We start from the raw sequence: 121,896 nt of genomic DNA, 5'->3' as shown, positions 1-121,896 counted from the left end.
GTCTATTGTCAGAAGGGCTCAAAAATTTCCATATCATTACACCAAAGGTGTCGATACTTGATGAAAATCTTTACAACATTTCTTGCCACACACATTACATTTGTGTGGTTTCCCTCCAGGATAAATATTTTGATATCTAGTGATGAATGAGCAATAATTTGAAACCTTGCAATACTCACTGAATTTTTAAGTATGAAGTATTTGGTGAACACTCAGTTTAAGGCACAACACAAAAGCTTTGACACATTCATTACATCTGTAATGTCCTCTCCAGTATAGATTATCTGATGATTGGTGAGATGTGAGCCCTGAGTAAAGGTTTTTCCCATTCATGGCATTTGTGAGGTAGTCTCCAGAATGAATTCTTTGGTGAATGAATTTCTTCTCGAAAGGCCTGGTCATACTAAATACGTTTATCTGATTCTTTCCAGCGTGATTTTTCCAATGAAGCGTAACATGTGGACACCTGCTAAAACCCTCACTTAAAGTCTCTCACCAGTATGGATTACCTGATGGTAAGGTAGGATTGAAAGTAAACTGAAGGATTTGCCACACATTATATTTGAAAGGTTTCTCTCCAGTATAAATTCTTCGGTGGATATTAAGGTATGAATTCTGACTAAAGACTTTGAGACATTCATTACATTTCTATGGTTTCTATCTAGCATGGATTATTCGATCATAGGTAAGGCTTTGTCACATTGAAGACATTTGCATGATTTCTACCACTATGAATCTCCCATGAACTTAAAGTGTCAATTTTGAAGCAAGTCCTTCCCACCTATATTACATTAATATGGTTTCCCCTCTGTATTTATTACCTAATGTGTAGGGAGGGTTGAAATCTGAGTAAAGGCTTTTCAGCACTCAATATTTTTGAGAGGTTTCTCTACAGCATGTATTCTACAATGAGTTGCAAGTAGTGAATTCTGACTAAAGACCTTACCACACTAATTACATTTGTAAGGTTTTTTTTCCAGTATGTATTCTCTGATGCTTTGCAAGGGTTGGATTTTGACTAAATACCTTGCCACACTCATTACATTTGTAAGGTTTCTCTCCAGTATGAATCCTCTGATGAATCCTGAGGTGTGAATTTTGAGTAAAGACCTTGTCACAGACATTACATTTATAAGGTCTCTCTCGAGTATGAATTCTCTTATGACCTGCAAGGTGTGAATTACGACGAAAGCCTTTGCCACAAAAATCACATTTATATGGTTTTGCTCCTGTATGGATCATCTGATGTCGACTGAGGGCTGACTTATCGTTAAAGGTTTTGCCACACTCATTACATTTGTAAGGTTTCTCTCCAGTGTGAATCCTCTGATGTCTTGCAAGATATGAATTTTGACTAAAGACTCTGCCACATACATCACACTTATATAATTTCTCTTCTGTGTGGATTAACTGATGTCTACTGAGTTTCGATCTGTAATTAAAGGTCTTGCCACACTCATTACATTTGTAAGGTTTCTCTCCAGTATGATTTCTCTGATGAATTACAAGGTCTGAATTTCGACTATAAACTTTGCCACATACATCACATTTATATAACTTCTCTCCTGTATGGATTATCTGATGTCGAGTGAGGGTTGAGCTCTGATGAAAGGTTTTGCCACACTCATTACATTTGTAACATTTCTCTCCAGTATGAATTACCTGATGCCTTGCAAGGGTTGCTTTTTGACTAAAGACTTTGCCACACTCATTACATTTGTAAGGTTCCTCTCCAGTATGAATTCTCTGATGAACTGCAAGGACCGCTTTTTTAATAAAGACCTTACCACAGTCATTACATTTGTAAGGTTTCTCTCCAGAATGAATTCTATGATGTTTTGCAAGGTATGAACTTTGACTAAAGACTCTGCCACACACATCACATTTATATAATTTTCCTCCTTTATGAATTACCTGATGTTTCCTGAGGTTCGAGTTATGATGAAAGATTTTGCCACACACATTACATTTGTAAGGGTCCTCTCCAGTATGAATTGCCTGATGACATGCAAGCGTTGCTTTTTGACTAAAGATCTGGCCACACTCATTACATTTGTAAGGCTTCTCTCCAGTATGAGTTCTCTGATGAATTGCAAGATTTGAATTTCGACTATAAACTTTGCCACACATATCACATTTATATAATTTCACTCCTTTATGGATTATCTGATGTCGAGTGAGGATTGAGCTGTGATAAAAGGTTTTACCACACTCATTACATTTGTAAGGTTTCTCTCCAGTATGAATTCTCCGATGACTTGCAAGGGTTCCTTTTCGACTAAAGACCTTCCCACACTCGTTACATTTGTAAGGTTTCTCTCCAGTATGAATTCTCTGATGAAGTGCAAGGATTGAATTTCGATTAAAGACTCTGCCACATACATCACATTTATATGGTTTTGCTCCTGTATGGATTCTCTGATGTCTTCTACGATTCGAGCTGTGATGAAACATTTTATCACACACATTACATTTGTAAGGTTTCTCTGCAGTATGAATTCTCTGATGAATTGCAAGGTATGCTTTTTGACTAAAGACTTTTTCACATATGTCACATTTATATAAATTCTCTTCTGTATGGACTACCTGATGTCCAGTGATGTGTGACCCATGATTAAGGGTTTTGCCACACACGTTATATTTGTAAGATTTCTCTCCAGTATGCTTTCTCTGATGAACTGCAAGGTCTGAATTTCGACTAAAAACTTTGCCACATACATCACAATTATGTATTTTTTCTTCTGTATGGATGATCTGATGTCGAGTGCGGTTTGAGACCTGATGAAAGGTTTTGCCACACTCATTACATTTGTAAGGTTGTTCCCTGTGTGCCCTCTGGTCTTGTGTCAGTACTGAAGGATGCATAAAATCATTCCCATTTGTATCAGAAATGCTTGTTTGGACAACAGGAGAAATTGTCTGAAGTGGTGAAAATGAGGCACTACTGTTGATATTCTTGTCAGCTTGATTAAATCCATCAATTTTTTGTTCACTTTTAAATACATGCAGTTCATCCCGAAAGCTTGATGCAAGCCTATTTTCAATAGGCTTAATTCCTGCAACACTCCTACCAAGTCCATCTCTCTTATCAGTAGGATTTTCATTATGGGACATAGGAGTTCCTCTGTAATTTCTTACCTCATCTCTCTGCTGAGACTCAAAGTCAGATATATTTTCCTGGATTTCCCTGAGGTAAACATGTTTCATTTTATTCCTTTCATGTCTTCCCAACATCACTGTTTGTAATACTTCTCCTCTACCAGTGTTTACTTTTAGTTGTAATTTCTTGATCATGTGTATAGGAGAGATGTCTAGAAGATAAAAGAACCATAAGTAGCCTATTCATTTTAATTCATAAATAAATGCTTCATGTTAAATACCTGATATTACACCAAAACTAACACTTATACCAAAGTTATTAACTTTCCAACACAGATCAAAATTTTTAGGAACACAAAAGGAATGATTCTTTACTAAAGAAAAAGTGATTAATTTTAGGGTACTGTACTTTCAAACAACCTATGCCAAAAATACTCACATAGGAATAACTTCTGTTAGCTATCAAAGAAAGTGTATATTTCCACCATGACGTGTAAGCACACACCAATTAACAGTAAACATACTGCTGTCTCATAACTGAGGAGAAAAATATATTACATTATGCATATATTCTGCATACCTATTATTCATAAATAATTGCTAAATAGCAGATAATATATTGTAACAGTCAGTAATAAAAAACTAGCGGGAATTCCCTGGTGGACCTGTGGTTAGGATGCTGCACTTTCACTACAGAGGGCCCAGGTTCAATCCCTGGTCAGGGAACTAAGATCCCACAAGCTGTGCAGCATGGCCAAAATAAAAGAAAAAAAGAAAACTACCATATTAATGAATAATCTAAATGAGTTGCAGACAGAATTGGGAAAAAAATATAGCATAGAGAAAATTAAGAATTTGATAATGATAAAACAACTTTTTAAAAAACAAAATATTTTTCTCAGTACCTCCTATAAAACTATGTACCCATGAAAAAGCATAAAACATCTAAAAGCCAATCATCTGTAAATCAAAATTAAATATTTATGCATAAAATATTCTCCATTTATATTTAAACCAATTAATGGAGCAATTCCCAACCTATGAAGTGCCCTTAAACATCCAGTTCATTGGCTCCAAAATATACATAATAAAGAGTGAGCAATTGGTAAATTTATTAACTACGGTCAGAAACGACATTGTTGAGAACAAATTGCAAAAAAGAAAAAAAAGCATACGATATAAAATGCAAAGGGATGTCAATAAACATGACAGACTATTAATATATCTTGATATACAAAATTACCTTTTGAGTCTTTACTAGAAACATGCACTATTCTAAGGCATCTAACAGTACTAATTTCCTTTAAATGGCTTGAAGAAACTTACCACAATTTTTCAAATTAGGACAGAAGACTCACAGTTTTATGTACATGATCCCAACTGACACAGAAAGTAGTGAGAGAATACTCCAATAAAGATGTTAAAAAAATAAAAATTAAAAAAATTAATAAATTAAAAAAATAAATAAAAAGAAAGTAGTGAGAGAAACAGGATTTGAACCTGGACCTACAGACTAAGACAATATAACTTAAGCATGACTACCCAGACAAGCAGTACAAATTACATATTACAGCAAATTCCAAGAGTTTAAAAAGAAAACTTCAAGGGAGATGCAAGAAGACGTGAGCTGTGTAACTAAAAATGTTGTTCAGGCATCCCTCCTGGAAATGGTTTCTGGTTCATCATTGGAGATGTCACTCCACCTCATAAGCTCTCTCATTAAGATGCTTCAAAATTAGGTGTAGACGTAGAATGAACAATGGTGCACACACAGGTGACGAAAAATATGGCATCAACAACAATTTACTCAACAGTGTCACAAATATGGGGATGTGAACTTGGACACTTTTCTTAGGAGAAATTCCTATACCATTTAACTGAGGCTGAAAGGGGATGGTCATTAGCATATATGAAACACTGTCACAGTGCCCTTGAGACATGCCTTTGTGTCATTCCACAAAACCAGAAAAAAGAATGTGGAAAGACTAATCCGCCAGGCTCTGATGGTATCCTGGAACATGCTGAACTCTCCACTAAATAGCTTGAAGTGGTGATTTTGTATGTAGCAGGAAAATGTTACAAGATATGAGGAAAAGTATTCTCTGTAAGAATTTTCTGTTACCCCGTAAACCCACTCCATAGAGAGTCCACCAGAAGTTGTCCATTAACTAAGGGTGGATTATCACAGCAAACAAACTAGAAAATTTTCAGAGCCTAGAACTATGTATTTCAAAAACAAAGTTATAGAGGCACAATCATACAAACTTAGAGGAGTACAAAGTCAGGAAGAGTATACATTTCCCAACTAGGTAGAGCAGTACAAGAGTGGAAAAATTGCAAGATATGTGTGTCAGAATCCTACAGATTCTGTAGGACCTTCAGATGGAACCATGAGCTTTACCCACAGATGCCAAAGTAAAACCCTGAAATATTCACATATTCACCTCATGAAAGACTGAGGATTAAAAAAAGGATCTCTCTGTCCATTATCTTTACAGTTTTCCTAAGTAAAAGTTACATAAGATCCATTCAAACTGGCTGTTACACACATCCTGCAGTTTGTGGCAAAAGCAGAACATAAAAAATGGCTGAAGGATCTAAATAAGCAGACAGGGCTTGAGACAGCTCCATGCAGGTTCTGAGGTGCCAGACGGAATAAGAGAGCAGCCAGTGTTTTCCCATCTTCTGATTACGTACCCTAAAAACATCAAATGTGGATGGAACTGGGAAAGGTTCAGGTATTGAGTCTGGAGGTATCAGCTCTTATCTATATGGACTGAGAACTGAGCTTCCAATAAAATCATGCCCTGAGGGAGAGATGAGGGGGGCAAGAAACCCCAATAAAACAGCTCACTTCGGACAACTGGCACTCAATGGATCAGGAGGCTTTGGGATCACTGGGCAGCAGGGACTCACTGCCAGCCTGCCAGACTCCCGGCCTGGTCTCGATCCTCCTGGTGGGCATGTCTCTGCTCAGGGCCGCTGCCAGCCCGGGACTGGCAACCTTTTCTGCTGAACATCCCTAGGCAAGATACGAGTGCCAGGGAGGGGATGGGTTCCTCCCTCCACAAAGCGCCTCCTAGCCCATGCTGGGCATGTTCCAGGAATGGGAACTGGCTTTCAACTTTCACCACAGGCCACCCTTAGCCAGCAGGAGCACACTGAGGAAATTTTACCATCATATGCAATGCATGAGAAAGCTGACTGTTTTTCCCCCTGCTGCCAACACAACAAACAGACATCAGTAAATGACACTAATAAAACACGGTACTATTCAAAAGAGAAACGAAAAACAGCCAGCATCATGCTCCTCAAAGTCAAGCAACAACCAGTTCACAGGAGCCAGGTACGGAGTGTTGTAGATCATGATGAAGACTTGGCTTTTGTCTCTGTAGGAGCTGCAGCACCACTGGAGGGTGAAAGAATACATTTTACATGTTGAAAGAGTGATAAGTTATGGAGAAGAAAAACTTCCTCTGAGGGTTCATAATAATAAACAAACATCGGTATTCTCATAGAACTCTCCAACAAGAGCGTTCAGAGTTTCTCAAACACTATTAATAACGAGGCTTCCCCTCAGCCCTTCTGAGATCTGACCTATATTCAAACTTTGATACATCCCCAAAGGCTTTCACCTCACTATCTACAGCCTAGGGCTCTTTCTCTTGCTACAAAGTGGGTAAAATATTCAGATGAGAAACAGAAATTCCTCCAATTAAGAACAAAGAAACATGATTTGCTGTGGATTTTCCAGAATCCTAGTTCTTTGTTCACCAGAGGATTGAGGACATTACCAATGGGTCTAGAAAAATATTGCAAAAATTCACCCACTACTTGCCTCCTTCTGAATACACAGGGAACAGTATAATATGCAGAAACATAGCTCTTTTCCTAGAACTCCATAATCAAAAGTCCATGGGTAGAAAATAGGAAAGTGGGTATATCAAAAGTTTGCCATAACTACATAAGCTCTGGAACAACCCCTGATGTATCATGAAGTGCGCAGATCATCAGAGGAAAAGGTAGGTTTATACTCCTGATGCCATATCCTGAAGCGTTTCACATCTGAGTCAACAGGGATTTCAGATCAGTCAAGGAAAACCGGCTCAAATGAGGCACACAAAGGAAATGAAAAGATACCAAGGGAAGATCCCTACTGCTAAAGGGAAGTTATCCTCACCTAGGGAGAGGAGGTTCCTGTAGGTCTCCAACATCACGTCCCTGTACAAGGCTCGCTGAGCAGGTTCCAGGCATTCCCATTCCTCCTGAGAGAATTCTATGTCAATATCCTTGAATGTCAACTGTTCCTGAAATGAAAATACATTTCACCGAGGGGCCCTGAGGAGAGTTCTTATTTGCACGCAAAATGACAAGAAGGGAGGGGTAAGGATGAATTCAGTTGAAGTATGTTTCTGACAAATCCACGTAAAGGTATTTAGAGCAAATTATCAGTCTCTAATTTTAATTTCTTATGCTTTTTCACGAGATTATGATATCCTCCAATTAATGTGGATTTTTCATTTTTGTGGAAAATATATGAAATACATACAAATAAAATTCAATAATGGATTGTCTATGCAGAAGTATTACATATTATGTTTTACATACTGAGTGATATTCAGTATCTAGATGAGCTATAGCATGAGTGGTGTCTTAAGTCCACAGTGGCTTTAAAAAAAAGTCAAAATCTTAAATTATGATGATGATGGCAACAGCAATGACTAATGGTGGTTAAATACTTCCTATATGCAAAAAACTACTCTAAAGGCTTTATAGATGTGAGCTTGTTATCAACCCAATAGCTCTTTAGAGTAAGATCTGTTCCCATCTTACAGAGGAGAAAAGTGTCAGAGACACTCTGAGAAACTCAACTGAGGTTAAGAAGCTAAGAAATGACAGAGCAAGCACATGAACTAAGGTGGCTGGGCTCTGGAATTGAAGCTAAAGAAGCAGAAAATTTAGTAACAGAAAGAACAGTAAAAGTACACTGACAGAGAATTCCCGGAGAAACCTTGAAAGGTCACTACAGATGTGGGCACACACAGAAATGTACATAAAATGTTAGTAATATTATTACTATTTAAACCATTAAGGGAATTCCTTGGCAGCCCAGTGGTTAGGACTCTGCACTTTAATTACCGAGCACCCAAGTTCAATCCCTGGTCATGGAACTAATACCCTGCAAGCCGAGCAGTGCGGCCAAAAAACATTTAAAAATTAAAAGAAAAAACAAAAAACATTAACAGGAGAGTGTAGAAAAAATTCAAGGCCACGGAATATATTTAAGATATCATCTCAACTGAAAAAGATATTTTACGTAGTAATAAAATCATGATGTCTTTTATCAAACCATGCATTTGAACATTCATAAACTCTTGGATAAATATGTAAACACACAATTAACTGAAATGAGAGTTGTCTCTGGACATATTTTTGCATCATTTTTTTCATCATCAATTTTATTCAAGTGAATTTCAGCATCTTCGGGACAATGAAAACGTAAACAGGATACTTTAACTCTGATCTCTATAGATACCTATATTCAAAAATATAAATACAATTTTATCCACTAAAATTGACATATGAAGGTATTAATAAATACAAAACAGAGTTAACATGAACATTTCACCATACACCATAATCAAAAGAAAACACTTGATGCATTTCCTCTGTAACTACCCTGGAGTGAAGGGGGCTGGCTAGGTCTCCTGCCTTTTGCCACAGTACGATGTGCCTGAGTAGAGGCAACTAGAAGAAATAACAGGAAACACAGAGAACAAGAGTGAGAAAAACAGAGAAAATGTGTCAGAGAGTTGGAACAGTTAACGTTCACAAATCTGAGGGGATGGACAGGCAAAAAGTTAAAGGATGGAAAAAGATATTCCGTCCTAAAGAGAGCACAGGTGACTATATTATACCATACAAAATAAAGACAAAAGCTGACATGAAACAAAGGATATTATGTAATGATATAAGGTACAAATCACCAAGAAGATATGAAAATTATAAATACATATACATATACATATAACATTAGAGCTCCCCCCAAAATGAAGTAAACGTTAATAAAGAGAGAAATAGACAGCAGCATAATATTAGCATGAGACTTCAACACCCTAGTTTTACCTACAGATAGAAACAAAAAGAAGATCAATAAGGAAACAGAGGACTTAAACAATATATGACAACTGTACCTAAGAGACATGTACAGAACACTCCACCCAATGACAGTAGAAGACACATCCTTCTAGAGCACACATGAAACATTTTCCAGGAAAGACCACATCTTAGGCCACAAAACAAATCTTAACAAATTTAAGAAGATTGAGATCATAAAAAGTATCTTCTCCAACCACAGTGAAAAGATACTAGAAATAAAGAGCAGAAAGAAAACAGGAAAATCCCCCAAATGAGGAAATTAAACAGCCCATTCTTAAAGAAGCAATGGGTCAAAGAAGAAATCACAAGGAAATTTTAAAAATATTTGAATGAGAATAAAAACGCAACATACTAAAATTTATAACATGCAGTCAAAGCTGTATTAAAACAAGAGTCAACGACTTCCCTGGCAGTCCGGTGGTTAAGACTCTGCGCTTCCATTGTAGGGGGCGTGGGTTCGATCCCTTGGCAGGGAACTAAGATCCCACGTGCTGCATGTCACGGCCTAAAAAAAAAGTCTACAATGCTAAATGCTTACAACAAAAGAGGGAAAAGCGGGACCTCCCTGGCGGTCCAGTGGTTAATACTCCATGCTTCCACTGCAGGGGGCATGAGTTTGATCTCTGGAAGGGGAACTAAGATCCTGTATGGTGCACAGCATGGCCAAAAAAATAAAATAAAATAAAATATTTTTAAAAAGGGAAAAGATGTCTACACTGCTGTTCAAGAAAGTGCTGAACGTCCTAGCTAGAGCCATTAGACAAGACAAAGAAATCAAAGATATGAAAATTGAAAAAGAAGTTAAAATTGGTTTTTTGCAGGTGACAAGGTTTTATATATACAAAACAAAAAGATTCCACAAAAAAACGACTACTTCAAAAGAAAACTTTACAAAAGTTGCAGCATAAAAACATCAGCACACAAAAATCAGTTGCATTTCTATACACAATATCAAAAAAATTAGAAAATAATGCTATTTACTATAGCATCAAAAGAGATAGAATACTTAGCCAAGGAGGTACAAGACTCATACACTGAACACTGCTAAACGTTGCTAAAAGAAATCCATGGAGATACAAATAAATTAAAAGACGCCCTGTACTCATGGATTGGAAGACTTATGAATCTTAAAATGACAGTATTACCCAAAGTGTTCTATAAATGCAATAGAATCCCTATTAAAATTTCAATGGCAATTTTTGCAGTCATAGAAAACATAATGCTAAAATTCATAGGGAATCTCAAGGGGCCCCAAAGAGCCAAAATACTCTTGGAAAAGAAGATGGAGGCCATCATTTTTAGATTTCAAAACATATTACAAAGTAATCAAGATGATGTGGTACTGGCAGAAACGCAGATACATAAAACAATGGAGATTAGAATACCAGAAATACTCCTTGGTATATATAAAAAATGTATTGACATGGATGCCAAGACTGTACAACAGGGAAAGGAGAGTCTCAATAACGAATGGTGCTAAGCAACTAGATATCTACTAGCAAAAGAATGAAGCTGGAACACTGCGTGCATCAAAGGTAGAAACTGTGTGTCAAAGGATGCAATCCACAGAGTGAAAAGACAACTTCTGAGGAATGGAGGTGTGAAAGTGATTTAAAGAATTTCCAACTGTCAGAGATTTAGGCTGATTTCATAGTTTAAATTCGATGATGGACTAAAACACATTCTACCACTGATGTCTGTCTCTGAACTGACCATTTCCATTCCCTATTATTAAGATTTTGAAGTCAGCTACATTTAGTTTCAATTGCCTTAGAAAAAGCCAGAACAAATTTCTCCTAATTGGTCTGATATCCAGATTTTACCAGGTATTGTGCATATTAAGACCTGACTTCTACATGCAGCTTTTTTTTTTCCATAACATCTTTATTGGAGTATAATTGCTTTACAATGGTGTGTTAGTTTCTGCTTTATAACAAAGTGAATCAGCTATACATATATATATATCCCCATATCTCCTCTCTCTTGTGTCTCCCTCCCACCCTCCTACATGCAGCTTCTTTATCCTGGTTTAGAGAGAGTGGACACTGCATCCACATGGGACCCCGAAACAATTCCTGCTGCCCAACAGCTCTGACACCACGTCTCCAATCCTGCCCAGGACTACGCCCAGTGGAAACCATTGGCTCTCATCATCCAGATCACTCTGTCATAGGGAAATGAAATCTAAGAGGAGCTGACAGGGACTGAGGGAAGGCTCTTGGTGACTGTGAAAGTACAAGTGTCAACCAGGATACTTCAGAGTCAGACAAGATTAGCGAGTCCAAAGAAGGGCATTTCAGAAAGAACAGACTGAGAATCAAATGAAAATATGACTTTACCTGAGAAACAGCCATTCCTGACTCCCTTTCTTTCCTCTCCCTCCTCTTCCGGGCTTCTTCCTCAGGCAACATGAGTCTTTAGAGGACAGTCCTGAAAGATGAAAACATGCTTAGAATCAAAAGACCCCGTTCCTGTACCACAACCATAAACACAAGGAAGATCTCTCCATGTGGAACAGACAGTCCCCTGCTGCCCACTGTCCCAGGAGGGGCTCAGGACAGTAAACTCCCACACAGAGACCAACACGTGCATTCTCCCACACCTTCTTCAGATCTCGCTCCCCTCCTGGTGAGGCCCTCACGTACACAGCAGCAGCGGGCACCTCAGCTGGACCCGACGATCCCCTGCAGGTCACAGACCAGCCCTGACCCATCCCCACGCAGAGCAGAGCCCCCTCAGCCTCAGCCCAGATCTCAGCCCTCAGGAATGGGGGGGACTCAGAGTCACGATGCTCAGTGATGGATACAGAATGGAATCACCTCGGACACTTTAAATACTATTGAGGTTGGACCTCATACCAACTATATGAAGGGAAATCTCTGGTCAGAGGGTACAAAACATGTCTATACAAAACGCCTCAACAATCTACCGTGAAGCCTGGGTTGAGCAGCACTCAGAGCAGGCAAGCCCAGCACAGCCCCCACTTTAGCTTTCTTTTGCAGCTTTACTGAGGTACAGGTGATAAATAACAATGCCGTCCATGGGAGGCACACAATGTGATTGTCTTACGGATGTATACACTGTGTAATAATTATCACAATAAAGTAATTTAGCCTTCCATCAACTCACAACTACCAATGTGTGTCTGTGTGGTGACAACATTTAAGTTTTACTCTCTCAGCAAATTCCAAGTATATAGTAACACAGTTTTAATTGCAGTCAGCATACTGTACATTAGATGTCCATGCTGTACTTATTCATTTCACAACTGAACTATTTGTAACCTTTGGCCAACATCTCCCCAACTGCCCTACCACCCAAGTCCTCATAACAACCTTTATACTCTATGGCTCTATGAGTTTGACATTTCTAGTTCCCATATAAAATGTGTGTCTTCTTCAACCGAAACTATGTCAGAAATAATAATAGTAATGCCAGAATGTCATAATAATAATTTATGGCTGATATAAATTTCTATATACACTCATTTGTCAACAGACATTTTGGTTCTTTCTACATCTAGACTGTTGGGAATAAGGCAATAATGCTCATGGGAGTGCAAATATTTCCTTCACTGGAATGATTTTGTTTCCTTTGGATATCTAGTCACAGGTGGGTTTCAGATTGTGTGCCTGTTCTTTGTTTAATTTATAGAGGAAACTCCGTATCGCTTTCACTAAGAGCTGAACCAATTACATCCCCACCAACAAAGCATAAGGGCTCCCTGTTCTCTATACCGTGTGTGTGTGCATGTGTGTGAGTGCGCACACATGTCTTGTTGAGACAGGTAGGGAGAGGACAGTAGAAGAACCAATACTGGCCCGGGAGCAAGAAAGTAGCAGCTACATTTTCCCAAGGATGTGCCTCTGGAATGCAGATCACCGTGGTGTTGCTGGTACTCTGATTCTTGGAACAATCTTTCCTACATCAAAGAACTTAATGGCCCTTCTCAAGTTGTGCCCATAGACACATACCTACCAGAACCTCTCTAATGAAAACGTGCTGCCATTTGAAGCTTACTACTCATAATTTCCCTTTTGGGCTCAAGTAAACTTACAAAATCTCATAAATCCAACACAGTCTCCATATGACCCATATTCACTCATCCTGCTATAAAATACCAGAAAACATTCCAAACTCTAATAAATCATGCCTGAGGGCAAAATACATATGAGACACCCAAGGAACCACCAGACACAAAACACCATATTTTTATTCACAGTGGCCACAGACCAAACACTGATCTCATAAAGCTATATATACAAGAAAGATGTTTCCAATGATGCACATGCCCCAGTGAGAACCTGTAACCAAGAAGGACCCTATGGGGACTTCCCAGAACAGAGCCCCCCTCGATGCTCCCTGTCTGCCTTCTGTCTGTAGAAAACTTTAGTCAAAGAAAAAATTTAATCATAGAAGTGAGAAAATGCAGAAAGAAAGGAAAACAGTCAAGCAAGACAAAATAAGAATACTTTAGCCATTAAGCAATGTCAAGGACCTTTAGTTCCTCCTCACAGGCTATAGAGAACATTCTGAGCCCTGTCCTTTGAGCTGTTTTGCAGATACTGAAACCCCCACCAGGTGAAAAAAGTTAACTGTATGCTGCCCATAAGGACGTAGACCCCAGACTGGTTAGAACCAGAAGGTTGATGATGTTGACTCCCACTTACCTCACCAAGCCATCAGAAAAATGTCCACGAGCTGATCACGCACCCCACAATGTCCCTCCCTCATCCTGTCTTTAAAAGTCTTTGGGGCTTCCCTGGTGGCACAGTGGTTAAGAATCCTCCTGCCTCGGACTTCCCTGGTGGTCCAGTGGTTAAGACTCTGCGCTCCCAATGCAGGCGACCCAGGTTCAATCCCTGGTCAGGGAACTAGATCCCGTATGCAGCAACTGAAGACCCAGCACAGCCCAATAAATAAATAAATAAATAAAAATTAAAAAAAAAAAAAAAAGAATCCGCCTGCCAATACAGGGGACACGGGTTTGAGCCCTGGTCCGGGAAGATCCCACACGCTGCAGAGCAACTAAGCCCGTGCACCACAACTACTGAGCCTGTGCTCTAGAGCCTGTGAGCCACAACTACTGAGCCCGCGAGCCACAACTACTGAAGCCCGTGCACCTAGAGCCTGTGCTCTGCAACAAGAGAAGCCACTGCAATGAGAAGCCCACGCGCCACAATGAAGAGCAGCCCCCGCTCACCACAACCAGAGAAAAGCCCGCGCACAGCAACAAAGACCCAACACAGCAAAAAATTAAATAAATAAATAAAATTTAAAAATTAAATAAATAATAAATAAATAAATAAATAAAAGGGCACAGCCCCTCCTCAGGGTTTAAAAAAAAAAAAAATTTCTCTGAAAGCCTTCAGGGAGTTCAGGCCTTTTAAGCACAAGCTACCTGGACTCCTTGCTTGGCACCCTACGATAAACGCTGCACTTTCCTTCACCACAAGCTGGTGTCAATAGATTGGCTTCACTGCACGCAAGCAAGGGGACCCAAGTTTGGTTCGGTAACAAACCCAACATCTTCCAGGAAAACATTCCAAATTCTCTTTTGTATCTTTCACAGTGGATCTGAAACTTTCTTCATCTGCAATCCCAAATACTAAATAACACTAAAGTATCCTGAATTCCTCCTGTGACAGTGGGCAAATGATCTCTGCAATTTTTCCTATATCACTACTCTAAAAATTGCATGATGATTCTTAACCTCCATAACACCCAAGTCACCTGTGGAATAGATGCTGTGGGGCACCCTCTTGAGTCATCACCTAAGGACATGGCACCCATCTTCCTGCACCCAAAGATCCTTGTGCACTCAGCTCAGGCCACATTTTTAACCACAATGGAGGGAAATGTTTCTCTTTGCCTAAATCCACTGTCTTCATTCCTCCTCAGGTAGGATCATGAAATACCCAATTAAACCAATGCATGTAAACCTCAGTGTCAGCAGCTAGGTCCCAGGGAACCTGAGCTAAGACACTATGGCACCTCAAACCATGCAATGCACCCCACAACTACCCATAAACCCAATTCCAGGTGCTCCAGCCAGAACTGAAACACCCTTTGCCAGCAGTTCCACACATCCCTTGACCCCACAAGGGACAAATGCAAATACCATTCATTGGGCTCATCTTGAAGCTCCCACTTGCTGCCATATCCCTCCTGCAGACCACTATAGGCTCCCCTCTAATTCCCCATTTTTCTACCTCTTCATGCACTCATGGGAAAACAGGGCTAAAAGGCATAAGGACTGCTCAGCAAAGGAGTCGCAACAGGAATATTCACAAGCTACCTCCCAAAGAACACTGGGCATTCACTTGACCTTCAGTATGAAGGTCAAAAATTGGCCCCCAGGATTCTTGTCTCCTGTTCTCCACACTCACAGGCAATTAAAAAATACCCTAGCTGTCTGAGGGGGGGGGCTCCTTCATGCCCCATTAGGCTCCAGACTTCTGCCCACCCTTAGCGCAGTGAAATCACTACCGCTGACTCTGAGCAGAGGACCTGCTGTAAGGCAAAGCTCCTGTGCAAGGTGGCGACTGGCTCCTGGATGGGCACAGCCTGGAACACCTGGGGGCTACAGCAGGGCAGTGACACGGCACACTAACCATGAGGACACCTCAGGACACTGCATGAGGACGCCAATTCTGTATGGCTTTTTAGGACTCCCTACATCTTTTGGCTCTTATTTTGAGTTATTAAGTAGCCACATGGGGTAAGGATCAAATACAGTTGAAATATTCAAAACAAACATGGGAACCATCCTTATCACCTACCCTGTTCACCTGGTCTTCCCTAAGGGTTATTTAGCCCAACCCACAGTCTTAGCATCTAAACCCATCCCCAGAGGGAGATGCTGCAGCCATCCTGGAAGGAAGAGAAGCACTGTACTCCTTCAATGGAGGGAAAACAAGAAAGACTCCAAACCAATAGAAAATGGCATTTCTTGGGAGGGAGTGGGGGGTGGGATGAATTGGGAGACTGGGATTGACATATATACACTACTATATATATAATAGATAACTAATAAGAACCTGCTGTATAAAAAATACATAAATAAAATAAAATTCAATAAAAAAAAAAGAAAATGGCATTTCTGATGACAGTGATTGGTACAGAGGCAATAAAACCTGGTCAACGTGACAGAGATTGTCCGGAAGGGACGGAGAGACCTCTCTGAGTCTAATCCCGAAGGAGCACAAAGGGCCTGAGCCACTGGGATTTAAAGGCAGAAGGTAAGAACGGGAACTAAGGTTTGAGAGAGAAACGGTTTTGGTGTTTGGGAACACCAAAAGGCGAATGGGACTCGGGTAAAGTGAACCACGGGAAAAGGGCCAGATCCCAGGATGAGGCAGGAGACACTAGCGGGGCTCTGAGGATGACACAGGGATGTGTAGCAACAGAGAGGAGTTCGGATTTTGTCCTGAGGACAAATAAGAGCCAGTGGAGGTCTGAGTGCCAGAATTGATATAAACTCTCTTCAAATTTACACTTAACGCAGAAAAATACATCTGACTATGGTCACTTCTACTCTGACCCTATGTTCCTGTCTCCATTCTAGCATTTTGCTTTTGTTTTTCATTCTGGGAAGACAGGGACCCATTCAAAAGTCTAAATAGAACTGGACACTCCTCTATAAAAAGAACTCCCACGGGCTTCCCTGGTGGCGCAGTGGTTGAGAGTCTGCCTGCCAATGCAGGGCACACGGGTTCGAGCCCTGGTCTGGGAAGATCCCACATGCCGCGGAGCAACTAGGCCCGTGAGCCACAACTACTGAGCCTGCGCGTCTGGAGCCTGTGCTCCGCAACAAGAGAGGCCGCAATAGTGAGAGGCCCGCGCACCGCGATGAAGAGTGGCCCCACTTGCCGCAACTAGAGAAAGCCCTCGCACAGAAACGAAGACCCAACACAGCCAAAAATAAATTAATTAATTAAAATTTTAAAAAAAAAGAATCATGTGTCTGAAAAGCAGTGACCCCAATCTAAAAAAAAAAAAGAACTGCCACACAAAGACACATACACAATTTGGCCAATCATTTCAGGGCTCAGAGTTACCCAGGCTGAGAGCTTCTGGTCTAGTCTCTCATCTCCATGTTACAAGTGGTCTCCCTGAGGCCCAGAGGGGAGACACGTATGAGAAAGTCCAGGTTGAGTGAACAGAATTAGGTGGAACTGAATTCTGAAGTGGGATCCAGAAGGGCCAGTGGGCAGAGTTTGTCCTTATCATCCTTCCAACCTAAAACACCAGGACCATCTTTCATTTGCCTCAGCAAAGGAACCTTCTCTTTCAAGGTCTGATCTGGTACCAAGCATTTAATTCTTCTTTTCCAGAAGACTGCAGTAAAATCTTTTAAACATGCAGATTTGCAAAAATATACCACTGGTGAAGAAAACGTTGGAAAGAGTCAGGTTAGAAATCAGCTCTGAGCAAACTTCATCATGAATAGAGGGGCTCTGATGGAAGAAGGTTCCAAGTCACTACACCCAATCCTTCAATATTTGTAGAGAACAGTCAAGAGGGACCTGAGGGAAGCAACTTCCTATCACCTCATAGCTCACTATCTTAAAAGATCAAATACAATGGAAAAAAACTGAATATTAGACTAACTGGTTAAACTAGGTTTTGACTGTTAATATAAAAGATGACTGACATCTTACCATCATCTTAACTCATCATAACAGTCTAAAATTATTTACTAGTTACCAAAGAACTTTTCCAATACACAAGATAAAGAGGAGACAGGAGGCAGGCCTCAAACAAACCTTAAGCACATTTTAAAAAGAAGTATTTGGGACTTCCCTGGTGGCGCAGTGGTTAAGAATCTGCCTGCCAATGCGGGGGACACGGGTTTGAGCCCTGGCCCGGGAAGATCCCACATGCCGCGGAGCAGCTAAGCCCCTGCGCCACAACTGCTGAGCAACCCCCGCTCTCCACAACTAGAGAAAGCCCACACACAGCAACGAAGACCCAAAGCAGCCAAAAATAAATAAATAAAAATAAACTTACTTTTTAAAAAAATGTATTTTGTGAATTTTTTAAAAATTCTGGTGTGAAAGTTAAAAAAACTGAGAATATATCATATTTAGAAAAGAATCTCATGAGTTGATTATACAAGACCACCAAAGCTTATTTCAGAGGTTTATAATTACTTACAGAGAAGTAGAAATTTAATACACCAAGATTTATTCCAAGCTACAAAAAGAATTAAATGTAAAAAAAATGAAAAAAAAAAAAAAAGAGAGAGAAAAAAGTGAATCCATTAGAAAAAAACTCACTTTTAATATTCCTTCAAAGAGGCACCATGCAGTAACAGAGTCAGTCATTTCTTGCCCCACTTCTCTTCCCTGTGCTCTATCTCATGCCAGGAAAAGGAAAGGGGGTGACCCACAGCTGTCTTGAGTCAAGTCACTGCCCCCTGGCTGAACAGGGACTGGAGATGGAAGTTATCTTCTGATACAAATAACTGCAAAATGCACAAACCTTGTAAGAAAGTTTTCCAATTCTCACGCTCATCTGTATAATTTAAGCCAACAAATTTTAAATTTACTACATTCTGAAACCACAGATCATACATCACAGCTTAATCATCCACATCCAAACAACTCACCACCCGCCTGGATCCCGTTTCCGCTCTACCTGCACTACTAGATGTTTCCATTTCAGTCTGTTTATTTGTCTCCCTATGTCATCTCTGTCTGTGTTTCTCTTTTTGCTCCCCTCTGCTCTCCTGCTGTTCCTGCCCTCCTCTCTATTTCCTCCCTCACACCTGGCCTGCCCCACTCTGCGACCTGTTCCCCCTCTTGATGCTCTTTCTTCCCCCACCTCTGCTCCCTCTCTGCCCTCCGGGTTACACTCCTTCTGTCCGTGATACACTCCCTCCCTCCTCACTCTCTGGCACCCCAGGTGGCTATGGTTCCTTGGTGTTCTTCTTCCTTCCTCCGCTGTTCTCTCTCCCAGCACCATGATGCTCTGAAGACCATGGTTCCACCTCATTTACCCTCTCCCCCCGCTCTCTGTGTGAAGGGCCTCATCATTGTTGCCTCCCTTCCTACCGCTGAATCAGGGCCCCTCTATCTATGTTTTTCTCTAATCTGTGGAAATGCCTCTGTATAATTCACTTCTTTACTTTATCCACCTGTTACTTGCAAGGCTTAGTCTCTTTCATTTTATTGTCTCTTTACAAGTCCCTAAGCCAATCCTCTACGTCTCTATTGGTTCTCCCTCATTCTTTTCTCATCTCAGTTTTTCTATTCCTCTCTCAGTCGCTCTCTGTCTCAGCTTCTCCTGGTCCCCCTCGCCCACGAATTTACAGGGATGGCGACTGAATAAGATGCCCGCCTACCGGAAAAACACATTTTCCAGCGGGGAGACCGAAGAACATTGGGTGTCACACGGCTGGCCCAGGTCACCTCTCCCTACGCGGGGTGAGGGGAAGGGCTGACTACGAAGGGGAGGCCTGCGAAGCAGAAGGACCGGCCTGAGGAGACGCGAGGGCAGAGGGGCTGGGAGGGAGGGAGGGGGTCTCATGAGAGGGGCGGGCTCTCCAGAATCCCAGGACCGGGGAGAGGACGCGAGCTCTCCGGGAGCGGGGCGGCCGGCGCTGCCCTCCAAGGGCCGAGGGGGCGAGGCTGCGCAGCCGCGAATCCACCTCGCGGAAGAGGGCTTTACAGGGAGAGGGCTGAGGCAGTAAAGGGTTTTATGAAGGAAAAAGAAGCGAAAGGTGGGGTCTACCTGGACCTAAGGCAGAAAAGCCAAGGGCTCCGGGACCCACCTCAGAGCGATTTTAAACCCAAAGGAAAACACCAGACTTGTGACGGCAACGTCTGGATTTACTGGGGGCGGAAGGCCGGGTGCCGGCATTTTAGGTCCGTAGTGACTCGCAAGACGCTGAGGGTGGGGTATGGTGGACCACGCAGCACAAATTTACACTACAAAGGAGACACTTACCTCCTGGAGCTCGAGCTCCACGCCGAGCTCTCTACTTCCGGTTCCGTAAGAAACTGCGCACGCGCAGAGTTAGAGGCAGGGCTTCCGGGGACGGGAACTGAGTGGAGCGCGACCGCGAGGGGCGGGGCAAGGGAGCTCACGTCATCGCGGAGATCGCCAGGGGCGTAGTAAGGGGCTGAGGTATGTTACTTCCCGGCGCTTTGAAAGTGCCGATGTTGCGTTACTATCTAGAAGTTTTATGGTAAAAGCTTTACCGATGTGTGGGCCACTGATGTCGTAAAACTAACGCTTCCTCCTAACAAGTTGAAACGGCTTCAATAAAAAGCTGTTTTTCCCAGCAGTTTGCTCGCATGCCCCGTTCCAGAGGCTCAAGCAATTCAGAGGTTGGGAATGTGGGTCTCCAAGTGGTAGCTGTGGGGCAGTGGTTGGATCTGGGAACATTTCCTGCAGTTAGAATTAATTGAAGCAGTTTGAGGAAACAAAAGCTAGGTTTGTCTCTGTACTACAAACTAGAATGAGAAATACAAAATTCTCCCTAGGTAGAATGGTCCATTTCATACTGACATCCTGCAGAAGCGCTCTTCCGTTTCTATTCCTCATTCAGCCAGGAGACCAAATGCAACACTCTGCTCGGGTCCAGAGACTCAGGGACAAAACCTGGGGTCTGAGACTGGAGAAGTAAGGCATGTGATAATGTTCCTAACTAACAATTGTTTTGAAAAAGCAATACATTTTTAAAAATTGTTATAAATTGCATTGGTCTTTCTTTCGGCTAAAGTGTTTTATTTGCCTTTTAAAACCACCTCCCCCCCTCCCCCAGTTTTATTGAGATGTACTTGACATACGTCACTGTATAAGTTTAAGTTGTACAGCATAATGTTCTTACATATATTGAAATAATTACCAAAATAAGGCTAGTGAGTCTCCCATCATCTCAAATACATGCAATAAAAAGACAATATATATATATATATTGTCTTTTTATTAGAACTGCATTATTGATACTTCCCTGGTGGTCCAGTGGTAAAGAATCCGCCTTACAAGGCAGGGGACGCCGGTTCGATCCCTGGTCAGGGATCTAAGATCCCACTTGCCGCGGGGCAACTAAGCCCACGCGCCACAACTACTGAGCTGGTGCACTTTAACTAGAGAGCCTGCGTGCCGCAAACTACAGAGGCCACACGCCCTGGAGCCTTCGCACCACAATTAGAGAAAACAACCCACACGCCACAACTAGAGAGATGCCTGCGCGCTGCACTGAAGAGCCCGCGCGCCGCGATGAAAGATCCTGCAAGCCTCAACGAAGATCCCGAGTGCCGCAACTAAGACCGGACGCAGCCAAAAATAAATAATAAATAAATCTTTTTTTAAAAACTGCATTATTCATTAAAATACCTGCTCTATTCCACCCTTGTTTTTTTTGTTGTTGTTGTTTTAATTTTTGGCCACTCCCAAGGGGATGTGGGATCTTAGTTCCCTGACAAGGGATCAAACCCAAGCCCCCTGCACTGGAAGTGTGGAGTCTTAACCACTGGACCACCAGAGAAATCCTATTCCACACTTTTGAGAGTTACCTTTAAATATCTTTCAGAAAAACTTGTTTATGAAATTATAGTTAAGTATATAATAACTAAACAATGTAATTTCAAACTGACTATATATTCATTATGAGGGTAATTAGAAAGTTTCACTTTCTATATTCAAATTGTAATATAGTTTAGCTCTTTGGTTTTTTATTTCGAAAAGTTCTGTCAAGTGTGGATAAAAGAGCCTATAAAATATACAGCCTTTAGAAGACATTGCGATTTATTTCCATCTAAAGGATAATTAAGTTGCAATATTTCTAAGGGTATTTAGTAAGGAGAATGTCCTGGTGTAGCACATATATAAATACAAGAAGATATGTCACATTTTAAAAGTTGCAGTGACTCAAATTTTGTGAACTCTATTAGGTAGATTACTCTGTATTATACAATATTTCTAACTAGCCATGTTGGCAAAAAAGCCATTTCAGCATGGACTTCCATGATTCCAAGCAAAGAAATGAGTCTGTAGTGGAACTTTCATTAAACACAGAAAAATAGAGGAGAAGCCAATTATAGGAGAAAGTCATTTTTTGAATGGAGAGTTTTGTTGCAGGAAAATAAATATATTCACAAGGGAAAAAGACCCACTAAATTTCCTAAATCACAGGAAGATTTTGATATGTCTCCCTGTATTTCATTATGAAACAGATGCAAACAATCCAAAAATGTAAAAAACACAAGGATATAGTTTGAGACACACACACACACACAAACCCTGTCCTAGAAAATTTAAAAATACACATTTTTGAGTTCAGATGGAATGACTGAAATATTTACCACTGTCAAACTTAGGTAGGGACAGGTTTTATTCCAAGTGATTATTACAATATAGAGAATGCTCCAGCCGTAAAATCTGTAAAGCCTTAAAATTCAGACCAGAAAAGAACTTTTTTTTTTACACCAAGAGGTCAACAAGTGGGAGAACTCCCATATGGTGGAGTGGATGACCAGGTGGCACGAGCTTACATACTCGGGGGATGTTTTACACTAAAGTCACCTCTGCTTGGTTAAGTTCCTGCAGCGCTGTTGTTCTGAATTACAATGCTTAAAAGGGGTTCAAAACATAGGCCCCTTGGGAGAGGAGAAAAGCATAAGTAAATTTTGATTAAATCATGGTAACTGCCATTATACCCAGCGATAACTGAAGACAAACAATAAGGCAATGGATGGGAATTTGGAGGATTCTCATCTGGCTGCTTTCTAAGTAAACAAGGAGGCTATCACGAGTCTTACTGAAATTAACGGGGAAGTGTACTTCTTAGCAAATAAACTGTTTCCTTCCACACAAAAGAAGAAAGGGAGGTCTTTAACCTTCAATATTTTCCAGAGTTACAGACTTGGAGTAAAGTCTAACATTGTCTCTACATAATATGATATCAAGCAAAATTCAAAAAATAATAAATACACGTTATATTTGAAAAATGGAATATTAGAAATTTAAACCAATAATGATAATAAAAAACTTGCCCAGGAACCTCAGCATTTGAGTTTGGATGGCACTGAAGGACCCTGTATGTTCATTGTGCCTCTGTTGTGTCTGTCCCTGTCACGTGCAAGAGAAATCATTAAGTGTTGAAAGATGTTGCTCTAAATCATCAAGTCAGAGGTCTGTGAACTATATAAACTGAATAAAACCCTAGAGGTTATTTTAAGACCAAAATTGTTCTAACTCTATTTCTGTTTTGTAGGTAAGTTCATTTGTACACTTCTTTTTAGATTCCACATATAAGCGATATCATATGATATTTGTCTTTCTCTGTCTGACTTCACTCAGTATAATCTCTAGGTCCATCCATGTTGCTGCAAATAGCATTATTTCATTCGTTTTATGGCTGAGTAATATTCCATTGTATATAAGTACCACATCTTCCTTATCCATTCCTCTGTTGATGGACACTTAGGTTGCTTCCATGTCCTGCCTGTTGTAAATAGTGCTGCAGTGAACACTGGGGTGCATGTGTCTTTTCGAATTATGGTGTTTCACCTTTTTTTCCTAAAAGTCCCTGGGCAAGGTACCACTGCTGGGGAGGGGATGCTTTCCTCCCTCCACAGAGCACCTCCTGGTCCGTGCTGGGCCGGTTCTAGGCACGGGAACTGGCTTCAAAATTTCACCACATGCTGCCTAAGCCCACCGGAGCACATTGAAGAATTTTCACCATCATCTTCAGTCAATATCACACCCTTTGCACATGAGAAAGTTGAGTACCTCCCCCAACCCCGGCTGTCACCACAACAAAGAGACATCAATAAATGAAACTAGTAAAAATACGGTAATGTATGAAGGAAAACAAAAAACAAAAATCAGCCCGCCTCAAGCTCCTCCAAGTCAAGCAACAATGAGTTCACAGGAGCCAGATGGCAAGTGTAGCAGCTCATGATCAAGACTTTCCCTTGTCTCTGGTGGAGCTGCAGCACCAATGGAGGGTGAAAGAACACATTTATTTTACATATGGATGGAGAAAGTGATAAGTTATGGACAAGAATTCCTATGAGGGCTTCCCTGGTGGCGCAGTGGTTAAGAATCTGCCTGCCAATGCAGGGGACAAGGGTTCGAGCCCTGGTCTGGGAAGATCCCATGTGCCGCAGAGCAACTAAGCCCGTGTGCCACAACTACTGAGCCTGCACTCTATAGCCCGCGAGCCAGAACTACTGAGCCCACATGCCACAACTACTGAAGCCCACGTGCCTAGAGCCCGTGCTCCGCAACAAGAGAAGCCACCTCAATGAGAAGCCTGCGCACCACCATGAAGAGTAGCCCCTGCTCGCCGCAACTAGAGAAAGCCCGAGCGCAGCAACGAAGACCCAACGTAGCCAAAAATAAATAAATAAAATAAATAAATTAAAAAAAAAAATTCCTATGAGAGTTCAAATAATAAATAAACTTCTGTATTCCCATAGAACTCTCCAACAAGAGCGTTCAGAGTTTCTCAAACACTATTAATAAGGAAGCTTCCCCTCAGCCCTTCTGAGATCTGACCTGTGTTCACTATCTACAGCCTAGGGCTCTTTCTCTTGCTACAAAGTGGGTAAAATAGTCAAATGAGAAGCAGAAATTCCTCCACATAGGAAAAAAGAAACATGACTTGCTGTGGCTTTTCCTGAAAACTAGTTCTTTGTTCACCTGAGGATTGAGGACATGACCGATGGGTCTAGAAAAATATTTCAAAAATTCACCCACTGCTTGCCTCCTTCTGAATACACAGCGAACAGTATAATATGCAGAAATGAAGCTCTTTTCCTAGAACTCCTAAATCGAAAGCACATGGGTAGAAAACAGGAAAGTGGGTATGTTAAAAGTTTGCCATTGAGCTTTATAAATAAACTGTGTTCATTTGCAGAAGCCATCTGACTATTGTCTCTCTTACTCTGACCCCCCCCATTCCTGCCTCCATCCTAGCATTTTTGTTTTTCTTTTTCATTTTTGAGGACTGAGTCCCATTTTAAATATTAAGTACAGTTAGATACTCTCTCCAAAAAGAACTGCCACACACAGAAACACAGCCAATCTGGCCAATCATTTCAGGCGTCAGTGTTGGTCAAACTGAGAGTTTCTGGTCTAGTCTCTCATCTCCATGTTACAAGTGGGCTCCCTGAGGCCCAGACGGGAGACATTTCTGAAGAGGTCTACAATGAGTGAATAGAACCGTGTGTAATGGAATTCTGAAAGGGCCACCTGAGGGGCCAGTGGACAGTTTGTCCTTATTTCCCCTCTCATTTAAAACACCATCTTTCATGCGCTTCAGCAATGGAAACTTCTCGTTCAAGAACTGATCACACTGATTACCAAGCTTGAATGGCATTCCAGGAGCTTAGGCTTCAGATTGAGGGCTACAGGGAGAAGGGGAGGTTTGTATGGGGAGGAGGGAAGGGCTCTTACAGGGAACAAATGGGAGGGTGGACAGATCCAAGACAAGGAGATTGTGATGGGCTGTCCAGCCGAGAGAAGACGAAGGCCTGGAGAACATGGGTGCAGTGATGATAGGAAGAATTCTGGTAATTCTTCTCCAGAAAAATCACAGTAACATAATTTAAAAATACAGAATAGCAAAACATAGCTGAAAACCTTTTTAGGGGTCAGCTCAGAAAGAAACTATGAGCAAACTTCTTCATCATGAACACAGGGGCTCTGATGGAAGAAGGGACCAAGTCAATCCAGTCCTTCCTTCATTTGCAGAGGACAGTTAAGAGGGACCTGATGGAAACATCATCTCACATCTCGCCATTTCAACAGATCACAGAAAAAGGAGGAAGATGGAATAGAAGGGAACTGGTTAAACTAGATTTTGAATGTTAATATAAAAGATATTTGACATCTTTGCCAAGTACTCATCAAAATAGACTAAAATTATTTATTACTTACTGAAGTACTTTTCCAAGATCTCAGATAAAGAGGAGGAAGCACACAAACATCAAACAAATGTCAAAAATATTTAATGGGAAATAATTTGTGAATTACATTAAATCTAAAATTTCTGGTGTCAGGAATTCACTGGCGGTCCAGTGGTTAGGACTCTGCGCTTTCACTGCCGAGGGAGCGGGTTCAATCCCTGGTCGGGGAACAAAGATCCCGGAAGCCATGTGGCGTGGTCAAAAAAAAACATAAAAATAAAAAAATAAAAATGCTGGTGTCAAAGATTTAAATAATTGAGAATCTATTATATGTAGAAAAGAACGACGTGAGTTAATTATAGAAGGCCACCAAAGCTAAGTTCAGAAGTCAGTAATTATTTATAAAAAAGTAGAAATTGGACATATTAAGATTTATTTCAAACTCCAAATAATTAACTGTAAAAAAGAAAAAAAAAAGTAAATCCAGTCCAAAAAAACCCCCAAGAGTTTTAACATTTCTTTAAAGAGGCACTTTGTGGTGATAGGCATCTCTTTCCCCACTTTTCCTCTCCCCGGTCCTCTACCCCATGTCAGGAAAAGGGAAGGGGGTGACGGACAACTGTCTGAGTCAAGTCACTGCCCCCGGGCTGAATAGGAATTACAAAAGGGTATTATCTTCTGAAACAAATGATTACTAAATGCACAAACCTCATAGACAGTTTTGCAATTGTCATCCTCATCTGTGTAACTAACCTGAGGCAACAAATTTGAAATTTATTAGATTCTGAAGCCACAAATCAATTTATCACAAATTAATCATCCATATCCAAAGGCACCGCCCACCTGAATCCAGTTTCCCCCCTCTAAATACACTACTATATGTTTCCATTTCGTTCTGTTTATCTATCTCCCTATTTCTTTCTCTTTCTTTTTGTTCCCCTCTGCTCTACTGGTGTTCCTGCCCTCCTATGTCGACCCTCACACATGTCATGCCTGCTCTCCAACTTGTTTCCCCTCTTATTTCTCTTTCCCCTCAATCTTTTTTTTTTTTAAGATTTTTTAAAAATTAATTAATTAATTTATTTATTTATTTATTTTCGGCTGTGCTGGGTCTTCATTTCTGCGCGAGGCCTTTCTCCAGTTGCGGCGAGCGGGGGCCACTCTTCATCACGGTGCGCGGGCCTCTCACTGCCGCGGCCTCTCCCGTTGCGGAGCACAGGCTCCAGACGCGCAGGCTCAGTAGTTGTGGCTCACGGGCCCAGTTGCTCCGCGGCATGTGGGATCTTCCCGGACCAGGGCTCGAACCCGTGTCCCCTGCATTGGCAGGCGGACTCCCAACCACTGCGCCACCAGGGAAGCCCCTCTCCCTCCATCTTTGACTGCCTTAAATCTGTCTTTCTGCCTTTCTTTCCCATCTCTGCTCCCTCTGTGCCTTTGGGGGTACACCCCTTCTGTCCCTGTTAGGCTCACTTCCACCCCATTCTCGGGCACCCCAGGTGGCCATGCATCCTTCCAGCTTGCTCTCTTCCTCTGCTCCTCCAATCACTAGTTTTCCTGCTTCTCTCCCAGCATCACGATGCCCTGAATGCCAAGTTTCCAACTCCTTTATCCTTGCCCCCCACGCTCTGCGTGAAGCGCTTCACCACTGTTGTTCCCCCTCCTATCACTGACTCAGGACTCCTCTCCCTATGTTACTCTCCTACCCCTTCAGATCCTGTTTCAATTACTTTATTTTAGAGAACTGTGACTTTCAAGGCTAAATTTCTTTTATGTTACCGTCTCTTTGCAGGATCCTCAGCCGTCATCTATATTCTCATTGGTTTTCCCACACTCTTCTCTCCTCAGTCTTTCTGTCTTTCTCAGTCCTTCTCTGTCTCTGCTTCTCCTGATCCCCCTCGCCTACCTATTTGCAAGGATGCGACTGAAAAAGATGCCTGCCTACCGGAAGAAAACATTTTCCAATTGCGCTGAAGACAGAAAAACAATGGCTGTCACATGGCTGACCCAGGTCACCTCCACAACGGGATAAGGGGAAGGACTGACTACAAAGGGTGTCACATGGCTGACCCAGGTCACCTCCACAACGGGATAAGGGGAAGGACTGACTACAAAGGGTGTCACATGGCTGACCCAGGTCACCTCCACAACGGGATAAGGGGAAGGACGGACTACAAAGGGTGTCACATGGCTGACCCAGGTCACCTCCACAACGGGATAAGGGGAAGGACGGACTACAAAGGGGAGGCCTGCAGATCAGAAGGACCGGCCACAGGAAGACGCAAGGGTCTGGAAGGGTGGAGGGGGCGTGGCGAGCTCTCCAGAATCCCAGGACCAGGGAGAGGACGCGGCCTCTCCAGGAGCGGGGAAGCCAGCACTGCCCTCCAGGGGCGGAGGGGTCGAGGCTGGGGGGGTAGATGTAGTAAAGGGTATTTACTTATTTATGCAGCACACGGTATCTTCGTTGCCACGTGCGGGATCTTCCTTGCTGCCTGCGAGATCTTCGTTGCAGCATGCAAGACCTTTAGTTGCGGAATGCAGGGAACTTTAGTTGTGGCATGCGAACTCTCAGTTGCCGCATGTGGGATCAAGTTCCCTGACCAGGGATGGAACCCAGGGCCCCTGCACTGGGAGCACGGAGCCTTAGCCACTGGATCACCAGGGAAGTCCTGGTAAAGGGTTTCAAGCAAGAGAATGTCGAAAGGCAGCTCCCACGTGGACGAACGGCAGAAAAGCCAAGGGCAGGGACCAGCTTCAGGGTGAATTTAAACCCAAAGGAAAACATACACGACCTGGAACGGACCTGTAGGTGATATCTGGATTTACTTGTATCCCGGATGCTGGGATACAAGGTCGAGCCTTTCCCAAGACCCTGAGGACAGAATAAGGGGGACCACGCAGCACAGACTTACAGAAAAGGAGACTGTGAAGTGTGAACTTCACCCCGTGTACTCCAATTCCGGTTCCAGAGGAAAGTGTGGGCGGAGAGAAGCAGGGCTGGGCGGGGGTGGGGGTGGGGCGAGTAGGGACATCAGGTCAGCGCAAGGAGGACTGTAGGGCTAACCCGGGGAAGGAGGTGCTTCCCTGGACCTTGACCTGTTTATTTTAAGTTAGTGACAGTTTTTGGTGTTTTTTTTAAAAATTTATTTATTTTTGGCTGCGTTGGGTCTTCGTTGCTGCGCGCGGGCTTTCTCTAGTTGCGGCGAGCAGGGGCTACTCTTCCTTGCGGTGCACAGGCTTCTTGTTGCGGTGGCTTCTCTTGTTGCAGAGCATGGGCTCTAGGCGCACGGGCTTCAGTAGTTGCAGCACGCAGGCTCAGTAGTTGTGGCTCGCGGGCTCTAGAGCACAGGCTTAGTAGTTGTGGCTCATGGGCTTAGTTGCTCAATGGCATGTGGGATCTTCCCAGACCAGGGCTCGAACCCGTGTCCCCTGCATTGGCAGGCAGATTCTTAACCACCGTGCCGCCAGGAAAGTCCTCTGTGACAGTTTTAAGGTAAAAGCTTAAAATTTGTGGGCCACTTACGCTGGAAGCTGTTTCCGCGAGATGAAAACGGTTTCAAAAAAGCTGTTTTGCCAGCAGGTTGCGCCCATATCCTGCTAGCGAGGAGAAAGCAATTCAGAGGCCTGGAAACTTGGGTCTCCAAGTGGTTGCTGTGGGGCGGTGGATTCAGAAATACTTCCTGCACTGGGCGTTTCTCTGTATTACAAACTAGAATAACAAATACAAAACTCTCCCTAAGTAGTAAGTGCTACTTCTTACTCACACCCTGAAGAACAGCTTTTCCATTTTCTCTTCACATTCAAGCAGGAGGCCAAACTCAACACTCTGCTCAGCTCCAGAGACGCAGGGACAAGACCTAGCATCTGAGACTGGAGGACTAAGTCATGCGAAGTTTATCTCCTTATCACAGAAGTAAGCTGGTGAGGACTTCCCTGGTGGCACAGTGGTTAAGAATCCACCTGCCAATGCAGGGGACACGGGTTCAAGCCCTGGTCCGGGAAGATCCCACACTCCATGGAGCAACTAAGCCCGTGCGCCACAACTACTGAGCCTGCGCTCTAGAGCCCACGAGCCACAACTACTGAGCCCTCGTGCTGCAAATACTGAAGCCTGTGCGCCTAGAGCCCATGCTCTGCAACGAGAAGCCACAGCAATGAGAAGCCTGCTCACCGCAACGAAGAGTAGCCCCTGCTCGCCGCAACTAGAGAAAGCCTGCGTGCATCAACGAAGATGCAACGCAGCCTATAAATAAGTAAATAAAGGCTCAACTTAAAAAAAAAAAAAAGCTGGTGAGACATGAGCTACTCTTTTTTTTAACTTTTTTTTGATGTGAACCATTTTTAAGTCTTTACTGAGTTTGTTACAATATCGCTTCTGTTTTATGTTTTGATTTTTTTGCCGTGAGGCATGTGGGATCTTAGCTCTCCAACCAGGGATCAAACCCACACCCCCTGCATTGGAAGGCGAAGTCTTAAACACTGGACCAGCAGGGAAGTCCCTAAGCTACTCTTTATCGACGTGATGAAGGGTCTTCTGTTTTCTGTTACTTGGGAAAGAGAACCACATGTGACTTGTCATTTGCATTGGGCATGGAGACAGTACCCACATGTGGATGAACTGGATATTATGTTAAATCTTTTCCAATGCAGACATACCTGCTGGTAAGTCTTCATGTAATCCTGCAAAGGACCAATTGAGGATGTATCGAATCTAAATGAGTATACAATAACTGACCTGAATTATCCAATAAATAATCTTTCTTTCACATCAACACTGTGGGGAAATACAATTACGAACAAAACCAAAATGTAAGACCAATAAATTTCCTCCACGTAGGTTAATACGGAAAGGAAACAGCTTTACTATTGAGTAATCATTACTCATGATTACAACACACAACCCGCTTCATATCCTGATTCAGCCACTTGCTGGGATGGAACTGAATGAGTCTTTAAACCTGTCTTTGTCCTAAATTCCTTCATTTCTGAAATGAGAATAAGTACTTTTTTCAGAGATGAAAATTCAGTAAGTTACTATGCATAATGCATTAATAACAGTGACTTGTATTTGAAGTGTAATATGAAAGACAATAGAAATAAAAATTAAGATCACTTATTAAAGGGGACTTCCCTGGTGGTGCAGTGGTTAAGAATCCATGCTCCCAATGCAGGGGGCCCAGGTTGGATCCCTGGTCAGGTAACTAGATCCCACATGCATGCCGCAACTAAGAGTTCACATGCCACAACTAAGGAGCCCGCCTGCCGCAAATAAGACCCAGCACAACCAAATAAATAAATTAATTTTTTTTTTTAAAGATCACTTATCAAAGAATCTATATTATTTTGTTTAGTAACAAAGTCTAAGTGGAGCATAATGGGTATCAGTTGTCATGCTAAAAATAGCACAAATCTTATTTTCTCTGCAAGGAGCTCTGCCTTTGAATGTCAATACATCACTGGGAAATGGCAGAATGGCTTCCAGGCATTTGGCAATGGAGATTGTCTCCTTGTTACAAACTATAGTTGGACTCTTGGGGTCTATCTCATTAATCCTTTTGGTTTCACTGTGTGCTTCCTAAACTCCACATACTGGATTTTGAAACACCTGACCACAGCCAACTCCCACATTAAAAGATTTCAGTTTACCCTCATGACATTCCAAAATGAACTAAAGTCCTAAAGGCTTCCATGGAATTAAAGTCCTAAAGGAACTCCTTTCATATTTACAGTGCCTCTACTTTCTACCACTCATTGAGTTATGTTCATTTTCATTTCACAGGAATCCTAAAACAACCCACTGATTGAGAGATCCTTTGGTTTAAAACAAGGGAAATATGTGGGGAAAGAAAAAAGTAATGCTAAGAAAAAACTGTATTCAAAAAAAACTTTTTTTCTGGAATTCCCTGGCAGTCCAGAGGTTAGGACTCTGCTCTCTCAATGCAGGGACCGGGTTCGATACCTGAATAAGGAACCAAGATCCCCTAAGCTGCGTGGTGCAGCCAAAAATATATATATGTATATATTACAGTAGAAAATTAACCATGTAACATCACATTGCTTAATACCACAATTTGAAATTGAGATTTTAAGAGCCTATCGATAATTGCTCTTCTAGTAAATTGCTTAGTTATATTATCTGATAAACACTTCCAAACACCCATTTTTATTAATCTAGGATAAAAATACCTTAGGCAATTTATTTAATATTTTATAAGCATTTTCAACAACCATATTGCACAATGAGATGAATGTGTGCTGCAAACAAAAAAATGTAATAAATTATTATCATAAAGAAAAGTGTGGGGCTTCCCTGGTGGCGCAGTGGTTGGGAATCCGCCTGCCAATGCAGGGGACACGGGTTCGAGCCCCGGTCCGGGAAGATCCCACATGCCGCGGAGCGGCTGGGCCCGTGAGCCACAACTACTGAGCCTGCGCGTCTGGAGCCTGCGCGTTCCGTAACAAGAGAGGCCGCGACAGGGAGAGGCCCGCGCACCGCGATGAAGAGTGGCCCCCCCCCCCCCCCCCCGCTCGCCGCAACTGGGGAAAGCCGTCGCACAGAAACGGAGACCCAGCACAGCCCAAAATAAATAAATAAATAAATAAATAAAATTTAAAAAAAAAAAAAAAAAAAAAAAAGAAAAGTGTGGTGTTCCTTATCAAGAAATCAGGAGTTTCAAGAGCAAATATTCACTGTTTTGTCAAACAGTTAGACCCCATTTTTCAGTGTTTGACTAGTGACACCTTTTAATCTTCGGGACAACATCTTCCCATTCAGCCTGAGCAAGCTGATGAAAAAGCCTGCAGGGTCCCCTTCTTTGCTTCAACCTGGAGTTCAAACGTCAAGCCTCATCACGTAATTTCCTCAACACGTCAAGCCAGTCACCATTCCCTGTCCTCTCAAACCATTTTTTTTTTTTTTTTAATAAATTTATTTATTTATTTATTTATTTATTTATTTATTTATTTTTGGCTGTGTGGGGTCTTCGTATCCGCGCGAGGGCTCTCTCTAGTTGCGGCGAGCGGGGGGGCCACTCTTCGTCGCGGTGCGCGGGCCTCTCACTGTCGCGGCCTCTCTTGTTACGGAACGCGCAGGCTCCAGACGCGCAGGCTCAGTAGTTGTGGCTCACGGGCCCAGTTGCTCCGCGGCATGTGGGATCTTCCCGGACCGGGGCTCGAACCCATTTTCCCCTGCATTGGCAGGCGGACTCCCAACCACTGCGCCACCAGGGAAGCCCCAAACCATTTTTTGAACACCTTGGAAGTCTCCAACATGTGCCTAGAAAGCTGAATTATGTAACATTCTCCTCACACTTCAATGTTAATAGCACCCTCAATAACCAAACCAAACTTTGGGTGGGGTTCCACTATACTCCAGTAAATGACCACAAGTGCAAACTAGCAAAAACAAAAGAATGTTTTAAGGGTGAATATATGAAATTTCTCGTTTCTCAAACAAAAACGTTCCCATTGTATAATACTCATTTTTAAAAGAAAATCCACGAACACTGATCCTTTAAAATTAATACACTGATGGACTTCCCTGGTGGCGCAGTGGTTAAGAATCCGCCTGCCAATGCAGGGGACAGGGGTTTGATCCCAGGTCCGGGAAGATCCCACATGCCACGGAGCAACTAAGCCCATGCGCCACAACTACTGAGCCTGCGCTCTAGAGCCTGCAGGCCGCAACTACTGAAGCCCACGCGCCTAGAGTTTGTGCTCTACAACAAGAGAAGCCACCGCAATGAGAAGCCCATGCATCACAACAAAGAGTAGCCCCTGCTCACCACAAGGAAAAGCCCACGGTCAGCAATGTAGACTGCATGCAGGCAAAAAAAAAAAAAAAAAAAAAAAAGGCACTGAGCTCAAAAAGGACAAAAACATTGTATGATTTTTAAATTTTCTAATATTTTGCATGTATTTACTATATTGCTATTTTCCCATCATGTAAATCAAGGTGCATGTCATGACATTTATGTAAAGGACAAATGTGAAATTGCATGATTTTTAAATTTTTAGTATTTTGCATACACTTACTACATTCCTATTTTCTCTTCATCTAAATCAAGGTGCAGGGGGCTTCCCTGGTGGCGCAGTGGTTAAGAATCTGCTTGCCAATGCAGGGGACAGGGGTTCGAGCCCTGGTCCACATGCCGCAGAGCAACTAAGCCCAAGCACCACAACTACTGAGCCTGTGTTCTAGAGGCCTCGAGCCACAACTACTGAGCCTGAGTGCCACAACTACTGAAGCCCAAGCGCCTAGAGCCTGTGCTCTGCAACAAGAGAAGCCACTGCAATGAGAAGCCTGCGTACGGCAACGAAGAGTAGCCCCTGCTCGCTGCAACTAGAGAAAGTCCTCGCGCAGCAACGAAGACCCAACAGAGCCAAAAAATAAATAAATAAATAAATAAAATTAAATCAAGGTGCATACCATGACATTTATTTAGACACATGAAAGAACAAGAAAAAATACATTCATATACTGCATATTCAAGAATGGGGAGCAGGTATTAAGGAGCGTTAAAAAAAAATAAAACAGTCCCAAGGTGGAGAACAGCTGTAATGTTCTGTTCAGTGTGGACTGTCTTATGATTAGTGAGATGTGAGCCCCGAGTAAAGTTTTCTCTCCCATTCACAACATTTGTGAGGTAATCTCCAGAATGAATTCTTCGGTGAATAAATTCCTTGTTTAAAGGACAGGACACAATAATTACATTTATTTGGTTTCTAACCATAATGAATTTACTAATAAAGCCTAAGGTGGGGACACCTGCTAAAAGCCTTGTCACATCAAAACATTAAAGTCTGTCACCAATATGGATTACCTGATGGTATTAACTTAGGCTTGAAAGCACACTGAAGAATTTGCCATGCTCATTATATCTGTAAGACTGCTCCCTAGTATGTAATCTCCAATGACTTGATAGGGTTGAACTTTGACTAAAAGCTTTGCCACACTCATTACATTTGTAAGGTTTCTCTCCAGTATGAATTCGTTGATGCCTTCTAAGGGCTGGCTTCTCATGAAAGGCTCTGCCACACTCATTACATTTGTAAGGTTTCTCTCCAGTATGAATTCGTTGATGCCTTCTAAGGGCTTGCTTCTCACGAAAGGCTTTGCCACACTCATTACATTTGTAAGGTTTCTCTTCAGTATGAATTCGTTGATGCCTTCTAAGAGCTGGCTTCTCACGAAAGACTTTGCCACAGCTGTTACATTTGTAAGGTTTTTCTTCAGTATGAATTCGCTGATGAGCTGCAAGGTTTCCTTTCATACTAAAAGCCTTGCCACACTCATTACATTTGTAAGGTTTTTCTCCAGTATGAACTTGTTGATGCCTTCTAAGGGTTTGCTTCTCACGAAAGAACTTGCCACACTCATTACATTTGTGAGGTTTCTCTCCAGTATGAATTCTCTGATGATGCACAAGGACCGATTTTTGATTGAAGACTTTGCCACATACATCACATTTATATGGTTTTGCTCCTGTATGGATTATCTCATGTTTCCTGAGGCCTGTTTTAAAAAAAAAGGTTTTCCCACACAAATTACATTTGTAAGGTTTCTCTCCAGTATGAATTCTCTGGTGATATTTAAGGTATGAATTTTGACCATAGACTTTGTCACATACATCACATTTATATGCTTTTGCTCCTGGATGGATTATCTCATGTTTCCTGAGGTCTGTGCCACAAAGAAAGGTTTTCCCACAAAAACTACATTTGTAAGTTTTCTCTCCAGTATGAATTCCCTGATGACGTTGAAGGGATAGATTCTGACGATAGACTTTGCCACATATATCACATTTATATAATTTCTCTTGAATGTGTGTTATCTGATGTCTTTTGAGGTATAAGCCGATAGGAAAAGTTTTGCCACACTCATTGCATTTGTAAGGCTTCTCTCCAGTATGAATTCTCTGGTGAACTGCAAGACCTCCTTTCTTATCAAAGACCTTTCCACACTCATTACACTTGTAAGGTTTCTCTCCAGTATGAACTCTTCGATGAATTACAAGGTATGAATTTCGGCAAAAGACCTTGTCACATACATCACATTTATGCAATTTCTTTCCTATATGGATTCTCTGATGACTCCTGAGATTTGAGACCTGATGAAAGGTTTTGCCACACTCATTACACTTGTAAGGTACTTCCCTGTGTGGGCTCTGGTCTTGTGTCAGTATTGAAGGATGCATAAAATCACTCCCATATCTATTAGAAATGTTGTTTTGGACAGGAGGAGAAATTCCTTGAAGTGGTGAAAATGAGGAACTACTGCTGATACCCTTAACAGCTTTATTAAATTCATCAATTTTCTGTTTACTTTTAAACATATGCAGTTCATCTTGAAGGCTTAACACAAGTCTATTTCCAATAGGCTTGTTTTTTGCATCCCTTCCACCATGTGGACTTCTATCAGTGACATCTTGGTGACAGGATATAGGGATATTTTTGTAACTTCTTCCATCATTTCTCCACTGAAAACCATGGTCATACATATTTTCCTGAATTTCCGGGAGGTAAAAATGTTTGATTCCCTGGTTTTCATGTCTTCCCAACATCAATGTTTGGAATACTCCACCTCTATCGGTGTTTGACTTTAGTTGTAATTTCTTGATCACATGTATATGAGAGATAGCTACAAGACATAAAGAAACATACATGACCTACTCATTACAATGCATGAGTAAATGTTTCATGTTAAATACATGACATTATACCAAAAGTAATAAACAGTCAGTTATGAAACTGTGCAACCATGATGTTCAAATTTTTAGAAACACTAAATAGGATTACTTACTAAAGAAAGTGATAACACGTAATTCAAATTAAGTTTAGGGTAGCCTAGGGGATTGGGATTGACATACATACACTAATACGTATAAAACAGATAAGTAATAAGAACCCGATGTATAGAAAAAAAAAAGTTTAGGGTAGCCTTATTTGAAACACACTATGACAAAACATTCAAATTGGAAAAACTTATATGAGCTCTCAAAAAAAGTGTTTTTCCACCATGACCACAAAGAACATAGCAATTAACATTAAACACACAAATACCAGGAGTTTAGAGAAAAAACTTCTGGGGAGATTTAAGAAGAAGTGACCCATGGAACTAAAAACATTACTCACTCATCCCTACTTGAAATGGTTTCTGAGTCATCATAACTGCACATAATGATTTAGGTTGTGTCCTGAGAAAGTTGTTCAATGGATGAACGGGGATCATTTTTACAGTGTGAGTAATGAGGCAACTGAAAACACTGAAGTTAAAAGAAAAGAACTGGCCTATCAAGTAACATAATACTGCTCCATTTTTAACAGTGGGAATTAACAGTATAGGTATGGAACAGAAACCGAAGACATTTAAAAAGGGAGAAAATGAAGCATTATAGAAACAAAGCAGGTTTACATCTATCACACTGCTTCCTATGTAAGGCATAACTTGAATATTCCGTAAGTCCCATTTCCATGCATATATTCACAAAGAGCACACATAATATTCCATAACATGTACAAGAATGTTCTTAGCTGAAACTTGAAGGAAAAGCCAGAAGAAGGCCATCAAAAACAGATGAATGAGTTTATGCTATACACAAACATACAGATATAAAGAAATCGGAAACTATTAAAAGTTCCTCAACATATTTTTAAAAGAACAAAACTATCATATAATGCAGCAATTACAGTGTTGGCAATATATCGAAAAAAATGAAATCACTGTCTTCGAAGATACCTGCACTCCCACATTCATCACAGCAGTAATCACAATAGCCCAGGCATCAAAACAACCTAAGTGTCCAGCAGATGAATGGGGGAAACCCTGTGAGATATACAGAATGTAATACCATTTACTCACAAAGAAGAAAAAATTCCTACTATTCTTAACAATACAGATGGACAACACGGGTATAGACTCAGTAAAATAATCCACAGAGAAAGAATAATACTCAATAATCTCACTTATGTGTAAAACATATCAAAAAAAAAAAAAAAAGGCCAAACTAAGAGCCACATAGAGTAGCATAGTGATTACCAAAGGTTAGGGGTTAGTAGAATGGGAAGATATTCATCAAAGGAGTAAATTTACCGTTTTAAGTTGAAAGATTTCTACATATTTAATGTACAGTATGGTAATTATAATTATCAATACTATACTATATGCCTGAAAGTTGATAAGATGGTAGACCTTAAATGTTCTCACCACACATAAAAAACTGTAATTATGTCACAGATGAATGTATTAAGTGACCTACCAAGGTAATCATTTTGCAGTATAACTGGATCAAATCATTACCCTGTACACCTTAAACTGATAAAATGATATATATTAATTAAATTTTAATAAATCGGGAAAGAGAAAATACAAATAAGTAGACAAAAAAGGTCGTGGTTTACCAAGTAAATAAATTTCAAGAAACTTAAAAAATAAATGATTTAGAAGTAGAAAATATGCCAAAACTAGCAGATGTAAAAAGCATTAGATTACAAATCAATGAAATAGAGAATAAAAACTACATAAAATCACAAGCTCACAACTTGGTTCTTACCTACATCTAGAATAACTACCAAAAAGAGTAAAGACTCAAATTACTGAAATCAGAAATGAAAGAGAGGACATTACAACTGATTCGACAACAATCAAGAAAATTAGAACAAAATATTAAGACAATTCTATTCCTAAGTATTGGATAAACTAGAAGAAGTGAATAAATTCTTAGAAAAACAACCTATCAACGCAAACCAAAGAAGAAATTAAAATCTGTATGAACCAGTAACGGAAAAAAGATGGAATCACTAATCAAAAACCATTCAACAAGAAAGGCCAGATACATTCACTGCAGAATTCTAGACAACATTTCCAAACAATTAAGAATAATCTTCCTTAAACTCTGCCCCCAAAGAAACACAGAGAAAGGAACAGTTGCAAACTCTATGACACTAGAATTACTCCAATAACGCCAGACATTAAAAAAAAACAGACTAAAATCTCTATAATGAATAATGATGCAAAAAGCATCAATACAACAATAGTAAGCTAAACTTAACACCAAATTAAAAGGATTATATACGATAAAAAAAGAGAATACATTCTTGAAATGTCAGGATGCTTCAACATATGAAACCATTCAGTGTAAAACAATACATTAAGAGAATGAAAAGGAGCAACGCGGGTCCCGGGAGCGCGGCGGGCGGCACGAGCGGGGCGGGGGGCGTGGGCCAGGCGCTGGCCGCGCTGCTGCTGGCCACGTCCGTGTTGAGCGCCGCACTGCTGGCCCCCAGCGGCTCCCCGACGCCAGACTTAGGAAAAAAAAGGCACGTAGAGCTGAAGGTGGACCAGGCTTTGCTGCTCATCCATGATGAACTGCCTGGGACAAACTTGACCGTCTACTGGAATTTCGATTGCTGTTATCATTGCCTGCTCCAGGTCCTGGTCGACGTCTCCCAGAGCAGGAAACCCGGGGAGCCCAGCATTGAGGCCGTGGCTGTGAGCACCCAGCACGGAGCCATCCTGCAGCTTAATGACACCGTGGAGGAGAAGCAAGTTTGTAGGCTGGAATACAAATTTGGAGCATTTGGAAACTATTCTCTCTTGGTAAAGCACACCCACGATGGAGTCAATGAAATTGCGTGTGACCTGGTCGTTAATGAGAAGCCAGTTGACAGTAACCTTCCTGTGAGTATCGCGTTCCTCGTCGGCCTGGTGCTCATCATTGTGGTGTCCTTTCTAAGGTTCTTGCTGAGGGAAATTTATTAAAGAGAAACGTTGACTGAAACCATTGAACACAGGGCATAACAACACACAGAGGAACTTCTAGCGGCCACCGGATCCAACGGGTCCCGGCCCCCCATCCCAGGGTCCCCAACAAGGCGCCTCTGCTGCACCCCACCGGGCGGCCCTCCATCCCCCCCCCAGTCTCCCTTCCTCAGGGCCCCGCGGGTGGCCTCTCGCCAGGACGATGGGCGCCGGCAATGCCCGCTCCCCCCGGGGCAGCCCCTCCCCCTCTGGCCCACATGCCCGGGGCCTGGCCCTGCCCTATGGCGGGCACAGGACGGTCCCACAGCAGGGCACGCGCCACCGAGCCGAGGACGTGGAGTCCCGAGGAACAACGGGGTGGCCCAGCAGAGCACAGGCCCCGGGGTCCTCCCGCAGACCTCCTGCAACCCCGGTCCAGGTCTTCCTTCCCAAGGTCCCATGTGGGCTCCCAGGTCCTGGGGTGGGCGCTGGCTGTGACCTCGTCCATCCCGTCCTCCCCGCCGGCTCCTGGGACTGGGCTCGGGGTCTCCGCGCCGGGCCGGGGTGGGGGGAACTGCTCAGAGGAGAGCACACACACATTGCCACAAGAAGCAGCAGCGCTGGGCCTGAATCTACGCCCAGAAAGCACACGCTGAGCTCACGACACTGGCCCACAGAGACCAGAGCCTTGGCTGGCACGTGGCGCACCACAGGGCTCCGCGGGGGGACGATGGCTAGGGGGTGTGTACTGGGGGGGAGGGGAGCGGGGGCTGGGGGGGGTTCCTTGACACCTGGGTCCCTCTGGGGCCTACAGGGACACATTTGGGCTTGCCAGCACAGGGAGCAGCCTGCCCCAGAGGGGGGACACTGAATAGGGGTCCCCTCTCGGGAGGGAGGCCCAGGCACCTTGAGTGGCCCCTAACGTCTCCCAGGCCAGTGTGGGTGGCAGCCATCTGCAGGTGCCCCTCACCTAGGCCGGGGCTGGCCACTCAGGGCTGCTCCCAGGTGGCAGGCTTTGGGGCTGGCCTTGGCATTGGCAGCTGGTGAGTTGTGGTTCTCCAGGCCAGTCCCAGGTCTCCAGTGGCCATGCACAAACCTAGGTAGAACAAAACACTCCTCCCTCCCGCCAACAAATTCTCTTGGACCCTGCCCGGACCCCCCTCCCCTCCTCCTCCTGCCGCTCGTCCTCTTCTCCATGTCTCCCTCCTCCGTCTCCTCCCTCTCCTCCTCCTCCTCTGGAACAAACACTTCCCTGCACCCCCAACTCACACCAAAGCCAGTTGTGGGGTACTGGGCCACCAGGTACTCAGCACCCTGCCTGCAAAGCTGAGCCGACGCTCTCGCCTGGGATCGTCTCCTCACAGCGTTTGCTCTCCTTGTCCCTATTGCCCTTGCAGGCTGCAGGGGGAGGAGACTGCCCCCGGCCCTCACTTGCACAGAGGCTCCAGGGGGCTGCCTTCCTGGGGCAGGGCTCCCCTCGACCGGTGTAGATGATCCTGAAGACGGGCTGGACCCTGCGGTGTCCCCTCCGGGGCACCTCCTCTCTGCCCCGCAGCTCTTCCTCGCCAGCGCCAGCGCTGGCTCCTTCCAGCAGGGGCGGCCCCGGGGGAGGCGCCTCTAAGCCCCGCGTGGCCTGGGGGCCCATCAGCATCATTAGCTCAGAGCCCACAGGGTGGGCGTCTGAGGGTGGCCGGAAGACAGGGCTGATGCCAGAGCCCCCGACTATACCTTTCTCAGCCTCTGCTGTGTTGGGGTCTCTGTCTGAGGCTCGGGTACCCCTCGTGCTGGGTATGGTGGCTCCCCACCTGTGTCGCCGGTGCCTCCCCGAGCTGACTTTGGCTTGGTTGGTGGAGTTCCTTCCAGCTGGTGGATGCTGAGGGGGCTGGGCCTGGGCCTGGCTGCCCTGCCCCTCTGCCCCAGTCAAGGCCCCCACTGTTCCTGCGGACTGCCCCTTCCCCTCGTTAAAATATCTGGGTTGCCTGCTGGGGAGGGGGTGCCTGGGTATCTTGAGCCTATGCTTCCTCGGGCTTGGGGTGGCTCACGGCCCCAGCCCCCATCTCGTTTCCCAACTCCTCTGCTGCAAGCTGAGGCTTCTTCTATGCTGGGGGCTGGTTCTCGGCCCTAGGACACGCTGTCTGGCTGTGGCCTTCCTCCCCAGTCCCGCAGAGGCACGGCACCTGCCTGCGCTTCAGTGACAGGGTAGCCCCTTCCTGGACGGTCTCAGCGCTGCTCCCACGAAACAGCCGTGCCTGCACCATGACCGGACGGGCTGGGACACTGGTTTCTGCCAGTACCTGGGGGCCAGAGGCCCTGCGGCCCCTTCCCACTTGCCTCTGCTTCTCCCTGGCCACTGCCGTGGTGGCCTCCCACTCCTCCTCATCTCGAATGAGCTTCAGTAACTCCAGGAAAGTGGGCGCACACCCTCGCTGCTCCAGGAGCTTGAGCTTGCCCTGGAGGGCGGTGCTCACGGAGGCCTGAGCCAGGACGTGTTTCAGGCGAATCATGTCTGCGCTTCTCACTGACCAGGGGCTGTGCTGCAGGGCGTTCTGCGGCAGGGGCTCTAACCGTAGCAAAAAATCAGAGACTCTCTCTCCGGACTTCTGGCATGTCTGGAGGAAGTTTAAGTGTGAGGTTCTATAGTCCTCTTTACTCCCGAAGATCTGCTTCAGGGTGTCCAGGCACTGCTCCACAGTCATGGAGTCATTGTTGGCCCGCAGCACCTGTATGAGGGACAGGGCGGGGCCCTCTAAGCTTTCCAGGAAACGCCGCTGCTTCTCTACCTCAGGCACCTGCCACATCTGCATCATCTCAGTCACCTGCTCTAGCCAGACTTCAGAGTTCTCTTCGCCTGGGTCTGGGAATGTGCTTCCCGAAAACACCTTCAGTTTTGGGTACCACATGCTTTCTTTCAGAGGCTGCGGGACTGGTGGCTCGACTTGAGCCAAGCCTTTTGGCTCTACGTCCTCAGGGTAAGTGCTATGCCCCAGGGTATTGACCACATCTACCATTCTCCGGCCCTCATCTTTCAGGAAGTAGTTCAGTCTGTTGATAAATTCATCATCTGGGCTACGGGACTTCACCACCACTTCCCAGGTACCTCCCTTTCCTGGGATCTGATTGGGCATCGTAGCATAATTGACCTCGTCGGCCAATTCAATGAAAACTGCCTTAGAGTTGTCTTCCCTTCTGAACGTTCTGCCCAGCACACGGTAGGCACACAGGGGCTGTAAGCCCGCCTTCAGGGTCTCTGTAATTTCCTCTTCACTACACTCCACGGGGATGCCCGCGATCAGCACGGCCTTCCTGGGGTCCAGGTCCATCCCCTTGCACCAATCTTCCAACAGATTCACAGCCATTGCTCCCACTACCTATGGACAGATTCACAGCCATTGCTCCCACTACCTATGGACTGACCTAATGCTAGGGGCAGTAATCAGCTCACAGCGTCTGACCAGGACTCAAGGAATTCTGAGTCAATGCCAAGTATGAAGGCAGAATCGTTCCGGGTTTCCACAGCCTCTGCTTGCCGTGGCCGCCTCCTCCAAGTCCAAGGACTCGTCTGCGTGTACTGGAGGCGTCTGCTGGAGACGCCTGCAGGCCGGGGCGCCTGTGCACCACGACCACCGCGCGTCCGTGGCCCCTGTTCGCGCGGCTCATTCTCCTGTAATTCATTTCTAATCTCATAGCGTTGTGGTCAGAAAAGATGCTTGATATGATTTCAATTTTCTTAACTTTACTGAGGCTTGATTAGTGACCCAAGGTGTGATCTATCCTGGAGAATGTTCCATGTACACTTGAGAAGAAAGTGTAATCTGCTGTTTTTGGATGGAATGTCCTATAAATATCAATTAAATCTGGAAAAAAAAAAAAAAAGAATGAAAAAAGGACTTCTCTGGTGGCAGAGTGGTTAAAGACTCCGCCTGCCAATGCAGGGGATACGGGTTTGATCCCTGGTCCAGGAAGAGCCCAAGTGCCGTGGAGCAACTACGCCTGTGCACCACAACTACGGAGCCTGCGCTCTAAAGCTTGCGAGCCACAACTACTGAACCCGAGTGCCACAACTACTGAAGCCCACACGCCTAGAGCCCGTGATCCACAACAAGAGAAGCCACCACAATGAGAAGCCCATGCACCGCAATGAAAAGTAGCCCCTGCTCGCCGCAACTAGAGAAAGCCCGCACACACCAATGAAGACCCACACAGCCAAAAATAAAGAAATAAAATAAATAAATGTATACAAAAAAGAGAATATAAAAAAAAAAAAACCTACATGAGGGTCTCAATCGATGCTGGCAAAGCATTTGAAAAAAGTCAACAGCCTTCCATGATAAAAATACTCAACAAACCAAAGAAGTTTTAAAAAGCTACCTCAGCACAATAAAGGACATGTATTGACAGCACACAGCTAACATTACACTCAATGGTGAAAGACTGAAAGCATTCCCTCTAAGATCAGAAACAGGACAAGGATACTTGCTCTTACTTCTAAAAACTTATTCCTGGAAATCCTAGTAGGAACAAGAACAAGTAGGCAAAAAAAGAGATAAAAGGTATCCAAATATAAAAAGGAAACAAAATTATCTGTTTAAAACCAATATGATCTAATTTGTAGAAATCCTGAAGATTCTGGAAAAAAAAACAAAAAACAACAAACCCTGCTAGAAATACTAAATTACCAGACATTTAATCAACATGCAAAAATCAATGTATTTCTATACAACAAAAATTCCACCATGAGGGGGCTCTTCCCCAATCAAACACTCACATGGAAAACAGAAAACAAAAACACTAATAGTAACATCAAATACATAGACCTGATGATAAAATTAATAAAATCAAGACCACTTGTTACCCATAGGAATGTACAAAAATGAAAGCAGCAGTGCTGTAAACAAAAAAATGACAGCTCACCATTGATAAAGTATCACTCCACAAACTGTCTCATTAAGACGCTTCAAAATTAGCTGTGACGGTATAATGAACAATGGCACGCACAGGCGACAAAAAATATGGCATGACAGTTGAGTCAATAGCCTAACACGAGAATGTGAACTTGGACAATGTTATCTCTAGGAGAAATTCCTATACCATTTCTTGAGGCTCAAACGACGGTAATTATTACACGTGAGCAACACTGTCACAGTGCCTTTGAGACAGGTTTTGGTGATATTCCTCAAAACCAGAAAAAGAACTGCAAAGACTTATCAGGGTCTTAAAACATAGGAGGGAAAGTATTCTCCATCAAAAATTTTGTTACACAGCAAACCCATTCCACAGTATCCACCAGAAGTTGTCCATTAACTACAGGTACATTATCAAGGAAAGAAACGAGATAAAATTTCAGTCCCTAGAAGCATGTCTTTCAAAAGCAACTTTCAAAGACAAAATCATGCAAACTTAGGAGAATATTAAATCAGAAAGAATATATATTTCCTAAGTACAGCAGTAAGAAAGGAAAAAAATATAAGATATGGGGTTCAGATATTATGGGTCCTTGACATGGAATCATGAGCTCAACCCATAGATTCCAAGATAGAGCCAGAAAGATTCATATGTTCTCCCCATGTAGGACTGGGGATTAATACGAGGATCTCTCTGTCCACCGTCTTTAGAGTTTCCCTAAGTTACAATAACAGAAGATCTAATGCACCTCCCTATTACACACATCCCTGATGGGTGTGGCAAAGTCAGAACAGAAGAAATGGCCGACGGATCTAACCAAGCAGACAGGGCTTGAGAAAGCTCCATGCAGGTTCTGAGGTGCCAGATGGAATGAAACAGCAAGCAGTGTTTTCCCATCTTATAATTAGATCTTTTAAAAAACATCAGATGGGGGTGTAATCCAGAAAGGCCCAGGGACTGGAGTCTGGAGGCATCAGCTCTGATCTATATGGACTGAAAACTGAGCATTCAAGAGAATCAAGTCCAAAAGGAGAGATGAGAGAGCAAGAGACCCTTTTATTTTAAAAGTTTCCAGTTGGGTGTTTTAAATACTTAAGCACTGGAAAAAACTCCTGGTGTATCATGAAGTGGGCAGACCATCTAAAGAAATGGCACATTTAAACTCCTGAGGCCTGAGACATCAAGGCATTGAGTTCAGTTAAGCAAGGCATGGGATTCCAAAAGGCAAATAAGGGTAAATGCAAAGATACCCTCCCAACATTTGGAAGGAAGTTATCCTCACCCACAAAGATCAGGTTCCTGTAGGTCTCCAACATCACGTCCCTGTACAAGGCCCTCTGAGCAGGGTCCAGGCATTCCCACTCCTCCTGAGAGAATTTGATGGCCACATCATTCAATGTCAACTGACCCTGAAAGAAAAAACACATTTCACCAAGTGTGAAAGAGTTTATTTGTGTATTCCACTAATAAAACACTGATTCAGGGGTTTCCCTGGTGGTGCAGTGGTTAAGAATCCGCCTGTCAATGCAAGGGACACGGGTTTGAGCCCTGGTCCGGGAAGATCCCACATGTCGTGGAGCAACTAAGTCCATGCACCACAACTACTGAGCCTGTGCTCTAGAGCCCGTGAGCCACAACTACTGAGCCCGCACGCCTAGAGCCCGTGCTCCACACCAAGAGAAGCCACCACGATGAGAAGCCCACGCACAGCAACGAAGACTAGCCCTCGCTCGCTGCGACTAGAGAAAGCCCACGTGCAGCAACGAAGACCCAATGCAGCCAAAAATAAATAAATAAATGTATATATATAAAAAAATACTGATTCAAAATTAGAAAAGTTATTACTATTATACATTAATTTAGCAGATTAAGAAAAAAATTATCACAATAATAAAGTTTAAAACTTACTGGAAAATTAAAAACCATTTAAAAAAAAAGGAAAAAAATATTGCAATTAAGCAAGAACATTTCACCAAACATGATGATCAGAAGGAAACACTCGGAGAGAAGTTAACGCTCTTACACTGTTGATGGGAATATAAATTGATGCAGCCATTATGGAAACCAGTGTGGATGTTCCTCAATGAATTAAAAATGGAGCTGCCATATGTTCCAGCAATTCCACTCCTGGGCATATATCCAGACAAAACTATAATTCAAAAAGATACATGATCCCCTATGTTCACATGATCATTATTTACAAAATTCAAGACATGGAAACAACCTAAATGTCCACTGACAAATGAATGGATAAAGAAAATGTGGTGTATATATACAATGGAATATTACTCAGCCATAAAAAAGAATGAAAGAATGTCATTTGCAGCAACCTGGATGGACTTAGAGATTATCATACTAAGTGAAGTAAGTAAAAAGACAAATACCATGTTATCACTTATATGTGGAATCTAAAATACGACACAAATGAACATATTTACGAAACAGACATACTCACAGAGAACAGACTTGCGGTTGCAGGATTGTGGTGGGGGGAGGACTGCAAGTTTGGGATCAGCAGATGCAAACTAGTATATATAGGATGGAGAAACTACAAGGTCCTACTGCAGAGCACAGGGAACTATATTCAATATCCTGTGATAAACCAGAATGGAAAAGAATATATATACGTATAACTGAGTCACTCTGTTGTACAGCAGAAATTAACACAACATTGTAAATCAACTATACTTCAATAAAATTTAAGAAAAAAAAAACAGAAGGAAACACTCAGTGCATTCCCACTGACATTACAGTGGAGTGAAGGGGGCCGGCCAGGGCTCCTGACTTTCACCACGGTACAGTGTGGCTGAGCACGGACCACTAAAGAAAGTAACAGGAGGAAAACAGAGAACAAGAGCGAGACACAGAAACTGCATGTCAGAGAGTTAAAACTGTTAACATTCACAAATCTAAGGACACAGAAAAGCTAAAAGTGAAAGGATGGAAAAAGATATTACGTCCCAAAGATAGCAGGGATGACTGCATAATATCAGACAAAATGAACTGAAGAGAAAATTTGACATAAGACAGAAAGGACATTATATTATTATAAAAAAGGGTAACTCTCAAAGATATAACAATTATAAATATTTAAACACCTAACAGAGTTCCCCTCAATACCCCAGTGTTAAGTACCAGTGGAAGCAAAGAGAAGACCAAAAGGAAACAGAGCACCTGAACAACACTATAGACTCACAAGACCACAGAGATCACCCCATCCAACAAAAGCAGAAAACACATGCTTCTCAAGCACACATGAAACATTCTCCATCACAGACTACATGTTAGGCCACAAAGCAAATCTTAGCAAATTCAAGAAGACTCAGATCATAAAATGTATTTCTCCAAACATAATGAAACCGAACTTCAAAAAGCCAGCAGAAGGAAAACAGAAAAATTTCAAAAATGTAGAAATGAAACAATTCATTTTTAAACCAATACTTGAAAGAAGACAAGGAAACTTTTAAAATATCTAAATGAAAGTAACAACACAACATACTAAAAATTATACCGTCAAGCAGTACAAAAAGGAAAGTCTACACTGCTAAACATCTACAACAAAAAAGAGAAGAGAACACAAATCAGGAATATATTCACTACAAGGAAGGAGAAAAAGAAAAAACTAAACAAAAAGTTACTAGAAAGAAACAGAGAAGAAAGGTTAGATGAGAGATAAATGAAACAGAATGTAGGAAAACAAAATAAAAATCAAACAACCAAGAGTTGGTGTTTTAACACTAGGCAGGAAACAGATTGCAACTGATGTCACAGAAATGTTTTTTAAAGGAAGATAAGGGAGAACTATGAACAATAATGCCTACAAATTACATAATCTAGAAGATACAGGTAAGTTCTTACAAACGTCAAACCTAACCAGGCCTAATCATTACAAAATAAAAAATTTGAATAGAATTATAACTGGGAGATTCAAGCAGTAATCAAAAATCTCAAACAAGGAAAAACCCAGGACAAGATAGCCTCACTACTGAATTGTACCAAACATGTACAGAAGAATTACCTCTAATCCTGCTAAAATCTTCTTGAATAGTCTCAGAGGGAACACTAGCAAATTCCTTCTATGGAGCCTGCTTAACTCTGATACCAAAGCCAGAAAAAGATGCAAGAAAAGAAAACTACAAAACCAATATCCCCCACACATACTGATGCAAAATCCTTAATAAAATACTACAAAATAAAATTCAACAGCACATGAAAATGTATTCAAATCAACACCAAGTACATTTTATTCCTATAATGCAAGGCTGACTCAACATAGAAAAATCAATTAATGTGATATAACACGTTGACAGAATAAAGGAAAAAAACACATATGATCATCTCAATTGATGCAGAAATAACCCACTTAACAAAATGCAGCAACCTTTCAAGATATAAACCCTCAACAAACCAGAAACAGTGAACTATCTCGACATAATAAACACCAAATATGAAAAGAACACAGCTAACATTATACTCTACAGTCAAAGACTAAAAGGTTTTCCTCTCACATCAGGAGGAAGGCAAGCATGCACACTCTCTGCTATGCACACTCACTACTATTCAACAAAGTACTGAAAATCCTACCAAAGCCATTAAATGGAAAAAGAAATCAAAGATACTCAAACTAAAAAAGAAGTATCTTTTTTTGTGGGTGACAAGTTTTATATGGACAAACCACAAAGACACTACAAGAAAACAACTATGTCGGGACTTCCCTGGTGGCGCAGTGGTTAAGAATCCGCCTGCCAATGCAAAGGACACGGGTTCGAGCCCTGGTCCGGGAAGATCCCACATGCCCCGGAGCAACTAAGCCCGTGCGCCACAACTACTGAGCCTGTGCTCTAGACCCTGCGAGCCACAACTACTAAGCCCGTGTGCCACAACTACTGAAGCCTGCGCGCTCTAGAGCCCGTGCTCCACAAGAGAAGCCATCGCAGTGAGAAGCCCAAGCACCTCAAGGAAGAGTAGCCCCCGCTCGCTGCAACTAGAGAAAGCCCGTGCACAGCAACGAAGACCCAACACAGCCCTAAATAAATAAATAAATAAATAAATTTTTAAAAAGAAAAAGAAAACCCAACTATGTCAAAAAAAATTTTTAGAAAAGTTAGATAAAAAAATTAACATGCAAAAATCAGACAAATTTCTATATGGAATGAAAAATGTCAAAAAAAATTAAGAAAACAATTCCATTAACTACAGCATTAAAAAGTACAGAATACTTAGGAATAAATTAGCCAAGGAGGTGAAACACTTGTACACTGAAAACTACAAAACTTGTTACAAGTAATCCAAGGAGATACACACAAATAGAAAGATATCCTGTACGCACGCACTGGAAGACTTAATATTCTTAAAATGACCACAGTCCCAAAGTGTTCTATAGATACAACAGAATCCCTGTCAAAATTCCAACGGCAATATTTGCAGTGACAGAAAAAGCCATGGTAATAAAACATGCTTTGCAGTAGTACAAAAAAACATGGTAAAAAAACATGCTAAGAGAATCTCAAAGGACCCAAAATGGCCCAAATACTCTTGAAACAGGAGGGAGATGGAGAAGGCCCTTTCTGAATATCAAAACATATTACATACAAATTAATCAAGATGGTGTGGTACTGGCATGAACACAGACACATAAAGCAAAGGAACAGAACAGAATGCTCACAAGTAATCCTTGGCATGTATGTAAACTGTACTCACAAGGGTGGTAAGACTACACCATGGAAAAAGGACAGTCTCAGTAACAAATGGTGCTGGGAAACTGGACATCTACCAGCAAAAGAATCAAGTAGGAACCTTACTTGCATAAAACAGAAAAACTTCTCTGTCATGAAAAAGGCAATCAACAGAGTGTAAAGACAACCCCTGAGAAATGGAGGGGAAGAAAATGACTTGAAGAATCCAGAGAATTTTGCTGATTTCATAGTTTAAAATCGATGATGGAATAAAACACCCTCTATCACTGATGTCTCTTTCTGAACTTTCCATTCCATTTTCCAATCATTCAGATTTTGAACTCAGTGACTCACTCATTTAGCTTCTAGTGTATTATAAAAAAAAATCAGAACAAATTTCTTGTTATTGTTCAGTTTTCCAGAATTTACCAAGTATTGTGCATATTCAGATGACTTCCATGAACAGGATAGGTCACAGAATTTACAGAGAGCGGACGGTGCATTCAGACGAAGCCCTTTAACAATACCTGCTGCCCAACAGCACTGAGACCCCATCCACAATCCACAGGTGTGAAGCCCTGCCTAAGACAATGTCCACTGGAACCTCAGGGGAGATGAAATCTAAGTGGACATGACAGGGACTGAGGGAAGGCACTAGATAAAGGTGAAGGTACAGGTGTCAGGAAGGATACCTCAGAGGGAGACAAGATTAGCAAGTCCAATTGAGGGCACTTCGGAAAGGAAAGACTGAAGAATCAACTGAGAATATGACTTTACCTCAGAAAGAGCCATTCCTGACTCCTTTTCTTTTCCCTCTCTTAAGGGCTTCTTTGTTAAGACAACAGGACTCTTTAGAGGTCTATCCTGAGAGTTGGAAACAGGCTGTTTAATGCTTAGAATCGACACACCCCCTTCCTGAGTCACCACCACACACACAGGGAAGACCTCAGCATGTGGAACAGACAGTCCCCTGCTGCCCACTGTCCCAGGAGGGACTCAGGACCGTAAACTCCCACACAGAGACCAACAGGTGAGTTTTCCCACCCTTTCCTTCAGATCAGGCTCCCCTCCTGGTGATGCCCTCATGTGCACAGCAGCAGCGGGCACCTCAGCTGGACCCGATGACCCCCTTCAGGTCACAGACCAGCCCTGATCCATCCCCACACAGAGCAGAGCCCCCTCAGCCTCAGCCCAGATCTCAGCCCTCAGGAACGGGGGGACTCAGAGTCATGATGCTCAGTGAGGGATCCAGATTGGAATCACCTGGGGCACCTTAAGGATTACTGACGCTGGGCCCCATCCATACTACTGGAAAGCAAACCTCTTGTTATATGAAGGGGATATATGAAGATGCTTTACTCAAATCAATGTGAAGTCTGGGTGGAGCCCAGCACACCTCCCACGTTCTTTTTTTCCCAAGCTCCATTAACGTATAATTGATGAATAAACATGGTGTACATATAAGATACACAATGTGATTATTTGGCAGATATATACACTGTGTAATAATTATCACAAAAATTACATGTGAAGACACCCAAGGACCCACTAAACCTAAGATACCATACTTCCATTTACAATGATTCCAGCCCGAACACTGTCATCTCCAAAACCTACTAATTAAAAAAGAGACACATGCAATAATGCACGTGCCACAGTCAGACCACAACCTCTCCCAATGAAATAGCCCAAATTCTCCACTGTATCTTTCAAAGTGCATCTGAAATGGTCTTCACTTACACAATACAATGCTCAAAAATACCAAAGGTAACCCATAAAATGATCTCTAAAATTTTCTGTATATCACTTTAAGGGTTGCACGATGATTCTCTCACTCTCAAAAGACCCAACATGAGTCAATGTACAGAGTGGATTCTGTGGGGCACCCTACAGATCCATTCCCTCAGGACCATGGCGCCCATCCACCTGTACCCAGAGCGTGCTGTTCGCACAGCTCAGGTCATATCTCTAAGAGCATAGGAGGAAAACGTTTGTCTTTCTAAATCCACTGCCTTCATTCCTACTCAGGTGTGACCATGAGTTATTCAATGTAACCAATGCATGCAATCCTCAGTCTCAGCATGTGTCCCAGGGAACCTGAGCCAGGACCTTACGGCGATTCAGTGCGTGTAATGAAGCCCACAACTACACATACCACCTCAAGGTGCTCCGACCACAATTAAGACATCCCTTTCAAATAGTTCTCCAGATGCCTTGACCCCACAATGGACAGGTGCCCACACCATTCACTTGGCTCACCCTGAAGCCCACACTGGCTACCACATCCCTCCTGAAGACCCCTACAGGCTGCCCTCCAGCTTCCCAACTGTTCTGCCTCTCCTCCACGCACTCATGGGCAAACAGGGCTAAAAGGCACAAGGACCTCTCAGCAAAGCCATCGCAACAGGAATACACACAAGCTGCCACCCAAAGGACACTGGCCATTCAGTATGAAGGTCAAGAAGTCGGCCATCCTGGGAAAACTGACCAACACTTGGGAACGTCATGAAGTCCAGTTACAAAGGCATGTGAGTTCATTCACGGAGACTCAAAGCAGACAGTCCCCAAGTTTCTTGACTCCTGTTCTACCCACTCACAGGTAATTAAGAGACACCCTAGCTCTTTGAGGGAGGCCTCCTTCATGCCCCACTGGGGTCTGGACTTCTGCCCACCCTCAGCAGAGTGAAATCACTACCCCTGACTCTGAGCAGAGAAGCTGCTGGAAGGCAAAGCTCCTGTGCAAGGGGGCAGCTGGTCACCTGACGCGCACAGCCTGGAACACCTGGGGGCTACAGCAGAGCACTGACACAGCAGACTAAACATGGGGACACGTCACCCACTGCTTGAGGACACCAGTTGCATAGGGCTTTTTAGGCCTCCCTACATCTTTTTGCTCTTGAGTAATTAAACAGACACATAAGGTAAGGATCAATTAGAGTGGAAATGTCCAAAACAAGTGTGAGAACCATCCTCATTACCTGCCCTGGCACCTTGGTATTTCCTGAGGAGTACTCAGCCCAATCAACAATCCTAGCCTTGAAAACATCCCCAGAGTGAGGTGTTGCAGTGACCCTGGGAAGACGAGGAACACTGTGTCCTTCGGTGGAGGTTAAGCAGGAAAGACTAAAAATAATCAATACACAAGTACATTTCTGTTGAGGGTGACTGATACAGAGGCAATAAAACCTGGGTAATTTCACAGAGATTGTCGGAGGAAGGGGAAGGGGACACATCTTTGAAGTAAGATGTGGAGGACAAAAGGCCTGAGCCATGGTGACTTAAAGGCCAACGGTAAGAACAGGAACTAAGATCTGAGACAGAAAACGTGTTGGTGCTTGGGAACAGAAAAAGGTGAATGTGTCCGAGGCAGAGTGAACCATGAGGAAACGGTTACTTCCCAAGATGAGGCTGGAGATACTGGCAGGGCCCTGAGCATGATACAGGGCTGTGCAGACACAGTGAGGAGACTGGACTTGGTCGTAAAGACAAATAACAGCCAGTGGAGATATGAGTGCCAGGACTGACATAAACTCTCTTCAAATTTAAACTTTCTGCAGAGAAATACATCTCACTATGGTCACTTTAACTCTGAGCCTATGTTCTTGTCTCCTTTCTAGGGTTTGTTTTACTTTTACATTCTGGGATGACTGTGACCCATTTAAATTTCTAAATACAACTAGACACTCTCTTCAAAAATAATTGCCACACACGGTGGGTGGGGGTGGGGGTGGGGAGGGATGATGGGAGATTCAGATTGCCATATACACACTATGATGTATAAAATAGACAACTAATGAGAACATACTGTATAGCACAGGGAAGGCTATACAGTATGTTCTCCATACTCTGTGGTGACCCAAATGGGAAGGAAATCCAAAAAAGAGGGGATATGTATACATATGGCTGATTCACTTTGCTGTACATCAGAATCTGACAGTACAGCAGTGTAAAGAAACTATACTCCAACTAAAAAGTGCTACTTATACTTTTTATTAAAACTTTATCCGTAAAATAAAACTATAATGATATATACTAAAAGATTAATACCATCTTTTTTGAGTGGGATTAGAAATGATTTCCATTTTCTTCTTTTTGTCTGTATTTTCACATGGGCTTGATATTACCTTTGCAATAAATATATACTCAAAAAAAAAAAAGAACTGCCACACACAGACACACACCCAATTTCGCCAATGAATTCAGGGGTTAAGTGTTGCTCAGACTGAGAATTTCTGGTCTAGTCTCTCATCTCTATGTTACAAGTGGGCTCCCTGAGGCCCAGAGGGGGCACGTTTCGGAGAAGGTCTGAATTGACTGAACAGAATCAGGTGGAAATGAATTCCGAAAAGGTCACCCGAAGGGCCTCTTCCTTTCAAGAGGTACCATGTGCTGACAGTTATTTCTTACCCAGTCCTCTACCCCCTGACAAGAAATGTAAGGGGGTGAAGGACAACTGTCTGAGTCAAGTCACTGCCCCATGGCTAAATAGGAACTGAATATGGAAGTCATCTTATGATTCAAATAATTACAAAATGCACAAACCTTATAGCCAGTTTTTCAATTCTGATCCTTGTCTATGTGAGTCAAACAAACAAAATTTACATTTATTAGATTTTAAAGCCAGAAATCAATATATCACGACTTAATTGTCCACATCCAAAGAACTCACCACCCATCTGGACCCCATTTCTCCCTTGTACCTGCACTACTACATCTTTACATTTCCTTAGGTTTATCTGTCTCCCTATTTCTTTCTCTGTGTCCATCTTTTTTTTCCCTTCTGCTCTGCTGCTGTTCCTGCCCTCCTCTCTGTTTCCTCCCTCACCCCTGTGCTGCCCCACTCTGCGACCTGCTTCCCCTCTTGTTGCTCTCTCCGCCCAACCTTTCTGACTGTCCTGAATATCCGTATCTTTCTTCCCGATCTCGGCCCCCTCTCTCATCCCCTGGTTACGGCGTTTCCATCCCGGCCACAGTCGCTTCCGCCCCACTCTGTGGCACCACCAGGTGGCTGTACTTCCCATCGGCTCTCTCTTCCTCTGCTCTTCTAGTTCCTAGTTGTTCCTCTCTTGCTCTCCCAGAGCCACGTGGCTCTGAAGGCCAAGGTTCAAACTCCATTCTCTCCGGCCACTCTCTGCGTGAAGCGCCTCGCCACTGTATTGTCCTCCATTCTACTGGTGATCCAGGGCCCCTCTTCCCACGCTGCTGTGCCATGGGTTCTCCCCCATTCCTTCAACATCTCAGTTATTCCTACTTCTCTGTCAGTGGCTCCGTCTCTACTCCTCCTACTTTCCATCGCCCACGTGTTTCCAGAAATGGCGACTAAATAACATACCCGCCTACCGGAAAAGAGATATTTTCCAGCGGGTGGAATTCGGGAAGAAGCAACACTGGGTGTCACACGTCTGGCCCAGGTCACCTCCCCCTTCGCGGGGTGAGGGGAAGGGCTGACTACGAAGGGGAGGCCGGGGGAGCCGAAGGACCGGCCTGAAGAGACGCGAGGACAGAGGGGCTGGGAGGGAGGGAGGGGGGGGGGTCTCCGGAGAGGGGCGGGCTCTCCAGAATCCCAGGACCGGGGAGACGACGCGGCCTGTCCGGGAGCGGGGCGGCCGGCGCTGCCCTCCAGGGGCCGAGGGGTCGAGACTGGGGGCGCGAATCCACCTCGCGGAAGAGGACGCTACGGGGTGGGCCACTGAAGGTTTGAAGCAGGAAAACGGCGCTAAAGACCGTGTCTACGTGGACTGAAGGCCGTAAAGCGAAGGGCAGGGACCTCAAAGCGATTTCAAACCCAAAGGAAAACATACCCGACCTCTAACGGCGACGTCTGGATCTATTAGGTAGGAGGCCGGATGCTGGGATTTACGGTTCATCGTAACTCCGAAGCCAGTAGGTTGCAGTACGAGGAGCAGCGAAGCACAGATCTTCACTAGCGAAGCGCAAATTACCTCTGCGTCTTACCTCGTACCGTGACCTTCAAAACATGGCCCCCGTTTCCGGTTCCGCAGGTAACTACTAATTCGGGGGAGAGGCGGGGCTTCTGGGGCGGGGCCTGGGCGGAGCGCTGTGTGCGAGGGGCGGGGCGAGGAGGGAGCCCAGCCGCTGGGATGGCCGGAGGGCGGGTAGTCACTTTCATCAAAAACTAAGACGTTTCCTCTTAACTTAAAAACGGTTTAAATAAAAAGCTCCGCCCGCCCGCCCCCCCTCCCCGCCGCACAACAGGTTGCTCTAAAGTCCCGTTAGTGAGGCTGAAGCAATTCAGAGCTCTGGAAACTTGGGTCTCCGAGTGGTAGCTGTGGGGCGGTGACTGGAGCCTGGAACATTTCCTGCAGTTAGAACTAATAAAAGCAATTCAGGAAACAAGAGCTGGACTTGTCTTTCTATTACAAACTAGAATGACAGAATTACAAAACTCTGGGTAGGATGGGCTTTTTCACACTGAAAACTCTACAGAACAGACATTCTGTTTCTATTTCCTGCTCACTCAGGAGGCCAAACTCAACGCTCTGCTCATTTCCAGACAATCAGGGACTAGACCTGAGATCTGAGACTGGTGAACTAAGGCATGTGATAATTCAGGGCACTAACCGTTGCTATAAAAAGAGCAATAAATTGTAGTACTCTTTTTTAGGTAAATTATTTTTTGATTGCTTTGCTTCTTTTTCCCTTTTAAAACCTGCTTTCCCCCGGAGTATGATAGAGAAATACTTGAGATACATCACTATTCAGTAAAGGTGTACCACAGAATTCTCTGACTTAACGTATCTTGTGAAATGATTAGGACAGTAAGTTTAGTTAGTATCCAGCATTTCATATAGATACAATAAAAAGAGAAAGAAAAAAGAGAAACATTGTATTCCTTTGATGAGAAGGCATTATTCTTTAAAATACTTCTCCTATTCTACACTTAATAATTGCCTTCAAATATCTTCGAGAAAAACTTCTTTATATCATAGTACACTTAAGTCAAACATAACTAAAAATAATGTAATTGTAAAGTTTTTTATTTTGAAATTGTAACATATTTTGGCTCTGTTTTTTTTTTTTAATATTTATTTTTTAAACCTTACTTTATTTTTTTATTTTTGGCTGCATTGCATCTTCATGGCTGCACGCAGGCTTTCTCTAGCTGATGCAAGCGGGGTCTACTCTTCGTTGCGATGTGCAGGCTTCTCATTGCAGTGGCTTCTCTTGTTGCGGAGCACAGGCTCTAGGCGCACAGGCTCAGTAGTTGTGGCTCACGGGCTCTAGAGCACAGGCTCAGTAGATGTGGCATGCAGGCTCAGTAGCTGTGTCTCGCAGGCTCTAGAGCACAGGCTCAGTAGTTGTGGCACATGGGCTTAGCTGCTCCGTGGCATGTGGGATCTTCCCAGACCAGGGATCAAACCCGTGTCTCCTGCATTGGCAGGCAGATTCTTTTTTTCCACTGTTCAAGGTTTATTTATTGTTTTAGTTGGTATAACACTTAGATAGTTGGCTGTATTATTTATGTCAATTTTTCTTTTTTACGTTACATGGCAATGTATACTATTCTGATACATATAGTACATAAAATAAGATTCTTTAGAACAGTTATGCACAAGACATGCAATACTGGATTTATAATCAATCCCAGAATGTGATTAATTGGAGAAAAAAAAGTTGGACTAGGCATCTTGGCTAAGGGAACCGGAAGTTATATAACACAGAGTTAAATACACATCTGGTTTGAAGGGCAACTGCAGCATCTGCAACATTGTCAGTGGTACCTCTTGAGGAAGTAGAACTATTTTACATGAACCAATTTAGGACCACACAAGGTAAGTGCCATGCAGCATCAGGATACAGCTGCAGGGTTTTATGAACCATTCCTATTGCTAACATTAGGAAATTGATGTTTTTCCTAGGCTGTCTTAACATTACTGCTTTAGTCACAGATCAGATATAAAGGACAGTATGCACAACCTCCAGCTAAAATCCTGTTGTAGCCTAGACAGTGAAGTGGTATGATATTAGACTTTTAAAACTGCAGCTCTTTCTGGATCCCCCAAAGAGTATCTGCACTCTTCTTCAAACAGGCCTGTTCCTCAGGAGTCAGAGTCACTTTCACAACATCTGAGATTCCATTCTGTCCCAAGACGCAAGGAACACTAAGGAAGACATCCTCTTTCATTCCAAAGAAACCCTTAATCATGGTGGAAATCGGATGCACCCGCCTAAGATTCTTCATTATACTTTCTGCCAAATCTGCCACAGATAGTCCAATGGCCCAGGATGTGTATGTAGCCTTTCAGTCTGATCACCTCAAAAGCACTGTCAACCACCTGTTTGTGAACTGCCTTCCACTGTCCCTTATCTGCATCAGTGCCTAATTCGGGGTGCAGATTCTGCAGCGAGACACCAGCAACATTCACTCCACTCCATACAGGCACACTGGAGTCTCCATGCTCCCCAAGGATCCACCCATGACAGCTTAATGGGTGAACTCCCAGCCTTTCCCCCATGAGGTAACGGAACCGGGCTGAATCCAAATTGCAACCGCTTCCAATAACACGGTTTTTGGGAAAGCTGCTTATCTTCCAAGCCACACAGGTCAAGATATCCACTGGATTGGAAACAACAAGCAACTTGCAGTTTGGGCTGTATTTTACAATATTAGGAATGATGAATTTAAAGATGTTCACATTACACTGGACCAAATTAAGACGGCTTTCTCCCTCTTGCTGGCATGCCCCAGCTGTGATAATAACCAGCCTGGAGTTTGCTGTCACATTATAGTCTTTGCCAGAGACGATTTCTGGTGTTCTAAGGAAAAGGCTGCCATGTTGGAGATCCATCATCTCTCCCTTCAGCTTGTCTTCTATGACATCAACAAGAGCAATTTCATCTGCCAAGTCCTTCATTAAGATACTGATGGCACAGGCCATGCCAACAGCACCAACACCAACCACTGTAATCTTATTCTGGGGGACATGTTCTTCCTTAAGAAGATTCTGAATCAGCTGATCCTTGAGAGTTGCCATATTGGACTTAGAACCAAAAGGAATCGGGAGTGCACATCGGGCGGGCGAGCGGCGCTGGACCCGGAATTGGCGGTAGCTGCTCGGGTACTCCGAGTGGGGAGCGGGAGGGGCCTTAAATAGAACCGCGAGGCTGACGTCAGGGGGGAGCCGGGTGGACGTGCGGGAACCCACCGGCAGGCGGATTCTTAACCACTGCGCCACCAGGGAAGCCCTAATATTGATTGATTGATTGATTGATTTGGTTGTGCCAGGTCTTTAGTTGCAGCAACTCCTTAGTTGCGGCTTGCAGGCTCCTTAGTTGTGGCATGCAAACTCTTAGTTGCAGCATGCATGTGGGATCTAGTTCCCTGAGCAGGGATCGAACCCAGGCCGCCTGCATTGGAAGCGCATAGTATTAACCACTCCGCCACCAAGGAAGTCCCTAGGTCTTTGTTTCTACTTCTGAAAGTTCTGTGATGTGTGGATGAGAAAGCCTGTAAAGTATACAGTCTTCAGAGGAAATTAAGATTAGTTTCATCTAAAGAAAAATCATTTTTACAATGTTTTAAGGGCATTTTATAGGGAGATATATTCTCTTTAATACAAACCCTAAAGAAATTAAAACTAGGTTATCAGCTATGCAAAAACTTCATTCCAACCCTCAATATATTTATGGAAATATCTGTTTGATAGCACCTACAATGTATGTTTTATCACATGCCTACATGATGATATTTACATAGGGAAATAACCTAATTACAATATTTTCAGGTAAACGAATAACCTGCCACAATTCACCCTTGTGAAACAGATCATTTGAGTAAATACTTTGAATTACAGACTACATTTTTAATTTGAAAATCGCCACCACCCAGAAAACAAATCTAAAATCACAGATGGTGGCCATGAGAGGCTAGGTGAAGTACTCCATAATGTGGTGATCTCAGCATTTATTTGGTGCAGGCAACTGGCCAACAGGGATCTTGATCTGACTCGAGCCTTTCCCCTGACAACACGTCCTATGGAACAGCCCACGGAGTCACAGCAAGTTTAAGTTCCTGTTATGACTGATTCCCCCAACTGCCCTTGTGATAACCATTTTCCCCTGTCACCCAAGGCTTTCGCCTGGTTCTTCTTTGGATGAGACACGCTTCCAACAAGGAAGCCTACCAATTCCTGTGTTTTTTGGTTTGCACTGACAAATGCAGCCTGAACCCAAGAAGCCAAAACATTTCATCCATGGACCCTAATGAAGGCACATGCCTCAGGGCATGCCCCATGCTCTCTGCCTGCACCCCTCCTTGAATTCTGACCTGTTCGCTCCAGCTGTATCTTGTACCTCCTCCAGGACCTGTGAGTAATAAACGCCTCCATTTCATGTTCCCTTGCAGTCTTTTACTGAGTTGCGGCTCAACAATCGATATCAAGAGGCTCTAGTTAACAAGTGCTAAATTTAAAAAGTCACAAGAGGGCTCCCCTGGTGGCGCAGTGGTTGAGAATCTGCCTGCCAATGCAGGGGACACGGGTTCGAGCCCTGGCCTGGGAGGATCCCACATGCCGCGGAGCAACTAAGCCCGTGAGCCACAACTACTGAGCCTGCGCGTCTGGAGCCTGTGCTCCGCAACGAGAGGCCGCGATAGTGAGAGGCCCGCGCACCGCGATGGAGAGTGGCCCCCGCTTGCCACAACTAGAGAAAGCCCGCGCACAGAAACGAAGACCCAACACAGCCAAACATAAATAAATAAATAAATAAATAAGAAAGCAAGTTCCATAATGCAAAATATTTTTTTTAAAAAGTCACAAGAGTGATATTAGACAATTCTATCAAATGTATGAAGAATAATTAACAGTAATTCTATACAATTATATTGTTCCTTGTTCTCTGTCGTGTGTGTGTGTGTACATTCGGAGGTTTGACACAGGGAGGGAGAGGACAGTATGAGAACCAGCACTGACCTGGCAGTAAGAAAGTAGCAACTACAGCTTCCCAAGGACGAGCCTCTGGGCTGCAGATCACCGTAGTGTTGCTGGCCCTCTGACTTTTGGAATAAATTTTCCCTACATCCAAGAAGTTACTGGCCTCTCTCAAATTGTGTCCACTGACACAGACGTACCAGAATCTATCTAATGAAAACATTCTGCCATTTGAAGTTCATACTCATAATTTCCGTTCAGGATTCAAATGAACTTACAAACTCTCATGGGGCCCAACACAGCCTCCATGCAACCCATAATGATCCACTCATCCTGCTATAAAATACCAGAAAACATTCCAAACTCTAATAAATCATGCCTGAAGGAAAAATACATATGAAGACACCCAAGGAAACACTATATGCAAAACACCATATTTTCATTCATAGTGACCACAGACCAAACACTGTCATCTCCAAAAACTACATAAAAGAGATGTATCCAGTGATGCACATGCCACAGAGAGACCCCACCATTTCCCAAGGAAACACTCCAAATTCTCCTTCTCTTTCTTATCTTTTGTATCAGTGCATCTGAAACTTTATTTGCAACACAAAATACTAAAAAAATACAAAAGGTAACCCACAAAATGATCTCTGAACTTTTCCCTATATTACTCTAAAAATAGCACAGTGATTCCCTCCCCAGGCCCCCCCTGGACAAGGAAGGATTTATTACTTGCAGCAATTAATAAGAACACCAGAGTTCTTTCCCAAAGCAGTGTCCCTGTACAATGATCCTTGATCTCCCAAAAGACCGACACAAGTCACTTGTGGAGTGGATGCTGTAGGGCACCCTCTAGCTCCATCGCCTGAGGACAAGGCACCCATCCTCCTGCACTGAAGGATTCCTGCAGGCTCAGCTCAGGGAACACATCTGACATTGGAGAAAAAATGTTTTTCTCTGCCTAAATCCACTGCCTTCTTCCTTCCCAAGGTATGACCATGAACTATCCGAATAAACAAATGCATGGAAACCTCAGTGTCAGCAGCTAGGTCCCAGGGAACCTGAGCTAAGACACTATGGCACCTCAAACCATGCAACGCACCCCACATCTATCCATAAACCTAATTCCAGGTGCTCCAGCCAGAAGTGAGACACCCTTTGCCAACAGCTCCACACACCCTTTGAGCCCACAAGGGACAGGTGCACACATCTTGATGCCCCGACTTGCGGCCATGTCTCTGCTGCAGAGCCCTACAGGCTTCCCTCCAATTTCCCCAATTTTCTACCTGTTCCCAAAGCACTCATGGGCAAACAAGGCTGAAAGACACAAGGACCTCTCAGTAAAGCCATCACAACAGGAATACACACAAGCTGCCACCTAAAGGACACTGGCCATTCAGTATGAAGGTTAAGAAGTTGGCCCTCCTGGGAGAACTGACCAGCAACTGGGGTTGTTATGAAGTCCAGTTACAAAGGCATTTGAGTATAGTGAGGAAATCTCCAAGACAGACGGTTCCCAGGGTTTTTATCTCCTGTTCTCCCCACTCACAGGTAATTAAAAGATACCCTAGCTCATTGAAGGGGGCCTCCTACATGCCCCCTTAGGTTCCCAACATCTGCACCCTTAGAACAGTGAAATCACTATCCCTGACTCTGAGCAGGTAACTACTGGTAAATCAAGGCTCTTGTCCAAGGTGGTGACTGGTCCCTGGATGTGCACAGCCTGGAACACCTGGGGGCTACAGTAAAGCAGTGACAGAGCACACTAAACATGGGGACACCTCAGGACACTGCACGAGGACACCAGTTCTGTAGGGCTTTTTGGGACTGCCTACATCTTTTCCTCCCATCCTGGGAGGAAGAGAAACACGGTGCACCCTTCAATGAACGGAAAAGGGGAAAGACTCCAAATGATCAATGGAGTAAGACATTTCTGAAGAGGGGGGTTGATACGAGGCAATAAACCCTGGTGAATGTGACAGAGACTGGCTGGAGGGGACGGTGGGGACCTCTCAGAGCCTAGAACTGAAGGAGGACAAAGGCCTGAGCCATGGTGACTTAAAGGCAAAAGGTTAAAACAGGAACTAAGATCTGACACAGAAAAGGCACCCCAGGCAGGACCCTGAGTCAGACCAAAAATGGACCAAGCAAGATGACTGGCCAGAGACAACCCGGAAACTAACCCCATGACCATCAACCTGAGACTGCGAGCCACGTGGCAGAGCCGTTCTCCTGGGTTCCCTTACCCTGCTGCTCTTCACCCAGGCGCCCCTTCCCAATAAAGTCTTTTGCTTTGTCAGTACATGTGTCTCCTCGGACAATTCGTTTCCGAGTGTTAGACAAGGGCCCACTCTTGGGTCCTGGAAGGGGTCTTCCTTCCTGCATCAAAAGTATGAACGCTACACATGCACATTTTTACCAAGTGGGTTGAACAAACTAAAATTAATCCAGAATTACAGTGGCCATTATGAGTATCATTCCATCTCCCCAGACTCGTTTTCCTTTAGACTAAATTTGAAGACTGCAGTTCTAAAATTAAACAAGACGAATGGTATATTTATTTTCACGGGTACTTGGAAGCTTCCAAACAGGAACAAAATTCTAAAATTGCCTCTTTGCGAAACACTTTCTGAACTGACCAAACCAACCAAAAAGCCAGAAATGAACAAAATAACTTCTGAAGCCTTATGCTGCTAGTGTTTTCCTCCCCCAACTTGACAACCTGTGTGTTTTCTCAGAACCCTTTGTTTCAGACTCCACCATACAACGGTGGGAACCTTAGCAGGGCAGGAAGGATTGAACACAGTAAACTCTTACACAGAGACCAGCAAGGCAGTTTTCCCACACTTTCCTGCAAGTCACTGTGCTCTCTGGTGAGACCCTCAGCTGGACCCGACGATCCCCTGCAGGTCACAGACCAGCCCTGATCCATCCCCACGCAGAGCAGAGCCCCCTCACCCTCAGCCCAGATCTCAGCCCTCAGGAATGGGGGCACTCAGTCATGATGCTCGATGGTACATACAGATTAGAACATACTGGAGATCCTTAAATATTATTTATTAAAGTTGGGCCCCACCCTGATAATATGAAAGAGGATCTCTGGTCAGGGGGCACACATGTATTTACAAAATGCCTCATCCATCTAATGTGAAGACTGCATTGAGCACCACTGATGGACAAATTGATAATGAAAATGTGGTGTGTATATATAGAGAATGCAATACTGCTCAGAAATGTTGCCATTTGCAACAACATAGATGGCTCTAGAACGTACTATGCTAAGTGAAAAAAGTCAGACAAAAACAAATACCACATGGTTTCACTTATATATGGCATTTAAAAAAAAAAGTGAAATACAGTGAAGAGAGACTGGTAGAACAAACATATGATTTCCAGAAAGGGGTACAGGGGTGAGATAAGAGGGGCATATTTCAGGGACTTCCCTGGTCGTCCAGTGGCTAAGACTCCGTGCTTCCACTGCACGGGGTTCGGTTTAGATCTCTGGTCAGGGAACTAAGATCCCACATGCCAGGCGGTATGGCCAAAAGAAAAAAAAAAAAAGTTAAGAGGGTCACATTTAAAACTGCACAATAGATAGGTCACAGTGATGTAATATACAGCGTAAAGAATATGGTCAATAACATAATAATTTTGTTTGGGGACAGAAGGCTACTAGACTCATTGTGGTGATCATTTCATAATGTATACAAATATTAAAACAGTGTAGGGCTTCCCTGGTGGTGCAGTGGTTGAGAATCTGCCTGCCAATGCAGGGGACACGGGTTTGAGCCCTGGTCTGGGAAGATCCCACGTGCCGCGGAGCAACCAGGCCCGTGAGCCACAACTACTGAGCCTGCGCGTCTGGAGCCTGTGCTCCGCAACAAGAGAGGCCGCGATAGTGAGAGGCCCGCGCACCGCGATGAAGAGTGGCCCCCGCTCACCGCAACTAGAGAAAGCCCTCGCACAGAAACGAAGACCCAACACAGCCAAAAATAAATAAATTAATTAATTTAAAAAAAAAAGTGTATAGTGTACCTGAAACATTATATTGTACATCACTTATATTCCAATTAAAAATAAAAAGAGAGGGAATTCCCTGGCAGTCCAGTGATTAGGACTCGGGCTTTCACTGCTGAGGGCCCAGGTTCAATACCCGGTTGGGGAACCAAGATCCCACAGGCCATGCAGTATGGCCAAAAAAAAAAAAAAAAAAAATTTTTTTTTAAATAAAAACAAACTCCATTGTGGAGAGATACCATATAAAACTAATGTATGTGGCAAAGCCAGGAACCAGGGCTCATACCTCACTTGGTATCAGAATATATATACATTTTTGAGAAAAAACACACAAATATATGGCAAAGCTGATCCAAATTTTAAGCCTTCTGGAACATAACAGAATTCTTTCCAGAAATTTGACAAATGTAATGAGTGTGATCAACTTTGTAAACAATACACAGCTTTGTGGTCATGAAAGTATTCATATAATATGGAAACGGTACAAGTGAGTCAAGGTCTTTCAGCAATTACCTCAGCATATGCCACGAAGAACTCATACTAGACAGAAATGACAAATGTAATGGAAATAAATGTTCAAACAATGCTCTCAATGGACTTCACGATAAGAAAATTTACACTCAGGGGAACTAGGTTCATTACTTATGAAGATCAACCAAGATCAGATAGGACTCGGCGCTTTCACTGCCATGGCCTGGGTTCAATCCCTGGTCAGGGAACTAAGATCCTGCAAGCAGCATGGAACAACAGGAAGAAAAAAAAAAAGGCTACTTAAAAAAAATAATAAAACTAGAGACTGTCATACAGAGTGCAGTAAGTCAGAAAGAGAAAAACAAATACTGTATATTAACGCATATATGTGGAACCTAGAAAAATGGTACAGATGAACCGGTTTGCAGGGCAGAGATAGAGACACAGATGTAGAGAACAAATGTATGGACACCAAGGGGGGAAAGTGGCGGGGGGAGGGGGTGTGGGGGTGGTGGTGTGATGAATTGGGAGATTGGGATTGACATGTATACACTAATATGTATAAAATGGACAACTAATAAGAACCTGCTGTATAATAAAAAAAACTCATGAGATGGTGTCTATCAATGAAGCAAGGATACCTGTGGAAAAACCTAATTATCTGCATATTATTAAATGTTTTTATTCAATTATTTGAAGTTTCTTGAAAACGGTGTATTCTTATTAATGACCTATAACCTGAAGTTTGAAATCTGCTGATGTTATTCTTTCGTTACTTGCTATTCTTTTATCACCATGATGGTCTTAGGGAAGGGATGGGTAAGATGAAAGGACCTACTTCATTAGGTGGGATTTATTCATATCCAGATCACCGTGAAAAACTAGGACACTCATTTTAAGGTGCAATGTTATAAATAAACTTGACAGCATGGGGAGGGGCAGAGTATAGACGTAAAACTATTATCTAAAATATAGTGGTTTTTGTGGTCATTGCCCCTTCTCTAGATTTGCTATGACTGAGGGCTATTGCTGATGATTATAGGAAAGGGTTACTCTACCAGACGATCGTGAAACACAGTACAACTGGACACTGAGAGAATGAAGTTTTCATATGAGTATCATGATGGTAGAAAAAATGGAGGGGAACAATGGTCTTCTGTCCTCTTAAAAGGGAATAGCTGTTGTATATCATTTATTAATGAAAATTAGTATTATTTCTAGACACTGAAGACACAGTGTTACAGAAGATAGTTTAATGAAAGGAACTACAGTAAAGCATGCTTGTGAGGGATTCAAAAATTAATGTAATGTAATGTAATCTTTCCTTTATAATCCTGAATGAGTCATAAGCTTTCTATTGACCCCAGAGTATCCCACCTCTTTGGGGCACTTCATAATACATAATACATCGTTAGGCTCTCTAGGTTGAGGGGCATCTAAACAATTTCTTTCCACGTTATATATTAAACGACGTTCAACTTTGGAAATATATATTCATAATCTGCATTTGACTTATGAACTCCAAAGTGTATCCCTGATTATTTCTGGGGCTACTATGAAAATACCAAGTCAGTGGAACTTCAGATTCAAGCTCCCTACAAACTGCCTCTCCTTACCTGAATATACACAAGATTATATTTCTACATGCTTTTTTTAGTGCTGAAGTTAGACCCATGGTTTGCATATCTACATGAAATGAAAATAGAAATATAGTAAGCATATGAAAACTATGAGGAAATAAAAGAACATTTCATAAATAAGGATTAAAAAGACACAATCTATCATTTGTGCTTGCACTGCTCAGAGAAATAACTGGAAAAGATCAAGGTTCATGAGTTTCCTCTAAGAATGAACGTACACAATGGGATTTAAAAACTAGAAATTTCACGTATGCACTCTCCAAAATATTTGTTGGGTTTTTTTTAGGTTTTTTTAAAAAAAATACATTTATTTATTTTTGACCATGTTGGGTCTTCATTGCTGCGCACGGGCTTCTCATCGTGGTGGCTTCTCTTGTTGTGGAGCATTGGCTCTAGGCACGCGGGCTTCAGTAGTTGTGGTGCACAGGCTTAGTAGTTGTGGCTCGCAGGCTTTAGAGCACAGGCTCAGTAGTTCGGGTGCACGGGATTAGTTGCTCTGCGGAACGTGGGATCTTCCCAGACCAGGGCTCGAACCCATGTCCCCTGCACTGGCAGGCGGATTCTTAACCACTGCGCCACCAGGGAAGCCCTATTTGTTGTTAATTTGTACTTTTGCTTTTTTTTTTTATTAATGAATTTATTTATTTTTGGCTGCGATGTGTCTTCACTGTTGTGTGGCTTTCTCTAGTTGCTGAGTGGGGGCTACTCTTCGTTGCGGTGCACAGGCTTCTCACTGCGGTGGCTTCTCTTGTTGCAGAGCTCCGGCTCTAGGCACGCAGGCTTCAGTAGTTGAGGCTCGTGGGCTCTAGAGCGCAGGCTCAGTGGTTGTGGCTCACGGGCCCAGTTGCTCTGCGGCATGTGGGGTCTTCCCGGACCAGGGCTCGAACCCGTGTCCCCTGCATTGGCAGGCGGATTCTTAACCACTGCGTCACCAGGGAAGTCCCTGTACTTTTGCTTTTTCTGCTGGAAAAAGATGGAACCCCACACAAAGTTTAGTTTGGAGGGCTTTCTGGGGAGACCAGGGTGGACCAAGTTGTTCCCAAAATGGCTAGAGAAAGCAGAGAATGGTGATGTTCTTGCGTTATGGTGGATACAAGACTGGGCTGTGGTGATGGTACTTGCTTGTGGTGTGAACCTACAAGTCCTGCCAAGGGATGGAGCGCTCAGGCTTTATTATCAGCCTGCCCTGATAACATGCGCAGAAGAGGAAGAGCTTGTACCGAGTCTTAAAGGTGTCTGTAGTCAGACCTCAAAAATGGAGTCAGACTCACAATGTTTTGGATTCATTTTGTACCTCTGCCCTCCAGAAAAACAAGAGCATAAATCTATGTTGATTTAAGGCATTTAGTTTGTGGTAAGTTGTTACAGCAGAAATAGAAATTTTAAAGAAATTATGTATATGGAAAATCAAAAGAATCTACAGAAATTTCTAGAAAAAGTATACAATGCAAGGTGTCAGGATACAAGTACCCCACACAAAAATTTATTGAAATTTTATATAGTAGCAATTTATAAATGAATACTGAAATAAAAAATGTAATATCTTTTTTAAATGCTCAGAAAAGTAAAACTAGAAGAAAAATGTGTAAATCTAACAAAACATGGACTTTTATATGGAAAACTACAGTGGTCTGAAAGAAATCAAAGATGACATTTCATTTAGGTCATTTTAGAGAAACATACCACAGTCAATGAATTGCTAGAGAAACATACCATATTCATTGAAGGTAAGACACAACATAGAAATGATGACAAATCACCTCAAATTGACATACAGGTTTAACGCATTTCCAAACAAAATTTTTGAAGATACGAACAAGATTTTTCTAAAATAAATATGGGAAGGCAAAAGAAATAGAAGAGCTGATATATCTGAAAAATACTGAAGTGGCTGGAATCACTCCACACGATAAGATTTATAATACAGTGACAGTAATCAAGACTTTGTGAGATTTCTCGAGTGACAAAGACACACAGACCAACAGAACAGAATGAGGAAACCAGAAACAGCCCCACAGGAGTACAGTGTACCCTTGAACAACACGGGTTTAAGCTGTGTGGATTCACTTATACATGCATGTTTCCCAAAACACACTATCACAGTACTACAAGGTCACAACTCAGTTGAATCCAAGGATGCAGAACCACGGATATGGACAGCCAATATTAAGTTATACGTGGATTTTTGACTACTCGGGACTCAACACCTCTAACTCACTGCACTGTTCAAGGGCCACTGTACTTCCAACAGATTTTTGACTAAGGTACCAAGGCAATTCAATGAACGAAGGATTTTCAAAAACTGGTAGTAATCAATAACATGTTCACAATGGGGGAAAAAACTCCATTTAAACTTCACACCTGTACAAATATTAGCTCAAAGGTAATCACTGGTTTAAAGGTAAAATTATAAAACTAAACAACAAGACATTTAGTAAAAACACTGCAGAATAAAATTTTGATACCCTATGGATAACTGCTCTTCTAAAAAACTGCTTACATATATTATCTGGTAAACATTTCCAAACATTAATTTTTTTACTGAAGTATAGTTGATTTACAACGTTCTGTTAGTTTCTGCTGTACAGCAAAGTGACTCAATTATACACATATATACACTCTTTTTTTTTTTTTTAATGAGTATAGACAAACATTCTATCTCTGTTTAAAATCTTCACATTTTGATTGTGGGGTTTTTTTTTGGTTTGTTTTTTTTTGTTTGTTTTTATTGAGGGGAGAATTTCTTAAATTTATTTATTTATTTATTTATCTATGGCTGTGTTGGGTCTTCGTTTCTGTGCGAGGGCTTTCTCTAGTTGCAGCGAGCGGGGGCCACTCTTCATTGCGGTGCGCAGGCCTCTCACTGTCGCGGCCTCTCTTGTTGCGGAGCACAGGCTCCAGACGTGCAGGCTCAGTAGTTGTGGCTCACGGGCCTAGTTGCTCCGCGGCATGTGGGATCTTCCCAGACCAGGGCTCGAACCCGTGTCCCCTGCATTGGCAGGCAGATTCTCAACCACTGCGCCACCAGGGAAGCCTACACTCTTTTTTATATTCTTTTCCATTATGGTTTATGCCAGGAGACTGGATATAATTCCTTGTCCAAACATTAATTTTTATTAACCTAGGGTAAAAACACCTTGGGCAATTTATTTAAACAGTGTTTTACAAGTATTTTCAAAAACCATATTGCACAATGGAACATACGTGTGCCACAGGTAAAGAAATGTAATAAATTATTAGCATGAAGAAAACTGTATTGTTTCCTAATCAAGAAATCAGGAGTTTCAAGAGTAAACGTTTGCTGTTTTGTTAAACAGTCTGAATCCATTTTATGATGTTTGACTACTGACAGCTTTAGGCAGCAGGACAACCTCTTCCTATTCTACCTATGTGGGCAAACTAATTTAAAAACAACAACAACAAAAAAAACCTGAGGACTCCCTCCTTTGATACAAACTGAAAGTTCAAATCTCATCAAGTGATCTCCTTAACACAAGAAGCCATTGACCATTCCCTGTTCTCTTAAACCATTTTTTGAACACCTTGGAAGTCTCCACCCTTCCCATAGAAAGCTGAATTATATAACAAACATTCTCATAACACTTCAATATAAATATCAGTCTCAATAACCAAACCAAATTCTGTGTGGGGTTCCACCCTATTCCAATGAATGGTCACAAGTGCAAACCAGCAACAACAAAAATATGTCTTAAGGGTGAATACATGAAATTTCTAGTTTATCCACCAAACAAAAATGTCCCCATTGTATGTGGTTCATTTTGAAGAGAAAACTCATGAACATAGGGCCCTAAAAATTATTTCACTGAGCACAATAAAGGACAAATGTGATACTGATTTTTAAATTTTTCTATTTTGCATATGATTACTATTTTCCTATTTTCTCTTCATCTAAATCAAGGTGCATACCATGACGTTTATTTAGACACATAAAAGAACAAGAAAAAATACATTCATATACTGCATACTCAAGAATGGGGAGCAGGTATTAAGGAGTGTTAAAAAAAATAGCATTCCCAAGGTAGAATAATGCTGTAATGTTCTGTTCAGTATGGACTGTCTGATGATAAGTAGGATGTGAGCCCCGAGTGAAGGTTTTTCGCATTCATACATTCATGAGGTAATCTCCAGAATGAATTCTTTGGTGAATACATTCCTTGTCAAAAGGCCAGGCCACAAGAATTACAATTACTGGTTTCAATCAGGAATGAGATTTCTAATAAAGCATAAGAAGGGGACACCTGCTAAAAGCCTTGTCATATCACTACATTATTAAAGTCTCTCACCTATATGGATTGCCTGATGGCATTAAGTCAGGCTTGAAAGCACACTGAAGAATTTGACATGCTCATTACATGTCTAAGACTGCTCACCATTATGAATTCTCTGAAGGCTTGAAAGGGTTGAACTCTGACGAAAGACCTTGCCACACTCATTGCATTTGTAAGCCTTCTCACCATTATGAATTCTCTGATGACGTACAAGGTTTGCATTTTGACTAAACACTTTGCCACAATCATTACTCTTGTAATTTGCTCCATTATGTATTTTCCAATGAATTCGAAGTTGGAGGTTTTGACTAAAGACCTTGGCACACGCATTACATTTGTAAGGTTTCTCTGCAATATGAATTTCTTGATGCCTTGTAAGGGTTGTCTTCTCACAAAAGACTTTGCCACACTCATGACATTTGTAAGGTTTCTCTCCAGTAAGGATTCTCTGAAGAAGAATGCAAGGACTGCATTTCGATTAAAGACTCTGCCACACACATCACATTTATATGGTTTGGATCCTGTATGGATTATCTGATGATGCCAGAGAGTTGACCCATGATGAAAAGTTTTGCCACACACATTACGTTTGTAAGGTTTCTCTTCAGTATGAATTCTCCGATGAATTGCAAGGTATGAATTTTAACCAAAGACCTTGCCACATACATCACAATTGTGTAATTTCTCTCCTGTATGGATTGTCTGATGCCTACTGAGGTATGAGCCCTGATGAGAGGTTTTAGCCACACTCATTACATTTGTAAGATTACACACTATTATGAATTGTTGGATGACTCGCAAGGTTTGTGTTTTGACTAAAGACTGTGACACACTCATTACATTTGTAAGGTTTCTCTCTAGTATGAATTTCCTGATGAAGTCCAAGGACTGCATTTCGATGAAAGACTCTGTCACATACATCATATTTATATGGTTTTGCTACTCTATGGATTATGTCATGCCTACTGACGCCGGAGGAAGAAAGAAAGGTTTTCCCACAGACCCTACATTTTTAAGGGTTCTCCACAGTATGAATTCTCTGATGAGTTACAAGGTCTGGATTTTGACCAAAGACCTTGGCACACACATCACATTTATGTAATTTCTCTCCTGTATGGATTATCCGATGTCGACTGAGGGTTGAGCTCTGATTAAAGGTTTTACCACAGTCATTACATTTGTAAGGTTTCTCTCCAGTATGAATTCTCTGATGAACTGAAAGCTTTCTTTTCTGACTAAAGACCTTGCCACACTCATTACATTCATAAGGTTTCTCTCCAGTATGAACTCTTTGATGAATTACAAGGTCTGAATTTTGACTAAAGACCTTGTCACATACATCACATTTATGTAATTTCTCTCCTGTATGGATTATCCAATGTCGAGTGAGGATTGATCTCTGATTAAAGGTTTTACCACACTCATTACATTTGTAAGGTTTCTCTCCAGTATGAATTCTCTGATGAACTGAAAGCTTTCCTTTTGTACTAAAGACCTTGCCACACTCATTACATTTGTAAGGTTTCTCTCCAGTATGAATTCTTTGATGAATTACAAGATCTGAATTTCGGCTAAAGACCTTGTCACATACATCACATTTATGTAATTTCTCTCCTACATGGATTCTCTGATGACTCCTGAGATTTGAGCCCTGATGAAACGTTTTGCCATACTCATTACATTTGTAAAGTATTTCCCTGTGTGGGCTCTGGTCTTGTGTCAGTATTGAAGGATGCATAAAATATATATTAGAAATGTTGGTTTGGACAGGAGGAGAAATTCCTTCAACTGGTGAAAATGAGGAAGTACTGTTGATACTCTTATTAGCTTTATTAAAATCATCAATTTTCTGTTTACTTTTAAACATATGCAGTTCATCCTGAAGGCTTAACACAAGTCTATTTCCAATATGGTTGTTTCCTGCATCCCTTCCACCGTGTTGACTTCTTCTATCAGTGACATTTTGGTTATGGGATGTAGGGATATTTCTGTAATTTCTTTCATCATGTCTCCACTGAAATCCAAAGTCAAACATATTCTCTTGTATTTCTGAGAGGTAAAAAGGTTTGATTTCCTGGATTTCATGTCTTTCCAAAATCACTGTTTGGAATACTCCTCCTCTATCAATGTTTGATTTTAGTTGTAATTTTCTTATCACGTGTATATGAGAAATATCTACAAGATATAAAGAACCATACATTTCCTATTCATTACACTGCATGAATAAATGTTTCATGTTGAATATATGATATTAAACAAAAGTAACACTTTTATCAAACAGAGTTACGAAACTTTTCAACCATGATGTTAAATTTTTGAAGAACAGTAAAGAATAGGATTCTTCACTACAGAAAGAGTGATTACACGTAATTCAAATTAAGTTCAGCGTAGCATCGTTTCAAACACTGTGACAAAAACATTCAAATGGAAAAACTTACATTAGCTCTCAAAAAAGGGTATTTTCCACTGTGACCACAAAGCACATACCAACTAACAGTAAACATACAAATACCAGAAGTTTAAAAAGGAAATCTTAAGGGAGATGCAAGAAGAAGTGAGCTATGTAACTAATCCTGTTATTCAAGCATCCCTGCTGGAAATGGTTTCTGAGTCATCACGGCTGCACATATTGATTTAGGTCATCTACTGAAAAAGTTTTTCAATGGATGAAAGGGAATCATTTTTACAGTGTGAGTAATGAGGAGGGTGGAGGGATGGATGATGAAGTGCTGCGGAAACTGGGGAGATCAAGAGAACAACTTAAATACGTGACCAAACGACAGTGATTCTAACCACATCAAGAGACAATGTAAACGGAATTCCCTGGTGGTCCAGTGGTTAAGACTCTGCGCTTCCAAAGCAGGGGGTGCGGGTTCCATCTCAGGTCAGGGAAATAAGATCCCACATGCCACGGGGTGTGGCCAAAAATAAATAAATAAATAAATAATACAAAAAAAGAGAGAGAGAGAGACCATGTAAAGAAAGACCAGGACTGATAACGGGACTGAGTGGAGGAGAGGGACTAATAAACATGGGGTATCATAGCTTGTGATTGTATATTATGTGTGAATAAAACTGTACGAGGCAACTAAAAATAATGAGGTTAAAAGAAAAGAAGAGGACTTCCCTGGTGGTGCAGTGGTTATGAATCCACCTGCCAATGGAGGGGACACAGGTTCAAGCCCTGGTCCAGGAAGATCCCACATGCCACGGAGCAACTAAGCCCGTGTGCCACAACTACTGAGCCTGCGCTCTAGAGCCCGTGAGCCCCAGCTACTGAGCCCGCATGACACAACTACTGAAGCCCGCATGCCTAGAGCCCATGCTCCTCAACAAGAGAAGCCACTGCAATGAGAGAAAGCCTGCACGCTGCAATGAAGACCCAACACAGCCAAAACTAAATAAATAAATAAATTTACAAAAAGAAAAAAATTAAATTAAATTTAAAAAATAAAATTAAAAATTAATTAAGGAAAAAAAACAAAAGAAGAATTGGCCCAGCAAGTAACACAACACTATTCCTTTTTTTTTGGCCATGCCATGCAGCTTGCTGGATCTTAGTTCCCCAAAAAGGGATCAAACCTGAGCCCACAGCAGTGAAAAGAGCCAAGTCCTAACCACTGGACCACCAGGAGTTCCCAATATGATTCCATTTTTAACTGTGGAAATTATACTCTGGGTATGGGGCCAAAACAAAAGGGATTTAAAAAGAGAGAGAATGGGACACTGAAGCAATAAAGCAGGTTTACATTTATTACATTATTTGCTACATAAGGTATCAAATTGAATATTCCATAGGCCCCATTTCTATGCATATAATCACAAAGTACATACATAATATTCCAGGAGATGTGAAAGAATGTTCTTACCCGAAACCTAAAGGAAAAGCCACAACTACTGAAGCCCGCGCGCCTAGAGCCCGTGCTCCGCAACAAGAGAAGCCACCGCAATGAGAAGCCCGCGCACGGCAACAAAGAGTAGCCCCCGCTCGTCGCAACCAGAGAAAGCCCGCGCGCAGCAACAAAGACCCAACACAGACAAAAGTAAGTAAATAAATAAAATAAATTTATTAAAAAACAAAGATACCTGCACTCCCACATTCATAATAGCAGTAATCACAATTGCCCAGGCATTGAAACAACCTAACTGTCCAACACATGGATGGGGAACAAATCTGGGAGATACACAGAATGCAATTTCATTTACACATAAAGAAGAAAAAAATCCTGCTATTTTTAACAGCACAGATGGACAATGAAGGTATATACTCAGTAAAATTATTCAGAGAAAGAATAATACCGCATGATCCCATTTATGTGCAAAATATATTTTTTAAAAAAGAGGCATGCTGGGACTTGCCTGGTGGTCCAGTGGTTAAGAATTTGCCTTCCATTGCGAGGGACGCGGGTTCGCTCCCTGGTCGGGGAACTAAGATCCCACGTGCCAAGAGGCAAATAAGCCCAAGCGCTGCCTCTACTGAGCCCGCGAGCTCTGGAGCCCGCCTGCCACAACTAGAGAAGCCTGCGCGCCACAATGAAGACCCAGTGCACCCAACAACATAAATAAAAATAAAGTAAAATAAAAAAAAGAGGCATACTAAGAGCAACTTAGAGTAGAACAGCTGTTACCAAACTCTGGTAGCAGAATGGGGAGATATTAGTCAAAGGAGTAAATGGTTGAGGTAGCAAAACAAGCAGACAGGGCTTGAGACAGCTCCTTGCAGGTTCTGAGGTGCCAGATGGAATGAAAGAGCAGCCAGTGTTTTCCCATCCTCTGATTAGGTCTTCAAAGAACACAAGATGGGGGTGGAACCCAGAAAGGCTCAGGGGCTGGAGTCTGGAGGCATCAGCTCTGATCTATATGGACTGAGAACTGAGCATCCAAGGGAATCAAGTCCAAAAGGAGAGCTGAGGGAGCAACAGACCCCTTTAAAACAACCCTGTTCACGCTGCTCAAAATCAAGCAGCAACAAGTTCACAGGGGCCAGAGAGCCGAGTGCTGTATATCATGATAAAGACTTTGCCTTTGTCTTTGGTGGAGCTCCCGCACCACTGGAGGGGGAAAGAATACATTTTACATGTTGAGGAACCGAGTGATAACTAAGGGAGAAGAAAAATTTCCTCTCAGACTTGACAACGAATAGATTTCTGTTTTCGCAAACAACTCTCCCATTTGGTAGCGTTTCCCAAACACTACTAATGCTGCGGTGGGTCTGGAAACATATTTCACAAACTCATCCACCGCGTGCCTCCTTCTCAATGCAGAGGGAACAATGAAATATGCAGACATCTAACTCTCTTCTAATAGGTACTGAATCAAAAGCACAGAGGTAGAGCACAGGGAATGAAATATTTTAAAAGTTTCTGCTTGGGCATTAGACACACTTAATCACTTAAAAAACTCCTGGTGTACCGCGAAGTGGCCAGATCATCTGAAGAAAGGGCATGTTTAAACTCCTGATGCTAAATCAAGAAGCTTTTCATGCCTCAGTCAACATGGCTTTGAGCTCAGTTAACCAAGGCAGGGGATTCCAAAAGGGAAACAGGGGAAAATGCAAAGATACCCTCCCGACTTTTGGAGGGAAGTTATCCTCACCCACAGAGAGCAGGTTCCTGCAGGTCTCCAACATCACGTCCCTGTACAAGGCCCTCTGAGTAGGGTCCAGGCATTCCCACTCTTCTGGAGAGAATTCGATGACCACATCATTCAATGTCAACTGTCCCTTAAATAAAAAAACATTTCACCAAGAGGACATGAGGAGAGTTCTTATTTCCATACAAAATGAGTAGAGGTAAAAGATCAATTAGATTGAAGTATGTATTCTGACAGATCCATGGAAAGGTATTTGAAGCTAATTGGGTGTCTAATTTTAATTTCTCATGCTTTGTCATAGAGATTACAATATCCTTCAAATAGATTTACCCTTCTCATTTTTGTGGGCAATACATGAAATACATACAAATAAAAATTCAACACCGGGCCGTCCATGTGGAAGTGTTAGATATTACGTTCTATACACTGAGGGATAATCATCCTCCTGGACAACCATGAGTGGTGTCTTCAGAGATGACAGAGTCCACAGTGGCTTTATAAAGAAAGCTCAAAACCTCCAATTATGATGATGATAACAGCAGCAAAGAGGAACATTATATGAACACTTCCTATATGCTATGCATTACTCTAAATGTTTTACATGTATTAACTTGTTAGCAACATCAAAGCTCATTAAAGAAAGATCTTTTCCCAACTTACAGAGGAGAAAACTGTGTCAGAGACACTCTGAAAAACTCGACTGAGTTCAGGAATCTAAGGAATCATACAGTAAGCACATGAACTTGGTTGGGCTACACCATGGTTGGGCTCTGGAACTGAAGCTTAAAAATCACAGAGTTAAGTAACACATAGAGCATTAAAACTTCACTGACAGACGATTACCTGAGAAAACTTTAAAGAAGTTCAAGGTAAACAACATGGAACAGCCTAAAAGTTCATTATATACGTGTACACGCACACATACACACAAAACGTTAGTAATCTTATTACTATTTAAACCATGAACATGATACTGTAGAAAAAATTCAAGGCCAGGGAATATATTAAAGATATAATATGAACTGCAAAAAGATATCTATAGATTTAAAATCATGATGCCTTTTATCTAAGCCATGGACTTGCACATCCGCGCACGTATGCACACATGTCAACGATAAATTAACGGAAACGAGAGTGGTCTCCTGACAGATTTTCAGACTATTTTTTCATTATCATATTTATTCACGTGTATTTCAGGATATTTCTTACAGAAATGAAAATGTACAAACTGTACTAAACTGAGCTTCTCAACATGATTCTATAGTAGGCTACTAAAAAAGAAAATAGTACAGACATTAAAAAAAAAACGAGAATACTTTAACTCCAATTTCAATAACTATATTCAAAAATATAAATATAAATCTGTCCATTTGAATTTATACAGATAGGCATTAACAAAAGCCAAAAAGGGTTTCTTAGTTTTTCCACTAATAAAACATTGATTGAAAATTAGAAAAATTTTTTTTAAAAATTAGGAAAGTTATTACTATTATACATTATTTTAACAGATTAAGAATAAAAGTCTCACAATGGTAAAGTAAAAAGTTTCTTGGAGAATTATAAAACATAACAAAAAGGAATATGGAAAAAATATATTGTTATTAAGAAAGAACATTTCACCAATGTCATGATCAGAAGGAAAGGGTCGATGCATTCCCTCTGAAGTTACAGTGGAGTGAAGGGGGCTGGCCAGGGCTCCTGCCTTTCACCACGGTACAGTGTGCCTGAGCAGGGACCACTAAAGAAAGTAACAGGAGGAAAACAGAGAGCTAGAGCGAAAGACAAATCTAAGGACAGGAAAGGCAAACAGCAAAAGGAAGGAAAAAGACATCCTATCCCACAGCAAGAGTGACTGCACAATATCGGACAAAGTAAACAGAAAATCTGACATAAGAGACAAAGGACATTACGTAATCATAAAAGGGTCAATTCTCCAAGAAGATATAACAATTATAAACACATAATGAGGGACGGCACTAGGTAGGGATGAATGCACAGGTGTCAGGAACAACACCTCAGAGTCAGAGAGGATTAGCGTGTCCAAAGAAGGGAATTTCAGGACGGATACACTGAAGAATCAACTGAGAACATGACTTCACCTGAGAAAGAGCCATTTCTTACTCTTCTTTCCTCTTCCTCCTCTTCTTATGGGCTTCTTCCTCAGACCATGTGAGCCTTTAGAGGTCGAGCTTCAAAGTTGGAAACAGGCTGTTTAATGCTTAGAATCGACACAGCCCCTTCCTGAGTCACCACCACACACACAGGGAAGACCTCAGCATGCGGAACAGACAGTCCCCTGCTGCCCACGGTCCCGGGAGGGGCTCAGGACAGTAAACTCCCACACAGAGACCAACCAGTGAGTTTCCCACCCTTTCCTTCAGATCACGCTCCCCTCCCGGTGAGGCCCTCACGTGCACAGCAGCAGCGGGCACCTCAGCTGGACCCGATGATCCCCTTCAGGTCACAGACCAGCCCTGATCCATCCCCACGCAGAGCAGAGCCCCCTCAGCCTCAGCCCAGATCTCAGCCCTCAGGAACGGGGGGACCCAGAGTCATGATGCTCAGTGATGGATCCAGATTGGAACGTCCTGGGGAACCTTAAGTATTATTCACGTTGGGCCCCATCCCAGCTACTTTAAAAGGCATCTCTGGTCAGGGGGTATAAAACACATAAAGATGCCTTACTCAAATCAGTGTGAAGCCTGGGTTGAGCACCATCTGGAGGAGGTGAGCCCAACACACCTCAAGCTTTCTTTTTCTTTTCAAGCACTACTGAGGTATAATTGATGCATAAAAATGGTGTACATATAAGCTGTACAACGTGATTATTTGGCAGATGTACACCATGTACAATAATTATCAGCATCAAGTAATTTACACTTCCATTAACTCACAGTTACCATTTTGTGTCTGTGTAGTGAGAACACTAAAATTTTACTCCCTTAACAATTCTCCAGTATATAGTAACACACTATGATCAACCGTAGTCAGCATGGTGCACACAGATCCCCAGAACTTACTCATTTCACAAATGAAAGTTTCTAACCCTTGGGCAACATCGCCCCATTTTCTCCACCACCCAGCCCCTGGTAACAACCTTTCTACTCTACAGCCCTATGAGTTTTACATTTCTAGTTTCCACACAGAATTTATCTTTTTCTGTCAGGCTTATTTCAGTGAGCATATTCATTCTAGGTTCGTTCATTTTGTCACAAATGATAGGCTCCTTCATTTTTATGGCTGAATTTTGTGTGTGTGTATATATATACATACATACATACATATATATTTATATATAAAATCTCTTCATTATTCATTCGTCAACATTACGGTTCTTTCTACAGCTTGGCTGTTGTGAATAATGCATTAATGCTCATTGGAGGGCAGATATTTCACTCAATATACTGATTTCATTTCCTTTGGATATCGAGCCAGAGGTGGGTTTGACAGATTGTGTCTGTTCTACATTAAATTTACTGAGAAACCACCATATTGTTTTCCATAATAGCCGTATCATTTACATTCCCACCAACAGGGCATTAAGTGTGCTCTGTTCTCTGTATTGGGCCTGTGTGTGTGTGTGTGTGTGTGTGTGTGTGTGTCTGTCTGTCTGTGTGTGTCTGTGTGCTGAGACAGATAAAGAGAGGATAGTACAGAAACAAGCATGAGCCTGGCAGCAAGAAAGCTAACAGCTATTTCTTCCCAAGGATGAGCCTCTAGACTTTAGATCACTGTGGTGTTGGGGCCCTTTGATTCTTGAAGCAATCTTTCCAGACATGACAGGACTTTACGGCCCGTGCTAGACACACACCTAGCAGAAGCTCCCTGCTCAAAACATTCTGCCATCTGACACAGAACTCATAATTTCCCGTACGGACACAAATAGACTAACAAACTCTTATGGGGTCCAACACAGTCTCCAGACACTCTCTTAATGATCCTCATAGAGAATGCCAAATAACAAACCAAGCTCTTCATAACTCATGCATCAGGAAAAAACACATATGGAGACACCCAAGGATCAGTAGACCCAAAAGCCCATATTTTCATTTACAATGATTCCAGCACAAACACTGTCGTCTCCAAAACCTACCAATTAAAAAGACGTCTCCAATGATACACATGCCTCAGTGAGACCCCAACATCCCCAATGAAGTGCTCTCTTTTGTATCTTTCATAGCGCATCTGAAATATTCTTCACTCACAACCCAAAATGCTCAAAAATAGCAAAGGTAATGCGAACAATGATCTCTGAGGCTTTCCCTGTATTACTTGGAGGTTTACACGATGATTCTTGCCCTCCCAAAAAAGCCAACACAAGTCACTGCTTAGAGTGGATTCTATAGGGCACCCTCTAGATCCATTCCTGTAGTACCATGGCAGCCATCCTCCTATACCCAGAGCTCCCTATGGGTATATCTCAGGCCACAGCTCTAACAATACTGGGGGAAAATGGTTCTCTCTTTCTAAATCCACTGTCTTCATTCCTCCTCAGGAATGAAGGTGTGACCCAACGTAACCAATACATGCAAGCCTCAGTCTCAGCATCTATGTTACAGGGAAGCTGAGCTAGGCGCCTATGGCACCTCAAAGCCACAACCACCCATAAACCCATGTCATGATGCTCCAGACAGAATTAAGACATCCCTTGCCAATACTTCCCCACATTCCTTGATCCCACAAGGGACAGGTGCACACATTCACTGGGCTCAACTTGATGCCCACATCTGCGGCCATATCCCTCATGCAGACCCATACAGGCTCTGATTCACTTTCCCGACTTCTCTCTCTCTCCTCCATGCGAACAAGAGGAAACGTGATAAATGGCACAAAGACCTCTCAGCAAAGATCTTGCAACCAGAACACAGACGCTCCCACCCAAAGGACACTGGGCATTCAGTATGAAGATCAAACAGCTGGCCCCCTGGAGAATACTTGCCAGCAACTGGGGACGTTATGGAGTGCAGTTACACAGGCATTTGAGTTCAGTGAGACAGTTACAAAGAGAGAGCGTCCTTAAGTTTCTTGTCTCCTGTTCTCCCCACTCACATCTAATTGGAAAATACATTCCCTATTTAGGGCGCTCTCCTTCACATCCCCTTAGGTTCTGGACCTTCTGCCCACCCTTAGCATCGTAAAATCACTACCCCTGACTCTGAGCAGATGACCTGCTGAAGGCAAAGCACTTGTCAAGGTGGCAACTGGTGCCCAGATGTGCACAGCCTGGAACACCTGTAGCTACAGCAGAGCAGTAATGCAGCAGAATAAACGTGAGGACGACACTGCAAGAGGAAACCAGTTGCACAGGGCTTCTTAAGCCTCCCTACAGCTTTTTGCTCTGGAGTAATTAAGGAGGCACACAAGGTAAAGATCAATAAGCGCTGAAATATCCAGAACAAATATGGGAACCATCCTCATCACCTACCCTGTTACCTTCGTATTCCCTGAGGAGTACTCAGCCCAATGCAAATTCCTAGCATCTGAAAACATCCCACGAGTGAGGCGTTGCAGTGACCCTCGGAAAAAGATGAACACCGTGTCCTTCGGTGGAGGTTAAAGACAAGAGACTCAAAATAATCAATGGAGAAGTGCGTTTCTGTTGAGGGTGACTGATACTGAGGCAATAAAATCTGGTTAATGTCACGGAGATTGTTGGGGGGGTGGATGGGGAGCCATCTCTGAACTAAGACTTGAAGGAGGGTGTATGGCCAAAATCATGCTGACTTAAAAGAAAAAGGTAAGAGAAGCAACTAAGATCTGAAACATGAAAGGTGTTGGTGTTTGGGAACAGAGAAAAGGTGAATGTGACCAGGACAGAGTGAACCAAGAGAACAGGGTCAGCTCCCAGGATGAGGCTGGAGACACCGGCTGGGCCCTGAGGATGGTACAGGTCTGTGTAGCTACAGGAAGGAAACTGGATTTTGTCCCGAGGACAAAAAAAACCCAGTGGAGGTCTGAAGCCCAGGGGTTGACATAAACTACTTTCAGATTTACATTTAATGCAGAGAAATATGTCTGACTATGGTTTCTCAAACTATGAGGCTATGCTCCATTCTCAATCCTTGAATTTTTGCTTTTCATTCTAGGATGACTGGGAACCGTGAAAAATTCTAAGTAACACAGGACACTCTCACTAGAAAGAATTCCCACACACAGACAAACACACAATTTGGCCAATCACTTCAGGAGTCAATATTCCTCAGACTCACAGTTTCTGAGTCTAGACTCTCATCTCCATATTACAAGTGGGCTCCCTGAGGAGGCCCAGACGGGAGACATGTCTGAGAAAGCCCAGGTTGAATCCAGAGAATGAGGTGGAACTAAAGTTTGAAATGGGATCCTGAAGGGCCAGTGGGCCGACTTTGTCCTCATTGCCTGTCGAATTTAAAACACCAGGACCAACCTTCACGTTCCTGACCAAAGGAAACTTCTCTTTCAAGGTCTGATCACACAGATATAATACTGAGTATTCAATTCTTCTTTCCAGAAGATCTCAGTAAAATATTTAAACATGCAGATTTGCAAAAATATAGCCACTCGTGAAGAAAACATTGTAAGGGGTCAGCTGAAAAATAAACTGTGAGCAAACTTCTTCATCATGAATAGATGGCTCTGTTGGAGGAAGGTTCCAAGCCAATCCAACCCATCCTTCATCATTTGCAAAGAACACTAAAGAGGGACCTGAGCGAAACATCTTCCTGTCACCTCATAGCTATTTTAACAGACCAAATAAAAGAGAAAAAAAACAAATATTAGACTAACTGGTTAAATTAGGTTTTGACTGTTAATGTAAAAGACCAATGACCTCTTTACCAAATACTCATCAAAATAGTCTAAAATTATTTACTAGTTATCAAAGAAGTTTTCCAATATATAAGATGAAGAGGAAAAGCACTCAGGCCTCATATAAACCTGAATCAATAAAAAGAAATAATTTGTGAATTATTTTTAATCTAAAAATGCTGGTGTCGAAGTTTTTCAAAAATTGGGGATTTACCTTATTTAGAAAAGAATGACATGAATAGACTACCTAAGGGAACCAAACTTATTCCAGAAGTTAATAATTACCTACAGGAAAGTAGAAATTGAATGGACTAAGATTTATTCCAAGCTACACAAAGAATTAAACGTAAAGAAACCAGAAAGAAAGAAGAAAATTCATTACAAAACCCAAAACTTTTAATGTTCCTTTAAAGAGGCACCACGTGGTGACAAAGCTAGTCATTTCTTGTGCCACTAGTCTCTCGCCTCTCCTCTACCTCATGCCAGGAAAATGGAAGGGGGTGACCCACAACTGTCTGAGTCAAGTCATTGCGCCTTGGCCGAACAGGAACTGCAAATGGAAGTTACCTTCTCTTACAAATACTTACAAAATACACAAACCTTTCACTTTTCGCACCTCCCATCCTCATCGGTCTAATTTAAGCAAATAAATTTTACTTCATTAGATTCTAAAGCTACAAATCAACATATCACAACATAATCATCCATATCCAAACAACTCACCACCCATCTGGACCCAGTTTCTCACCTCTACCTGCACCACTATGTGTTTCCATTTCATTCTGTTTATCTGTCTCCTATTTCATCTCTCTTTGTTCCCCTCTACTCTCCTGCTGTTTCTCCCCTCTATTTCTCCCTCACCCTTGTCCTGCCCCATTCTGCGACTTCTTCCCCTTCTTGCTGCTTTCTCCCCAACCTGTATGATTGTCCTAAATATCCATGTATTTCTCCATCTTTATCCCCAAACTCAGCTCCCTCTCCGATCTCCAGGTTACATCCTTTCTGTAACTGCTACAATGCCTTAGTCTGCACTCTCTGGCACCCCAGGTGGCTATTCCTCCTTCCTGCTTTCTCTCTTCTGCTCTTCTAGTCACTAGTTTTCCTCTTTCTCTCCCAGCACCACGGTCCTCTGAAGAGCATGGTTGCAACTCTTACGCTCTCCGCCCACTCCCTGTGTGAAGTGTCTCCCTCCTGCCGGTGATACAAGGCCCCTCTCCCTATGTTACTATCCCATCGGTTCTCTCTCATTCCTTCCTCCTTCTCAGTTTTTCTGCTTCTCTCCCAGTCGCTCTGTCTCTGCTTCTCCTGATCCCCCTCGCCCACGAATTTACAGGGATGGTGACTGAATAAGATGCCGCCCTACCGGAAGAGACTATTTTCCAGCGGGGTGGAAACTGGGGACAGACATACACTGGGTGTCACACGGCTGGCCCAGGTCACCTCCCCCTACGCGAGGTGAAAGGAAGGGCTGACTAGGAAGGGGAGGCCTGCGGAGCAAAGCACCGGCCTGAGAAGCAGGCGAGGACAGAGGGTCTGGGAGGGAGGGAGGGGGTCTCCGGAGAGGGACGGGCTCTCCAGAACCCCAGGACCGGGGAGAGGACGCGGCCTCTCCGGGAGCGGGGCGGCCGGCGCTGCCCTCCAGGGGCCGAGAAGGCCAGGCTGGGGGCGCGAATCCACCTCGCGGAAGAGGACTTTACACGGCGAGGGCGAGACAACAGGTTTGAAGCAGGGAAATGTTGCGAAAGGCGGTGTCTACGTGGACCGAAGGCAAAAAAGCCAAGGTCAGGGACCAGCCTCAGAGCGAATTCAAACCCAAAGGAAAAGACACCCGTCCTGTGACGGCGACGTCTGGATTTACTTGGGGTGGAGGGCCGGCTGCTGTGATTTTACGTCCATAGTGACTGCGAGACCCCGAGGATGGAGTAAGGGGGACCGCGCGGCACATATACACTACGAAGAAAAAACTCACGGTCAGCCGCACCACGTTCACCTCGCGCTCACCGCTTCTACTTCCGTAGGAAACCGCGGACAAGCAGAGAGAAGAGGCGGGGCTTCCGGGGCGGGGCCTGGACGGAGCGCTACGTGCGAGGGGCGGAGCGGGGAGAGTGCAGGTCTGCGGAGAGAGCGCGTGAGTGCGGCGCACGGGCCGAGGTTCCCCTACCTTGACCTGTTTAGTTAACTGTCCATAATACTTTTAAGGTAAAACCGTACAATTGTATGGGCCGGTTTTGCAAAAACTAAGAAGATTCCTCTTAAGTTAAAAACAGATTAAATAAAAAGCTTTTTTTGCCAACAGATTTCTCGCACGTCCCGCTAGTGAGGCTGAAGCAATTCAGAGCTCTGGAAACTTGGGTCTCCAAGTGGTAGCTGTGGGGCGGTGATTGGAGCCTGGAACATTTGCTGCAGTTACAATTAATATAAGCACTTTAAGGAAATAAAAACTGGATTTTTCTTTGTATTACAAACGAGAATGTGCATTTTAAAAAAAACTAGCTATGTAGAATGGTCTATTTCATACTGAAACCATAAAGAACGGATATTCTGACCTTTCAGCCTCCGCGGCAGCCTTGGAGCCCCTGAAAAAGCTTGTGGGGGGCAATTAAAAAACCAAAAGAAGCAGGTCCTGAAGTTTACTCTTGACTGTACCCATCCTGTACAAGATGTAATCATGGATGCTGCCAATTTTGAGCAGGTTCTTCAGGAGAGAATCAAACTGAACAGAAAAGCTGGGAATCTTAGTGGAGGGGTTGTAACAATCAAAAGAAGCAAAAGCAAGATTACCGCAACTTCTGAGGTGTCTTTTTCCAAAAGGTATTTGAAATATCTCACCAAAAAATATCTGAAGAAGACTAATCTCCGAGATTGGTTACGTAGGTTAGGTAGGTGCTATCACCAAGGAAAGTTACAAATTGCATTACTTCCAGATTAATCAAGATGAATAAGAGGAGGAAGATGAGGATTAAAAGGCAATTATCTGGGAACTTCCCTGGTGGTCCAGTAGCTAAGACTCTCCACTCCCAATACAGGGGGCCCGGGTTCAATTTCTGGTCAGGGAACTAGATCCCACATGCTGCAGCTAAAAGATCCCGCATACCGCAACTAAGACACAGCACAGCCAAATAAATAAAATAAAAATTATTTTTTAAAAAAACCTCAATTACCTGGAATAGTCTGTATGAGTTCTAGAATAAAACATAGGAACCAAAACCAAAAACGGATATTCTGTTTCTGTTCCTGATTGACGCAACAAGCTGCTCGGTTTCAGAGACTCAGGGACCAGACCTGGGGTCTGAGACTGGAGGACTAAGTCACCTTAGCTAGCCACAATATTGTGCAATAATTTCAGAAGCTGGTATCATTTTACACTTGTTCCTGCCTAAAGGGAAAATGTGTCCTTTTTTTTTTCTTTTTTTTTTTTTTATATTATAGCTATAAGTTTTCCTCTAAATATTGCTTTAGCTGCCATAAGTTTTGTTATCTGTGTCTTTTAAATATTTTATTTATTTATTTATTTTTGGCTGTGTTGGGTCTTCGTTTCTGTGCGAGGGCTTTCTCTAGTTGTGGCAAGTGGGGGCCACTCTTCATTGCGGTGCGCAGGCCTCTCACTATCGTGGCCTCTCTTGTTGCGGAGCACAGGCTCCAGACGCGCAGGCTCAGTAGTTGTGGCTCACGGGCCTAGTTGCTCCGCGGCATGTGGGATCTTCCCAGACCAGGGCTCGAACCCGTGTCCCCTGCATTAGCAGGCAGATTCTCAACCACTGCGCCACCAGGGAAGCCCGAAAATGTGTCTTTTCTATCCATCATAATTGTGAACCATTTTTCCTCAATAAATACAACTTCATCTTGGATACTTTTTCTTGTAGAATTATGTGATAATCAGTGTACCTGCATCTTATTTAAATACTCATTTTTTGGTAATATTTGCCTATGAAATAAATCTACACACATAGTTTGGAGATATTGCAAATTGAGTTCCAGAGCACCTCAATAAATCAAACTTAACAATAAAGTGGGTCACTCCAATTTTTTATATTCACAGTGCATATAAAAGTTATTCTGTAGACTATAAAGTGTGCAATAGGATTATGTCTAAAACAAGTTTAAATACATTAACTAAAATAAACATCATTTCTGCTTTCTCTTCAAGGAGTTGGTCTAGTAGACGTAGAGATGCAGACCTTCGTGAAAACCCTGGGGGCATCTTACCTGACCAGCAGCATTTAATTTCTGTGGGCAAAGAGGTGGAGGCCGCAAGTAAAAAGATCCCGGGTGCAGCAACTAAGACCCAGACCAGCCAAATAAAGAAATAAGTAAGTATTAAAAAAAAAGATCACTGGTCGGACACAACATAAGATATATTAACAAAGGAGAAGTTTGAAATATTGTGAGAATAACCAAAATGTGACACAGAGACACAAAGTGACCAAATGTTGTTGGAAAAATGGTGCCAAAGACTTTCTCCACCCACCGTGGCCACAAACCTTCAATTTGTAAAAAAAAAAAACAAAGTATCTCTGCAGCACAATAAAATAAAGGGCAAGGACTTCCCTGGTGGCGCAGTGCTTAAGAATCCACCTACCAACGCAGCAGACACCGGTTCGATCCCTGGTCCGGGAAGATTCCACATGCTGGAGAACAACTAAGCTCGTGTGCCACGACTACTGAGCCTGCGCTCTAGACCCCACGAGCTACAGCTAAGGAAGCCCATGGGTTCTAGAGCCCGCATGACGCAACTACTGAGCCCGCATGCTGCAACTACTGAGGCCTGCACACCTAGAGCCCACGCTCCACAAGAGAAGCCACCTCAATGAGAAGCTGGTACACCGCAACAAAGAGTAGCCCACGCTCGCCACAACTAGAGAAAGCCCACGCACAGCAAAGAAGACCCAACGCAGCCAAAAATAAAAAAATAATTTAAAAAATAAAATAAAGGGCACTAATGAGGTATGCCTGTATAGATGTTATAGAACATTATCATAACCACAATTATATTTGCAGTTAAGTCATTTAAAAGAGTCAACAGATACTAACAAATTAAGTACAGATGTTGAGTTGTGGAAGGATAGAAATAATTAGTCTTGTTAGTGTAGCAACATAATTAAGCCATTTGTCACTGAAACCAGACAACTTGGATTCAATTCCCGATTCTGCCACTTGCTGGGATGCAAATGAATGGGTCTAAATCTGTGTTTGTCCTAAAATCCTTCATTGGTGAAATGAGAATAAATATCAGTGCTTTTCTGACAGATGAAAATTTAGTAAGTTATTAGGCATAAACCCTTAATAACAATAACTCTTACCTGAAGTGGGATAATGACGAAATACAATATAAATCAGACTGAAGATCACTTTTCCAAAGAAAATATTTTCTTTTTGCTCAGGATCAAGTTCTAAGTGGAGGATATTGGGTGTCAGTTGTCACGCTATATATACGTAGCACAAATCTTATTTTCTCTGCAAAATGCACTGGCCCTGAAAGTGAATACCATCCACTGAGAAGTGGCAGAATGGCTTCCAGACATTTTGGCAATGGAGACTGTCTCACTGTCACAAACTGTACTTGGAATTGTGGGGTCTTTCTATCTTATTCATCCTTATAATCTCATTCAGTTCACTGCATCCTTGTTCATTTCCACCACCTTGATTTTCAAGCACTTTACCGTACCAATTCCCAAATTAAAACATTTCATCTCACCACCTTCCCATTCCAGTTCTTTCATTAAATTGATCGCCTAGAGGAATGCTCTTTTATCATGTTTATAGTGCACCTACTTTATATAACTCACTGAGTTATGTACATATTCATGTCACAAGAATCGGAAAGCAACTCACTGATTTATACATTCCTTGATGTAAAAATGGAAGATGTGGACTAACTGGTGGCACAGTGGTTAAGAATCTGCCTGCCAATGCAGGGGACAGGGGCTTGATCCCTGCTCCGGGAAGATGCCACATGTAGCGGAGCAACAAAGCCCAGGTGCCACAACTACTGAGCCTGCGCTCTAGAGCGCACAAGCCACAACTACTGAGCCCGTGAGCCTAGAGCCGGTGCTCCGCAACAAGAGAAGCCACCGCAATGAGAAGCCCGCGCACTGCAACAAAGAGTAGCCCCACTCACCACAACTAGAGAAAGCCCACGGGCAGCAACAAAGACCCAACGCAGCCAAAAATAAATAAATAAAAAAAATAAATTTATTTTTCAAAAAAGCAATACATTTTTAAAAAATGGAATATGTCTGGAAGGAAAAAATAATGCTAAGGAAAAAGTGTATTTACAAAAAAACAACAGTTAGGCATAAAAGGAAATGAAATTGAGTTATTTGTAGTGAGGTGGATGGACCTAGAGTCTGTCATACTGAGTGAAGTAAGTCAGAAAGAGAATAACAAATACCGTATGCTAACGCATATATATGGAATCTAAAAAAAAAAAAAAATGGTTCTGAAGAACCTAAGGGCAGGATGGGAATAAAGGCGCAGACCTACTAGAGAATGGACTTGAGGGCACGGGGCGGGGGAAGGGTAAGCTGGGACAAAGTGAGAGAGTGGCCTGGACATATATACACTACCAAATGTAAAATAGATAGCTAGTGGGAAGCAGCCGTATAGCACAGGGAGATCAGCTCGGTGCTTTGTGACCACCTAGAGGGGTGGGATAGGGAGAGTGGGAGGGAGACGCAAGAGGGAAGAGATATGGGGATATATGTATATGTATAGCTGATTCACTTTGTTATAAAGCAGAAACTAACACACCATTGTAAAGCAATTATACTCCAATAAAGATGTTAAAAAAAAAAAAAAAAAAAAACAGGGACTTCCCTGGTGGTCCAGTGGTTAAGACTCTGCACTCCCAATGCAGGGGGCCCGGGTTCGATCCCTGATCAGGGAACTAGATCCCGCATGCAGGCTGCAACTAAGAGTCCACATGCTGCAACTAAGAACCCGCGTACCACAGCTAAAAGATCCCACATGCCGCAACGAAGATCCTCCGTGCCTCAGCTAACACTCAGCACAACCAAATAAATAAATATTTTTAGAAAAATAAAAAAATAAAAAAACAAAAATGTATTACAGTAGAAAATAAACCATGTAACATATTGCTTAGTAACGTTATTTGAAATTAAAATTTTAATAGCCCTTGGATAATTGCTCTTCTACTAAATTGCCCAGTTATATTATCCAATAAACAGTTCCACACGTTAATTTTTATTAAACAGGGTAAACGTATTTAGCCAATTTTTTTAAATAGTATTTTACAAGCATTTTCAACAACCCAATTGAACAATATGTCTGCTGCAGGAGAAAAAAAAAATGTAATAAAATTATTAGCATGAAGAAGCGCATGGTGTGTCCTAACCAAGAAATCAGGAGGTTCAAGAGTAAATATTGCATTTAGTAAAACAATCTGACTCCAGTTTTTGATGTTTCACTACTGACACCGAATAAGTCACAACCTCTTCCTATCCAGCCTATGTGGGCAAGCTGATATAGAAGCCTGATGGCTCCGTCCTGTGATACAAACTGAAACTTCAAACCGTAAGTGTATCCTCCATCAAGCCTCACCTGGTAATCACATTAACACACCAAGCCAGTCACCATTCCCTGTTCTCTCAAACCATTTTAAAATACCTTGGAAGTCTCCCCTGTCCCCCTAGACAGCTGAAGTATGTAACAAATATTCCCATAACACTTTAATGTTAGCATCAGCCTCAATGACGAAACAAAACTTTGGATGGGGTTCCACCCTATTCCAGTGAATGGTTACAAGTGCACATTACCAAAAATAAAGAATGTTTGGGTAGTGAATGTATGAAATTTCTACTTTATCTCTCGAAGGAAAAAGTTCCTCTTGTATATTGTTTGTTTTTAAAACTCATGAACATCGATATTCTTGAATTATTTCCCTGAGCGATTCAAGCATAAGAGATCGTATGATTTTAAAATTTTCTAATATTTCGCATGTGCTTACATATTCCTATTTTCCCATAATGTAAATCAAGGTGCATGCCATGTACTGCATATTCATGAATGGGGAACAGGTTTTAGGGAGTGTTGAAAAAAATAAAACAGTCCCGAAGTGGTCATTTGCCCCAAAGACAGCAAAACAAGACTTTATTGCAGTTACACCCCTCCCAGGAATGTGACCTTAAACCAACCACTCTGGAATTTCATGAATGATACCACTGAGGTAAACAACAGGATAAGACCTTTGCCATACCTCCCCCAGAAAAATGTAACCTCGATGAAAAAATTTTTCTCCTCTTTGCAATAAAAATATTTTTTTAATTATATGTCCTGGAATTATCTCCAAGATATATACTAATGAAAAATTTAAGTATAAAACAGTATGCATAGTATGCTGTCATTTGCATCTATTTTTTTTTGAACATTTATTTTTTATACAGCAAGTTCTTATTAGTTACCCATTTTATACATATTAGTATGTATATGTCAATCCCAATCTCCCAGTTCATCCCACCACCACCCCCCCCCTTCCCCCCTTGGTGTCCATATGTTTGTTCTCTGCATCTGTGTCTCTATTTCTGTCTTGCAAACCGGTTCATCTGTACCCTTTTTCTAGATTCCACATATATGCATTAATATATGATATTTTTCTCTTTCTGACTTACTTCACTCTGTATGACAGTCTCTAGGTCCATCCACGTCTCTACAAATAACCCAATTTCGTTCCTTTTTATGGCTAATACTCCATTGTATATATGTAGCACATCTTCTTTATCCATTTGTCTGTTGATGGGCATTTAGGTTGCTTCCATGACCTGGCTATCGTAAACAGTGCTGCAATGAACATTGGAGTGCATGTGTCTTGTTGAATTATGGTTTTCTCTGGGTATATGTCCAGTAGTGGGATTGCTGGGTCTTTGCAATAAAATTTTTATGCTGCCTAGCTTCTATCTATAAAAGCTTTCCAGCTTGTACAGCTTTGACCACCACTTTATCATCTAGATGTGATGCCGAAAACTCAGCCTCTGCGCAACAGTCCCAAATCAAATCTGAGACAGAGCTTTGAGTGAAGTAGAAAAGAACAGCTTTATTGCTTTGCCAACCAAAGGGGGACACAGCAGGCTCATGCCCTTCAAAACTGTGTGTCCCAACCGGAGGCAGGGGAGGGGGATATGGTGAGGAGTTTTATAGCACTGGTTCAAGGGCAGGGTTGTTGATAAGTATCAGGGTGTGTGCAGGGCCTGCTTCCTTTAATCTGGCCTCAGGTGATCTCCTGATGTTTCTGGAATGAAGAATGCTTCATCAAATTTTGTTCTGCAGAAAAGCTCAAAGATATTGTTATGTGTATCCCTTGAGGCAGAAGCAGGATCCTATCCCAAGGATGCACTATTATTTGACTGCCCTTCCTTTGTCTCTGTATCCTGATTAGCACCTGTTTCCACCTGCCCTTTGAAACTCAGGGAAGATCATGGAGGCTGAAGCCTATTCCCTACAAACAGGAAACAGGAGACACAGAAAGGCTTCCATGTCCAGGAGGCCCTCAGGGTCCTGCTCCGTTTCAAATGGGATGCACCCCAATTCGTGAAGCACTCAAGAAACCCAATTTACTTGGTTCAATTTTTGTACTTTAATAGAAGGCAGAGCCTTAAATGCACTCCTATGGTATTTTCATTATAGCCGCATAAATATTCTGGAGCAGAGTTTACAGAGAATAAGTCAGGTACAAATTATGAATATATAATTCGTAAACTGTATGTTGTTTGATTCCACCACGGAAAGAAATTGTTACAGATTCTTTCAACCCTAAGAGCCTAATGGTGCGTCTGTTATAAAGCACTGAGGCGGAACAAAACTGTGCTGGCCGAAGAAACATGATTCACCCAGGGTTATGAAAACGGACTGAATTTTATTAATTAAAACAGGATACCCATTTTAATTAATTCAGAATTAAACTATAGCAAAATGTAATGGCAGCAGTTAAATGTGAATCATACACATATAAATACTATTTTGATTCTTTTGATTAATTGTTCCATTCACAATTACTGGTAGTAAAGGGTTTTACGATGGAAAATGTCACAAAAGGCTGTCCGTGGACCAAAGGCAGAGAAGCGAAGGGAAGAGAGCAGCCTCAGCGCGATTTCAAACCCAAATAAAAAGATACATGACTTGTAATGGCGATCTGAGGATTTGGCAGGCAGAGGGCCGGGTGCTGGGATATCAGGTCTACAGTCACTCCCAAACCCTGAGGACTGAATAAGGGGGACAGCACAGCACAGGGTCCCACCAGTAAAGAGAAACATATACTCTGCAGAGTGACCTCGCCATGTATTCTGTTTCTGCTTCTGGAGGGAAGTGTGCCTGAAGGGAACAGGTAGGGCTTGACGGGCTGTACCTGGACCATGCTACTGTTGAGGGGCAGGGTGAGGAAGGAGCCCAGGTGGGAGCAAAGAGCCAGGGAGGGCGGCTGGTGAAGCTGCTTCCCTGTACCTTGACCTGCTTACTTTAAGAGACTATCTGTAACAGCTTTAAAGTGAAAGCTTAACATTGCGTGGGCCAGTTATTCCAACACTTCGAAAACTAAGATGTTTCCGATTAAGATGAAAATGGTTTCAATAAAAAGCCGTTTTTATAGCAGGTTGCTCGCATGTTCAGATCCTGAGGCTCAAACAATTCACAGGCCTGGAAACTTGGGTCTCCAAGTGTTTGCAGTGGGGCAGCGGTTAGATCCAGAAACATTTTCTACAATTTGAATTAATTTATGCAGTTTAAAGAAATAATAGCTGTTCTTGTCTCTGTATTAGAAACTAGCACGACAAATACAAAACTTACCCAGAGTAGTAAGGGCTATTTCATATCATACTCTCATCCTACAGATCACCTTTTCTGTTTCTATTCACATTCAAGCAGGAGGCCAAACTCAGCTCCAGAAACTCAGGGATAAGACCTGGGGTCTGAGACTGGAGGACTCAGGCATGTAAAATTCATCCCCCTATCACAGAAATAAGCTGGTAAGTCAGAAGCTACTCTTTATTGAAGTGATGAAGGGTCTTCTGTTTTCTGTGACCTGGGAAAGAGAACTACACCTGAATTGTCAATTGCATTGGGCATACAGACAATCCACATACATGGGTGAGCTGGGTATTATGTTAAAACTCTTCCTATGCAGACCAACCTGATGGTAGGTCTTCATGTAATCCTACAGTGAGGACCTATTCAGGATGTAGTGAATCTAAATTAGTAAACAATAACTGAGCTAATTATCCAAGACATGTTAGTATCAGTCTCACTAACCAAACCAAACTCCGGGTGGGGTTCCATCCTACTTCACTGAATGGTCACAAGTACAAACTAGCAAAAACTTTAAAAAAAAAATGTTTTAAAGGGGAATATATGAAATTTCCAGTTTATCTATCAAGCAAAAATGTTCCCATTGTATAGTGTGTTCATTTTAAAGAGAAAACTCATGAATATTGATCCTTTAAAATTACTGCACTGAGCACAGAAAGGACAAAAGAGACACTGTATGATTTTAAAATTTTGTTAATATTTTGTATATGCTTACTATACCCCTATTTTACCATCATGTAAATCAAGACGCATGTCATGACATTTATTTAGACACAAAAAAGGACATGAAGGGGACTTCCCTGGTGGCACAGTGGTTGAGAATCCGCCTGCCAATGCAGGGGACACGGGTTCGAGCCCTGATCTGGGAAGATCCCACATGACGCGGAGCAACTAGGCCCGTGCGCCACAACTACTGAGCCTGCACTCTAGAGCCCACGAGCCACAACTACTGAGCCCTCATGCCACAACTACTGAAGCCCGTGCGCCTAGAGCCCGTGCTCCGCAACAAGAGAAGCCACGACAATGAGAAGCCCGTGCACAGCAACGAAGACCTAACACAGCCATAAATAAATGAATAAATAAATAAATTAAAAAAAAAAAAAAAGGACATGAAGAAATATTCATATACTGCATATTCCAGAACGGGGAGCACGTTTTAAGGAGTGTTTAAAAAAAAAAAGTTTGAAGATGGAGAACCTCTGTAATGTTATGCTCATTACGGAGTGCCTGAAGATTGACTGGTGAGATGTGAGCTCCGAATAAAGGTTTGTCCAATTCGTAACATTACTTTCTCTCCAGTATGAATACCCTGGTGGGTCATAAGGTTAGAGTTAGGGTTGAGACACATTTAGAGAGTCATTATACTTGGAAGGTTTCTTTTAATTATAAAATATCTCACAGTAATTGAGGCTGAATGCAAAAAGCATTCAGTGGGGGTCGAGACCTGAGTAAAGGCTTCGCCACACTCAATATGAAAGCCTTCTTTACAAAATGTATTCTCCAGTGACTTGTAAGGTGTGAACTGTGACTGAAGACCTTGCCCCACTAACAGTATTTGAAAGGTTTCTATCCATTTCATGTTCTCTGATGAATCCGTAGATGTTGTTTATGTCTAAAGACTTTGCAACACGCATTACATTTCTAAGGCTTCTCTCCAGTATGAATGATGAACTGCAAGCTTTCCCTTCTGATTAAAGACCTTGCCACACTCGTTACATCTGTAAGGTTTCTCTACAGCATGAATTCTTTGATGAATTACAAGGCCTGAATTTCGACTACAGACCTTCCCACATAAATCACATTCATGTACTTTCTCTCCTGTATGAGTTAACTGATGTCTCCTGAGGTGTGAGCTGTGATGAAAGGTTTTCCCACACTCATTACATTTGTAAGGTTTCTCTCTAGTATGAATTCTTTGATGAATGACAAGGCCTGAATTTCGACTAAAGTCCTTCCCACATAAATCACATTCATGTAATTTCTCTTCTCTATGAGTTATGTGATGTCTATTGAGGTATGACCTGAGATGAAAAGCTGTCCCAAACTCATTACATTTGTAAGGTCTTTCCCTCTGGGCTTTCTGTCTTGTGTCAATATTAAAGGATGCATAAAATCACCCCCATATATATTACAAATTGTGGTTGGGACAGGAGGAGAAATTTCTTGACATGGTGAAAATGAGGCACTACTGTTGATACTCTTATCAGCTTGATTAAACTCATCAATTTTCTGTTCACTTTTAAAAATACGCAGTTCATCATGAAAGCTTAATGCAAGCCTATTTCCAATAGGCTTCTTCCCTGCATCCCTTTCAACATATCGACTTCTTCCATTAGTGACATCTTTGTTATGGGATGCAGGGATATTTTTGTAATTTCTTTCATCATCTCTCCACTGACACCCAAAATCATACATATTCTCCTGCAGGTAAAAATGTTTGATTTCACAGCTTCCATGTCTTCCCAACACCACTGTTTGGAATACTTCTCCTATATCTGTGTTTGATTTTACTTGTAATTTCTTTATCACATGTATATGACAGATATCTACAAATTAAAAAGCACCATAGATATACTGTTCATTACAATGCATGAGTAAATGTTTCATGTTGAATATACGGTATTACACCAAAATTAAGACTTTTATCAAACAGAGTTATGAAACTTCACAACCATGACGTAAAATTTTTGAGAAACACTAAAAAGGACAGCGTTTCTATCTGCATCAAGGGACCATATAAAGAAAGACCAGGACTAATAAGGGGACTGACTGGACACAGGGAATAATAAACATGGGGTGTCACTGCTTTTCATTTCATACATGAGTGAATGAACTTTTTTCTTAAAAGAAAAGAAGAACTGGCTTAGCAAGTAACATTATACTGTTCCATTTTTTAACTGTGAGAATTATACTATTGATATGGGACAGAAATGAAAGAGATTTTAAAGGGGAGAGAATAGGATGTTGTACAAACAAAGCAGGTTTACACTTATTACATTATTTGCTGTGTAAGGTATCAAACTGAATACTCCATAAGTCCCATTTCCATGCATATATTCACAAAGAACACACATAATATTCCGGGAGATATGTAAGAATGTTGTTACCTGAAACCTGAAGGTAAGCTGGAGGAGGCCATCGAATGGAGATGGATAAATTTATCCCATACACAAACATACAGATACAAAAAATCAAATAGGATAAAACTTCTTCAAATGATTTTAAAAAGAACAAAGTTATTATATAGTGCAGAAATTACACTATTATGAATATATCAAACAAAAAAAATCTAGCAGATATACGGAATGTAGTATCATTTACCCAGGAAGAAGAAAAAAATCCTGCTATTTTTAACAACACAGAGGGACAATGAGGTTATATGCTCCGTAAAATAATTCACAGAGAATGAATAGATAGTACTGAATGTTGTAACTCATGTGTAAAAAGAAAAAAAAAAAAAAAGAACCAAAGAGCAACATAGACAAAAATAGTGGTTACCAAATCCTGGGACTTGGTAGAATGGTGAGATATTAGTCAAAGGAATACACTTCCTACTGTAAGTTGAAAGTTCTAGAAATTTAATGTACACCATGGTACTTACAGTTATCAACACTATACTATATGATTGAAAGTCAGTAAGATAGTAGACCTTACATGTTCCCAAGACACATAAAAAAAATTGTAATTATGTCACAGGTGAATGTAGTACAGACCCCACTGAGGTACTTATTTTGCAAGAAAAGTTCACACTATACACCTTAAACTTATACAATGATATATATTAATTAAATTTCAATAAATAAGGGAAAGAGAAAATGTTAAAAGTACACAGAAAAGGTGTGGTTTATCAAGTGTATGAAAACCAATTTCAAAAAAAAAAAACCCAAAACAAAATAAAAGATCTTACAAGTACAAACTATGCATAAGCTAGCAGAAGGTAGAAAAAAGAATTAGATTAGAGATCAATACAATAGGGAAAAAAAACTACATAAAATCACAACACCACAAGTTGGTTATTTGAAGAGAATAACAAAACTGACAAACCCATATCTAGAATAACTAACAAAAAGAGCGAAAACTCAAATTACTGAAATCAGAAATGAAAGAGCGGACATTACAAATAATTTCATCTGATTCAACAGAAATCAAGAAAATTAGAAGAAAATACTATGACAATTCTATCCCTAAGTATTGGATAAACTAGAAGAAATGAATAAATTCCTAGAGAAACATTAACTACCAAGACAGAACCATGAAGAAATTAAAACCTGTACAAACAAGTAACTGGAAAGGAGATGCAATCACTAATCAAAAACAATTCAACAAAGGAAAGCCAGATATATTCACTTCAGAATTCAAGACAACATTTCAAAACCATTAAGAACAAATTTACTTAAACTATTCCCCCAAAAAATGAAGAAAAAGGAACAGTTTCAAACTCTATGAGGCCAGAATTACTCTACTACCAATGCCAGTCAAAGACACTACAAGAGAGCTTCCCCGGTGGTGCAGTGGTTAAGAATCTGCCTGCCAATGCAGGGGACACGGGTTCGAGCCCTGGTCCAGGAAGATCCCACATGCTGCGGAGCAACTAAGCCTGTGCGCCACAACTACTGAGCCTGCGCTCTAGAGCCCGTGAGCCACAACTACTGAAGCCCACACGGCTAGAGCCCGCGCACCGCAACGAAGAGTAGCCCCCACTCACTGCAACTAGAGAAAGCCCGCACGCAACAACAAAGACCCAATGCAGCCAAAAATAAATTAATTAATTTAAAAAAAAATTCAACATACCAGGGGCTTCCCCGGTGGTCCAGTGGTTAAGACTCTGTGCTTCCACTGCAGGGGTCACAGGTTCCATCTCTAGTTGAGGAACTAAGATCCCACATGCCTCGCAGCAGGGCCAAAAAATAAAACAAAACAAAAACCATGCCGGGACTTCCCTGGTGGTGCAGTGGTTGGGAATCTGCCTGCCAATGCAGGGGACACAGGTTCAAGCCCTGGTCCAGGAAGATCCCACATGCCGCGGAGCAACTGAGCCCACATGCCACAACTACTGAGCCCGCATGCCTAGAGCCCATGCTCCACAACAAAGAGAAGCCACCACAGTGAGAGGCCCACGCACGGCAACGAGGAGTAGCCCCCACTTGCCGCAACTGGAGAGAGCCTGGGCACAGCAACGAAGACCCAGCACAGCTATCTATCAATCAATCAATCATCAATTTAAAAAAAAAATAAAAAACCAAACAAAAAAAAAACCATATCAAAATTTACAACAGGCAGTGTAAGCTGTACTACAGGGGAAGTCTGCGCTACTAAATCTTTACAACAACAAAAGAGGAAGATGCACGCTCTGCACTACTGTTCAAGAAAATACTAAACGCCCTGTCTAGAACAGTAAGACAAAAAACAAAAACTCAAGTTATCCACATGGAAAAAGTACCATCTTCTTATTCTGTAGGTGACAAGGTTTTGTAGGCACAAACCAAGAAGATCTCACGAGAAAACTATTTCTTCAAAAAACAACTTTAGAAAACTTGCAGCATAAAGAATCAGCACGCAAAAATCAGTTGCACTTCTATACACAATGGACAATGTCAACAGAAAATTAGAGAACAGTCCTATAGAACACTTAGGGAAAAATGAGCCAAGGAGTTGAAAGACTTGTACACTGAAAACTACTAAACGTTCTAAAAGAAGTTCATGGAGATACAAATAAATAGAAACACACCCTGTACTCGTGGATTGGAATATTCCAATTTTAATATTTTTTTAAATTAATTAATTTATTAATTTATTTATTTTTGGCTGTGTTGGGTCTTCGTTGCTGTGCACGGGCTTTCTCTGGTTGCAGCGAGCGGGGGCTACTCTTCGTTGTGGTGCACGGGCTTCTCATTGTGGTGGCTTCTCTCCTTGCGGAGCACAGGCTCTAGGCGTGCGGGCTTCAGTAGTTGCAGCACGTGGGCTCTAGAGCGCAGGCTCAGTAGTTGTGGCACACGGGCTCTAGAGTGCAGGCTCAGTAGTTGCAGCACGTGGGCTCTAGAGCGCAGGCTCAGTAGTTGTGGCGCACGGACTTAGTTGCTCCGCGGCATGTGGGATCTTCCCAGACCAGGGCTCGAACCTGTGTCCCCTGCATTGGGAGGCAGATTCTTAACCACTGCACCACCAGGGAAGTCCAATTTTAATATTCTTAAAATGACCAAATTACCCAAAGTGTCCTACAGATTCAATGGAATCCCTATCAAAATTTCAAGGGCAATTTTTGTAGGAATAGAAAAAATCATGCTATAATTAACAGGGAGTGCACCGCAATGAAGAGTAGCCCCCACTCACTGCAACTAAAGAAAGCTCGCGTGCAGCAACGAAGACCCAACGCAGCCAAAAATAAATAAATAAAATAAATAAATTTATTTAAAAATTTTTAAATTACAAAAATAAAATAAAATAAAATTAACATGGAATCTCAAGGGACCCCAAATATCCAAAATACTCTTGAAAAAGAAGATAGAGTCAGTCATTTTTATTTTCATTTTTTTTCTCAGTTACAACAAATGAGTTCTTGAAATTAAACATCCAGTTTTACAAACATAGTGTGATACAAATCAGAAAATGACACTTGGTTAGAAAGATACCTGGTGCTCGGGCATCACCAGAAAAAAAGCAAGAAGTCAGATATCTCAAAAGCCAGACCATTTCCCACTTCTGAACGTGTCCTCTATTTTTGTTAAAAAAAAAAAAAAAAGAAAAGAAAAGAAAAGAAAAAAAGAAATAAAGGTCAGGGACTTTCCTGGCGGTCCAGTGGTTAGGACTCCATGCTTCCACCACAGGGGGCACGGGTTCGATCCCTGGTCGAAGAACTAAGATTCCGCATGCTGTGCAGCGCAGCATCCACCCCCCCAGAAAGAAATAAAGGGCATATATATTTATGAGTACGAAGAGGAAACCATTTGCTACGAAAAGTTTTCCTAACAATCTCTGTCTACGTAACAGACCGCTAATCGTGAACATTTAGCACATTAGCACTGAAAAGACACAGAGCCTGTGATGTGACTCCAGCACCACACGGGAGCCCAAAGTTCCACTCACTACGCAGATGTCACCTGGCACCTGACCTCCCTGGGAGCCCTGTCACACACTAGGACTTAATGAGAAAAGCTAACACACCTGGGGGAAAATGAGAATCTAAAAGGGACAATGGTTTTCCAAAATCCTTTGGGGATTCTTAAAAGACGAGCCATTACCAGGGTGGGGTGTCTGTCTTGATTTCAGCGCCATCTCTCGGGCATCCGCAAAGCCCCTTCCTGAGTCACAGTACCTACAAGCAAGCCCTTGGAGTGGCAAGGTCATCAGGGCGGCGACGACGTCCAGATGACCCCACACTGTCCTGCAGTCTTCTTCCCATCAAGGTTCAGTTTTTCTCTCTGATTTTCTATCTAGCAAATCTCCAAACCCCAGGACCTCCTGGTGGTCCAGTGGTTAAGACTCAGTGCTTCCACTGCAGGGGATGAAGGTTCGTTGCCTCCTCAGGGAACAAAGATCCCGCATGCCACGTTGCATGGCCAAAAAGAAAACAAAACAAAACAAACAAACAAATCTCCAAATTCCAGTTTTTCCAGGGGTTCTTGTAACATCAGTTGCCTCTCCATCCTACATTCTAAATATATTGCTTTGATTCATTTCTGCAAAGTACTGTCAAAACTATTGCCCTGGAGACACTTCATGAAATTCTCTTTAAAGCTTTTACATTCACCGAAGTGATCCAGCGGATAGCCACCCTTGTCAGGGGCGGGGCCAGGGCTGGAAGCACTTGGGACCTGAAGATCATGGCCATCGACCAAGCCCATCAGTTTTAGATTTCAAAACATATTACAAAGTAATGAAGATGATGTGGTACTGGCATAAACGCAGATACATAAGCCAATGGAACAGATTAGAAAACTCAAACAATCCCTGGAATATACGGAAAATGTACAGAAAAGGGTGCCAAGACTAAACAAATGGGAAAGGACGGTCTCAATAACAAACGGTGCTGAGAAACTAGATATCTACAAGCAAAAAAATACAGCTGGTCCCTAACCTGCATCAAAGGTAAATACTGTGTGTCAAAAGATACAATCCACAGAGTAAAAAGACAACCTCTCAGGAATGGAGGTGATGAAAGTGATATAAAGAATTTCCAACGGTCAGAGGTTTAGGTTGATTTCATAGTTTAAATTCCAGGATGGAATAAAACACCCTCTATCACTGATGTCTAGTTCTGAACTTTCCATTCCATTCCCAGTCATTAAGATTTAGTCAGTGACTTGCTCACTTAGCTTCAATTGCCTTCGAATAAGTCAGAACAAATTACCCTTAGTTGGCCTGATTTCCAGATTTTACCAGGTATTGTGCACATTAATACCAGACTTTCAGGTGCACCATCTAGATCCCGGTTTACAGAGAGCAGACAGTGCATCCAGATGGGGCCCTAAGCAACTGCTGCTGCCCAACAGCACTGACACCCCAACTAAATCCATGGGGGCGAAGCCCTGCCCAGGACTACACCCAGCAGAGCCTCTTCACAAGTTCCAGGTCACTGGGTCATGGGGAGACGGGATCTAAGTGGAGATGACAGGCCCTGAGGGAAGGACCTGGGTGGGTGTGAATGTACAGGTGTCAGGCGGGATACTTCAGAGTCAGACAAGTTTACCAAGTCCAAATAAGGGCATTTGAGGAAGAACAGACAGAAAAATCAACTGAGAATATGACTTTACCTGAGAAAGAGCCATTGCAGACTCCAGTTCTTTCCTCTTTCGCCTCTTAAGGGCTTCTTCCTTAGACAACATGAATGTTTAGAGGTCTATCCTGAAAGTGGAAAAGATGCTGTTTAATGCTCAGAATCAACACAGCCCCTTCCTGAGTCACCACCACACACACAGGGAAGACCTCAGCATGTGGGACAGTCCCCTGCTGCCCACTGTCCCAGGAGGGGCTCAGGACAGTAAACTCCCACACAGAGACCAACACAGGAGTTTCCCACCCTTTCTTCAGATCTCGTTCCCCTCCTGGTGAGGCCCTCACGTGCACAGCAGCAGCAGGCACCTCAGCTGGACCCGACGACCCCCTTCAGGTCACAGACCAGCCCTGATCCATCCCCACGCAGAGCAGAGCCCCTCAGCCTCAGCCCAGATCTCAGCCCTCAGGAATGGGGGGACCCAGAGTCACGATGCTCAATGATGCATCCGGATTGGAATCACCTGGGGCACCTCAAATATTGTTGAGGTTGGACTATCTGAAGGGGAATCTCTGGTCAGAGTAAAGTATAAAACATGTATATGAAAAATATCACATCGATCTAATGGGAAGCCTGGGTTGAGAGCACTCAGAGGAGGCAAGCCCAGCACACCTGGCACTTTCTTATTCTTTCCCAGCTTTACTGAGGTATAACTGATGAGTAACAACGGTACATGTATGAAGCACACAATGATTTGACAGACGTAGACACTCTGTAATAATTATCACAAAAAAGTAATTTACACTTCCATCAACTCACAATTACCATTTTGTTTCTGTGCAGTGAGACCACTTATGTGTTACTCTCCCAGCAAATTCCAAGTATATAGAAACACAGTGTGATTAACTACCGTCAGCATGCTGGGCATTAGATGTACATGTTGAACTTACTAATTTCACAACTGGACCTTTGTAACCTTTGAGCAACATCTCCCCATTAACCCCACCATCCAACTCCTAACAACCTATGGCTCTACGAGTTTCACATTTTTAGTTTCCACATTAAATATGTGTCATAATAATGTCATAATTTATGGCAGACATAAATTTTCTATATCCATTCATTTATCAGAGAACATTTTGCTTCTTTCTACGTCTTGGCTGCTGTGACTAATGCAGTAATGGTCACTGGAGTGCATGTATTTCCCTCACTATAACAATTATGTTCCCTTTGATATCTAGCCGCAGGTGGGTTTCATAGACCACACAATGCACCCCACAACTACCCATAAATGCAATTCCAGGTGCTCCATCCAGAAAGAAGACTTCACTTGCCAACAGTTCCACACACCCCTTGAGTCCACAAGGGACAGGTGCACAAACAATTCACGGGGAGAACTCTGAAGCCCCCACTTGCTGCCCAACCCCTCCAGCAGACCCTTACAGCCTCCCTTCCAACTTCGCAATTGTTCTGCCTCTCCCCCATGCACTCACGGGCAGACAGGGCTAAAAGGCAAACAGGGCTAAAAGGCACGAAGACCTCTCAGAAACACATTCCAGGACTTCCCCGGTGGCGCAGTGGTCAAGAATCCGCCTGCCAATGCAGGGGAAAGCACGGGTTCGAGCCCTGGTCCGGGAAGATCCCACACACTGCGGAGCAACTAAGCCCGTGAGCCACAACTACTGAGCCCGTGTGCCACAACTACTGAAGCCTGCGCGCCTACAGCCCGTGCTCCACAACAAGAGAAGCCACCATAATGAGAAGCCCGCGCACCACAACGAAGAACAGCCCACGCTCGCCGCAACTAGAGAAAGCTCATGCGCAGCAACGAAGACCCAATGCAGCCATTTATTTATTAATAAATAAATTAAATAAATTTATATTAAAAAAAGAAAACACATTCCAACAGGAATATTCACAAGATGCCACCCAAAGGACACTGGGCATTCAATATGAAGGTCAAGACGTTGGCCCTCCTGGGAAACCTTGCCAGCAACTGGGGACATTATAGAGTGCGGTTACAAAGGCATTTGAATTCAGTAAGGAAGTCTCAAAGACAGATGGTCCCCAAGCTTCTTGTCTCCTGTCTCCCCACTCATCGGTAATTAAAAGATACCCTAGCTCTTTGAGGCGGGGCCACCGCATGCCCCCTTAGCTTCCAGCCTTCTGTTCAGCCTTACACCGTGAAATCACCAACCCTGACTCTGAGCAGATGACCTGCTGGAAGGCAAAGCTTCTGTCCAAGGTGGCAACTGGTCACGGATGTGCACAGCCTGGAACACCAGGGGGCTGTAGCAGGGGCTACCCTGTGCCCGTGGTTTTCCCTGAGGATTATTCAGCCCAACCCACAGTCCCAGCATCTAAAGACATCCCCACAGTGAGATACTGCAGCCATCGTGGAAAGAAGAGGAACACTGTGAGCCTTTAAATGAAAGGAAAACGGCAAAGACTTCAAATAGTCAATGGAGACGGGCATTTCTGGTAAGGGTGATTGATACAGAGGCAATAAAACCTGGGTATCGTGAAAGAGACTGTCAGGAGAGGATGGGAGGACATCTGAGTCTAGACCTGAAGGGGGACAAAGGGCCTGTGCTATGGTGACTTAAAGGGAGAAGGTAAGAGCAGGAACTAAGATCTGAGACAGAAAAATTGGGGGGAACAGAGAAAAGGTGAAAGTGCCCAGGGCAGAGTGAACCATGAGAAAAGGGTCAGCTCCCAGGATGAGGCTGGAGACACCGGCAGGGCCCTGATGATACAGGGCTGAGTAGCCACAGTGAGGAGTCGGGGATTTGTCCTGAGGGCAAGTAAGAGCCAGTGGAGGTCTGAGTGCCAGAACTGACATAAACTCTAAACTCTCTTCAAATTACACTGAATGCAGAGAAATACGTCTGACTATGGTAACTTTTACTCTTGAGCATATGTTCTTGTTTCGGTTCTAGAATTTGCGTTTTTCTTTTTCATTCTGGGAGGACTGGGACCAAATTCAGGTTCTAAATACAAACGGACACTCTCTCCAAACAGAACTGCCACACAGACACACACCTCACCTGGCCAGTCATTCTGTGGGTCGGGACTGCTCACACTCCAGAGTTTCTAGTCTAGTTTCACGTCTCCATGGTGTAAGTGGGGTCCGTGAGGCCCAGAGAGGAGACCTTTCTGAGAAGATCTGAATGTAGTGAGGAGAACCAGGTGGAAGTGAATTCTGAAAAGGTTGCCTGAAGGGTCAGTGGGCAGCGTTCGTCCTTATCATCCCTCCAACTTAAAAAACCAGGACCATTTTTCGTGTGCCAGAGCAAAGGAACCTTCTCTTTGTAATTACAAGTAATTACAAAATGCACAAGTCTTGTAGACAGCAGCTTTGCAATTCTCATCCTCATATGTATAATTTAAACAGAGTTTAAATTCACTATATTCTAAAGCCACAAATCATAAATCATGACTTAATCATCCACATCCAAACAACTCACCAGCCACCTGCATCCAGCTCCCACCACCTACCTGCACTACTGTGTTTCCATTTCATTCCGTTTATCTGTCACCCTATTTCTTTCTATGCTTCTGCCTCTCCTTTTGTTCCCCTCTGCTCTCCTGCTGTTTCTGCCCTCCTCTCTATTTCTTCCCTCACACCTGTCCCACCCCCACTCTGCAACTTGTTCTCCCTCTTCAAGCTGTTTCTCCCCAACCTTTCGGATTGCCCAAAATCTTCCCAACTACAAACTGGCATTTGACATCTACCTCTATAAGGATGAAATCATGACCTGCTGCAGCTGCTGACCTTCATCACCCCATGAAAGGAGTTCAGGGTGGGCATCAGGAAAGAGGCACTCTGTGCTCTGGGAAAAACTGGCAGAATAGGTCTTCAGATAGTTAGATATTTTTAGAAAATTTTATGAGCCCAATTCTTGCATCTCCTCGTATCTAGGAAAACACTAAAATCCTTCATGGTGACGTCTGCTCCTCGTGACCAGCAGTGAGACTAGAAGCAACCTTCTGCAGAAAAAGAGGTGCTTGACTGCATGTATGCTCCTGTCACTAAAATCAGCTTCTCAGAGCTATGTGAAACGCGGTCTCCTGGGCTATAGTCCTCATTTTGCAGAAACAGAACTTAACTCACAACTCTCTCGTTGTGCATTTTTTTTCAGTCGACAATCTCTAAGTATTACTGCCTCTTATTTCCCACCACCTCTGCTCCGTCTCTGCCCTCCAGTTACACCCCTTCCGTCCCTGTTACACTCCCTTCCTCCCCACTCTCTGGCGCCCCAGGAGGCTGGGCTTCCTTCCTGCTCTCTCTGTTCCCCTGATCTTCTGATCACTAGTTGTACTCTGTCTCCCAGCACCAAGTTGCTTTGAAGGCCATGGTTCCAACTCTTCTATCCTCTCTCCCAACTCTCTCTGTGAATTGCCTCACCGTTGTTACCTCTCGTCCATAGCTGATCCAGGGCCTCTCTCTATGTTGCTCTCCAATCCCTGGAGATCCGGCTTTTTTATTTACTTCTCTATTTTTATTCACTTGCTACTTCCCCTACAGGAAAAGACCATTTTCCATCGGGTGGAATTTGGGACAGAAGAACACTGGGTGTCACACGTCTGGCCCAGGTCACCTCCCCCTACGCGGGGTGAGGGGAAGGGCTGACTAGGAAGGGGAGGCCTGTGTGGCAGAAGGACCGGCCTGAGGAGACGCGAGGGCAGAGGGGCTGGGAGGGAGGGAGGGGGTCTCAGGAGAGGGGCGGGCTCTGCAAAATCCCAGGACCGGGGAGAGGACGAGGCCTCTCCGAGAGCGGGGCGGCCGGCGCTGCCCTCCAGGGGCCGAGAGGGCGAGGCTGGGGGGCACGAATCCACCTCAAGGAAGAGGGCTTTACATGGGGGGTGGAGGGGGGAGCGGAGGTAGTAATGGATGGGGGTGTGTGTGTGTGTGTGTGTGCGTTGTGGTTTATTACTGCTTTTATTTGAGCTACATAAGGGAGGGGGCACCATAACATCTCAGTGGTTGGAGATTTGGCCTAAGAGCCAAAGGCAGGCAGAGGAGCAGGAAGCAGGTTCGCCTTTGTGACATACTTGGTCTTTTCTGCCTCCCTTTGGCTCTAGTATTGACAGATCGTATATCTGAATGCGAATTGTGACTACGGTGGTTCCGCCTCCATGGGTTCGCCCCCCACCCCCCAGTAATGGGTTTTAAGCAGGAAAATGTAGCGAAAGGCGGTGTCTACGTGGCAGAAAAGCCAAGGTCAGCGACCAGCCTCGGAGCAAATTTAAACCCAAATGAAAAGATACCCGACCCGTAACGGCGACGTCTGGATGTACTGGGGGCGGAGGGCCGGGTGCTGGGATTTTAGGTCCGTAGTGACTCAGAGACCCTGAGGACGGAGTAAGGGGGGAGGGGGGGGCCACGCGGCACAGACTTACACTAGAAATGAGGAACTTACCCGCTTCTGCGCGACCTTCTCTCCGCGCTCCCCACTTCCGGTTCGGTAAAAAACCACCAGCGTGGAGATAAAAGCCGGGCTTCCGGGGGCGGAGCCTGGGCGGGGCGCTACGGGCGAGGGGAGGGGCGACGACGGAGCCAGTTTTGCGCACAGACCTACGGAGGGCGGGGCAGAAGGCCGGGAGGAGGCGGTGCTTCTCCGTGTCTTGGAAGTAGTCTTTTTAACTTACTGTCTTGAGCCGTTTTGCGTAAAAGCTTAACAGTTGTGTGTGATACTTACGTCGGAAGCTAAGACGTTTCCTCTTAACAAGTTGAGAATGGTTTCAATAAAAAGCTGTTTTTGCCACCAGGTTGCTCGCATTGTCCCGCTCGTGATGCTACAGCAATTCAGTGGTTGGAAACGGTCTGCAAGTGGTTGCTGTGGGACAGTGGTTGGATCCCGTAAAATTTCCTGCAGTTAGAATTAATTTATGTAGCTTAAGGAAACAAGAGCTGGACTTGCCTCTGTATTACACACTAGCATGAGAAATACAAAACTCTCCCTAGGTAGAATGGGCCATTTCATACTGACACCGTACAGAACAACTTTTCTATTACTCATTCAGCCAAGAGGCCAAACTCAACGCTCTCTCTCGGTTCCAGAGACTCGGGGACAAAACCTGGGGTCTGAGACTGGAGGACTAAAGCATGTGATAATTTCTGTCACTAACCATCGCTGTAAAAAATGCAGTGCATTTTTTGTTTTAAAGAATTTCACTTATTTATTTATTTGGCTGTGTTGGGTCTTCGTTTCTGTGCGAGGGCTTTCTCTAGTTGCGGCAAGCGGGGGCCACTCTTCATCGCGGTGCGCGGGCCTCTCACTATCGCGGCCTCTCTTGTTGCGGAGCACAGGCTACAGACGCGCAGGCTCAGTAGTCGTGGCACACGGGCTTAGTTGCTCCGCGGCATGTGGGATCTTCCCAGACCAGGGCTCGAACCCGTGTCCCCTGCATTGGCAGGCAGATTCTCAACCACTGCGCCACCAGGGAAGCCCCAGTGTATGTTTTTAAATTGTTATAAATTGCATTGTTCTTGCTTTTTTTTCTTAAGTGTTTTATTTTACTTTTAAAACCACCTTCCCCCACCCCCAACTTGTATTGACATAATCACTGTATGAGTTTAAGGTGTAGGGCATAATATTCTGACTTACATATATTGAAATAATTACCACAATAGGTTTAGTAAGCATCCATCATCTCATATAGACACCATAAAATGAGAAAGCAAAAAAACAGAAAAAATATTTTTCTCTTTATGAGAACTGCATTATTCTTTAAAGTATCCTTTTTTTTTAAAATTAATTAATTAATTTATTTTATTTTAGTTTTGGCTGTGTTGAGTCCTCGTTTCTGTGCCAGGGCCTTCTCCAGCTGTGGCAAGCAGGGGCCACTCTTCATTGCAGTGCGCAGGCCTCTCACTGTCGTGGCCTCTCCTGTTGCGGAGCACAAGCTCCAGACGCGCAGGCTCAGTAGTTGTGGCTCACGGGCCCAGTCGCTCCGCGGCATGTGGGATCTTCCCAGACCAAGGCTCGAACCTGTGTCCCCTGCATTGGCAGGCAGATTCTCAACCACTGCGCCACCAGGGAAGCCCTGCATTATTCTTTAAAACAGTCTATTCCAGACTTGTGAGAATTACCTTGAGCTTTCTTTCAGAAAAACTTCTTTATGAATATACTTAAGTATATAATAATGAAACATGTAATCTAAAAATTACTGTAAGTTTGTTATGAGCGTAATCATACATTTCCACTTTTTATATTCAAATTGTAATATATTTTAGCTCTTTGTTTCCTATTTCTGAAAGTTCTGTGAAGTGTGGATAACAGAGCCTGTAAAATATACAGTCTTCAGGGGCTTCCCTGGTGGCACAGTGGTCAAGAATCCACCTGCAAATGCAGGGGACACAGGTTCGAGCCCTGGTCAGGGAAGATCCCACATGCCATGGAGCAACTAAGCCCATGCACCACAACTACTGAGCCTGTGCTCTAGAGCCCGTGAGCCACAACTACTGAGCCCACGTGCCACAACTACTGAAGCCCGTGCACCTAGAGCCCGTGCTCCGCAACAAGAGAAGCCACCGCAATGAGAAGCCCGCGCACTGCAATGAAGAGTAGCCTCCACTCGCCACAACTAGAGAAAGCCCACGCGCAGCAATGAAGACCCAACGCAGCCAAAAATAAATTAATTAATTTAAAAAAATCACTCTAGGAGACATATGCTCATTGTCACTACCAGCAACCTTCTAGTGAATAGCAGCAAACTTCTGCCAAAATGTGTGCTTCATTGCACGTATCCCCCCTTTACCAAAAACATGTATAGTACTGACCTCTCACCCTAACTCTTCACAGCAGTTCCTCAGAGCAATCTGAGAGGCTGTCTTCCGGGCTATAGTCCTCAGTAAGCCCCTAATAAAACTGAACTCAAAGCTCTCACATTGTACTTGTTTTTTTCAGTCAACATCCCCATCCTCACTTGGTGGGAAGTTCTTATTTTCTGCAGAACAACTCAAAGATATGCTTCAGATTCTCTTTTAAATCACTTCAGGAGGAACTAGGAGTCCTTTGACTTTATTTTTCTAATCATTAACTGGTTGAGATTGCTCTTTGGAATTCAGGGAAGGTATAGAAGACCAAAACCTTTTTTCTACAAAAAAGGAACAGGGGACACCGAGGTGATTTTGTACTCAGAAAAGTCTCGCAGTGTCCTCCTTGGTTTTAACTTCCCCTTTACTTTGATACTCCTCAATCAGGAGAACAGGGGAGGGACAAGAAAGGGAATAAAGTTTTGGATAGAGAGGCTAATCACAAATTCAGCAGGGGAAATTAATTTTAAAGGGACTCAGTTTCAGGTTTTGTTCTTTCTGTATCAAGGCTTCATCCTTGGTGAGCACTCATTTGTTTTCTGAAGCACCCAAGAGCAATGTTCTCTTTTGGAGATGGAGCTCACTGGGATACAATTTTTTTTCAATTTTTTTTTAATCTGGGCTATAACTGTGGCACTTTTCCTGCGATTCCAGGATAACTTGAGGAAATGGGATCCTGTTCATCTAAATGTTTTGAGGGCAGCTTTCTTTCAGGGAGTCCAGCCTGTTTTACGTTTCAAAACTATCAAAAGTCCACATGCACAATTTTACCAAGTGCATTGAACAAACTAAAAGTAATCCAGGATTACGGTGGCCATTATGGGTAACCTTCCATCTCCCCGAACTCGTTTTCCTTAAGATTAAATCTGAGGACTGCAGTTCTAAAATTAAACAAAATGAATGGAATATTTATTTTCATTGGTACCTGGAAGCTTCCAAACGTGCACAAAATTCTAAAATTGCCTACTTGCGATATACTTTTCTGCACTGACCAAAACCAAAAAACTAGAAATGAACAAAGTAACTTCTGAAGCCTTGTGTTCCTAGTGTTTTCCTCCCCCAGACTGAAAGCTTGTGTGTCTTCTCAGAACCTTTTGTTTCAGACTCCACCCAGGCAACAGTCTAGTAGTGCCCAGGCCCTGCCCTGATGCCATCTTTCTTTCTCTGCCTCTGCAAAAACCTGCCCCTTTAAACTGAGAGCTTCTGAGGATCGAAATACTAATCCCCAAAATAATGTTTCTAAAATAACTTAGCAATTGCTATACATTTTTGATAATAGGCCATTATACTTCAAAACTCCCAGGAGAAACCTTGCTTTTTGTTACGCTCTGTTTGTTAAGGTCTTTTGGTAAGTCACCCATCCAGTTGAAAAGGGAGAGCCATTGTTTTAAATTATTCCACCTTAAGGGGCACCCCATATGAGAGAGGATTCCAATTCTCTCTGTAGACAATGTAATGCATTCGTTGACTGGTACACACAAGCTTCCAAAAGATGAGTTGACTTCAAAAAGGCTTTAAAAGAATTCATACACCACGGAACCACAAACAGGATCTAACTATTTTTTTAAGTTCATATCTGAGACCTGGCTAAAAGTTAAAGGAAAATATATATTTTTAGTTTCTATCTGTCTGTATTTTCATGTGTATCTCTATACACGTGTATATATGTCTTGTAAATGTGTGGTATTTTTTTTTTCTTTTCTCATTCAGGTTGTTGCTGCTAAAATTAATTTGTAAAAGAACTCTATTTAATAGGCTTAAAAACAAACCAGCAGTTACATGAATTAAAGAAATATAATAGAAACCTATCCAAAATGCTTTTCAAGTTCATGATTAAAGTTAAAGTTCAGTAAATGGGATTAAAGTTCAGTAAATGGGAGCTAGCTTAAGGATTTTGGTACAATTAAAAGGGACATATCTTTAGAGTTATCAAAACTAAAAATAATACAGGCATATAATTTTCATTCAACCTGGGCTTTGTGGCCATATAAGTTTATGTTCTATCTGTAACCAAATTGGCGGCGAGATAAATAACTCTGTATAATAAATTTTTTGTTAGTAATCTAAACAGGAATGTTGAAAACAACCAAATTGACTGGAAGTGTATGAAATAAAAGGTTCGCGGTAGACCTTTAAATCTCTTTCCAAAATCAACCCTGAAACCTTACACTTGTACGAAGTTAAACGCTGGAGATGACTGGGACTGAGGGTAGGCTCCAGGTGACGGTGACTGTACAGGTATCAGGCAGGATACTTCACAGTCAGACAAGATCAGCGAGTCCAAAGAAGGGCATCTCAGGAAGGACAGACAGAAGAATCAGCTGAGAATACGACTTTACCTGAGAAAGAGCCATTCCTGATTCCTTTCTTTCCTCTCCCTCCTCTTCCAGGCTTCTTTCTCAGGAAACGTGAGTCTTTAGAGGTCGATCTTGAAAGTTGAAAAGATGTTGTTTAATGCGTAGGATCAACATACCCCCGCCTGTGCCATAATCACACACACAGGGAAGACCTCACCATGTGGAACAGACAGTCCCCTGCTGCCCACTGTCCCAGGAGGGATGCAGGATAGTGAACTCCTACAGAGACGGACAGGTGAGTTTTCCCACCCTTTCCTTCAGATCTTGCTCCCCTCCTGGTGAGGCATCATGTACACAAAAGCAGAGGGAGGGCTTCCCTGGTGGCGCAGTGGTTGAGAATCTGCCTGCCAATGCAGGGGACACGGGTTCGAGCCCTGGTCTGGGAAGATCCCACATGCCGCGGAGCAACTAGGCCCATGAACCACAATTACTGAGCCTGTGCGTCTGGAGCCTGTGCTCTGCAACAAGAGAGGCCACGATAGTGAGAGGCCCGCGCACCCCGATGAAGAGTGGCCCCCACTTGCCGCAACTAGAGGAAGCCCTCGCACAGAAACGAAGACCCAACACAGCCATAAATAAATAAATAAATAAATAAATAAACCCAAAGTTTAAAAAAAAAAAAAAAAGCAGAGGGAACCTCAGCTGGACCCAACAATCCTCTTTGAGTCACAGACCAGGCCCTGATGGATCCCCGTGCAGAGCAGAGCCCCTCACCCTCAGCCCAGATCTCAGCCCTCAGGAACGGGGAGGACTCAGAGTCATGATGCTCAGTGATGGATCCAGATTCCTCATCCATCTAATGTGAAGACTGGGTTCAGCACCATAGAAGGACGAATGAATAGTGAAAATGTGGTGTATATATAGAGAATGGAACATTACTCAGCCAGAAAATAAATCTTGCCATTTGCAACCACATGGATGGATGAAGAAGGTACTATGCTAAGAGAAAAAACTCAAAGACAAATACCACATGGTTTCACTTAGATATGGAATCTAAAAAAGTAAAACACAAAAAACGCAAAATACAGTGAAAGGAGACTCATAGAACTAACATGTGATTTCCAGAAAGGGGTAGGGGGCTGAGAGAATTAGAAAAGATCAATATTCATGACTTTTCTCTAAGAATGAACGTGGGAGTTTTTGATAGATAAAACTAGAAATTTCACCTATTAACTCTCCCAACACATTTTTGTTAGTTTGCACTTAGGCTTTCTCCGTTGGAAAATGGTGGATCCCCACTCAAAGTTTAGATTCGCTGGCAGGACTGATGACTCCATACATTACAGTGTTAGGAGTGAATTCCCTGATGGTCCAGTGGTTAGGACTCCGAGCTCAGCTTCAACTGCAGGGGGCCTGGGTTCGATCCCTTGTTGAGGAACTAAGATCCTGAAGGCCACATGGCACGGCAAAATAAATAAATAAATAACGTGTTAGGAAAATGTTTGTTACATGATGAGGCTTTCTGGGGAAAGCAGGGTAGACTTCCCAAGTTTTTAAAAATGGCTAGAGAGAGCAGAGAATGCTGATGGGCTTGTGTTACTCTGGATACAGGACCGGGCTGAGGTGATGGTACTTGCTTGTTGTGTGAACCTACAACTACTGCCAAGGGAAGGAGCACTCAGCTTTATTATCAGCCTGCCCTGCCCACATGAGCAGAAGAGGAACAGTTTGTAGTGAGACTTAAAGGTGTCTACAGTCAGACCTCAAATATGGAATCAGACTCTTTCATACAAAACTGAATGTCTATTCAAGAGTAAACTCCTGATGTCTTGCTTAGGAAAGACCACAATTTTCCACCTGCTAATAATATACATACAACATTCCTCTTCCTGATGCACAGAGATCTCATTGCACAATATGTTTGTTGGAATCCTAACCACTAGGCCAACAGGGAACTCCCCCATATCCATTCATCTGTTGATGGACATTTAGGTTGCATCCATATCTTGGCTACTGTAAATAGTGATTCTATGAACGTTCAGGTGCCTGTATCTTTTCAAATTAGCGTTTTATTTTTTCCTGGTAATGTACCCAGGAGTGGAGTGGCTGAGTCATATGGTAGTTCGACTTTCAGGTTTTGAGGAATCTCATCTTGTCAATCATATATATTATATTTTTCAAAGATACTGTTTTGTCCAATTTATATATTTAATTTGTATTTCTCCCTTTACGTCAGTGAAATGCTTGGAGGCTGCATAAATCAAGGGGTTGTTTTCAGATTTGCGTCACATGAAAATGTACAAAGAGGAACGACACATGCAATTACACATATACATACTTTTTCACATTCTCTTCCATTATGGATTATTATGGGATATTGAATACAGTTTTCTGTGCTATATAGTAGGACCTTGTTGTTTATCCATTTTATATATTACTTTGCGTCTGCTAATCCCAAACTCCTAATCCAACCCTCCGCTACCTGCCCCCCTCCACCTGGGCAAACCACAAGTCTGTTCTCTATACCTGTGACTCTGTTTTTTAGGTATGTTCATTTGTGTCGTATTTTAGATTCCACACATCATCAACGCTATACAAGATGTTTTCATGAAAAAAAATCTTTTCAAATCTCTTGGGTGTATTTGCAAAAGTAGAATCGCTGGGTGTGAAATCCTGATGTTTAAGAAATAATGATCTCCTCATTCAAATGAGAAACGTACAACTTCCATGCACAAACAACTGGGCAAAACTGGTCTCAAGACCTGGCCTTGATGCAGGAGGGCTGAGAAATTAGGGGAACACATGGCTATGTGTAAAAAGGTATTAAAAGAGTGCAGAAAGTCATCATACGGAAACGATCTCTATTATACATAAAAAACAAAGTGTAAAATCTTATATATAGCATCTATTGATATTTTGTTGTAAAAAAAAAAAATACACCTGAAAATCAAATGAAAGTTATCTTACTGAATATACTTCAGAATGAAGATTGTAATGGGTATACTTACAGTGTATATATTTGTAATATGTATATTTCATGTGATTTTATGAATTAAAACAGGAGACCTATGATACATTTAGAATAAAACAATAGCAAAATGTAATGGCAGCAGTTAAATGGAGAATCACATACACACACATACTAGTCTATTTTGATTAAATTTCCTCTCAACATAACTGTTCTCTCTTCAATTTCAAAGAATAAAACTAATTTTCCTTTAAACACAGATGTACACGACTGCTATCACCATCCAATGGAGAAAGTGACCAACTTTTCCTGTGCATTCTATCTACCTGATAATCAGTCCCTAGTAACCTGTCACTCTCCTGCCATGAAAAGCCCAGTCCCTTCATGTCCTGCCTGCTTCACTCATGGTCAATTGGTAGAGGATTCTGTCCTATAACCCACACTGGCCTATCCACAGAAGGGCTCCCTGAACGTAATAAGCACGATGAGTCGTGTCATAATTTTACATTATTCCCTGCCCCTCCCTGCCGCTAATTCACATACTATTGAATTTGATCATTCAGGGTCTTTGTTTTCCCAGGGAACATGGATGTGAAGGAACCATGCCTAATGAAGTTGGCCCCTTTATGTTACTGATTCCTTCCCAGAGACAATCATCGAAGGCCTGTAATGAAGGCGTAAGATCAACAGACTTTAACACTCAGATTGAAAGGCATATATAGGAATTAAGCCTTTTCAAGAAAACTCAAATAATTATTCATACACTGAAGATAATGGGCCATTTCCACATATCTCCTTCCTCTTCTCATACACACATCGTAAGTTTTAACATGCTGTGATTTGTAATTATTCTGAAGTATGTCATATCTCAGGTTAATCTCAGACAACTAAAGGATTATTTAGTCCTAGTATGCATTCTCTGAGGTGTGGTCTATTGAAGAATTGCTCAAAATATTCACCAAATTCATTATATTTGTGAAGATTCTCACAAATATAAGTTCTTTGGTGACCCCTGAGGATGGACTGTTTCTTAAAAGGGTTTTCATGTTTAGTATACCTGTATACTTTCTGACCTGTAAGAATTCTCTTATTATACCAAACATGTGGATGTCTGATGAAACACTTTACAATATTCATTACACTTGATGCTTCTTCTCCAACGTTAACTCTACGTTCCAGTTCTTTTTGTTTTAATAAATTTATTTATTTACTTTTGGCTGCGTTGGGTTTTCGTTGCTGTGCGTGGGCTTCTCTAGTTGTGGCGAGCAGGGGCTACTCTTCGTTGCGGTGCGCGGGCTTCTCATTGCGGTGGCTTCCCTTGTTGTGGAGCACGGGGCTCTAGGTGTGCAGGCTTCAGTAGTTGTGGCACGTGGGCTCTAGAGCACAGGCTCAGTAGTTGTGGTGCACGGGCTTAGTTGCTCCACAGCATGTGGGATCTTCCCAGACCAGGGCTCGAACCCATACCTCCTGCATTGGCAGGCGGATTCTTAACCACTGTGCCACCAGGGAAGCCCTGTTCCACAGTTTTGATCTTCAGGTTCAACCATTAGCACACATATTGCTCTGTGTGGATTCTCACAAAGATGTATATTCTGAAGTCTACTGCACGTTGAGTCTTGGATAAGATGCTTATGTGGATACATGGTTTCAAACATCTTGGGTGCCTTTCTAAAAGCGGCATCTCTGGGTCTGATATTGTGATGTATAAGAAATATGGGGCTTCCCTGGTGGCGCAGTGGTTAAAAATCCGCCTGCCAATGCAGGGGACACGGGTTCGAGCCCTGGTCCGGGAAGATGCCACATGCCGTGGAGCAACTAAGCCCGTGTGCCACAACTACTGAGCCTGCGCTCTAGAGCCTGTGAGCCACAACTACTGAGTCTGAAAGCCACAACTACTGGGCCAGCATGCCACAACTACTGAAGCCTGCGTACCCAGAGCCCGTGCTCTGCAACGAGAAGCCACAAGAAGCCGCACACCGCAATGAAGAGTAGCCCCCAGTCGCCGCAACTAGAGACAGCCCGCACGCAGCAACAAAGACCCAACGCAGCCAAAAAAAAAAAAAAAAAGAATATTTCTGAACTACAAGCCTTTGGTATATCTCTCACTTTCAGGTAGGATGGTATGAATTGAAAACATCTCAAAATGGTTTCTTCTGGGGGAATTCCCTGTTGCTCCAGCGGTTAAGACTCGGTGCTTTCACTGCCATGGGCCCAGGGTTCGATCCCTGGTCTGGGAACTAAAATCCCACAAGCCATGCAGCGTGGCCAGAAAAAATAAAGGATTCTTTTATTTCTTATCATGATACCAGAATCAGAATTATATTAAAATTGAAGGATTATTTCACTGTGTTTAGAATCAGAGCAGCAAGGAAATAAATCTGTGAGTTAGAAAACACTACGGGCCTAATAATTTTTGCCCAACATTTGGAAAACTGGGCAGACTGGCCAGGTGTTACATGGAATATTACACTATCAGGAAAATGAACAAAGTCCATAGATACAATCTGGCCTTAACACCTTTTCCCTTTACCTATCTCTGTTCTTGAGATAGAAATATGAAACTTGAAAATTCACATTTCATATTAAAATCATGGTGGATATTGAACACAAATTGCTAATATATTGGGAAAAGATGTCTCGAATTAATATTTCTATGAAAAGGAGACAAAATCTAAAATTGAAAAGGATTTTACGTCACAATGATCAATCTCCTTAATCATCCAGCAGCCAGGTTGCTAGAAAAACACTGAAGACTAAGTGGTCATGGAGGAAGAAGGGAGAGGACCCATCACATCCAACACAGCACCCTCTGGACTTCCTGTTAGGTGAGAATGATAAACCTATTTCTTTCAGTTACTGTTTTCCAGGCAATCTATCACAAATAGAAACTGTCCGACCTGAAAAATAGGCTTGTTATTTAGTGATGGGGACAGAATGGAGCATTTGAGAAAGAATCTTGAATTTAAAATGTTGTGGTTTAAGAAAACTTCATGAAGACATCCCTTCACTCATGAGCTAGAACTGTTTAGCATGTGTGGTGGAAAATTCATGTGTGAACAAATTATGATGTGGGAATTTATGACAAATATTCAGAACATTAGGCTGTAAAGTACAGGACAATTAAATTTTGGTCCACAAATATAATCACATGTTTATTTGACCATCTGACCTACTGATCTATGATCCTATCCATCACACTAACCGTCTTTGCACTCATAAAGTACATTCACTCATTCTGTCAATGGGGAATGAGTCCAATCACTGAATATGTAGGAAGAAATATAATAACCTGCCTTCAGGAGCTTATACTGTATAAGGGAATGTCAGCAATTATTAAATATGATATGACTGTGTTAGGTACGATGAAGAGGTATATATATTAATACAATGATAGAGTGAGATGGTGGCCTAATTTAAACAATGTGTTCAGGAAAGGCCCAAATGAAAAGAAGATAACAAAACAAAAGCATTGATTAATTAAGAGTGTGTCATGCAAACCCACATGAAGACCATGAGGATAAGGATGAAAGTGATATTTGGAATTCAGGAAAGGAAAGAAAACGAATTGTGACCTGGAGTACCCAAAAGAGCCCAGTGCTTTGGGTCCATTTACAACTCTGGACGGAAAAAGAAGAGAATAAATTTGTTTATTTAAGGCACTCTGTGGTAATTTCGTACAGCATAAATAGGAAATTTAATTACATGGTGTATGTAGAAAAACAAAAGAACCTACAAACATTTCTGGAAAAAGAATAATTTACAAGGTGTCAGGACACAAGTAAAACATGCAAAAATCGATCACAATTCTATATACCGGAAACTAACAAATGAAATTGAAATTTAAAATGTAATATCATATTGGTGAACGCTCCAGAAAGTAAAAGAAAAATGTGTAAACTAAGAAAATAAGGGGTCAAGGAAAAGGAAGAGTCTCTGCTACACTGTAGTGATGTTCATTAGCAACTTGTAGTTGTTTGAGGGAATTGGCAACTGGAAACAAAGTTTTGCAGAAACATTCTCACCACACCAAGTGTGTGCTATCCTTGCACTTCCGCTGAAGTTATGTTGCAGTTCTAGAAAATGGTACGTCAGAATCACAAACACATCACAGGGACTGGCTGTCACCTTCTCCCCCAAACACTGTTACAAAATGCTAAGCGGGTAGTCCTGGCACCAGGAAGCAATCAGAGGAGTATTTTGCTGTTTGAGACTAAGAGGTAGAGTCTCTATGAGAAGTGGGGGAAGTGCTCCCACCTCAAACAGGGATTTCTCTGGGACAGACAATAGTACAGTGGCAAAGATGCAAATGTAGGAGGAATAATTTCATAATAATCCAGCACAGATTATCTGATGCCTAGTGAGATGTTAGCCCCAAGGAAAGGTTTCCCCATTCATAACATCTGTGAGGTAATCTCCAGGATGAATTACTTGGTGAATAAATTCCTTTTCTAAAGACCTGGCCACAATAATTACATTTATCTGGTTTATTTCCAGAATAAGTATTCTAATAAAGCCGAAAATGTGGACACCTACTAAATGCTTCACTACTAAATGTGGACACCTACTAAATGCTTCACAGTGTAAACACTTCACTACACTGTTAAACTCTCTCAAGATCATGGATTACCTGATGTCCAGTTAGGCTTAAAAGCACACTGAAGAATTTGCCACACTCGTTACATTTGCAAGGTTTCTCTCCAGTATGAATTCTTGGGCAGATTATAAGGTATGAATTTTGACTAAACACATGCAGACAGTCATTATACTTGCAAGGTTTCTTTCCATTATAGATTATCTGGCGGTAAGAGAGGCGGCACACACAAAAACTTTACAACACTCATGATACTTGTACAGTTTCTCCCCACTGTGATTTCTCCAAAGAATTGTAAGGTGTGAGTTTTCAAATTTGAATTTTTCCTTTCAAGTTTGAATTTTGAAGACCTTTCCACATACAACACATTTATATGGGTTTTCTTAAGTATGGATTTTCTGATATGTAGCAAGGGTTGAGACCTGAGTAAAGGCTTTTCCACACTCAATACGTTTGCAAGGTTTCTATCCATTATGTAGTCTGTGATGAATTTGAAGACGTTGTTTGTAACGAAAGACTTTGCCACACTCGTTACATTTGTAAGGTTTCTCCCCAGTATGAATTCTCTGAT

At 42.6% G+C, this 121,896-nt stretch overlaps 7 protein-coding genes, 1 long non-coding RNA gene and 1 pseudogene across 8 annotated transcripts in view; 2 read left to right on the top strand and 7 right to left on the bottom strand.

Moving 5' to 3' along the window:
• Positions 1-680: 680 nt before the first annotated feature.
• LOC133078657 (zinc finger protein 665-like) lies at positions 681-20,238 on the bottom strand. Its single transcript, XM_061173793.1, has 7 exons — positions 20,212-20,238; positions 18,540-18,727; positions 11,598-11,688; positions 7,280-7,406; positions 2,779-3,311; positions 2,007-2,610; positions 681-1,754 (listed from the first exon to the last, which is right to left on the bottom strand). The coding sequence occupies exons 3-7, from the start codon at positions 11,667-11,669 to the stop codon at positions 955-957; spliced, it is 2,136 nt and encodes a 711-aa protein (XP_061029776.1). The 5' UTR covers positions 11,670-11,688; positions 18,540-18,727; positions 20,212-20,238; the 3' UTR covers positions 681-954.
• Positions 19,706-36,319, bottom strand: LOC133077759 (zinc finger protein 836-like). Its single transcript, XM_061172516.1, has 4 exons — positions 35,585-36,319; positions 35,086-35,473; positions 20,212-20,264; positions 19,706-19,942 (listed from the first exon to the last, which is right to left on the bottom strand). Exons 1-4 carry the CDS (start codon positions 36,317-36,319, stop codon positions 19,706-19,708), a joined length of 1,413 nt encoding a protein of 470 aa, XP_061028499.1.
• A 2,960-nt stretch (positions 36,320-39,279) lies between these two features.
• LOC133077758 (heparan-alpha-glucosaminide N-acetyltransferase-like) lies at positions 39,280-39,950 on the top strand. Its single transcript, XM_061172515.1, has one exon. The coding sequence runs from the start codon at positions 39,280-39,282 to the stop codon at positions 39,880-39,882; it is 603 nt and encodes a 200-aa protein (XP_061028498.1). The 3' UTR covers positions 39,883-39,950.
• Positions 39,951-43,299: 3,349 nt separating this feature from the next.
• Positions 43,300-56,394, bottom strand: LOC133077757 (zinc finger protein 785-like). The gene is made up of 4 exons (XM_061172514.1): positions 56,240-56,394; positions 46,046-46,172; positions 43,634-43,715; positions 43,300-43,522 (listed from the first exon to the last, which is right to left on the bottom strand). The coding sequence occupies exons 1-4, from the start codon at positions 56,303-56,305 to the stop codon at positions 43,300-43,302; spliced, it is 498 nt and encodes a 165-aa protein (XP_061028497.1). The 5' UTR covers positions 56,306-56,394.
• A 2,201-nt stretch (positions 56,395-58,595) lies between these two features.
• LOC133078729 (L-lactate dehydrogenase A chain-like) lies at positions 58,596-59,434 on the bottom strand. The gene has a single exon (XM_061173904.1). It carries the CDS (start codon positions 59,432-59,434, stop codon positions 58,628-58,630), a length of 807 nt encoding a protein of 268 aa, XP_061029887.1. The 3' UTR covers positions 58,596-58,627.
• Positions 59,435-71,838: 12,404 nt separating this feature from the next.
• LOC133077756 (zinc finger protein 813-like) lies at positions 71,839-73,785 on the bottom strand. Its single transcript, XM_061172513.1, has 3 exons — positions 72,777-73,785; positions 72,550-72,608; positions 71,839-72,198 (listed from the first exon to the last, which is right to left on the bottom strand). The coding sequence occupies exons 1-3, from the start codon at positions 73,783-73,785 to the stop codon at positions 71,839-71,841; spliced, it is 1,428 nt and encodes a 475-aa protein (XP_061028496.1).
• A 679-nt stretch (positions 73,786-74,464) lies between these two features.
• Positions 74,465-87,088, top strand: LOC133077755 (large ribosomal subunit protein eL22-like; annotated as a pseudogene).
• Positions 87,089-100,986: 13,898 nt separating this feature from the next.
• On the bottom strand, positions 100,987-109,113 carry LOC133078790 (uncharacterized). Its single transcript, XR_009697934.1, has 3 exons — positions 109,071-109,113; positions 103,688-103,778; positions 100,987-101,064 (listed from the first exon to the last, which is right to left on the bottom strand). It is a non-coding gene; the product is annotated as an uncharacterized LOC133078790 (long non-coding RNA).
• A 12,595-nt stretch (positions 109,114-121,708) lies between these two features.
• The window catches only part of LOC133078701 (zinc finger protein 501-like), a 5,379-nt gene continuing 5,191 nt past the window's right edge, over positions 121,709-121,896 (bottom strand). The window contains exon 4 of the mRNA XM_061173858.1: positions 121,709-121,896. This exon is cut by the window's right edge and continues 247 nt beyond it. Within this exon, the coding sequence (XP_061029841.1) occupies positions 121,790-121,896 (107 nt within the window). The 3' untranslated portion in view covers positions 121,709-121,789.

Source organism: Eubalaena glacialis, chromosome 18, assembly GCF_028564815.1.
Source record: "Eubalaena glacialis isolate mEubGla1 chromosome 18, mEubGla1.1.hap2.+ XY, whole genome shotgun sequence".
NCBI lineage: Eukaryota > Metazoa > Chordata > Mammalia > Artiodactyla > Balaenidae > Eubalaena > Eubalaena glacialis.
This window is presented reverse-complemented; position numbering and strand designations above follow the sequence as displayed.

Coding starts and splice junctions, on each gene's coding strand:
- LOC133078657 (XM_061173793.1), bottom strand. CDS start 11,669: ATGTTGCCTGAGGAAGAAGCCCGGAAGAGGAGGGAGAGGAAAGAAAGG. Junction 7,407..11,597: donor CAGGAATGGCTGTTTCTCAG/GTAAAGTCATAT, acceptor TTTTCATTTCAG/GAACAGTTGACATTCAAGGA. Junction 3,312..7,279: donor CAGGAACCTCCTCTCCCTAG/GTGAGGATAACT, acceptor TTTATCTTCTAG/ACATCTCTCCTATACACATG.
- LOC133077759 (XM_061172516.1), bottom strand. CDS start 36,319: ATGCATCCTTCAATACTGACACAAGACCAGAGCCCACACAGGGAAGTA. Junction 20,265..35,085: donor TGGAGAGAAACCTTACAAAT/GTAATGAGTGTG, acceptor GCGCGTGCGCAG/TTTCTTACGGAACCGGAAGT. Junction 19,943..20,211: donor TGGAGCTCGAGCTCCAGGAG/GTAAGTGTCTCC, acceptor TTACTGCCTCAG/CCCTCTCCCTGTAAAGCCCT.
- LOC133077758 (XM_061172515.1), top strand. CDS start 39,280: ATGAAAAGGAGCAACGCGGGTCCCGGGAGCGCGGCGGGCGGCACGAGC.
- LOC133077757 (XM_061172514.1), bottom strand. CDS start 56,305: ATGAACCGTAAATCCCAGCATCCGGCCTCCTACCTAATAGATCCAGAC. Junction 46,173..56,239: donor ACGTCGCCGTTAGAGGTCGG/GTATGTTTTCCT, acceptor TTTTTCTTTCAG/GGTCAGTTGACATTGAATGA. Junction 43,523..43,633: donor GTACATGGAACATTCTCCAG/GATAGATCACAC, acceptor AATGAATTACAG/GAGAATGAGCCGCGCGAACA.
- LOC133078729 (XM_061173904.1), bottom strand. CDS start 59,434: ATGGCAACTCTCAAGGATCAGCTGATTCAGAATCTTCTTAAGGAAGAA.
- LOC133077756 (XM_061172513.1), bottom strand. CDS start 73,785: ATGTTTGACTTTGGATTTCAGTGGAGACATGATGAAAGAAATTACAGA. Junction 72,609..72,776: donor TCATCAGAGAATTCATACTG/TGGAGAACCCTT, acceptor AAATTCATACTA/GAGAGAAACCTTACAAATGT. Junction 72,199..72,549: donor TTAGTCAAAACACAAACCTT/GCGAGTCATCCA, acceptor ATTCTTCTTCAG/AGAATCCTTACTGGAGAGAA.